Source organism: Vombatus ursinus, unplaced genomic scaffold (assembly GCF_900497805.2).
Source record: "Vombatus ursinus unplaced genomic scaffold, bare-nosed wombat genome assembly UNPS02014924.1, whole genome shotgun sequence".
NCBI lineage: Eukaryota > Metazoa > Chordata > Mammalia > Diprotodontia > Vombatidae > Vombatus > Vombatus ursinus.
In genome coordinates, this window is record NW_020954702.1 from 5507453 (window position 1) to 5651631 (window position 144179).

The following is a 144179-nucleotide window of genomic DNA, read 5'->3' on the forward strand; positions in this document are numbered from 1 at the left end:
TTGTACTCTATAGTCTTGACAAACTGTTCTCTCCATTTCTCATACATAGTATGAGAAATGTTCCACTTCCCACTTTTGCCCTATGCCTGGAATGTACTTCCTGCCTCACATCCATCTCAGACACTCCCTCACTTAACCCTGTTTGCCTCAGTTTCCTCATCTGTAAAATGAGCTGGAGAAGGAAATGGGAAACTACTTAAGTATCTTTGCCAAGAAAACCCCAAAAGAGGGCATAAAAGCCAGATACAACTGGAAAATGATTAAACAAGTCCTACCTGCTAGCCTACACATGCTTGTTCATCCCATCCTCTTATCTCTAATCTCATTTTTAATTTTTATTATTTTTATTATTTTTTATTTTTTTATTAGTCAATTGGGGTTAAGTGACTTGCCCAGGGTCACACAGCTAATAAGTGTCAAGTGTTTGGTTTGAGGTCACATTTGAACTCAGGTCCTCCTGAGTTCAGGGCTCGTGCTCTATCCATTATGCCACCTAGCTGCCCCTAATCTCATTTTTTATGATGTGGTAATAGGAGAGGTGCTGAGATGAAATGGCCCATTCCCTTTTATAAATGTATACTTGTCAGATTTGTCTTTCTCTTATCCAAAGTTGTTTTTAAAAATGGCTGGTGTCAAGATATTAGGAGACACTCTGCTGCAAAACAGGCTATACTCCAACTCTGGTACAACAATCCTTTGTACTCATCCTCTGGATGATCTCAGGCACAGCAAAACCCCAGAACTGGAACTTAAGATTGCTCTATTTCCCAGGAGATCCTGTCTTGAGAACTGGGGCTATAGCTGACATGCTACAGCAGAAAGTGATCAATCACATCTCCTGACACGCTGAACACTCCCTGCACCTGTAACTGCTCAATGAACTGAACCAGGTGCTGCACTTCTGTTCTCGCCATGCTAACTCTGGTTCTGTACCCCACTGAATGATCACAAGGCTCAATGACTCTTATGACTTGAGACAATCACAAGGCTCAATAATTCTAATAACTTGGGAACAGTTCCCACAGAACTCAAGAATGCCTATACTGTCCCAAAAATGCCTGCATGCATGGGCCTGCCATGGGAACTGTTAATTCAAGACCTAAGAATGACTTTTTGTGGTTTTCATGCTTAGAAACCCTACACCTGCCATAAGCCATAAGCCTTCCTTCTCAGGAGGCCTTCCACTTAACAAGCGTTTTCCTCACTTTGATTTCTGTTTGATTCCTGAGGTCTGGTTGGCACTGGAAATTTGAATCCTGCAAAAATCCTCGGTGATCAGCCTGCCAATGTGTTTTCTGCCTTAACAAAATGCTTTCAATTATTTTATTTTTTTTAAAGGTACCTAGAGACCACAAGATGGGCCTCAGCATAAGTGCCATGGGCAAACATGAGAGGCAAAGAACAGTACAAGGACCTTGGTTTCTGCATTAGTATCATTCCTAGCAGAAATGATGAAAAGCTGCTTACATGGGAGACAGGTCCATAACACACACAGGACTTTCATAACAAACAAAGTTGCAATAGGTGAATAAAGAAACCCAATACAGCAGTAGCTTTAGGGGTGTGAAGACCTTTGGCAGTATCCATGATGTTCAGGGGTCTGGCAAGCACTTCCTGTACATCTCTCAAACAGCTGAGTTTGGATCAGGGCAGGCCTGTAGAAGCATTTTCTCAACCTAGAGAACTAATCTTCACTTCATTGAATTTTTCCTTCACCATTAGCATAAGTTTTTATTATGCAATACCAATTAATTGCAATACTGTTACCTTTAGGATTCTTAAAAGCTTAAAATGTATGATCTATTCCAGTACCTTTTGGTGAGTTTTGCTTCTAGTTTACCTAAACAATTAAATTCTGTTATATCATTCACAGAAGAAAATACAGTGGTAACACAAAACATTCTTCCAAATTAAACTTTACTTACTTTTAAGTTGCTCCCTGATTTAAACAAGCTTCTCCCTTTTCATGGTCTAGAAAAGAGTCAATAATAGGCAGTTCTTAAAATTTAAACTGCAAATCTATTTTTTTTCTTCACTTTGGAACTTTGATACTACTTTCAAACTAGCTTCCCCTTTCCCGCCCTTCTCTCCTCCCCCCCAATCAATGAAACTACCTTCCTCCTTTGCACTAAAACAACAAATCTGTCACTCTCCAGGGAAAAGTGTGATAAAAGGTCTAAGTGCTGTTTCCTTGTAATTTTCACAGTGTTTTTTCTTATTTTTCCTTAAAACAAATTCTACAGAGTAGCACCCCAAAACTCACTAAGACATTTCAGCATTTATAAAAAACATTTAAACTACAATTTGGAAATTCACAATAGAGAATTATATTTCACTCACAAATTTAGTCTCTAATTAGTTTACAATGCAATAATTTTTTTAATGTCATAATTCTTATAGAATACCTCCCCCCCCCCACCCTTGGGGCACTCAGATAATCCTGAAAGACATGTATTTTTAAATGGGGATAGACTAGTGTTATCTCAGTGGTGAGTTTACAATCCAGGTAGATGCAGATTTCTAAAAGAGGATCAAAGCACATGTGACTGCCCTTTCCTATGCTTGGATTACTATATACTGTGGTCATCCCTGACAAGAGGGCTAGGATTATAACTATGAAAGGGGGGTGGGAGATCATGGGCTCACTCAAATTAACTTGGTGGTAGTGGCTAAATTCTACACAGTGATCTAGAGTAGAACAAGAAAATAGCCTTCTTACTGTTCATTACCCTTCACACTTGACATTCTATTTCCAGTCTCCATGCCTCTGTCCACAGTCTGTGTTTCTCCTTCCATATACTTAACAGAATATCTTCCTTTCTGTAAGTCTCAGATTAAGTGCCACCTCCTCCAAAAGGCCTTTCCTGATCTGTACTCCTCTGGTAGTTTAGATCTGATACTATACCTCACCTTTTAGGGAAAAATTAGCCTAACCTACATGGTGGTAGAGATCCTGGTAGATATCGATCCTATCACACTTTATATTTATTTTGTATATTTTTTATCTACTTATGTATATGTATATATACATATTGTTTCCATTGATTGAATGCAAATTCCATGAGGGCCCAATTATTTTTGTCTCTGTACACCTAGTACATCAGGGAATGCTTGCTGTGCCACATAGTAAACCTGGAACTTAATAAAAATGGTTGTTGATGGTCTGAAGTATACTGCCCAAATAGTACTGTAAGGTGAGTATATATATATCTGGAATAAAGATCTGTCTAGTGAATATGCTCCCTTCCTTCTTTATTTCTCAGAAACTCTACTTTTCTTCAAGGTTCAGTTCAAGTATTTTTATATAAGGCCTTGATTCTCTCCCACTTCCTCAGTTGCCAGTCTTCCCAATCATCTTTAATCCATTCTGGATAATTTATATATACATATATGTGTGTGTATGTGTGTGTGTGTATCTGTACACACACATACACAATTAACATTTTCAGCAAAGCTGAAAGATGTAAAATAAATACTGATGAATTATCAGTATTTCTATATGCTACAAAAAAATACAGCAGGAAGAGTAAAAAAAAATTCTATTTAAAAATTAATAATAATATTATAAAATACTTGAGATTCTATCTGCCAAAATACATAGAGGAACTTTATGAACACAGTTAAAAATATTCTTTACATAAATAAAGATCCATCTAAATAACCAAAGAAATATAAGTTGTTCGTATGTAGATTGAACCAAATGCTAACTAAATTAATTTACTTATTTAGTGTCATACCAATAATACTACCAAAGGACTACTTTATGGAGCTAGAAAAAATAATAAAATTTATTTGGAGGAACAAAATGTGAAGAATATCCAAGGCATTAATGAAAAAAAGATGGGAAGGAAGGGGGCCTAAGTGGTACCAGATATACAAATACAAAGTATAGTCATCAAAATAACTTGGTCCTGGATAAGAAAGACAGAGGGCCATCAGTGGAACAGATTAGGTACACAAAATATTGAAGCAAATGAGCACAGTAACCCAGTGTTTAATAAATCCAAAGATCTTAGCCACTGGGCAACAACTCAATATTTGAAAAAAGCTGTTGGGAAAACTGGAAGCAATTTGATTGAAACCAGGTATAAAACAACATCTCATACCATTTATCAAGACAAGTTCCAATGGGTATGTGACTTAGACATAAAGAGTGACATTAATAAATATAGAAGCATGGAAGAAATAACCTATTACATCTATGGATGGGGAATAGTTCATGACCAAACAAAATACTGAAAGATTCACATTAAGTAAAATGGACAATTTTGATTATGTAAAAGTAAAATGTGTTTGCACAAATAAAACCAATGCATTTAACATTAGAAGAGAAGCAGGAAATCAGGGAGAAAAAAATCTTTGCTAAAAGTTTTTCTGATAAATGTCTCATTTCTAAGATACATAGGGAAGTGTTTCAAATGTATAAGATTAAAAGTTATTCCCTGATTGATAAATGGTAAAAATATACAAAAAGGAAGATTTTTGATAAAGATATATGAGCTACCTATAGCCATATAAAAATATTCCATATCTCTACTAATTAAGTAAGTGCAAATTAAAGTAACTCTGAGGTGTTGCCTCACACCATCAGACTGCTAAACTGACAAAAAAGGAAAATGATAAAGTCAATCTGGAGTGCAGCCTGGTGAGAATGAGGAATGACTGCCTTGTATGCCCTCCTTAAATGGAGGTTCTAGGAAGACCCTTCCAAATCACAAGAAGAGTAGAAGCAGAGGGGTACTTCTATTTTTTTGGTTAGGCAATGGGGTTAAGTGACTTGCCCAGGGTCACACAGCTAGTAAGTATCAAGTGTCTGAGGCTGAATTTGAACTCAGGTCCTCCTGAATCCAGGGCAGATGCTCTATCCACTGAGCCACCTAGCTGCCCCACCAGAGCGGTACTTTTAATGTGTGAATTCTAGGGATGTAGTGAGCTTCCGAATGAGTTCAGGCATGGTAGAGGAATTATGGAGTATGGTCTGGAAAAGAGTGAGAGTTCCAGCCAAACTGCCCTAACTCATTGCTCACTACAAAGAACATGCCATCTTTTGCCTCTGTGCCTTTAAACAAGGCTGTCCCTCAACCTGAAACACACAGCCTTCTCGTCCTTTCCTCTTTTTTTCCCCTTAATTTTGTTTAAATTGTCAAGCATTTATTTTTCTTCCTCCCTCCATCCTGAAAAACAAAAGAAAAACAGAACTTTTATAACAAATATAATCAATGAGCACAACAAATTCCCATAGTGATCGTGTTCAAAATGTGCCTCATTCTGAATATTAGTCCATCACCTCTATGTCAAGACGTGGGTAACATTCTTCATCACTAGTCCTCTGGAATGAATCATGGTTAATCACTGAATTGATTAGAGTTCTTAAGCCTTTCAAAATTGCTTGTTTTTATAATCCTAGGAGTCTCTGTAGTAGTTTTGGGCAGGAAAGGAGTTGTTTCTGAGTTTAGTTCTCCTGCCCTAAAACAATTCATACAGTTTCCTTTACTGGACACATCACTTTCAGTGCCCAAATCTGGGTGAGAATCTTTGTACAACTGGTGGATGGTCTCTTTTCCTCAGCCAAACACTAACATGCTCATCATACAGAAGAGGATGCTTTTCAGGCAGAATTTGAATCCAGATCTTCTGACTTTCCATTGAATTCTCTATCCACAACACCTTACTGCTTCTATCTTGGAGAAGTCTTCAGAAGTCTATTGCTATAAAATAAGTTCCTTATGAAAATGGGATAGGAAAGAAGAGCCAGAGAATATAGGATGCTTACAGAGTCACTTGAGTGATACTTCACTTGGTGACTTACTGGTGTTTGGTTTGGACAGGATTTATGTAACATGGCTGAATTTTGCCTATGCTTTTATTTTATTTTTTTTAAATTAATTTATTTTGATTTATCAACAATCACTTCCATATGCTTTTGAGTTTAAATTTTTTCTCCCCCTCCTTCCCCACCACTCTCCCAAGATGGCACACAATCTGATATAGGTTATACATATACTTTCCTATTAAACATATTTTCACATTAGTGATGTTGTAAGTAAGAATTAGAACCAATTAGAGGAACCACTAGAAAGAGGAAACAAAACTTAATAGAAGAAAAAACAATAGCAAATAGTATACTTCTATCTGCATTCAAACTCCATAGTTCTTTCTTTGGATGTGGATAGCATTTTCCATCACGAGGCCTTTGGAGATTTCTTAGGTCCTTGTATTACTGGGAAGGGTTAAGTTTATCAATATTAGTCATTGCACAATGTTTGCCTATACTTTTAGATGAAGAATAATCAGGGTTCATACTGGTTGTTCAGTTCTGTCAGAGTCTTACTGAACTATTTTTGGATTTCCTTGGCAAAGACATTGGAATGGTTTGTCATTTCCTTCTCCAGCTCTTGGGGCCAACAGGGTTAAGTGACTTGGCCAGGGTCACACAGCTAGTAAGTGTCTGAGACCAAATTTCAACTCAGGAAGACGGAAGATGAGTCTGATTCCAGACCTGGCACTCTATCCACTGCATCTTGCTGCTATTCAAATAAGAGTAATAATAATTGATATTTGAATAGCATTTTAAGGGGCTTTGCCTTTCCTATCGCATTTGGGCAGTATTCTTACGAAGCAAGGCACTATTGGCCTCATTTTTACAAATTTGGCAACTGAGGCACAGAGCGGTTAAATAACTAGCCCAGGGGTGTAAAGTTTGGATTCAGTCAAAGGGCCGCACTTGAGGGCCTAGAGGGCCACACGGGGCCTCCGGCCGCAAGGTCCCCATCCCTGGACTAGGATGGTTAAAGATAGCAAACTGAGGTCTCCTGACTTCGGTCCTACACCGCGTCCTTTCCACCGGACTGGCTACTTCTCAAACATACCAATCAGGAGCCTCACAACTCAACGCAATTAGAGCGAGCACTACCAGATTGCCGTGAACGCCTCCTCCAAAAGCACCTGAGTCAGGGTCCCCCGCTGCTACGCAGCTCCTCCCCCAGCTCCCCGCCTCATTCAAGGTTGAGGAAACTCACGTGATGCTGCCGCGCAGGCGCAAGCAGCCGAGGCGGCTGGCGGCGATGGGGGACGCTGCGGGCGTTACGGCGGGCGGGGAGGATCTCTACCGGGTCAGTGAGGAGGCCCAGGCGGCTCCGCATCTTTCGCTTTCTTTTCCAGAGCCTTGCAGCGTTTATGTTATTCCGTGCCCTAGGAGACGGGCTCCACACTTGAACTGCCCTGCTCTCGCGGCCTTCCGGCCGCCTTCCTGGCGTGTGTTCTTGTAGGGGTGGGGGTGGGGGTGGGGGTGGGGCGGAGCCTCCCGGGATTCCCCGAAGGTGCGGGGGGGGGGTGGAGAAGAAGGAGAGGGGAGGGGGGAGAGGGGAAGGGGGCAGGGGCGGGGGGGGGGAGAGAGGGGGAGGGGGGCGCCCGGACCTTCCCGGCCCGGTGGCACCTCATGTTTGGGGGAACCCAGGGAAAAATCAGCTTTCCTCGTTTGAGGGGAGGGGGAAAGGGGACAGGCCGGGCTCACAATGACCTTTGAAATGGGAGTTGGGGAAAGGACCGTCCTGGGCGGCCTCATATATTTGTACTTTTCAAACCCCCAGTTTCCAGTTATTCTACAAATAAAAGAATTGTTTTTTCAGAGGCAGCAAAGTTTACACCATCACTTGGTGTTGCACACAGGTGGGAATTGGAATCCATCTACACCTCATTCTGTGTGATTTTTGTTTATGCACTTAAACAAATTCTCTGTTTTTGAAGAACCAAAGTGGATGAGAGGCCAGCTTTGGGCCTGATTCCTTAGGGGGACAACCTAAGGCCATTCATGCGATTTTTTTTTTCTTTTTAACCAGGGAACATTTACAGACTGCATGCATACCAAAGTCCATGGGTTATTGTCATTTTTACAGTAGGGGTGATGAGATGGGAAAATTAATTCAAGAAATGGTTGCTGAACATCTAGAAAAGGAATTGATTACAGAGAGAGTGCATTAAGAACAGACTATGCCAGACTAATTGACTTTTTTGATAGGGTTACTGAACTGGGAGGTGAGGAGAGTGCTATAGAGCTTATTTACATAGATTTTTAGCAAAGCTGATAAAGTATTTCATACTATTTATGTGGAGGAGATGGAGAAATGTAGACTAGCCGATTGTACAGTTAGATGATTCAGAACTTGGGGGATAGCTGGACTGTGGTGTATTTTAGGAATCTGTCCTTAGCCTTGTGCTGTTACATTTTAATCAATGACTTGAATAATAATACAACTTTCTTGTCAGATTTGCAGATGATATAAAGCTGGGAGGGATAACTAACACACTAGATAATAAGAGTCAGTATCCAAAAAAAATCTTGACCAGTTAGAGTAGTAGAGTAGAATCTAATAAGATAGAGTGCAATAGGGTTAAATTTAAGATCATATACTTGGGTGCAAGAAATGAACTTCACAAATACAAGTTGGAAGAGGCATAGTTTTCAGTATCTAAAAGAAGTCTGGTGATTTTAATGGACTGTTAAGTTTAGTATGAATTAGCGATAGTATATGGCAGCCTGGTGTCCATGGAGAGCCACTATGCTGCAGTAGAACCTCCCTGGAAAGGGAAAGAGGTGGGGCGTGGTGGAGGAGGTGAAGGAGGGAAAGATGTCTGCTTCATTGGTTCAAGCCCCAGTCCAGGTGATGAGCAAGAGGAAACTGCAGACCACCTGGGCTGTGAATAAGATGAAACAGCTGCTTAAAGATAAACCTGACAATGTTGAAAGTTGGATTCTAGACCAGAGGTTGTAATGGACTTTCTTAAGCTTTAGAATATGCCAAGACAAAAGGAGAGTCTGATGAAGAAGTTGTTCAGGATGGAATTAGAGTGTTCATTGAAAAGAAAGTGCAGCCCTCAGAGCTAAAAAGAGCTTATGCTACATTCATAGAAACATAGGAATAAAGAGTTGATAATCCCACTAGGCAGATAGGTGGCAAAGTGAATAGAGTGCCAGGCCTGGAGTTAGAAAGATTCATCTTCTCGAGTTCAAATCTAGCCTTATACACTAACTAGTCAGTGTGACTCTGGGCGGGTCCCTTAACCCTGTTTGCCTTAGTTTCATTATCTATAAACTGAGCTGGAGAAGGAAATGGCAAACCTCTCCAGTATCTCTGCCAGGAAAACCTCAAATGGAATCACCAAGGGTTGGAACGTGACTGAACAACAACAATAACAATCCCACTGTATTCTGCCTTGGTTAGATTTATCTGGAACATTATGTTCAGTTCTGAATGTTGAAGTTGAAGAGGCTGTTGATAAACTGAAGAATACTCAAGAGGAAGGCAGTGGAATACTAAAGAGCCTTGAGTCCTTGTCGTATGACAATCAAAAGAACTGGGGATATTTAGATTAAAGGAGAGAAGACTCAGGGAGGACATGATAGCTCTTCCTAAGTATTTGAGGAGTTGTGTGGAGGGATTAGATTTGTTCAGTTTGGTCCTAGACAGTAGAAACTTGGAGGGCAGAGCTCCCAGCTGGTAGAAGTTAGAAAGAAGCATATTAAGATTTGATGTCCTTTAAAAGTGTGGTGAGGTGCCGGATTTTCCTAATGAGAAGGTCTTCAAGTATAGGCTGTATGACCATTTGTCATGCATGTTTATAATAGGAATTCCTTTCAGGTGTAGGTTGGACAGATGGTCACTGGGGTCCCAGCTCACACTCAGATTGTATCAGTGTGATTCTATATGTCAACCATGTAGTTTAGTAGTACTTGCTGGCTCAGTGCAGCACACTGCTTTCTGGGCAAAATGGCACATAGATAATAGGGAGTATGTGTAGTCTACTGAGATTAACTCTACTACGGGTGAGCCACGAATATGGTATAATATGTGACGATGTGTTACATAGATAGTACATATATATCTAGTGTGATTCACAGGGACTTTTTTGACTGGGAAGATAATATGATGGGGACATTAATTTTACCAGCTCTTCAGGGGCAGCAGAGAAGCTTTTCTATTCTACAGGCATGCCTTGGAGATATTCTGGGTTTAGTTCCAGACCACCACAATAAAGCAAATATTGCAATAAAGCAAGTCATGAATTTTTTGGTTTCCCAGTGCATATAGAAGTTACGTTTATACTATACTGTAGTCCATTAAGTGTGATATGTTTACATTAACAATGTACATGCTTTAATTAAGAATACTTTATTGCTAAAAAAAAATGCTAACCATCTCTGAGCCTTCAGCAAGTTATAATACTTTTTGCTGGTGGAAGGTCTTGCCTTGATGCCAGTGGCTGCTGACTAATGGTGGTGGTTGCTGAAGGCTAGGATAGCTGTGGCAATTTCTTAAAATAAGACAACAATGAAGTTTGCCACATTGATTTGAGTTTTCCTTTCATGAAAGATTTCTATGTAGGATGCAATGTTGTTTGATAACGTTTTACCCACGGTAGAACTTATTTCCAAATTGGACTCAATATTCTCGAACTCTGCAGCTGCTTTATCAACTAAGTTCACATAATATTCTTTAATGTTGTGTCTCAGAGAATAGAGAGGCCCGAGGAGAGGGAGATAGGAATGTCCAAAGGAGCAGTCAGAACACACACAACATTTATTGAGCTTGCTGTCATCTATGGGTGCAGTTTGAGGCTCCCTGAAACAATTAAATAGTAACGTCAAAGATCACTGATCACAGATCATCATCATAATGAAAAATTTGAACTATTATAAGAATTACCAAACTGTGACACAGGCATTATGTGAGCACATTTTGTTGGACAAATAGTGCTGATAGATTTGCTTGATAGTACCTTCAAACTGTAAAAAAACAAACAACGACAAAAAAAACCCACCAACCCACAATATCTGCAAAGGGCAATAAAACTTTTGAAACACAATAAAATGAGGCATGCGTGTATTCCCATCTTCTTCTGGAGCACCGCAGGCCATATGAAATCTGTAGCAAGACTTTCATGAGGTCATAGATCAAGAGCTAACAGAGTGACCTTGAGTGATTTGCCCAAGGTCAGTATTAGCAGGTGTTTTGTTTTTTAAAAAGAATATAGTTTATTCTATATAAGGCAGTTGGGGTTAAGTGACTTGCCTAGGATCACACAGCTAGTAAGTGTCAAGTATCTGAGGCCAAATTTGAACCCAGGTCCTCCTGACTCCAAGGCTGGAGCTCTATCCACTGTACCACCTAGCAGCCCTAGCAGGTGTTCTAAAATCTAAGTCCTCTGATTCCAGAGTCAGTGCTCTTTTCACTATATCATTACTGCCTCTATCAAATGTACATGTGGTACAAATACTTCAGTAGGGTGTCAGTTCATTGGTCCCTGGAAAAAGACAGCCCATTTAGAGGATCAACAGTTAACTTTGTGTTTATAGAGCTTAGTACCCTCTGCCACCTTTTCCACCAGTCTGCCACCTTTTCCACCAGTCCACCACCTTTATTATAAAAGTGGCACCGAATTGTATATGACTGAGAGCCGTTACAATTTTTTCTCTCTTTTGTGAGTTGTCATGGCCAAAAAATTCAGTGGCTAATCTGTGAACAACGAATGTCTTCTTGCCACACAGGTCTCTAAGCCTTTAAAGCTTAATAGAAAGTGCTAGAGTTTGCTTTCCCATGGAATAACCTTTGAAAACCTAGTCTTCCATGAAATTAAAACAGGATTTTTGTGTAATACAAGAAAATGTTCATTTTATAGGATTTTTCATTACTCTGGTTTTCAGGATGTAGAGATCTTGTTTGCATTTTTCAGTGTTCCTTAGTGATTTTTTATTGTGTCAGTTTTTATTAGGAAAGAGTTAAAATTTTATGAATTAGCTGAGTCTTTGGTAGAAAACTTAAAAATCCTCTCTACTATATATTTTTAATTTTTAAATTATAAGTTTTGTTTTTACCAAAAGCAATTTCAGGTTAATTAAACACCTACTTTGTACAATGTGAGGTTACAAAGTTAAAAGAAAAAAAGAAATAACTATCCTCAAATATCCTCAAAGAACTTATATTTTTTAAAAATGCCTAGAAAACAAAACAGAAAAAAGTAATGGAAAATGATTATATGACTTTTGTTTTTACATATTTTAATTATTTGTCCACCTTGGATATTGGATCTTTATCAGAGGTCCTTGATAGAAAGATTTTTTCAGTTCGCTGTTTCCCATATTGTCCTATTTGTACTAATTTTGTTCAAAGCTTTTCAATTTCATATAATTAAAATTATATGTTTTATAATTTGTAATTGCTTCTAACCTTGTTTGATTAATAATTTATTCCTTAAACATTCTATTTATTTAAAGGTATGATCTTTAGTACTCAGATAATAGCTCTATTTTGAATTATGTCGTATCTTCCCATGCCTTCCTCCTATATTCATATTTATTATTTGTTAGAGTACAGTTGTTTCATTACACTAATGTACTGCAGTTTGTTAGCCATTCCCTACTCTACTTTGTAGATACTAGTGTAAACCTAATTTTGACCAGACTGCTTTCCAGTTTTCTCAGTGATTCTTATCAAATACAGAATTCTTTCCTAGGTGATTTATGTTTTCAGATTTATAAAACACTTGGTTACTGAATTAAATTATTTTATTCTTCTTTTTCTAGTTTGTTCCATTGAACTAACCTCTATTTCTTAACATACCAAATAATTATGTTATCTAATTATGTTTACTTTTTTTATAATAGAGTTTGAGGACTGGAGATGCTATTTTCCCTTCAAGTCTACATTTTTCACTAATTCTCTTAATATTCAAGATTTTTTTGTTCCACAAAATGAATTTTATTATTTTGTCTAACTCTTTAAAATATCCTGTTGGTAATTTGATTAGTATAACACTAAAACTGTAAATTACAGCCCATTTTACTTAATGGTTGTTTAATGTCTTCATTTGTATAGTTACAAACAATGCATATATTATTATTTTGTTTCTGCTTTATTCACTCTGCATTCCATGTTAGTTTCCCATATTTCTTTGTATTTTACATATTTACCATTCCTTCCAGTACAATGATATTACCTTATATTCTTATCTCACAAATTTTTCAGCCATTCCCAAATGATCGAATTCATAATTTGTTTACAGCTTTTTGCTGTTACAAATAGTGTTGCTATGAATATTTTAATAGATATAGGTCTTCCTGTATTTTATTTATACCTCCTTAGGGTATAAATCTAGTAATGAAATCGCTGAGGTAGAAAGGGTCTGAATGTTTTTTATTGCTTTCCAAAATGGTTTTACCACTCTACCAGCATTTTTTTCCACAGCTCTGTTGGTATTGAATTTTAGAATCTTTTACCATCTTTGTCAGTTTGATTTGTCAATTTGATGGTTCTCAGGTGAAATATCTCAGTTGCTTTAATTTGTATTTCTTTGATTATTAGTGACTTTTGACACTTTCATATGTTTGCTGAAAACTTGTTTCTTTTTTTCCTAATAACTAGCTCATGGTTTTTAATATTACATTACAAAATAAAGACATGTACATGTAGTTCTTTACACTCATTTTACAATCATATGAGTTTCTTAAAAGCATATATCCAGAAAAATGCAATTTCTGAAGAATATGCAGAATAATAAGAAATATGAGAAACATTCCAGTTCTCAGAAAAATAAAAAAAAATAGAACTGTGTTTGGGCTATGGATAATCTATAGAGAGAAAAAATGTACATTCATTTTAATATTTTTCCATAGTTTATTTGACATGTATTTTTTGTGTTCCCATAAGGAAAATACATTGCTGAGATTTCAGTGGTCACTTTTATCAGCAAACATAGTCATCATATAGGTTGCAGATTACATAGTTGGTCCCAGTTCTTGACTTTTCTTTTTTTTTAATTAATTAATTAGTTTAGTTTTAGTTTTCAACATTCACTTCCATAAGATTTTGAGTTCTAAATTTTCTCCTCCGTCCCCTGCCCCCTCCTTAAGATATTATAGCATGCAGTTTGATATGGATCTACATATACATTCATATTAAACAATTTCACTTTAGTCATGTTGTAAAGAAGGATTAGAACCAATGGGAGGAACTATGAGAAAGAAGAAACAAAACAACAAAAGAAAAGGAGAGCAAATAGTATACTTCCATCTGCATTCAGATTTCTAAGTTCTTTCTCTGGAAGTGGATAGCATTTCCCATCGTGAGACTTTTGGAGTTGTCTTAGATCCATGTACTGCTGAGAAGAGCTGAGTCTATCAAAGTTAGTCATTGCACAGTGTGGCTGTTATTTTGTACAATATTCTCCTGGTTCTGCTCACTTCACTCAGCACCAGTTCATGTAAGTCTTTCCAGGTTTTTCTGAAGTCCGCCTGCTCATCATTTCTTATGGAACAACAGAATTCCATTACATTCATAGACCACAAATTGTTCAGCCATTCCCCAGTTGGTGGACATCCCCTCAATTTCCAATTCTTTACACCTGCTATGTGCCAGGCACTGTGGTGCATATATTACATATATTAACTCATTTGATTCATGGTACGTGGTAGCTAGAAAGTACTTAAGGGAGGAGAGACACAAAAAGAGCTTCTATAAATATTTTTGTACAAATGAATCCTTTTCCCGTTTTATGATCTCTTTGGGATACAGACCTAGAAGTGGTATTGCTGGGTCAAAGGGTATGCACAGTCTTATAGCCCTTTGGGCATAGTCCAGCTTACTCTCCAGAATGGTTAAATCAGTTCACAACTCCACCAACAGTGTTAGTGTTCCAATTTTCCCACATCTTCTCTTGACTTTTCTTTTAACTTGTACCAAAATACCTATAGTAGAATGATATATAAAGTGTAATTAGAAATATTATCCCTGAGAAATAGAATAAAAAAATGTATCTTTAGAAAATTCAAACAAGTATTTTTCACATTCAAAAACTATTAAAGGAAATTACACAAGTAGAATAAACAATACACATTTTTATTCTAAGTAAATATCAAGTTTGGTTGCACCTTCCCCTTCCCCCCAGCCCAATACTAGGGGTGTGTAACCTATGACCTTCAGGCTACATGTGGCCCCGTAGGTCCTCAGATGTGGCCCTTTGCTTGAATCCAAACTTCACAGAACAAATCCCCTTAATAAAAGGATTTGTTCTGTAAAATTTGGCGTCAGTTGAAAGGCCACACCCAAGTATCTAGAAGGCCAAATGTGGCCTTGAGGCTGCAGGTTTCCCACCCTTGGAGCCTCTTTGAGGAAGCTAAAACTCACCAAATGACATTGAAATAAATAATATTAGGCATTTTCTTTTTTAGTATTTGGAAACCAGGTGAAAAATGTTACTCAAGTCTAAGTAGGGCATCTAGGTGGTGAGGTGAATAGAATACTGGGCCTAGAGTGAGGAAGCCTCATTTTCCTAAGTTCAAATCTAGCCTCTGACACTTACTAGTTGTGTGATCCTGGGCAGATCCCTTAACCCTGTTTGCCTCAGTTTCCTCATCTGTAAAATGTGCAGGAGATGGAAATTGTAAACCACTCCAGTATCTTTGCCAAGAAAATCCCAAATGGGGCTATGACAAGTCAGACATGACTGAAAACAACTGAACAATAACAACAATGTCTAAGTGGGAAAAATACTTGCAAGGTGGCCTAAATACTTTAGAAATACATTTATAATTAATTTGTTTCATGTGCAATTTGATTAATCTGATTTTATATTACAGTTATGTAACTTGTAATGAAAAAAGTCATCAATATACTACCTATAAAATAAATTATTTAAGGATACACACAAATAATATTTATTATAGTCTCTTGTGTAAGCCTTCATCATTGTCTTTTTTTTCTACAGTATTTCTGTATTCAGCAAAAAAAGTCTGAATTGTGAATAGTGCTTGTAATGTAGACTTAGCGGCCAAATGCTGTTATGGAGGAAAGTGCTATAATTTCTATGTGTGCTGGGATATTTACCCATTTACTAAATTTCTTAGCTACTTTACAGCTATATACTGTTAACTTTGTTGCCATAATTTTTCCTGAACTGACCAAATACATTGTCCTTTGTTAGTATCCTTAATCTTTTCTAACAGAGTAAGGACTGTGTTTATTTGGATTTACTTGAAGGAATTTAGAGAACAGTTGTTCATAGTTAGCTCGATAAGTAGACCAGTCTTACACCATGAAGATTTCTGAGGTCAGTGAATGCTAACTGAAATCTCAGCAGGCTTAGAGCTAGCAAACACTTCATATTGTATGACATCTAAGTGAAATTGCTGCATACCTCCTTGATTATGTTTTAACATTATCAAAACCTCAGCATCATCTGTGACTCCTCATTTTTCTCCACCGCATATATCAAAATCAGTTGCATAGTTTCTATCTCCCCAATGTCTCTTAATTCTGACCCCTTCTAACTCAAAAAGCTACCTCCTTATTTCAAATCCTTATCCATTTTTACCTATTGCAATGGTCACTAATTGGTCTTTTTCAAGTCTCTCACAACTGCAGTACAGATGGACTCACAACTACATGTAGTTTTTCTTTCTTTTTTTTTTTTGGTGAGGCAATTGGGGTTAAGTGACTTGCCCAGGGTCACAAGTAGTATCACTAGTAAGTATCAAGTGTCTGAGGTCAGATTTGAACTCAAGTCCTCCTGACTCCAGGGCCACCTAGCTGCCCTATGGCTTTTCTTTAAGCATGGATTTGATCATGTTAACACCCCTTTTTAGTCAACTCCAGTGGTTTCTTATTGCCTCTAGGATAAAATATGAACTTAAAAAAAAAAAAGCTTTTAAAACCTGAAACAACTCAGCCCCAAATCACCTTTCCATCCTCATTGTTTTTTGATTCACAGAGTGATCTGCATAGAGTTCATCATTGAACCCTTGGGAACTGATGAAGTCACCAAGTAATATAGTACAGAAAAGCAAGAGAAAAGGGCACAGGAAAGACCCCTGTGGGACACTTGCAGTGAACGAGCATGATCTGGAGGAGTGGTCTGACAGGAGAAAGTGTTCATGAAAAGAGGGTATTTGACAGAGTCAAAGGAGAAGTCAAGAAAGATGAAGACAGAAAAAGACATTAGACTTGGCAATTGAGAGATCATATCTTTGGAGAGAGGAGTTTGAGTTGAATGATGAGATAAAGAAGCCAGACTGCAGAGTGTTTAGAAAAGAGAGAAAGGAGAAACATTTATTATAGATATCTTTTTCTTAAAAGGGAGGAGAGACATAGGACAATATCTGGTGGGAATGGAGGGATCGAGTGAATTTTTTAAAGGTAGGGATGTTTGTAGGAGTGTTTGTAGAGAATGAGTGAGTCGATAAAGAGAGATCAAAGATTTAGAAGAGAAAGAAGAAAACCAAATTACCAGTATCAAAAATGAAAAAAGTTAAATTTGCCTCTAATGAAGAAGAAATAAAATCAATTATTATGACCCAACTATGTGGCAATAGAATTGACAATCTAAATGAATGTTTACAAAAATATAAATTGCCCAGATTAACAGAACAAGAAATAGAATATTTAAATAACCTGACCATAGAAAAAGAACAAGTTAGAAGTGAACTCCCAATGGGGGGAAAACAGAAATAGATGGATTTGGGGCAAATTCTACCAAACTTTTAAAGAGCTATTACAATACTACATGAACTCTTTGAAAAAAGGTAAAGAGGGATCCTACCAAATTCCTTCTATGACACAAATATGATCTTGATACCCAAACTGGAGAATGTCAAAACAGCTACAAATTTTCCTAATGAATTTTGATGCAAAAATTTTTAAATAAAATATTGGCAAGGAAATTGCAGCAATATACTAAAATTTATACAAAATTGACCATATTAATAACAAAACAAAAATCATATAATCATTTCAATTGATGCAGAAAAAGCTCTGACAAAGTATAACACCCATTCCTATTAGAAGAAAGCTAGGTGGCATAGTGGATAGAGCTCCAGTCTTAGGGTCAAGAGGACCCGGGTTCAAATTTGGCCCCAGACACATGACACTAGCTGTGTGACCGGGCAAGTCACTTAACCCCAGTTGCCTCACCAAAAAGGCAAAAAAACAAAAAACCTGAAAAAAATCCTAAAAAAAAAAATGGTAATGCATCCTTTTAGGGGGTAGCTAGGTGGTGCTGTGGGTAGAGCACCCACCCTGGAGTCAGGAGAACCTGAGTTCAAATCCAGTCTCAGACCGGATACTTGACACACACCAGCTGTGTGACCCTGGACAAGTCACTTAACCCCAATTGCCTTGCCAGAAAAAAAAAAAGTTAAAAAAAAGAATAGGACTAAGTGGAACTTTTAAAAAAATGGTAAGTGTATCTATCTAAAACCAAGAGCCAGCATTCTTTGTAATGGGTACAAGCTAAAAGCCTTTCCAATAAATCAGGAATGAAGCAATGTTGTCCATCATCACTGTTACTGTTTAATGTTATACTAGAAATGCTAGTTGTAACAATAAGACAAGAAAGAGAAATGAAAGGAATAGTCATAAAAAAGAAATAAAGCATTTATAGAAATAAAACTTATAAGAAGAAATGCGACTCACTTTTTGCAGGTGATATGATAGTTTGCTTAGAGGACTCTAGAGAGTCAACTGAAAAACTAAACAATTAAAAACTTCAGCAAAACTTCAAAATAAAAACCCATACAAATCATTTGCATTTCTGTATATTGCCATCAAAATCGAGCAGGAAGAGAGAGAAATTCCATTTAAAATTACTACAGATGGTACAAAATATTTGGGAGTCTGCCTGCCAAGACATACACAGGAAATATGTATTACAAAAGCAATTACATAATTACAAAACACTCTTTACCCAAATTAAGGCAGACCTAACTATTTGGAGAAATACTGCTCATGGGTAGGCTGAGTCAATATAACAAAAATGACAATACTACCTAAATTAATTTATTTCAGTTCCATACTAATCATACTCCCAAAGGACTACTTGAAAGAGCTAAAAAAAAATTCATCTGCTGTGGAGCACTTAGAGCTTGGTCAGGCATCAAAGATGCTAAGGTCATCACTTTCTGGACCATTAGCAGTTGACTTTTCCTACCGCTGGACTTTGATGTCTCTGAAGAGAGAGTGAGACTGATGACTTTGCACAACTCTGCCTCACTTAAATCCAATTTATATTTAAGTCAAGACATCACCCTGTGATGTCATTGCTCCTCTTCAAAATGAAGGACAAACTATAAATTAGATACACATTATACAGAAGCAAATGAGCGTAGTAACCTAGTGTTTGATGAACCCAAAGATTCCATCTATTAGGTCAAGAACTAACCATTGGAGGAAAAAAACTGTTGGGAAAATCGGAAAACAATCCAACAGAAGCTAGGTATAGTTAAACATTTCACAATATGTACCAAGACAAACTCCAAGTGTATATGTGGTTTAGACATTAAGGATGACATCCTAACCTAATTAGAGGAACATGAAAGAGATTACCTATCCGATCTGTGGATAGGAAAAGAGTTCTTGACCAAACAAGAAATAGCTTCATGGGAAGTAAAATGGACAATTTTAATTACCTAAAATTAAAACGTTTTTGCACAAACCAAATTAGTTACAATTAGAGTAGACATAAGAAATTAGGGGAGGGGAGATGTTTGCAGCAAGTTTCTCTGAGAAAGGTCTCTTTTTTTTTTTTTTTTGGTGGGCAGTGGGGTTAAGTGACTTGCCCAAAGTCACAGCCAGTAAGTGTCAAGTGTCTGAGGCCAGATTTGAACTCAGGTCCTCCTGACTTCAGGGCTGGTGCTCTATCCACTGTGCCACCTAGCTGCCCCTAAATCTTGGATTTTTTTTTAAGGCAGTTGGGTTTAAGTGACTTGCCCAGGGTCACACAGCTAGTAAGTGCCAAGTGTTTGGTTTGAGCCCGGGTTTGAACTCAGGTCCCCCTGACTTCAGGGTCGGTGCTCTACCCATTGCACCCCCCAGCTGCCCCAAAAGATTATAATTGGATAGATGTGTATACAGAGAAGTAGAGCTTAATGTCTATGCTATGACCTCTGTGTGGAGCTGAGGTAGAGTAGCAGTTATGTCATGGCATCAAGTAAATTTAGGAACTAAGTATATTTAAGGGATCATCAGTATGTGTGCTGAAGTCCCCTGGTATGAGAGTAGACCTTGTGAAGAGAAAGGCTATGAGCTAGGCACTGAACTCATTGAGAAAGGAAGAATGTCCTAGGAGTTAAAAGATAATAGATACAATGATCTAGATTGGATGATGAATTAGGATAGTGAAGATCTCAAAGGAAAACAGATTGCTGAGTGATGGTGGTGGAGGGAAAGTCGGGAAGTGACAATGAAGAATAAGGAGTATTCTGACTCCTCCACTGGACCACTGAGGCAACCAGGGAATTAATCATCTGTGACCACATACTGAATCATACCCAGAAATAGGGATTATTTTCAGCTAGGTGGTTCAGTGTGCCAGGCCTGGAGATAGGAATACTCATCTTTTTTTTTTTTTTTTGCTTTTTGGGGAGGCATTCAGGATTAAGTCACACAGCTATTAAGTGTCAAGTATCTGCGCCTGCAGTTTAACTCAGGTCCTCCTGACTCCAAGGCTGGAATCCACTGCGCCACCTACCTGCCTCAGCACTCATCTTCTTGAGTTCAAATCTGACTTCAGACACTTACTAGCTGTGTGACCTTGGGCAAGTTACTTAACCCTGTTTGCCTCAGTTTCCTCATCTGTAAAATGAGCTGGAGAAGGAAATGGCAAATTAAGTATCTTTGTCAAGAAAATCCCAAAAGGGGTCATGAAGTGTTAGATACGACTGAAAACAATTGAACAACAACAACTACAAAAGAGAAATGATAATTAAAACAATTCAGATACCATATCACCTATCAGATTGGCTAAATTGACAAAAAGGGAAAATGACAAGTTTTGTAGGGTCTGTGGGAAAAAAAATATACTCTTTGATCCAGTGACACTGGCCTCCTGGCTGTTTCACAAAGAAGACACTCCATTTTTTTCTTGAACAATGTCTTTGACATTCCATTTCTCAGCTCTAGGCATTTTCTCTGTCCCCCATTCCTGGAGGGCTCTCCCTCCTCTGTTCTGACTATTGCCCTCCCTGGGTTCCTTTGGGTGCCAAGTAAAATCTCATCTTTTATTAGAAGTCTCCTCTGACCTTTACTCCCTTAATTATTTCCCATTTATTCTTTGTGTAACTTATTCTGTATACATTTGTTTGCATGTTGTCTCCCCCATTACATTGTAGCCTCCTTGGGGGCGTGAATATACTTTTGCCTCTTTTTGTATCCCCTGTGCTTAGCACAGCACCCGCCACATAATATACACTTAAATATTTATGATTGATTGAATAACTAAACAAGTTGTGGTATATAAATGTTATGGAATACTACTGTTTTGTGAGAAATGATAAAGGAGATGATTCAGAAAAACCTGAGAAGACTTGTATGAACTGATGCAAAGGGAAGTGAGCAGAATCCGGAGAAAAATTTATAGAGTAACAACAATATTGTAAAGACAAACAACTTTGAAAGACTTAGGAACTTTCATCAACACAAGATTCACAATGAAATGTTCTATCCACCTCCAGATAGAGAAGTGATGGACTCAGAGTGGAGATTGAATTATGTCTATCTTTGTTTCTCCCTTTGTTGTTGCAAGTCGTTTAAAAATGCGTCTCCCCTTAACTCCCACCTACAATCTAGTTTTAAATAATAAATAAAAAATATATTAAATTAATTTATTCAAAAGTCAATTTCAAAGGCTCAGTTCAAACATTACAATCTTTTGCTTTGGAACATTTCATATTTTTTCCCCTTAATTTAGGGAGAAATATATTTAACTGAAGAAGGCTATGTATACTTTATCCCCAGTTCATGCAACTATCAAGATGTTTGCTGTGTGCTCTGTTATCTTTACTTGTGTAAATTTTTTACCTTCTATATTAAGCTATTTTTTTCCCTCTAAATTCTTTCTTATTTAATTTATAATATACGTTTAGCTATAATTTCATCTCTTCTAGAAATTCTAATAGAACTCGTGGCCAAGCTATAAATTTGTCTGAGGCTCTTCTTGGTAGTTTCTTCGTGACATGTCCTGGATGTCACTGGATGTCATAGGCATCTTCTGTTTATATTTCCAGCTTTACTTCCCAAGATGGAGCTTTTTTGTCAGGGCTAGGCTCTGATCGCTCCTGTATTTTGAAGGGATGGTGGGCCCCTGTTTCATCTACATTGGTATTGTCTCATTTTGGTTGCTGGACCTTCTGCTGGTATTTGCTGTGTACCAAAGATTGCAGTTCCTAGGCTCACTCATAACCTCATGGGACAGAGTGCTAAGCTTTTCTAGGCTTTCAGTGGTAGCTTAGATAAGTGAATATAACGTTTAAGAGCCATCTTGATGAGCATACTAATCAGTCACCTTCTTGGTAAAAGGTTTGTTGCTCTGCTGTCTCCTATCTCTATTTCTGACCCCAGAGCTCTATTAACAAATCAGGGCTTCCTTCACAGGAGTCCTTAGGTCTTTTGATCCTGGAATCTGGGTTGTCCTTGCCCTGCCAGGGGCTTTCCAAGATCTCCTGGTCCCTGAGTCTGGGGGACTCCCAGTTGGGACATTCTGAGGCTGTGGGAGTTGGGAGATCTCTCAATGATATGTTTGCCTTATTCCACCTATCTGTGCTCCACTTTTTAGTGCCTGCAGACTTCTGAATGTCCACTTATGCTAATATAGGTGGACGAAGGTACTTACTGTAGTTTTTTTCTTAATCATATTAAATTTGTTTTTTTTAATCTTTTCTTGAGTATATGTATGGGATTAGTGCTGTTCTGCTCTTATTCACTCTGACACCTTAATTAAAAATTCCTCACTTTGACTTTTAATAGGTGGATACTAAGGAAGAATTTGTTCAAGTCAGAAAGAGAGACCTAGAGCGGTTGACAACAGAAGTGATGCAGTTACGAGACTTTTTACCCAAAATACTAAATGGAGAGATGTTGGAAAGCTTCCAGCGATTGGATGCTGTAGAAACAAGTAAGTCCTATTTTACAGAAATGGCAATAACAATTCAACAAATAAATGATACTACTTTATATATGAAAATAATCATAAAGAAATTTGTGATTTATTACCAAACTCTGACAGACTAGAAATTTATGTTATGCTCCATTTTCCACTTCCAATTTATTATGTAACCTTATGTTTTGGGATTTTTTTGTTTTTGTTTTTTTAAAAAAATTTTTTTATTAAATACACAGCAAGAAAAGAAAAACATATTATAAACTTAAATATTGAAACTTAAATATAAAATAAGAAAAGAAAAAAAGAGTATTGCCATGTTCACAGCAGAATGTAAGAGAGGATTCAAAATATATAGCAGTAAATTTCCATTTCAAGAAAGCCTATGTAATAAGTGCTACGCATTTTGTTGAGTGCTGCCTCTCATTTCTTTGCTTCCTTGTAATTTTTCTGCTGTGTACTTTTAATTTTTTTCCCCTTCTTCCTCCCCTCCCCCCACGAAGGCAACAATTAATTGCTGATATATACATATATATATAAACACACACACAAAGATATATATATATACATACATATACTTACATGCACATCCATATACTTAAATATCTATAATCATACTTATATATAGGCAAATACATTCATATGCATCTACGTAAGACTGTACTATACTTAATTGTCTTCTGTTTCTCTGAGGGTGGATAACCTCTTTCTTCATAAGTCCAAGTCTCTCCATAATTTTCCAAGTCTACCAATTTGTCGTTTCATATACCACAGCAATATTCCAGCCATATACTGTCTAGTTATTTTATGTAATCCAGAACAACATTGATGAATATGGCTGACACATAGTGTAGTTGCCCTATTTTTCTCTTTTGATTAAATCTGTTTTAGCCTTAATTTTTTCTGAGATCATTATTACTACCCCTACTCCTTTTTCTCTAACAAATTCTACTCCTGATCTTTATTTTATATTTGTGCATATCTCTTGTTTTCTATCCCTTCTGACTCCTCTCCTTTACTTCTACCTGCTACCTTGCTCTCCTATTACTTGACCTACTCCCACCCCCAAGGATCTCTCCCTTATCCTCCCATTCATATTAATCTAAATACCCTTCTATACCTCCCCTTTATCCTATTCCCTCACCCTGCCCTCTAAAGATTCCTCCCTTATCCTCTCCCCCTTCCCTATCCCCTTAGCATTTTATTTCTTTCTGAATTAGAAGATTTTTATACCCTTCTAGATATATATGTATTGTTTCCTCTTGAACCCATTCCCAATGAAAGTAGGTTTCCAGAACTACCAGCCCTCCTCCCCCATCTAATTCTTCTGTGTCAGTTCTTCCTCTCACACCTCATTTGTATAAGATAATTACTCTTTTTGGCTGTTCCTAAATGGTTTTACTTTTTAAAATCATATGATACTCAGGTCTACCCCAATCTTTCTTACTAACTATCCAATTACTAATAACCATTTTAGACATATGTTTCCTCACATAAAAGGTAAACAGTCTTGTCCTTATTGAGTCCTTTGTAATTAGTTTTTGATATGTACCTTGTATTTCTCTTGGATCTTACATGTCAAATCTTCTACTGAGTTCAGGTTTTTTTTTTTAAACAAAATCCTGAAAGTCTGACAGTTTATTAAATGTCCATTTTTTTCATTCAGGATTATGCTTAGCTTTGATGGGTATGATATTTTTGGCTAGAACTCCAGTTCTTTTGCTCTTTGATATATAGTGTTTCAAGACCTGCAGTCTTTTAGTGTTGCTGCTGCTATGTCTTGTGTGATTCTAATTGTGGCACTGCCATATTTAAACTTTTTTGTTGTTGTTGTTGCACATAATATTTTATCCTTGACCTGAGGGTTTTGGAATTTGACTATGATATTCCTGTGGGTTTTCCTTGTAGGATCTCTTCCAGGCGGTGATTGGTGGATTTTTTCTATTTCTACTTTCCTCTTTTGTTCTAACACTTCAGGACAACTTCCTTCAATTATTTCTTGAATCAGGATTCTTTTCTTGATCATAGCTTTCAGGTAGTCTGATTATTCTTACTTTTTATCTTCTTGATCTGTTCTCCAGATCAGTTGTTTTTCTTATGAAATATTTCACATTCTCTTCTATTTTTTCATTCTTTATATTTTGTTTGATTATTTCTTGGTCTCTTATGACTTTGCTGGTTTCCCTTGCCCAGTTCTGGTTTGCGAGGAGTTGTTTTCTTCCTTAAGATTCTGTATCTCCTTTTTTAATTGGTTGGCTTTTTTTTTTTTATAATCTTGTTTTTCTTAGATTGTTCTTATTTTATTTTTTAGTTTTTCCTCAATCTCTCTCATTTGATTTTTAGTCTTTTTAAAGTTCCATGAATTCTTATTGGGCAGGTTGATGTTATTCTTTGGGGTAGGAGAAGGATTTTTTGCTTTTTTATCCTCCTCTGAAGACGAACCCTGGTCTTCTCTCTTCACATAGTAACTTTCTGTGGTTGGATTCTTTGTCCTTTGCCTGCTTATTTATTTATTTTTTCTATTTGTAGCAGCTTATTTTTGGTAATTACCTCTAGTCTTGGGGTATGGGGATGGTGCCTCCGGCTGGAACTGAAACCAAGACCTCCATCCTCCTGTAAGTGCCCACAGCCAGTGGTGTCCCCGCCCCACTGCTTCTGCACTTCCTGGGTATGTGCTGGTTCCTTCTCGCCCCAACCACATCTCCTCAGCACCGCTGAGTCTGATGCTCCTCGTCAGCGGAGGTTCTTCCCCTGGCTTAAACTCTGACTCCCCTCACTGTCCCAGGAGTAAAAGTTCCTGTGCTGGGGGTAGAGGCTGCCTCCCAATACAGCTAACCCCAGGGCTTGCTGCTTGTTGTTTTAGTGGAATTAGCCTGGAGGTGTTTATTCTTCACAAGGACCAAACTTTATCCTGGGATTTTTCTTCAGCTCTTCTCTGATTGTCCCAGGAGGACCACTGTTCTGCCCCTACTTTTATTTTTACTGCTTTATGTTTGCCCTGAGGCACTCTTTTATCTCCTTTGTGGGGAATATCTGGAGAGGTTCGAATTTTCTGACCTACCCCGCCATCTTCCTGAATCTTCTCCATTCTTGTTTTTTAAAATTATATATGGCTTTGTTAATTTACTCAAGCATGAGTTTGGTGTATGAGGCATAAAACATGGAGATGTATGCTTGCCAAAGTATTTACCATTGTAATGAAGAAGATATAGTACATTTAAAGGAGGAATTCCTGGGGAAGTTTGAGGTCTTTTAGGTTCTCAATTTGTGGATGGCATCTACATCAAGTCCCCCGTTGCATTGCAGAACCTCTTAGCAGAGAACCCATAAAAACAACACCTATAGATGAAAATAACCATTGTCCAGATTTCAACATGAATTTGGATAAGACACTGTCTTGAAATTATCCCTTAGTATATACTATGTATCTGAGAAATATTGTACGGTTAGAATAATGAGTTGGGCTCAGAGTTGAAAAGGAAGAGAGCAGGCTGAATTGCTTTTGGGAAATTTAAAAACTCTTTTATTAGCCCACAAGCTTCTCATGAAAGCACAAGTCTGTCTTTTCAATGCCAACATTTAACTGGTAGGGTTCCAGAGACTTGGAATACCACTGCCTCTGAAGAAGTGAAGGTGAGAATCACACAGAGGGCAATGGACAAACTCATGAGTGTAAGTAGACTGTACCATACATGGTATATAACCAATATATGGCTATGCCATGTAACCAGCATGTAACCAATAGGAATTCTGAAGAACAACATGAGTAAAGGATGTCATCAATGAATTGTGAATATAGCACAAGAGCCAGGGGTGGTGGGTGGACAGCTAGAGTACTCTACTGGTATCCTTGTGATGTTGGGACAGTCAGTCATTTAAACATTTATTAAATGCCTGTTATGTGCCAGGCATTGTGCTTAGCGCTGGGGATACAGAAAGAGGAAACAGACAGTCTCTGCACTCAAGAAAGTCATAATCTAATGGAGGGAGATATCAAGCAAACAAAATGTACAAACAAGATAAACATAGGATAAATAGGAAGTAATTAAAAGAGGGATGGCACTAGAATTTTTAAATTTTTTTTGGTGAGGCAATTAGGATTAAGTGACTTGCTCATAGTCACACAGCTAGAAAGTTTTATGTGTCTGAGGCCAGATTTGAACTCAGGTCCCCTTGACTCCAGGTCTGGTGCTGTATCCACTGTACCACCTAGCTGTCCCCTGGACAGCACTAGAGTTAAGAGGGACTGGGAAATACTTCCTGTAGAAGACTGAATTTTAATTGGAACTTGAAAGAAATTAGGGAAGGCAATAGGCAGATATTAGGAGGGAGAGCATTCCAGGTGTGAAGGACAGCCAGAGAAAATTCCCCAGTCTGAGAGATGGAGTATCAAGGGTGTTATTTGAGGAAGAACAATGCCAGTGTTACTGGATTGAAGAGTAGGTTGCAGGGTGTAAGGTGTAAGAAGACTGGAAAGGTAGGGTAGGCACGAGAAGGTTTGTCATGAAGGTTTGTGCATGCCAAACAGAGGATTTCGTATTTGATCTGAGAGGCAATAGGGAACCATTGGAGTTTATAGAGTGGGGAAGGGGGAGGGGGCGATATCAGTAGGCTATATCCACAGATTGGATGGGGGAGGGGTGAGAGATAGTGAGGAAACAAGGATGACACCTGCCTAGGTTGTGAGCCTGAGGGAGTGGGAAGATGGCTTTGCCCTCAACAATAGTAGGGAAGCTTTGTGTGTGTATGTGGTGGGGAGAGTGGTTTAGGGGAATCAGTTTTGGACATGTTGAATTTAAGAAGTCTATTAGACATCCATTTTGAGATTTCTGAGAGGCAGTTGGAGAAGCAAAACTGGAGGTCAGCAGAGAGATTAGGTAGATTTAAGACTTGTTATCATAGCCATCATAATTAAATCCGTAGGAGCTGTTGAGATCACTAAGTTAAGTAATATAAAAGGAGAAGAGAAGACTTGGGACAGAACCCTGAGGGAGATACTTACATACAATTAGAGGTTTTGACCTGGATGAGGATCCAGCAAAGGAGATTGAGAAGGAGAGATCAGATAGGTAAGAAGAGAACCAGGAGAGAGTGGTGTCCTCCAAACCCAGAGAGAAGAGTATTAAGGAAGAGAGAGTGATCAGTAGTTTCAAAAAGCTGCAGAGAAGTCAAGAAGGATGAGGGTTGGGAAAAAGCCAATGAATTTGGCTTCAGAGATCATCGGAGAAAGCAGTTTCAGTGGAATGATGAGGTCAAAAGCTGAAATGAAGGAGTTAAGAAAAGAGTGAAAGGAGAGGAAAGTGGAGGCACCTATTATAGATGGACTTTTTGAGGAGTTTAGCTGCAAAGAGAAGAAGAGAAATAGGATAATAGTTAGCAGGGATGGAATGGTCAAGTGAATTTGTTTGTTTTTTTGAGGATGGGGGAGACATAGGAATGTTTGTAGGCTATAAGGAGGGAACTTACCTCCTCTAGAGAGAAATTGAAGATAAATGTGGGAATGACAGAAGAGGCTATTTTTAAAAGAACTATATATTTCATTAAATATTTCCCAATTACACCTAAATATTCATTTTTTAAAATTTTGGGTTCCAAATTCTCTCTTTCCCTCCTGTTGTTTCCCCACCCCTTGAGAAGGCAAGCAATAGGATATCAAGTATCCATGTGAAGTCATGCAAAACATATTTCCATATTACTCATGTTGCAAAAGAATATAGTCCCCCATGCAAGAAAAATTAAGAAAATTTAAAAAATATGCGTCAATCTACACTCAGACTCCATCAGTTCTCTCTCTGTAAGTTGATAGCATTTTTCATCATGGGTCCTTTGAAATTGTCTCGGATCATTGTGTTGATCAGAGTAGCTAAGTCTTTCACAATTGATTGACATTACATTGTTACTGTTACTGTGTACAGTGTTTTCCTGGTTCTGCTCACTTCACTCTGCATCAGTTCTTATAGGTCTTCCCAGGTTTTTCTGAAACCATCCTATTCATCATTTCTTACAGCACAGTAGTATTCCAACACAATCATACACCACAGTTTGTTCAACCATTCCCCAGTTCATGGGCATAGAGGGGGAAAATCTGTTATATTTGATCTGAGAGGCAATAGGGAATGGTTCAACCAAGAAATAGGGAATCGTTCAACCATTCCCCAATTCATGGACATAGAGGGGGAAATCTGTTGAAGGGGATAGAGTGGGATGTACAGGTGGTGGGCCATGGTAAGGAGTAACACTGCCTCTTTGTGTATGACAAGGGCGAAGGAAGAAATAGTGATATCTTAGTGATATGAGATAAGCAAGAGGAAGCTCACAGTGAATGGCCACATTTTTTTCTGTAAAATATGAGATTCTTAGCTGAGAAGGGAGGAAGGGGAGTCATGGGAGATTTATAGAAAGATGAAAAGCTTTGAAAAAACTGCTGTGATGAGTGTGACAGTAAGTTGATAAGGCAGTTATAGAAGGATTTCCTAGTGACTTTGAAGGCCTTGTTGAGGTTGTATAACATAAATTTGCAGTGGACTGTGTTGGAACTATTGTTTGATTTTCTTCATCTGTATTCAACAGCAAACATGTAGGAATAAAGGCAGCAGATGGTTGGAGTGATCTAAGGCTGAGAGAGGCTTGGCAGGGTGCATTTGGTGATATGATAAAGAGACCAGGGACTGAAGAGAAGACAACAATGTAGAGTTGAACTGGGTCATCAAGAGGTCAAAAGAGGAGAGACTGGCTAGTACAGGGGAGATGACCTGGGAGACAATTAAGAGATAGAGGGATTGGAGATGGTGGTTTGGACAAAGAATAGGGTTTGGTAAGGAAAAGCAGAGGAAGAGGTTGAAGGCCAATAGATTTCAAGGGATTTCAGAATTCTTCAACATGGAGGTAATACATTTGTGGGTGATGGCAAATTCAAGGGTATGACCATCTTGGGGTATGGCTGAATTATGGTAGAAGAGTAGGTAATGGAAAGTGAGTAGTTTGAGGAACTGAGTGGTTAAGGTGTTTGAGAGAGTTACTGAGAGAGTATGGTGAAGTTCCCTAGTATGAGAGCAGGAATTGGAGAGGAGAGAAAAATTGTGAACCATGTACCACTCATTGAGGATGGAAGGGGAGTGACCTGGAGGTCTCTAGACAGTAACTACCAGGAGTTTGATTGAGTAGTAATTAGGAATAGCATGGACCTCAAAGCAGGAAAATTTACTGAGTGATGGAGTTGGGGGGAAACCTGAAAGTCACAATGGGGAACAAGGAATATTCCAACTTCCTTGCCTCAGCCAAGGATAATGAATGAAGATGCAGCCAGTACTGACACAGAGACACTGTGTCATTTGTTGCCAGCAGCTAAGAGTCATACCTGACGGGAGAGCGTGAACTGAAGAAATGTGGGCCAGGTGGGTCAGCCAAGACTGAACCATTTATTCATCTGAGGGTCACAGCGTATATAGGAAAAAGTTTGGAACTTCAAAGATTCCTTGTGTGGGAAAACTATGCATACTCTGTAACTGTTACTGATAACTTTCAAGCTTCAGAGCTCGGTAAAAAATGCTTTCAGGACATACATCAAAGGAGCATACAATAAAAGTATCAAGAAAAGGATTACATACATTTTAAACAAATGGTTACAAGATAGAGATTAACAGTCAATTAACAGGCCTTGACAATCATTCTCAGGGCTTTCTCAGGTTCTTATCTCAAAGTATGAGACTAGTCCTCCCTAGTTTGCCACATGTTATGTGGCAGACTTTTATTGTGTCACGGTCGGACAGTTCCAGGAGCCCCTTAATGAATAGGAGAGTGGTGAGCCAACATCCTGATTAAGTGAGCCCTTGAAGGTAAGAACAGGCAGGAGTTAAATTCCAAACTGAATTCTTTAACCCTTTGCTGGACTGATCAGAGCTGGCCCTCAACAGTCATTAGGAGTGGGAGAGGAAAAGATTTAGGATGAAAATGTTTGTTGCCTATGGAACAAGTATTCCAGAGGCCTCAGTGCAATGGGTGGGTGGTGTAAGGTTGGACTTTGAGGTGGGATGGTTGAAGGGGATGGAAATAAGGAATTAGAGGATAAAGAATGGGGTTTGGAGGATGACCTAAGGGATTCAGAAAGTTTTGGATGTGTAGAGTATGACCTTATGTGAGAACATTCATCACTGAATGGAAAGTGCTACTTCTCTTCCCAGAGGAGGCTGGAGATCAGGCAGGAGACAAGTGCAAGATGAGATGGAAGGCATATGTTCAGATGGGAGGCCCTGTTACACTTCTCCTTTTCCCTTTGAAACCTGGACATTAGGCAGGAAAGGGAGCACTAGGAGATAGAAGTCAAACCTGCACAGCAGGAGAAGGAAGTCCTGCTCCCCACTGACTTTCCTCTTCCCTGAAAGGATGGGTGCAGAATGAGATGGAAGACAAAGTCAAAGAGAAGGTTGCTTCTCTTTGCCCCAAGTTCTCCACATCCCATTGGGAGATCAGGCTGACTTTAGGAGGTAGAAGTTATCTTGTGCTGGCACAGATAGAAATTGTTTCACTAACCTCTAGTATCCTTTCCTCAGGGGACAGGCAGCAGGAGATAGAGCAGGAAATTCTCATTCCCCTTCTCATATGAGGCTGTAGATCAGGTGGACTCAGCAGGAAGTGGAAATCTCCTGGTACAGGGGGAAGTCTGGTTGGGGCATATGGAAGCTGGCGGGGCTCCTTGCTTCCTTTGCTCTGAGAATTTGTCTAGCAGAAGTTTGAAGCATCGATCACGGGCAGAGGAAGGTCTTGATCTTCAGAGAGAAAGCAAAAAAAAAAAAAGCCTCAAGCATGTTGGGTGGAACGTTCTGTAGCAAATTTTCAGAGAACATAGACAAAAGTCACACAGATTGGGCTGCCATGGGGCAGTGAGATATACTGTATAAGAAGGCTGGAAACGTTGGGGAGGGAGAACAAAGGCAGTGTGTCCCAATCTTTTTTAGTCCATGACATAAATGTATGTAAGAATTTAATTACTAGGGCATTTCTCTTGTACTCTCCATAAGCAATCTCCTAATTCAGTTATATGTTCTTTTTACATCTCCAGGTGCTGACTGATGATAGACTTGCAGATATGCATACACACATCCTCTCTGCCAGTTAAACATTAGGGAAAGGGACTAGGGGCAATTTTGTGACATGACAGATTGTCATGTTAAATTTCATGAAGAACTAATTTAAAAACATTGGCCAATAGCAAGTCTTAATTCTATGGTCAACGTATTGGTTTGTTTTGTTAAGTTGAGCTGTTTTGCAAGGAAGGGTTCTATTGTATATGTGGGGATTGTGATTAGTTTAGGTGGTTTGACTAATGTCCTATAGCTCAGTGTCTGAAACCTGCTTTGAACTCATGTCTTCCTGAGTTTTTAGATCCAGTGCTCTATCCATCATACCAAATAAAAAGGTTTTGGACAGAACTGAGGTTGTGGGTTGTATATCCATTCAGATCATGTATCCATTAAAAATTTAATATTATATAAATTGTAATAAAATTACCTAAATTTAATTTCTAATAGTATACTTTCTGGTTTTATTGTAGGTCTTATGGTCCTGGTTCCTTCTGTGTTGACTTGGGTTCTTCCTCAGCTCATTTGTGTTCTTGGGTTTATTTTGTTTGATTGCTTCTCTTATTTTCCATGATTCATTGATCTATTTTACTACTTTTGAAGTGATTACTAAATAGTTTGAATAAATCATTGCTTCATAGTATAGTATAAAATTGAGAATACAATTCTCTCTTCATTTCTTGCTTTCTTTTTTAAGTTATTTTCCTTGACAATCCTTGGGATTTGCTCCTTCAAATAAATTTTGTTATTAATTTTGACTTTCTATAAAGTGACCACTATGTGGCTTGATTGGTATAGGAATAAATATGTAAATTAATTTTGTATTAATGTTATTTTTATTATGTTAGTGCTGTTGACAATAAGAAATTTATGTTTTTCCAATAATTCAGTATTTCTTTATTTCTTTAAAGAGTGCTTTACTTAATATATTTATATAAGTCCTTAGAATATCATTGTAGATTGACTCCACATTATGCATTTTGTAATTATTTTGAATGGTATTTCTCTTTTGATCATTTTTCCTGGTTTTTGTTAGTACTAAATACTACTGATTTTTGTTGATTTATTTTATGTCTACTACTTTAATTAAATTAACCAGTTGTCTTATTTAGTTTCTTCACTAATTCTCTGAGGCGTTTAAAATGAACCATTATACAACCTGCATAGAGTGATAATTTTGTTTCTTTTTTGATACTTTTTATATTTTAATTTCTTTCTCTTGTCTTATTGCTATATTTATAGAATTATGTCATTTAATAATGAAGAGAGAGGAGCACCTTTGATTTATTCCTGTTCCCATTGGAAAAGCTTTCAGTATTTTTCTATTTCAGATGAAGAAAAGCACTTTCAGGCCTACTGTGCATTTTTAAGATTTCTAACATAAGTGAGTGCTGTGTTTAAAAGAAAATTTTTTTTCTAAGCCTATTACTATAATCCTGTGGATTTTTTGATCATTTATAAGTAATTATATTATTTGTTTTCCTAATAATTGAATTTTTACATTCCTGGCACAAATTCAATGTAGTCTTTTTTTTTTGATGAAGCAGTCAGGGTTAAGTGACTTGCCCAGGGTCACACAGCTAGTAAGTGTCAAGTGTCTGAGGCTGGATTTGAATTTAGGTCCTTCTGACTCCAAGGCCAGAGCTCTATCCACTGTGCCACCTAACTGCCCCTCAATGTAGTCTTAGTTTGATAATCTTTTGTAGTATAGGAATTTGGGCATCTGGGTGGTGTAGTGGGTAGAACACTAGACATGGAATCAGGAAGACCTGAGTTCAAATTTGGTCTCAGGTACTTACTAGCTGTGTGACCATGGGCAAGTCACTTAACCTTGTTTGCCTCAGTTTTTTCATCTGAAAAATGAGCTGGAGAAGAAAAAGGCAAACTACTCCTGTATCTTTGCCAAGAAAACCCCAAATGGGGTCACAAAGAGTCGGACACAATTGAACAACGAGAAGTATAGGAATTAATTAATTTTTAAAAATTTATTGGAATTCACTTATAATAGCCATCTAGACCACCTCTGATTTATTTTTAAATTTCAAAATGTAGAATATGTACTTTGAAGTGGGGCTAAAAGTCTATCCCACTTACTATATGATCAGACCTTGGCGGCTTCAAATTTATGGAACAGTCAAGAACCAGGAAGTAAGCCAAAGAGATTTTATCTAAAATAAAATAGAGATGACACAAAACACATGATGCACTTTCTTTCCAAGCATATACCTAGGACTTGTCCAAGGCAAAAGTCTAGGAGGTTCTTCTCATACCTTATTGCTTAGTCTTATTGCTTAATTCCTCCTTTCCCAGCCTCCTTATCTCTAGTCCTTTCATGTTCCTTTAGCTATCCAGAGCTGGTTTCTGAAATAACCTTTTCAAATGTGACATCTAATTGTACCATGTTCCCAAATTCCCTCGCTTTATCTTTCTGGCGTGAACACTCCCATATCCTAGCAGATAGAACTCTAGATTTGGAGTCAGGAAGACCTGAGTTTGAATCCTGTCCTAGACACTTAGTATTTTACCCTTAATTGTAAAATAGAGATAGTAATAGCATCTATCTCACAGGGATGTTGTGAGTGTCAAAGGAAATAACACATGTAAGGCACTTTGCAAATCTTGAGAGCTGTACAAATGCTAACTAGCTATATTCTTTCAGCTATGGTTGATCTCAGCTACTTAGGCAAATATCCTGTATAAGCCCATTTCTACTGGGGTGCAAAGAACTCTAATCATCTTCAATTGACCTCCTCCAAGATTTATTAAAAAGACAATTAAAATAAAACCAAATAAATGTCTAATTGGTTGAATGTCAGCATGACAGAATGAACAATTTTAGGCAGTATGGATGACTCTGCACATTGTATATTTTGTTTACCTTTGTATGAATTATTCAGAACTATTCTATATTAGGATCAGGAAGGTTACAAGCTTTGGACAGGAGGTTAAAATTGCATTGGTGTATTGGGGTAAAGCAGCAAAATTAGATACACCTAATCTAAATCTTTTTTGTAAGCCCAAATCCTATAATTTATAGCTGAGATAACTGAAGCCTAGAGATGGTAAGTGGTTTGCTCAAAGTTCTGCAGCTAGAAAGTGGCAGTGATAATTTTGTTCATGTTCATATTCTCCAAACTTCCTAGCACATATGTAACACTTGGATCAAAGATCTCTCCTTCAGGGCTCTAGTGATTGTTACTGTCTCTTTAAGAGCCAGAGACGTTTAGAGAGTAACAGTGTTAACACTAGTCATCTGTTACAGATTTCTGTCACAGTTGTGGAGAACTGAGAAGTTAAGAGTTTTAATAGAGATGTTTGAGAGAAATTGGAGAAGACAGAAAAAAAAGAAATTGGGCCTTTTTTCCTGGTGGAAGTTTTAACTTCCTGTAAAGGATAAATGGAATCTTTAAAAGGAGACTTTGCTTGGTATCCTGAGACAACTGCAAAGGGATTGTGTTTTCAGAAGTCAGTTTATTAGAGTAATATTGGAAGTGACTTTGTAATCTTTTTTTCTAGCTTGAAAAGTGTAGATATAGCCTGGCACATGGCTTCTGCTGTGTCAGATGCACCCACCTTTTCTCTCTTCGGGCTGTCTCATTCACTTCACTGGTTACTGTGGGGGATTTTTCCCTGTTGCGGCTGGCCATGGCTACCACACTGTTACAAACTACTCTCAGAGTCCTAAGAGTAACCCTTATATGGGGGGATATATTCATGCTACTTGCCACTGTAGTTACTGAACCCCCACTGGTGTATTTCCCACTTGCGCAAATCAGTTACAGTAACACCATTAAGTCTTAAACATGAAACATAAACTAAATGAGAAAGCAAAATCAAGAATGATCATCACACAACATTTGCTAAATAGAAGGCAAAGGGAAGAATAATCAAAGCAAAATAGTCCATACATAAACCTAGGCCACATTCTCCAACCCGTACATACAGTGTCTGGGACAGAGACTAGGGCCTAGTCTTCTGCATCCTTGGATGCACCTTTTGACTGAATCCAAGTTTTACAGAACAAATCCTTTTATTAAGGGAATTTGTTCTGTGAAGTTTAGACTCAGTCAAAGTCCCTGACTTGTGGACCTAGAAGGGTGCATGTGGCCTCGAGGCCACAGATCCCCCACCCCTGGAATAGGCACAAACTTACAGAAACCTAGCAGTGAAACACATGAAGAGAGAGCTCATGTTCTGGGGGATGGGGAGCAACTCGAAATTCTGGACACTATAGGCCTGATTGTGTGTAATCTTTTTAGATAACAATCAATACCACAGGTCCTCTGCTGGGCAGGGCTGTACTTCTCTTCTGAGCCTCTCCACTTTCCTGCTAAACAAAGCCACTTCTTTGCTACTCAAAAGCACACTGAAGCAGTGTTAAGCTCTTTTAGCTAATATCTCTTTAATCCTGGGATCTTAAGAACTTTGAAACTGTTCTTTGGCTATACTTTGAGGGAACATGAAACTCAGTAAAAAGCAGTTCCCTTAAGCCTGGGATCTACAAAGCTTTTCAGATCTGCCTTCTATTTATTACCTTTGAGGAGTTTTTTTCTTCTTGAGCTATAGAAGGCAATAAAAGCAATGTAGGCAAGTCACTGGAGAGTTTACCCTCTTTCAAGCTGTAGTAGGTACTAGAAAGCAAGACGTCCTTTCCCCAGCTCCCTCTTCACACAATATAGGATGTAGCTGGTGATATAGTGGATCTATACCTGGTCCTGGAGTCAGGAAAAGTGAGGAAGACCTGAGATCAAATTTGGCCTTAGACACTTACTAGCTGTGTGACTCTAGACAAGTCATTTAACCTCTGTTTTACTCAATTTCCTCAGCTATAAAATTGGGATAATAATAGCATCTACTTTGCAGGGTTGTTTTGAGGATCAAATGAGGTAAGATTTGTAAAAGGCACTTAGCACAATGCCTGAAACACAGTAGGCACTATATAAGTGCTTATTCTCTTTCCTTCCTTTTCTTCAATCAGCTCCCAACATCAAAGCTTGCCTTCTGTCAGATGAGCTTTCTCTATCAATTGCAGAGCCTGTCTGTTTATGGTCAGCTGGTCTCAGTTGTGCTTATCTGTATAAATCTTAATGTTACAGGTAATGTAATACCTGTAATATAATAGATAATATAAGAAACATAGGTAAGCAACAACATATTGTTGGATTGTGCTTTCTAATCTAGTCTGCTTTCCTCTTTCTATTTATGGGAGAGTTCTTCCCATCCACATTCATGGTTATGATTGTTGATTGATTATTTCTTTACATTTTGTCCTCGTACTTTTTCTTCCTTTTGTTCCCTCTCCCCTCTTTACAAATATGAAGGTAATGAAAGAGATATAATTTGCTTGACACTTGTGATCTATAGATGAAGTAGTCTGTTTACTTTCTTCTTCCCTTTCTTCTTCCAGTAGCTTCACCCCTGATCCCAGTCAAAATGAGAGGCAGAAGCAAAATCTATTATGCTTCTACTGAACTAAAAAACAAACAAACCAGAGAGTATCAGTTGTGATTTCAGATAAGGCTATAGTAATTATAGATAAGATGAGAGATAAGCAGAGAAATTATGTTATGTTTAAAGGCACCACAGATAATGTACATCTTTTACCATTTGACCAGTTCTTATTTTTAAGGAGTTATTTTCTTCAGTATTGTTTTGTGCCTCTTTTACCAAACTTTTAATTCTCTTTTCATATTTTTTTGCATTGTTCTCATTTTGCAATCTTTCCTCTACAAATCTTTTTTGATTTTTAAAAGTTTTTTTTAAACCTGTTTCTTTAGCTTCTCTAGGCATTCTGGTGGTTTTGTGCCTAATCTGCATTTTTCTTTGCGACTGTAAGTGTTTTAAGTCATTGTCTTCTGAGTTTTTGTCTTGAGCTTTCCTGTCATCATAGTAGCTTTTTGTGGTCAGGTTCTTTTTTTTGCTCATTTTTCCAGCCTGTTTCTTGACTTTGGGCTTTATGTTAGAGTTGGATTCTGCTCCCCTCTGGGGAGTGAGGGCAAGTCTAAAGCTTCTGTCTTTCATGAACTTTTGCTGCTTTTATAGCTCAGTGGGCAACTCTAAGTTTTTATTGCGTCCAAAGTGGTATAATCCAGGAAGATGTATGGTTGGTCACTGCCCTCCTGGTCTGTACTGGTCCTTACCCAGGTAGGGTCCCTGCTGACCATTCCTCCCCAGTCTGGAATTATGACCTGGAACTCATAATGGTCAACAGACCTGCCAAATGGCACCAAAACCTGGGCTCAGTGTTAGTAGAGGGGTCCCCTGGTCTTTCTGACCAGATCTTCAGTCCCTTTACTGTTCTTAAGTGCTTGACTGTTCTTGCTCCTGTTGGCCCATGTCTCATTGCTAGTGCCACTTTTGCTCTTAGCCAGCCCCACCTCAGTGTCCACAGATTTCTCTTTCTGTCTTCTTAAGCTGCCCTGGGCTGGAAAAATGACTTACCTACTCAGAATGTGGTTTGATGTACTTTTTAAAGTTGTAGAGGGGTGTGTTGGGAGATCTGAGCATGAATGCTGACTTCACTCTGCCGTCTTGGCTCTTGGCTCTTCCCCAGGCACCCATAGGTAATGAATCAACATCATACTTAATTTATATGTACAAATAAGATAGCATTTAAAATACTATTCTAGTTGCATAGGATAGATAAGTAGTAAATCTATAATAATATTTATAATTATAAAGCTAATATTTATGGAATGCTTACTGTGTGTCAGGCACATTACAATTATTACCTCATTTGATTCTCACAGCAACCCTAGGAGGTAGGTGCTATTATTATCCTCATCTTATAGATGAAGAAGTTGAGGCAAACAGAAGTTAAATGACTACAAACAAAGCCAATTCAACCAAAATTAGAAGGAAAGCAGAAACCTGGGAAACAATTTTTATAGCAAGTGTCTCTGATAAATATATATTCTCAAATATATAAAGAACTGAATCAAATTTATAAGAATGCAATTCATTCTCCAACTGATAAATGGTCAAAGGATATGAACAGGCAGCTTTCAGATAAAGAAATCAAAACTATCTATAGTCAGATGAAAAATTGCTCTAAATCACTGTTGATTAGAGAAATGCAAATTAGAACAACTCTGAGATACCACTTTACACTTATCAGAATGTGACAGAAAAGGAAAATGATAAATGTTGGAGACGATGTGGGAAAATTGGGACACTAATTTAATGTTGGTGGAGTTGTGAACTGACCCAACCATTCTGGAGAGCAATTTGGAACTGTGCCCAAAGATCAACCAAACTGTGCATACCCTTTGATTCAGCAATACCACTACTAGATCTGTATAAAAAAAGGGAAAAGGACCTACATGTACAAAAATATTTGTAGTCGCTGTTTTTGTGGTGGCCAAGAATTGGAAATTGTGGGAATGCCAATCAGTTGGGGAATGACTGAACAAATTGTGGTATATGAATGTAATGGAATACCATTGTGCTTTAAGAAATGATAAGTAGGTGGATTTAAGAAAAATTTGGAAAGATTTATATGAACTGATGCTGAGTGAACTGAGTAGAACCAGGACAGCATTGTATACAGTAACAGTAACATTGTGCGATGATCAACTATGATTGACTTAGCTCTTCTCAGCAATACAATGAGCCAAGACAATTCCGAATTGAATTCCAAGACAATTCATGATGGAAAATGCTATCTATATCCAGAGAAAGAACTGATGGAGTCTGAATGCAGACCACAGCATACTATTTTCAGTTTTTAGATTTTTTTGCTTTTGTTCTGCTTATTCTTTCATGATATGTGGAAATATGTGTTACAAGATTGCATATGTATAACCTATATCCAATTGCTTGCCATCTTGGGGAAGGGATAAGGGGAAAGAGGGAGGGAGAAAAATTTGGAACTCAAAATCTTTCAAAAACTGAATATTGAAAATTGTGTTTACATGTAATTGGAAAAAATAAAATACTTTGATGCTGGATTGAACTCGGTCTTCCTGACACTAGGCCCACCACTCTACTGTACCACCTAACTGTCACCCCATAGTAATGGAGGGACTCAATGTATCCCTTTCAGATCAAGACAAATCTAACTGAAAGATTAAAACAACATTAAGGACCTGATTAGAACTTTTTCTAAATTTTTTCTAAGTAGATGTGATAGATCTGGTGACTACTGAATGGGAACAGAAAGGAGATTACAAATACTCAGCTGAACATGACACCTTTACATAGCTGTGCATGGCACTTTTATAAAATGTGACTATACATATATTATACACACATATATACATATATATATGTATATATATGAGCACCTCATCTAAAATTCAGAGTAGAAATACTGAACACATCATTTATTGACTGCCATGTGACAAAAGTTATATTCAAAAAAGAGTCTTTGAAGAAAGACTCAAAATTAATTGGAGACCAAAAAATTTTGGTGGGTCAAAGAAACAGAAAATTTCATTAAAGAAAATGGCCATAATGAGACAATGTATTAAAACGGCTGGGATACAGTTAAAGCAGTCCTTTAGGGTGTAATTTCTATCTTTAAATGCTTTCTTTAGCAAAAGAAAGAACAAATCAATGAATTGAGCACAAAACTAAAAATTCTAGAATAAGAAAAAGAGCGAAAAAGCAGGATAGAAATTTTAAATATTAAAGAAAAGGTTAAAATTGAAAGCAAAAAAAAATCTCATTACCTTGATAAATAAGGAGCTTTAAAAAACAATATAATAGATTAATCTCATTAAAATAGGAGAAGGAAAACCAGATTATATAAAAAATGAAAAAAATTGTTATAGTTGAAGAGGAAATAAGGAAAATTATCAGAAATTTTTGTTTATATACTAACAAAATGACAAGAAATGGATGAACACTACAAAAATATAAAGTACTTAGATGAACAAAGATAGAAATAGATTATTTAAATAACCACATCTCAGGAAAAGAAATTGAACAATCCATAAATGAACTCCCAAAGGGAAAAAAAACTCCAGGACTAAATGAATATGGAAATATATTCTATCAAATATTAAAACAACTAATTTTAATATTACACAGACTATTTGTAATTAGACATCTTTAACTGGATATCCCATAGATATTTTAAATTCACCATATCACAAACTAATTTCCTTATCTTTTTCCCTAAACCCTCCTTTCTTCTAAACTTCCCTTTACTGTTGAAAGTACTTCCCCCAGTCACCCAGACTTGTTATCTAGATCTCATACTCTATTCCTCCCTCTCCTGTCATATCCAGTCATTTGCTAGGTCCTTTCTCTTTTCTGATACTACCGTCACTCTACTATAGATACATATTACCTCATCCCTGGACAGTTATAATAGCCTTCTACTTGGTCTCCCCACCTCAAGTCTCTTTCCACTTGATTCTGTCCTTCACTCAGCTGTCAAATTGATCTTCATGAATTTTAGGTCTGACCATATCACCCCTCCACCCCCTTATTCAGTCATTTCCAGTGGTTCCCTATTACCTTCAGGATCAAATATAAAATCTTCTTTTAAAGCTCTTCATAATGTGGCCCTTCCTACCTTCCCAATTTTCTTATACCTTATTCCCACATTAGACTGTGAGCTCCTTGAGAACAGAGATATTTCCCCCCTCCTTCTTTGTATTCCTAGTGATTAGCAAGGTACCTGGCACTTAGTAGATGCTTAACAAATACTTGTTTACTAATAAAAACAGGAAAGAAGGAATTTACAAAATTCCTTCTATCTTGATACCTAAACCAGGGAGAGACAAAACAAAGAAAGAAAATTATAGGCAAATATGCCTAATGAATATGGATGAAATAAAAATAAAATCTTAGCAATTACCATAAGATTTCATAGATATGAATTATATTTTCAGTTTTTTTAAAATGTAATTTAGCTTTATTCTATCAATGTTATTTTCTCTGCTTAGGTAACAAAGATTTAAAAATAAAATTAATAACAGTTTGAGATTATTTTAGAATTGCAGGAAGATTTTAAGAATGTTGTATAGGCAGTCCACACTTTTAGTCCTAATGCAGTTTTTTTTTGGGGGGGGGTGAGGCAATCAGAGTTAAGTGACTTGCCCAGGGTCACACAGCTAGTAAATGTCAAGTGTCTGAAACAGATTTGAACTCAGGTTCTCCTAATTCCAGAGCCCATTGTCTATCTGCTGTACTACTTAGCTGCCCCTAGTCTTAATGTATCTTGAAGATGATACTATAAAGCAAATTATTATAAGAAAAATCTCGACTGAGTGTTGCCAAAATTAAGCAGAAACCATTGAATGAGCAAGTAAAGATATAAGGTTTTATTAGGCAAGATTGAATCACTGAAATCCCAAATGTAAGATGGCAAAAAGGGGGCATTGCCTATAAATGGCTTTTGTGGTGATGTTTACAACTGGCCACAAGGAGGAGGCATTATACAAATGAAAAAGTTTAAAAGAGCAACCTTCCATTTGTTAGCCAAACACAAAGAACCAAAAAATGTTGGAGATAGTAGAGATCTTAGAGGGTCTTAGTCTGATCCTGTTAGTTTTATAGAAAAATTAAATACAGGCTTTTCTAACAGGAGAGTCAAAAGTTTGAGCTTATGGAGATTAACTGTTTGAAGAATCTCAAGAATATTTCTTCTTCCTTGTCACCAGGCCTGGAAAAGAAAGAACATGAAGTAGAACAGATAAGAATGGATTGTGAACATTTTAGAGTCCGATTGGAAATAGCACAAGCAGATAGCATAAAAGAGAAGAAGGTATAGTAGTCGTTAAAGAAAAAAATTAACCCTTCAAATCTATGTTTATGTTCAACAAATTTGAGTATTTCAGTTTTGCATAAGAAATGAAGAGAAATGTTATTTACCGCTCTTAAATCTCATTAGGTAATATTTCTCAAGTTTTTTTTTTATTCTGAGTGAATTGGCAAGTTGTTGGACAGTGGGCTTTTATAGTTAAGTAATGTGTATATTCACTTTATGCCTTTTAGTAGCTGCTTACAATTAATTTAGTGTAAAAGATTGTTCAAAAACATAAAGACCTATATTGTAATAAAAATAATAAAATAAAATGCAGTCCCAGTAGTGATTTACAACCAGATTTAAAGACATATTTAATCTGAAATATTCATCTCTTTTTGGTGAGTTTTTATTGGTAAGAGGCGTAGAATGCACTTGAAAATTGTTGGAGGATAGATTTTTACAACGAACATTGATACTCACTTTATGTCTTTTAGTAGCTGATTACTATTAATTTAGTATGATTGTTCTAACATACACACACACACACATACATACACATATACATACACATACATTCAAAGCCCCATCCAGACTTGTGTCCCAGGACTGGCCTGAACTCAGAACTCCACTCTCTGCATCTGTAACTGAAAAGGACAAATGAAAAGGACCAAAAATCCAGTTCTATTTTTTGGGACCAGTTGTCTAAGAGGAGGGAGAGACAGTTCTCAGGTCTTCTCCTCCAGTGCATGGTGTCACCTACTTTGAGTGAATGAGTCCTTCAGCCCTGGAGAGAGAGAGAGAGAGAGAGGAAGAGAGAAGGAAGAGAGGGAAAGAAGAGAGGCTGTGCCAATCACATGGTAGGCTGAAGCAGAATATCCATATCTGCCCCCAGGTCCCTGATATTCCCTACATAGGTTCCTCCATTTTAGGTGATCTCAGCATGCACCAAATACCCATTACATTTATGTAAGAAGAAACCCACTTTAACTAATATCTTTATAGTGTCCAGTTAAAAATGCAAAATCTGTTGAACCCCACGGAATTAGAAATCACTTTTACCTTGGTTAAGTCTATGTTCCATTTAAGAACAGTCTTGGCCAAATATCTGAGAGAAGAAATTAGATTTGGGGAACGTGGGCAGAAACCAGTGACTAGGAATCAAATGAAGTTGTACCAAATAATCAATCTAGAGGTAAGGTCAAGCTGGAAGTTACAGAGTACAAGATATAAGTCAAAGGTCACTTTAAAAAGTCAGGACCTGGTAGAAGTAGTTGGAGGAGTAACACACTGGAATAACTTATAAGATAATTTATTTGAAGATTATTGTTCCTTGTTCTCTGTTTCTTTTGAGTCCATGTCTAAGCTTAATTAGTCTAGGAGGCAAATTTGGGCTGTTTAATTTAAGGATTTGCGCTTGTGTTAGGAGATGGGGGAATTTTAGGTTTCAAAGCATAGAAAAACTGCTGAAGCATATTTGAAGCAGAATTGTATATTCTGACAATGTACCACTAGTTTAAGCCTAAGTATGGTTATTTATAATGTTGACTACTTAAAAGTTTGTCTGGGATTATACAAAGATCTTTTTTAGTGTCATCCTTATATAAAAATATAGAATCATAGTTATTTAACCAGGGCTTCAGTGTATCAAAATTATCAAGGATGTGTTTAAAGAGCATGCTGGGAGTGCCAAGCAAACTCTAATGTCTTTTAAAACATGTCTTTGTGTTTTAATTTAATTGTATGATAGGATCTTTTAAAGCATAGATTTTTATGTTATGCAATAAGCACTGACTTCCATAATGTAGCTATTGTTGAAAATGTATTAAAAGCTCATGTTTACTTAAAGCACGTATCTCCACTTCTGTGGCAGAGCATTCCTATTGTTACTCCTCTTCTCTCACAACTATTGTAAAAAAAAATTTGACCTATATAAATGGCTTGGTAAGCATGCCTAGTGCATTGTAGCGTTCGTAATCTTTGTCACCTGCTTTAATGAAATAACATATCCAGCTTGTGGCCTTACATTCATTATAGTGGTACCTCTTTTAAATTTTAAAATATAGATAATTTTGATGTTAAGATAAGAAAAGGAATAAACAAACTTTTGATGAATATGCAGATATTCATACAAATACTTCAGCCTCATTGGTTAAGAACTTACATGAGGATAATTCTACTACCAGTTCTGTTGTGAGCAACAAACTGAATAATGACCAGTAGAAACAGATTTTGTATTTTAGTTCAGGTTAGTATAGTTCCTAATCAAAGTTATCAAACATCCACCCTATTGACTTGGTCTGTGATATTCCAAAAAATAGATTAGAACTCCATTCTTAATTATCCAGAGGTCCTTGTCAGCTGCTATTAAGTAAAATAGGGAATAAAAAAAGTTTTCAATATCTTATGAAAAAGTACAAGTGGTTATTATGTAGTGTATCAGAGAAAGCAGTATTTTGGTTTTATTGCTGTTTCCATTGCTCTTTTAATCTATTGATAAGTTAATTCTGAAACTTCCACAGAGCTAACAATTTAAAAAAAAAATGACTTCATAAAATGACTACAAAATGTAAAAAAAACTTGGGAGTTTCCATTCCAAGATACACACAAAACTGTGTATATATAATTACAAACAATTGTTTACAGAAATAAAACCAGACCTAAATAATTGGAACAATACTAATTTTTCATGGTAGAACCAGTCAATATAATGAGAATGATGATGATATCTAAATTTATTTACTTATTTTAATGCAGTACCAATCAACTCACCAAAAGATTACTTTATAGAGCTAAAAAAATAATAAAGAAATTAATATGGAGAAAAAACAGGTCAAGAATCTCAAGAGAAATAATGAAAAGAAATGAGAACGAAGGGGGACTAGCAGTTGCCAGTCTTGAACTTTACTACAAAGCAGTAATTATTAAAATAGTTTGTTACTGGTTAAGGAATAAATAGATTGATCAGTGAAACAGATCAGATATGTAACATACAGAAGAAAATATATCTAGTGCTCTAGTATTTGATAAACACAAAGAAGACTACTGTGATGAGGACTTACTATTTAACAAAAGTTGTTGGGAAAATTAGACAGCAGTATGGAAGAAATTAGATTTAGACCAACACTTTATGCCTTATACAAAGATAAACTCCAAACCTAGATATAAAAGGGTCACATCATAAACAGATTAGAGAAAAATGGGAAAAATTAACATACTAGATTTACGGATAAAAGAAAAGTTCATGACTAAATAAGGAATAGAGTTCACAGAAAGTAAAAATGGAAAATATTGATTACATTGAATTGAAAAGATTTTGCACAAACAAATCCAATATAGCTAAGATTAGAAGGAAAACAACTGGGAAAAAAATCTTTGCAGCAAATTTCTTGATAAAGGTCTCATTTCCAACATATATAAGGAACTAATTCAAATTGATAGCCATTCCCCAGTTGATAAATGGTGTAAGGATATGAACAGGCAATCTTCAAGAAAAGAAGAAACGTAGGCTATTAGCCATATGAAAATTAGAGGATGTAAATTAAATTAAACCTCATATCCATCAGATCGACAAAAATGACAAAAAGGAAAATGATAAATTTTAGAGGGATGATGGGAAACATTGATGCACTGTGAATGAGTACAACTTTTGAATGGGTGAAAGCAATTTGGAATTACACACAAAAAGTTACTAAACAGTGCATCCTTTCACTCAGCAATACCACTGCTAGGCCCATACCCAAAAGAGATCCAAAAAAAGAGGAAAAGGTCATTTATGTATAAAAATAGTCATAGTAGCTCTTTTTATTGTGGCAAAAATGTGGAAACTAAGATAATATATAACATTTGGGGAATGGTTGCATAAGTTGTGATATATGAGTGTGATGGAGTTATATGTTGAAATGAGGAAGTAGATTATTTTGAAAATACAAAGGAAGACTTATATGAACTGAAGCAGGGTAAATGAAGCAGAACCAGAAGAATAATTTGTATTATAACATCAATATCATAACAATGAACAGTTTTGAGAAAAATGATGAAGAATGAAATGAGCAGAACCAGAAAACCAATTTATAAAATAACAGCACTATAAAAACAAACAATTTTGAAAGCTGATTAATATATATATATATATATATATATATATATATATATATATATTTTTGGCTAGGCAATGGGGTTAAGTGACTTGCCCAGGGTCACACAGCTAGTAAGTATTATATGTCTGAGGCTGGATTTGAACTCAGGTCCTGCTGAATCCAGGGCCGGTGCTCTATCCACTGCTCCACCTAGCTGCCCTGAAAGCTAATTAATATTGAACATTTGTGATTCCAGAGGACCAATGATAAAACATGCTATCTATGACAGAGAGGTGCTAGATTTAGGGTTTAGAAAGACATAAACATATTTGCATTGTATCTATTGAAGGAACTTATTTTGTTTGATTCTGCATGTTTGTTCCAAGAAATTTTTTTCCCTTTTTTTCCAATGAAGTAGGAGTTAGAGAGTAAATAGATTTATGTTAATTTTTTTTAAAAATATTGAGATGAAGGGGTACTCCAGATATGAAATGTTGCATGCATTTTCAGATGAGGTCACTGGTTCTTGACTGTTTTATTTTGTTACAAGATATTTCTCACAAAGTGGGAGTAATCTGTGTTTGTAATGTAAAACAAAAAAAAATCACCATCTTTCAAAACTTCATGTTCTTAATGATCAAATTTAATGAATGGAAACCTACTATTTTATTGTCAGATGAGCACAAACATTTATCTGTCCAAGGAAGAAGAAGAAATGTGCCATAATCAAAGAATAATGTAGCTCCTGATTGACTCTGTTCGGTATTCAGGTCAAAGGGTGGAAACCATTAAGAGAAAATTATGCTACAATGAAAAGCTGACAGTTTTTTAAAAAAGTTTTTTTTTTTAGTAAATCTTGACAATCTACCTCCAAAATATGACCTTATAATGTTAAAGTATTCACAACACTCTCCTCAAAATACTGCCTTTCTCATCTAAAATAGCCTAATTATGGCCTTTCAGAATGTTGTGCCACAAAAGATTGTGACTTCACTAAGTGAAAAAACGTTTTCAATAATTGCTAATGTCACTACTGACAGGACACCATGAATCAATATCCTTTTTATGATATTTTAACAATGAAAAATATAGTTCATTTGAACATTTTGTGTCTGTTCATACTTACTTTATTTTTGACCAATTAAATGATGTCCTTTGTATTCTCAAAATCGACTAGTCATCAGTGATATCTGTCCATTTGGGTGACACATTAACTAAATCTGGAGGCACTGTGAGAGCTCAAATGAAATGTAAAAAAAGAAACAGTGAAATATTTTAAGCATATTGCTATGAACATTATCCTAGTAGTTTACTTCAAGTAAACGAAACAACTGTTTTTATTTTTACTTTTTTTTTGGTGTTAGACTTTTTATGCCTTTGTGGGGAAAATTTCATCAGGACCCAGGTTGAAAGGCTTTGAAGTTCCTGTCAAATGCAAGATGGGCATGCAGAGCAAAAACAATGTCTGTTGTAAAGCAAAATTTAATCTGTCATTTTATAAACTTAACAAGAGCATACTGAAACTACTTACCTTTCTGAAGCTAAAATGAAAGCCAGGAGTCTAATCCATGAAATCAATTTATTCAAGTTCATTTTTGCCCTTCATTTGATATATCCTGTATTCTGGATAGTAGTAAATTAAGGTAAATTTAAATGCCCGATCTTAGCTTATTTACTGCAGTAGTAGGGTTGGAAAATTCCCTTTACTCTGGTCATGACAAGTGTCCCTGAATATTTTCAATCCATTTAAAAAATAAATTTTAGTGATATTTTTTGGTTTTAGGTCACTCACATTTCACAATGTAACCTTTTCCCCCCTTTAAAAAAAAGTTTTAGGTTTATTTCTCTCTGTCTCATCCAGGCTCAAGTGCAGGGGCTACTCATGGCCCACCTACTGATTAGGATCGAAGCTTTGACCTGCTTCCTTTTTGACCTGAACTGGTTTGCCCCTCCTCAGACAACCTGGTGGCCCCTTGCTCCTTGGAGCATACCACATTAATGCTGAGCCTAGTTTAGACACTGCATTAGCAGAACCCAATGCAGCTCAGAACTCCCTTGCTCAAGACCTGCCAGCTAGTAGCTGACATTATAGGCATATGGCACCATACTCAGCTCAGTCCTCTTCTGCATGAGATCAAGTTGGTCACTTAGGACTGTGTTCCTCACAGGGATAGGCTGCCGGAAAATCTGGCATGGCCTCTAGCTCCTAGACTTCAAGTGGCTTGCTCTCCCAACCTTTCGAAGCATACAAGGTTGCAGCCTGTTCAAATACTTTTTTTTTTTTTTTAAATCTAAGAACCAGAAAACAGAGAGGCAAAGAACAGAGGCCTGTATTTTTGGGCCACATGTTGGTCCAGGTAGGGGGATGGGCAGTTGACAGCAGAAGGCCACTGCAGCCTCTGTTAATGCTACTCTCAGATTTGTGGTAGCTGAGAGCCAATAGTAGCCTATCCTTGGTTACTATCAAAGAACGAAAAAGGGCCAAATCATCCAATCGTTGTCTTTTGTACACATTCTCATTATTTGCTCAGCAGCCAATCTAAAGACTACTCTTTACCACATGTGATGGGTACAGGAAATAGTCACAATACCTGGACACTCTCTGAATTGTGGAGTAGGGTCCTTCCATTGCATGTGATTTGAAGCAGGTTCCTCAGTCTTTATTTTTTTTTTTTGGAGGTAGTAGCAGGCAGAACAAACTGATTGCTCTGAGAATGACAGGCCTGCATTATACATAAAAATAACAACCTTTTTGTTTGAATATCCAATTAGTGTTGACCTTTAAAGACAATTTAAAATCCTTGGATATACACTTAATGAAATATACTGCACACACCTATCTATGCAGGTTATTTATAATTTCGAACCATAGCCTAGTTGCAAAAGTTCTGGATTTTCAGAATCACAAAATCAGAGAATCATAGAATTTGAGATTTGGAATCTACCTCAATGGCCATCTAGATGAACCTGTGCATGAAATGATTCACCCTATAACACTACCAAATACATAGTTTTCTAGCTGTAGCTTGAAGACCTCTGAAGAGATGGAATTCCCGTCCCCCTCACACTCCTACCCCTGATAGTCCATTCCATTTTTGGACGGTTCCAATTATTAGGAAGTTTTCCCAGACAAAACCTATATTGACTTCTTTCTAACTTCCACCCAATATTCCTAGTTCTGCCCTGTAGGAACAAATGGTTTAAGTCTAATATCCTTCACAAATACTTGAGAATAACTCTGATGTTCCCTCTGTTTTCCAGTCTAAACATGCCTAGTTCCTTAACTAATCCTCATATGAAATGGACTTAGTGCCCTTCAGCATCCTAGTTGTCTTCCTGTGCATACTCTTAAGCTTATCAATGTCCTTTTAAAACTTTGGCATTCAGAACTTACTTCAAATAAGATCTGAAATAATGAAGATAATTAAAACAGGGTACAGTGAGACTATCATCCCCCTATTACCAGAAGGCATGCCCCTTTTAATGCAACCCAAGATCTCATTAGCTTCTTTTGGGCTGCCAGATCACATTGATGATAAGTATTGAATTTATAGCTCATTAAAACCTGTAGATCTTTTTTAAGAACACTTATTGTCTATCCATGCTTCCTCCATCTGATAAATTTAATTTTTTGGTGCCCAAATGAAAGATTTGACATTTATGTTTATTCTATTTCAGCTTTTTAGATTCAATTGACTATTCTAGTCTTTTATGGATCCTGACTTTTATTATCCAGTATAGTAATCATCTCTCCGAGTCCTCTATAAATCTGATGATCGACATCTTTATTCAAGTCATAGATTTGTTAAATATCACAGGGCCAAGCATAGATCTGCAGCAACTTGCTAAAGATTGCCTGTCATGTTGACATTGGACCATTAACAACTACTCTCTGAATTCTTTTAATTCAAGTGTGCAAAATTTTTTAATAGGTTCTATATTACCAACAAAACCTAGCAGGAATAGAAAGAAAAAGAAATTCCCATTAAAATAAGTATAAAATTATTTTATTAACACTTGAATTGAACTACTCTGGTCATGTTAAGTCCAAAACTCAATTTCTTTGGTCCTTGTTATTGACCTAATAGAGATCTGATGTTCAAGAAATACTGGGAATGTTTATAAAAATAGAAGAATAAGAACCATTTCCTAGTAGATAAATGGTCATATCCTTTTGCCTGGGAGACAAAATACAATTCTTTCTTAAAGAAAGAAAAACAAGCTATCAATCATCACATATAAGTATGTTTCAAATAATGAATATTAAGACAAATATTTATTAAAACAATTCTGAGGTTCTACTTTACATCCTTCAGATTGACAAAGATGATAAAAAAAGATAAATGACAATCGTTGTAGGATATGTGGTAGGATGGGTACACTGATGTTTTGTTTGTGGATTGTGAATTAATGTAGCCATTCTGGAAAACAATTTGGATTTATTTCTCAAGAATCACTAAACTTCGTTCCTGTTGACTTAGCAATGCCACTGTTAGGCACATGCCTCAAAGAGATAAAAGAAAGAGGGAAAGGTCCTATATGCCCCAAAGTATGTATAGCAGCATTTTTGTTGTAACAGAGAATTGGAAACAAAATTGGTACCCATTAATTGGAGAATTTTGAGCAAATTATGGTATATGAATGTAATAAAAATTACATTATGCTCTAAGAAGTGATAAATGGGATGCATTTAGACAAGCTTGGGAATATTTTTATGAACTGCTCTATTTATATGGATATGTTCATGTTAATTCTTGTTAGGTTAATAATAATAATTAAAAAAAGATAACAATTGTTAAATAATTACAGTTTTATAGAGGAAAACAGCTTTGAATAACTTAAGATCTCTGATGCAGTGACTGGTTGTGACTTCAGAAGATAGATGATAAAGCATGCTTCTCATCTCTTTACAAAAAGATGATGACATGGAGATTCAGAATGAGACATGCATTTTCAGATGTGGCCAGTTGAGACTGTTTTGCTTGACTCTATTTGTTATGGGTTTTTGTTTTTGTTTTTTTTTGAGGGAGAGAATTATAAGGGGAAGATACAGTGTTTAAAAAAAAGTAAAAAAATATATCAACAAAACATTTAAAAAATACAGAGAAGACTAGAAGTTCAAAAGGAATGCATATAGAGCACTGTTGTAGCTATCATGTTAAATTTAATATATACTTATATATTTCATACATACTTTAAGAAATTAACCTGTCTGTAAAAGATTAATAATTTATTATTTAAGCATCTTTTTCTCTCCTATTTATATGGATATATTCATGTTTATTAATTCTTGTTAGGTTAATAATAATAATGACAAAAAAAAATCCTTCAAAACCCAAACCCTTCTTACCATTCCAATTGTATTACATGTTACTTTCCTTCTTGCACAGTATGTTCTGCTGATCTAGTCTTCTTTCTATACCTTGATACTCTGTCACTTGTCTCTGGGACATGCTATCCCCCCTGGCTGGAATGAACTTCTTTCTTTCTGCTACTTCTGGGAATTCCTGGTTTCCTTTTAGACTCAAGTACTACCTTCTACAAGATTCTTTTCCTGGTCCCCCTATTTGTTAGCTCCTAGTACTCTCTTCCCTTCTTTTGTATATGTTCTGTATATGTTTGTATTTTGTCTCCCTTGGTATAATGTAAGTTCCTTCAGGTCAGAAACTTTCTTTTTGTCTGTCTGCCTAGTCCTTAACACATTGTCTGGAACATTGTATATCATTAATAAATCCTTTTCAATTGATTCATCAGTGGCATTGGAACTACCACATTTAAACTGCTATATGAGGAATGACATAAAGATGAATTTGGGAGGAGAAAATGGATAGACCATATAGATAACAGAGGGAATCCAAGCTGAAAGTGATGCAATTTTTAAAATATTAAGGAATTGTTTTTATTGATTGTATTTATTGTATCTCATTGAGAGGACAGAATACCAAAACATGGATAAGCTCATGGATACTATTGTTACCTCTTCCCCCTAAAAAAGTAACTGAGAAGATGTCTATAATTACTGAATGCATATGTCTATTTTCTCATTTTTATAAAATGTTATGAGAATAGCCTACACACATATGGAGGGTGTCTTTAATGCCTTATACAGAGGGGACAGACAGACATTTCTATGACAGATCACGTTTTCATAGTTATACAATTGACTGAAAAGTATAGAGAATATAAGATCCTACTGGGCTTGTTGTTTGCTGGTTGCTTAGGCTTTACTGACCTTATCTAACATATGGTAGGCCAGGAATGTGACTAGACTGGTAGTTGAGACAATGACCTTGCTCCTGGGCTTGTCTTTGACTCTGCCTTTTTTCTGTCCACTTATCTACAGGGAAGGATGAAAGAAGCTTGGAGTTGAAAAACTGGGGAACCTAGTGCCCAAGAGCCTTTACATGGATAATGATGAGGCATAGTTTAGGCTTTAGAAGTTAAAATCAGGAGGTTTACTTGTCATAAGTGAGGTCTCCAGAGAGACTAAAAGCTATTTAATCCAAAGAAAAGGTAGATTTGAGACTAAGGGCACTAACTCTTTAGCTAAGAGTGTCCTTTCTCCTCTTTGTTTTAATGAGCTTGATGCCTGGAATTGATAATTTCTAGATAGAGTTTAGAGGTTTCATAACTAAGACTCTTAAGGCAATGAGACAGGTTAGTCTGTAAATACTGTTAGTCTGTAAATAAGAAGTATTTTTTCATAGCACTTCTGCTCATCAATGTTTTTCTGTGAACTACAAAATTACCTTTTTGGCTTTGAACTAAAAGATCCAAACAGAAGTAGCACTAGAGATTGTCTCAGATGAAGCCAAACAGTCTTCAGTCAGAAGCAGACAGAAACTCCATATCCATGTAGTCCTCGAGGGATTTGAACTGGCCATGCTAAGAGAAGGCTGTGGTTAAGCAAAGCAGCTTTTGGAGTTGACTGTGTTTAATAGAGCAGTTTTCAGTGGACCAACATCTAGTGGGGCTTACATATCAATGCTGAGAGTCTTGTAGAGCAGTATCCAGCTGAGATCATATGTTAGAGTGGGGAGCAGGCCTGATGGGGTGGTGTGATGCTATCACCAGAAGACATCAGTCTCTCTAAAGCATCAGAAGCATGAGTTGTCCCTCTCTACATGTACCTTGGCCAAACATATTTCTTACACGTTGGCTTTTCCACTCCCATTCCCTACATACATTCATGTTTCTCACTGATGGTGTGTATTTGTGAGAGATTTATTGGGGAAACATTTTATTGCTACTTTTCTTACTATGAAATTTCATTATATATTTTTGCTTTGAACTAATTGTCATATCTGACTATTAAAGGTAGGGTATCTGAGCTGTTGTTTTAGGGAGTACAAACAGGGCTCTTAACAGTATTCAAGTTAATAAATACTTTAAAAATAAGTTGCACGTAATAGAGACTTACTGTTTCATATACAAATCTCTTTTTCTTTCTTTGTATATGGCCATGATCTTATTTGTCAATGTTTGTCAAATTCATAATTTTAAAAAAAGAAAATTTTAAAAGATATAGAACAGTAGTATCCTTTTTCTGAGCTTTGTTTGCCCTGTATAGTGACTCTCTAAGAAATAATTTGGATGTGTCAACCTTTCTAGTTAACATTTACACTTAACAATTCTAGAATTTTATTTTAATTTACTATTACTTATGAATAAGGGTAGAAATAGAATGATGCTGTTAATCTGATATTTTATTCTGATTTAATTTCAGGAGAAACTGGCTCTCAGACAGCAGCTGAATGAATTGAAGCAGCAACTATTGCAGCAGGCAGAATATTGTACAGAAATGGGAGCAGCAACATGTACCCTTTTGTGGAGTGTCTCCAGCAATGAGGAAGTAGTAAAAGCCATCTTAGGAGGAGTGAGCATCCTATGTGAACTAGATATGATGTTATAGTTTAACATTAAATAACTTAAAGGACATGGTAGTTATATTAATACTTTTATATAAAAGACCCAGTTCTTTGTGTCTTTTTTTCCCAGTCACCAATGGAGTGAAGCGGGGTTGTTTGCTTGCTTCCATGCTTTTTAGCATGATAAAAATTTTGAATTCTGTGGATAAGTTCACTTACCTTGGCAGTATACTTTCCAGGGATGTACACAGATGATGAGGTTGATGCATGCATAGCATTAAACTAGCTCAGCATTTGGGAGGCTCCAAAAAATGTGTAGGAGAAAAGAGGTATTAGGTTGTCTACCAAACTGAAGGTCTACAGAGCTGTTGTGCTGACCTCATTATTGTATGCCTGTGAAACCTGTACAGTGTATGAGCACCATGCCAGAAAATTGAATTGCTTCCGTTTGAATTGTCTTAGGAAGATTCTGAAGACCACCTGGTAAGATAAGGTACTGGACACTGAAGTTCTTTCTCGAGCTGAAATGCCAATCATTCAAACTCAATTGCAGAGAATGCAACTCCATTGAGCTGGCCACGTTGTTTGAATGCCAAACGTATTTTTGCCTAAAAGACTATTTTACTGAGAACTCACACAAGGAAAGCCTCACATGGAGGCCAGAAGAAGCGCCAACAGAACACGATCAAGATCTCTCTGAAGAACTTTGGAATCAGTTGTGAGGATTGTCCAGCATAGTGTGCCCACATCAATGAAGGCGCTATGCTCTATGAGCAAAGCAGAATTGTGGAAGCTCAAAAGAAATGTGTGAGATGTACATATTTAGAGATATCTTCCTTCCAAATGGTCATACAGACTATTTGTGCGTGACCTGTGGTAGAACCTTCTGGGCTTGTATTGATATGATCCCCCACAGCCAGACACAGTGTAAGTTGACCCCAATATCATGATGTCACTTTGGTCTTAAGAACTAAGGAAAAACAATAACACTAATAATCACAATGGGAGACACAAAGAAATAATATAAGATTTTCTCTTCCCTTAAAAAACTTAGAGCTTAAGCTTTTCATGGAGATGAGACATGTACATAAACAGCTGTAATACAAAATCATATATAATAAGAGCCACACGTTTAGTCTATATTTATATTTAGTATAGGTGTTAAAGGAGAGAGTACTTATAGCCAGACTGAAAAGGGAAGGAGATGACATTTGAGCTAGACCTCAAAGAGTGGGCTGGATTTTGAGAAGTGGAGATGGTAAGAGGAACGTTTGAGGAAGTCAAAGCAGCAATGACTTGATGACCCCCCGAGGGTGACACTGGCATGGAATGTTTATGTGGCACGTGATAAGACTAGGAAGCAAAGTCACAAACTCCTATAAAGAGTCATAAGGAAATTTAGAAATCATCTCATAGTCCTGCTGCCAGAAATGGATTTTCAGAGAAGTATGTATTGATTTGTTCAAGGTTGTACAGGAAGGAAGCGACAGAGCGGGAATTTCCTTTTGCCTCATCACTCTGCCTTTCGTCTCTAAAAGATCAACCTTGTAAATATGAGATGGGGAGGTATGGCTAGATAACAGTTCATCTGAAAAAGATTCATAAGGTTTAATAGATTAAAAGCTCAAAATGAACCAGTGGTATGATATAGTTCCTAGAAAAGCAAATGTGATATTTGGCTCCATTAAGAGAAACTTAGTGTCTAGTAATAAGGAAGTGATATTTCCCCTGTACCACATCTGGAGTGTTCTGTTCTGCTTACATAAGATGTGCCACATTTTATGAAGGACATTGATGAGCTGGAGAATATTTAAGGAAAGAAATCAGGGTGGTTAAAGACCTCAAGTTCATGCCTCAAGTTCAAGATCTATCAAAGGAAATGGAACTTTTTAGCCTGGAGAAGAAAAAAAAATATAAGGGGAACATAATAGTTGTCTTCTAAGAATCTGAAGCAATGTCACACGGAACAATCTGTTCTAGGCAGCAGACATATGTGGTGCAGCAGATAGGTTGATTGAAGTCAGGAAGACCTGAGTGCAACCCAACCTCAGACATTTACTAATTGTGTAATCTTGGCCACTTCACAACCTCTCTGAGATTCAGTTTACTTCTCTGTAGAATGGGGATAATAACAACTGTAATATCTACCCCCACAGAGTTGTTGTGAAGTTCAAATAAGATAATGCATATAAAGTACTTGGCAAACTTTTTTTTTGAGCAACTGGTTTAATGAGGTGATTTCTACATGCACTACCTGAAATTAATAAATTTCATAATTCATTGAAGTACAGAACATTAAATTCCACACCTCAACAGCAATAGTGATGGGTGTTCCTTTCCCATCCCAAGTCCTTAGTAGGCAGGCAGACAGACTGGCCCAGGTTGCTATTAAAACAGGTCCTTTGTTTCCTTGTACAAAGAATCCAATTTAATCCACACTTATTAAGCACCTACTATGTGCCAGACACCATGTTAAGCACTGGGGATACAATTAATAAAAAGAGAGTCCCTTCCCTTAAGGATCTTACAATCTAAAAGGGGACACAATACACAAAAGGAGGCAGGAAAGGCGGGGAAGGTATAAGGGGAGATAGAGACACCAGTGAATATCTTGTTCTGTGGAGGTGAAACCAGAAAAAACAGCAGATACAAAGTGGAGTGATCTGAGAATCTGGTTTCTCTTCTCTATAAAAGAAGGCATTGGGAGGCATTTGGTACTCCTCCCTCTAGTCCTCCAATCAGAGGGGAAAGGAAGCTGAGGGAGATTGTGTCAGTCAGGGCTTAAGTTAGCAGTATGGTGGTGAGTTTGGAAGTGATAAATTCATCTTGTTATGTGGAGTGGAAACCAGGCAGAACAGTAGTTGCAAAGTAGAGTGCTGTTATTGCTATTAAAACAGGTTCTTTGTTTCCATATACAAAGAATAACTTTGATTAGTATGAAATTGTATTAAAAATCAGTGGTATAAAAAGCTATAGGATCATTAACACCTTCCTGGTACTACTATTGCTCAAGACCCCACTTGATGCTGAAACTACCATTTTCCCACTTGGTAAACTTTTAAAACACTGTGTATATGTATCAATAATTGTTATTGTTATTGGACCAGCAAAAGACTCAATGGGCAGGGAAACCAGGGGGGCATTGCAGTATTCTAGGCATGACATAATTTGGGCCTGACTTAGTATGGTGGTAGCGAGAATAGGAAGGAAATATTAAGATATTATAAAGGTCAAATCAATAGGACCTGGTGATGTGTTGTAAATAGAGATGAACCATACAGGAAACAGAACACAGGTTTCAATAATTAGAAGTATGTAATAACAGAGATATAGACATCAATTGGAAGAGAAAGTTTGGGGTATGGGTATTGAAAGTAAGGAGTTGTTTAGATTTTTGTTTCTGAAAGTCAGTGTTTTACTTAGTGTATGGTTTAATACATAGAATAAGCATAATAACATTTTCTATCATATCTATAGTAAAAACAAATTGTTTTCATTTAGTCTTACCTTTTCCATGCTATGGATTTCCTAATTTCTTTACCACAAACTTCTATTTGACCTCATAGTTTTTGATACTATCAGTTAACCTTTCCTCCTGGATACTGTCTCCTTCCTTGGTTTCCCTGACACTCTTAGGTTTTACCTATTTGACATCTCTGTCTCTTTTGCTGGATAGATCCATACCCCACCTCCTACACATGAAATTCCTCAGGATTATCCTTGGCCCTCTCCTTCTCTGACCATGCTCTCTTGATGATGTCATCAGCTTTTGTGAGTCCAATGATCTTCTTTATGCAAATAACTTTGAAATCTATCCATCCTAATCTTTCTCCTGAACTTCAGCTCTTTATTACCAGCATCTCAAGCTGGATCTCAGTAGGTCCAAAATATTCACAATGACTTTATAAATCCATCTCCTGAACTTTCTGTTGTGGGCATTGTAATTCTTCTGTTTATCGCAGATTTATAATGTCAGAGTAATCCTTGACTCTTTTCTTTCCCTCCTCTCCCATGTCCAGTAAGTTTCAAATTTTTGTCAATTTTACCTCCATATCATCATTTACATCCACTTTGTTTTCTTTACTCATGCAGCCTTAACCCTAGTTATGGCCTTTAAATTGTCTTACCAGGACCATTACATTATCATTCTAATTAGCCTCCCAGTCTCTTCCCTCCCTAATTGATCTTCTACACAGTTGTCAAGTTGATAATCCTTTTTTTTCTTGTTTTTTTTTGGGGGGGGCGGTGAGGCAATTGGGATTAAGTGACTTGCCCAGGGTCACACAGCTAGTATTATGTGTCTAAGGCCGGATTTCAACTCAGGTCCTTCTGACTCCAAGGCCAGGACTCTATCCACTGCGCCACCTAGCGCCCCAAGTTGATATTCCTAAAACACATCTGACAGCATCACTCAAGAAATCCTCATTGGCTACCTACTGCCTTCAGGGTAAAATATTCTTAGCCTGACATTTAAGTCCTTCAAAGTCTGGCTCCCATCTGTCTTTCCAGTATTGTTTCATCTGACTTCACTTTGTGTACACTCTCTTTCAGTCATAATGGCCACTATGTGTTGCTCATACATGACATTTCAACTCTTCCTTCCTGCCTTGCCGTAGGCTCTTTCTCATGTGTGCCTCAGAATCCTGTATTTCTTTCAGAACCACAGCTCAGGTGCCACCTCCTATGCAAAATCCTGATCCTTCCAGTTGTTGGTATTCTCTTCCTTCCAGAAATTACCTAGTATCGATGTTCCATTATCTGTGTACATACTGTATATCCCTAGTAGAAAATAAGCTCCTTGGTGGTAGGTACTGTTTTGTTGTCTTATAATTTAAGTGTTTTGCGCTGAGTAGGTGCTTAGTATTTGTTTAATTGATTTAATTGGTCCTGGAAAAAGACAGAGTAATGTTCCCTGCTCTGTTTTTAAAAGCTTTCAAGGAGTATGACTCTTTAATTGTTCTTTCCAAACTTTCAGGGTAAGGCATTGAAGTTTTTCAGTATCACTGGACAAACAATGGAGAGTTTTGTAAAATCATTGGATGGCAGTATAAAACAGGAGCTGGATTCTGATGAAAATCAATTTGTATTTGCTTTAGCTGGAATTATAACTAGTAAGTCATTTTTTGAGTTAATTTATCTTTACATAATCTGTCTAGAGAATATGTTATATTGACATGGTACTGGCCAGTACATTTTGTTCAGTTACATATGCACACAAAGATCTTTTTTATGACATGTCTCAAACCACAGTGATAACTAAAAGTTTACATTAAAAAAATCCTGAAGTTAATATAAAATTTTATTGATTTTCTGTTTAAATGGGGAAACACTTTAAAAATCCAGAGTTTCAATTCTTTTCAAATTAGCCTCTTATATTACCATGTTTAATCTGTGTACTATTATGCATGCTAAGTTAAGTGCTATTTTAGTTTTTCAAAAGGCTTCATAGAGAAATTCTCCAAATTCTAAAATGAATATAAGGAAACCATGCTGTTCTTAGGCCAGATTTAGGCTAATATGGTGGATCAGACTCAGGACTGGAATGAAATTAGATCCTTGCAGACCATTTAACAAAAAATCTGGATGTGAAAAAATAATTAAAAAAAAAACTGTCTACATCGCTTAGAAGAATAGGGCTACTAGAAGAATAGGAGACTACTAGTAGTCTCCTAAGAGAAACCCCAAAATAAATACTGTCAACAAGGTAATAACCAAAGTTTAGAGCTCCTAGATGAAAGAAAACCAAAAAAGAAAGAGTTCAAGTACCAATGAACCACCATCAGGATCACAGAAGACTTGGCTGCTACTTTTTTAAACAGGAGATTTTGGAATGTGGTATTCCAAAAGGCAAAAGATAACAGTTTATAAACCAGAATAACCTATTTTGCAAAATTGAGTATAATCCTATCAGGGGAAAAAAGGATATCTTTTTTTTTTTTTGGGTGAGACAATTGGGGCTAAGTGACTTGCCCAGGGTCACACAGCTAGTAAGTGTTAAGTGTCTAAGGCTGGATTTGAACTCAGGTCCTCCTAACTCCAAGGCCAGAGCTCTATTCACTATGCCACCTAACTGCCCCTAAAAGTATGTCTTTAATGAAATAGAAGACTTCCAAATATTCCTGATGAAAAGGTCAGAACTTAGTAGAAACTTAGAAACACAAATCAGAAATCAGGGATAGCGATCATGATTTTAGAAAAGGCAGCCATAAAAATAGATACTACATTATACTTACAGACACTTTAAATAATGAATTAATGTCCATACTGTATGTGCCTACATGCGTGTGCATAGGCACACACACACATAATAGTGGAAGATCTCACTGTATTCCCTTCAGGACTAAACAAATCTAACAGAAACCTATTTATTTTGTTTTTTAAATTTTGGAGTACTGTAGTGTGAGGAAATGAGGATTAGGAGTAGGGTAGCCAAAAAAAGAAAGAAAAAGAGAAAAAGAAGGAAATGAGAATTATTGAAGTATTTTTTCTCTCTCTCTTTTTTTTTTTCCTTTTTAGGCAATCGGGGTTAAGTGACTTGCCCAGGGTCACACAGCTAGTAAGTGTCAAGTGTTTGGTCTGAGGCCAGATTTGAATTCAGGTTCTCCTGACTTCAGGGCCGGAGCTCTATCTACTGCGCCACCTAGCTGCCCCATTGAAATATTTTTAAAAAATGTACAGAAGAGAATAGAATGGAGGTCAGAAAGAATGACACAATTAGGACCATTTAAATTACATATTGAATTTATCATATATAATAAAAACAATCAAAATTTCATTATAGATGCAAAAAAAGCTTTTTGACAAAATCCAACTGTTGTTTACATTAAAAAATTTGCAAAGTGATATGATAATGATATTAATATGATAAATAGTATTTATCTAAAACTGAGAGCCAGCGTTATCTGTAAGGAAGAAACAGGAAACCTTTTAAATAAAAAGGGTAAAGCTATTATGTCCATTGTCATCACTATTACTTGCTATAGTTCTAGAAATTGTAACTATACTAAATAAGTCAAGAAAAAGAAGTTTGAGTAATTGGAGAGATATCAGTTGCCCATGCAAAATTAATGTCTCACCAGTTATTTGTCTTTTAATAAATAATATATTTTAATGATATAGGAACTATATAATAAAATAGTAAATAACAGTGATGATAATGATAGGTGACATTACTATTTAAACTGACATACTCAGCGCTGTAACAATGAAACTACAGAAGAGTTATTATGTAGAAATAGGCAAAATAATAACAAATGTAAAAAAAGGTCGAATGAAAGGGGGCCTAACTGTACTAGATCACAGAGGGGGTGTTTGATTCTACACTCCCCCCACCACCCAATGTTATGTAAAGATGAGTAGTTTTAATGTTTAAGAAGGATGTGTCCTTTCTTTGTTCAGGTATTAAATCTCTGATTTCTTGGAGAATGGAGCAACACATTTGCCTGAACAAATAAGCTTGCCACACCTATGGAGGGTTTTTAAATGTCTGGGTCACAGATGAGTGTTAGACATGGGAGAGTTGGAGGCCATTGTGCAGGAAACCCTCGTGCCTCTCCCACAGGGCACACCAGTTTATTTGAGACATGAATACTTGTGTACTGATATATGTTATATTACTGTGCTCATTATGAGTTTAGAAGCTATATCAACAATTTGGATTTTGTGGTAGTTCATCCATGTTCAGTTTTTGGTATTTGTAAGCAGTGCCTAGGCTACTAGCTTTAATGGTGACATGATTCTAGACAGTTTGCTTGCGATGCTTGTAAGATTTACCTGATGACCTGGAAACTTAGAGTGCTTTATCTCTTTTGGAACCCAGTACCTTTCTGAGGATTTTCTGAGTGTTTTCTTTTTAAGTTGAACTGCTTGACCTCCATGTGGATTGCCCTTTGTGTTGCAGGGGTGGAATAGGGAAATTTTAGGTGCCCTGTGTAATGATGACCTAGATAGAATTTTTTGCTTGAACCTTGAGTTGGATTGCCTATGTGTTGCCAGAATCCCTGGAGAAATATTGGATACCCTTATTTTTCTTCCAGCGACTCGCATGAATTTTTATCAACTAATTACAACAGTAATAATAGTAATAGTAATAACTAGCATTTATGTAGATTTTTAAGGGTTTGCAAGATACTTTGTATATATTATCTTTTGATTCTTACAACAGTCCTAGTAGGTAGGTGCTATTATTATCCTCGTTTTACAAATGAGTAAACTGAGGCTGAGAGAGGTTAAATAATGTGTCTCCAGGGTGACGTAGATAGCCAGAGGCAGCTAAGTGGTACAACGTATAGGGCACTGATCCTGGAGTCAGGACAACTTGAGTTCAAATACAGCCTCAGACACTTACTAGCTGGGTAACCTTGGGCAAGTCACTCAACCTCTGTTTGCCTCAGTTTCCTCAACTGTAAAATGAGGATAATACAGTACCTACCTCCCAGGTTGCTCTGCGGATCAAATCAGATATTTGTAAAGCACTGACTGGCATAGTGCCTGGCACACAATTATTCCCTTTCCCTTCCCTTCCTCTGAGGCAGAATTTGAACTCAGGTCTTAACTCCAATACTTTCTAGTACATCATCTAGTTTAGTTTCTCCCTTGAAGGGTTTACATTAACTTCCAGTAATCCTAGATTCACTCATCCCTGTGGCAAAGCCTCACATTTCTAGGAGCTCTATAAGGACTCACAAACAACAAATAACTAGGCATTGGTAGATGCAAGGTTAGCTAGGTGGTGCAGCAGATAGAGTGCCAGACCTGGAGTCAGGAAGTCTCATTTTCCTGAGTTCAAATCTGGCCTCAGACACCTAACTAACCGTGTGACCCTGGGCTAGTCACTTAACCCTGTTTGCCTCAGTTTCCTCATCTGTAAAATAAGTTGGAGAAGGAAATGGCAAACCACTCCAGTATCTTTACCAAGAAAAATCCAGATGGAGTCACAAAGAGTTGAACACAACTGAAATGACCGAACAACAACAAAGGGAGACACATGCATATCTTCATGCCAGATATATTTTCCTTATTTGTAAAATGGGGATAATAGCACCCACTTCCAAGAGTTGTTGTGAGAATAAAATGAGATAATATTTGCAAAGCACTTTATAAACCTTAAAGTACTATATGCATGCTATTATTATTATTAATTATTATTGTAGTAGTAGTAGTAGTAGTAGTAGTAGTAGTAGTAGTAGTAGTAGTAGTAGTAGTAGTAGTAGTAGTAGTAGTATTTGAAGTTGACATTACTGACCCGTATAATTAAATTTTGTCAATAGTGGTGATACTTTCCTTGTTTTTCTCCTGGTCCCACTTAGTAACTTGTGACTTTATCATCTCGATTAAAAGTCACTAGTAAACACAAACATGTTTTGAGGCAGATGTTCTCTTCCTTGGCTTTGCTATATGGTAGTCAGCTGGCTTTTCCCTCATCAAATATTCAAATACTGATAGTTTAACAGACATTTAGTCTGGGAGCATAACATAATATTTATTCTGCTTCTGAATACATGCTTTAATTAAAGTAAAACAGTTTTCATTGCAAAAGGAATTGTTTGTTCATCACAATAGGAATATCTCAACTACCTTAGTTAAAATGCTATGGTTGTCAGTTCAGCTTTATGGCCTGTCAATTCTTGGGCTAAAATAATTTTTAATCGACTTTTTAATACATTCTGTAGTTCTGAAGCTGAAATCAGATATTATTATGCACTAAGAACAACCTCTTTTAACTATTTAAATCTTGGAACCATGTGAAATTTAACAGTGAACTTTATTTATTTTTCTGTTGCAGATGTTGCTGCCATAGCTTGTGGTCGTGAATTTCTGGTTAATTCAAGTCGTGTGCTGTTGGACACAATAATGCAACTTCTGGAAGATTTGAAGCCAGGACAGTGTACCAAACTCAAAGTGTATGATGGATAATATTAAAAAGATGAAGCTTATTTACTTACTGATTAGAATGTATTGAACTAATCTATCAATTCACTTGGGAATATTTTTTTAAAAATTGAAAGGATAAATTTCTTGGTGAGTTAAGGGAGCACTGTCTTGTGTATGTATGTGTGTGTATATATATACATATTTGTATGTGTATACACACATATATACATATGTATGCACATACTATATATGCATGTATATGTGTGTGCATATACATATACACACATACCTAGGAATATGGACTGAACCTGTTATTCATTGAATTGGGAACTCCTGGCTGAGGAAACTCCTTCTAATATGCAGGTCAGTACCTTCTTTGCAGCTTACAGTATTAGGGAGTTACCTAGAGCACAGAGATGTTAAATTACTTGCCCAGAGTCATGTAGTCAGCCTGTGTCAGAGATGGGACTTAAACTCAGTCACATCTTTCTGGCTTCAAGGCCAGCTCTCTATGCATTCTGCTGTTCTTATATATATGATGTACTATTAAATCTTAAAATTGCACTGAGACTTTTTTGACACCACATATACAAACATATATTGTGTGCATATGCATGCATACATGGATATATATGCATATACCTACATGCTCATATCTACATATGCACATTATATATTATCTGTCTCTCTCATGTGTGTTTGTGCATATATACACAAATGCAAACATTGAATTCATATTCATTCATTCAAATATAAATTCAGATTAATTCAGATTCTGAACTTCAATTCCTTAGGCCAATCACTAATTTACAAAGAGGGTTTTGTAACACCTCAAGGTAAGACATAGTGAATAGAATGCTGGATTTGGAGTCAGGAAGACCTGAATTTGAATCCTGCCTCAGACACTAATTAACTCTGTAATACCAGTCAAATCACTTAACCTCTGTGTGCCTCGAATTTTTTTATAAAATGAGAGAGTTGAATTGGGAGTCCTTTGGAGTCCCTTCCTACCCATAAATTAATCTATAACACCATGGTCAAAAATTAATTTTAATCCATTTTATTTAAAATACATATATGTGTGATGTAACACAAATGAGGAATGTTTATAGAATTAAACCAAAATTTTGATATGTGTTGAAACTCCAAGGTTAGTAATCACTGCCTTTCATGATACAACAGGAAAAATATTTAAGTTCAGATTTATTTTCTTGCTTCATTTCATCTGGTTTAAGTTTTGTGTTTAGATGACATCGACCTGTCAAATCAGATTATTTCACTTGATAATCAATTTTATTTTTTATTCCTTTTTGCAAATGCAAAGATAATTAGTGAGGTTGCAAATATTTTGTTCCTTAGTCTCTTCTTTATAGTTGTAATTACCTTTGTTGTGCTTCTCTTTGGGAGTATTTATGGGTAAAATAATCTGTTCACCTCTGTTGTTGTTGTTATTGTTTTGCATCAATTCCCCAAATGTTTCTTTTTTCTTTTTTCTTGAATGTACATCGATTTCATTAATGATTAGGCTCAGTTTTGTGGCGTGTTATTGCAGTTCTCTATTTTTGGACAGTATTATTCTGTTTCCTTCTCTGATTTCTTATAGCTTAAAACTAATTCTTTGCTATTTGAATTGCATTTCCTTCATATTTAACATCTTCTGGATGTTTGCACATTTTGTTGTTTGTGCTTAAAATTGTTTAGTATAACCACTACATGTCTTAAAGTTTGGAACAAAGGGATTTTATTCTGGTGGCAATTTGTGGGTTCTCTTAATTGATGTTTTATTGTCTATACTCAAAAGTTTTTAGCAGTGAGTGCTCTTGTGTTGTTTTCTATAGTATGGTATTTAAGCCTTTTGATTTGTCATGTATTTCAAGGAGACCTGTGATTCTTAAGTTCTCTCTGCACATCCTCTCTTAAAGGTCAGTCACACCAGCTTATGTAGAATTCATTTGCTGTATTGATTTGTTGCCTTTTGCTTCTCTTTGACTAAATTTTCCTCCTCTGCAGTATTTTTGTGTTCCAAATTTGTTGTTCTATTTTTCAAAGCTTCTGTTTTTTTTGGAGAGATTCTCCTTAATAGATTCAGTTTTTCTTATTGTGCTATTTTATACTTCTGTGTTGAGAGCTTTAATTTCTGACCATAATTTAACTTCTTTTATGAATACATTTCTTTTTTGAACTGTGATGTCATTGGTCCTCTTCAAAAACAAAGGAGGCACAACAACTTCCAGCTATTTAAGTTGTTCCTTATTTCTTTAAGGAGCACTTTGTAATTGAATCTCTACAAGTCATTTGTATGCTTTGATAAATCGATTGCCAAATATTTTATATATTTTGTAGCTGTTTTGTTTTTTTTAACTTTAACAATCTTTGTATTTTAAAACGTCCTATGTGAATGCTCAGGCTTTCTTTATCCTGCCCTATATCAACTTTTGTGTGAATGATCCAATCGCTAGGGTAATAGTCTTATATTGGTGGGATCATCTAGCAAGACTTACCCTACTAAACAATTGAGTGATCAATAGAAAGATGATTAAGATGCTCAGAGGCATAAGAGTTTTAGGAAAAGAGAAGCCAGAAGTCTCTGACAATGTCTTCCTGACAGATAAAAGGGAATAAGTACCCTATAGAAGCCTACCTAAAGCTCTAGGCTACTTTAATCCGATTCTGTTCCCTGGTGGTTGCTTCTTTTATTATAATTTCTCTTCAGACTTAAAATATTTTTATGCCTAATCACTTAGATACTTTAAGCCTGAAAAGCTATCATGGCCTGTAAATGAGTCCTCTGGCAATCTGTACTTTTTGATGTGAGTCCAATGCAGGTATAGTACTTCCACCCATACATGCCTTTGACATAATTCCACCCATCTCTAACACAAACACTCTTTCACCCCAAATCTTGTAAACCTCTATCTAACTTTGCTGAATTTAGATGCAGGAACAAGGAGTTTTTACTTTTACTGAGCAAGGAATTTGTTACTCAGACTAGGCATATAAACCCTGGAAAAAAAGTCTGCATGAGTTAGGGCCATTTCTACATGTTTGGATGACTGGTATCCTATATATTTAGCCCGTTAAGCCTTACACTTAACCTAGGGGTTACTATGTTTTCCTGTCCCCATTCCTAGGATTCTTCCCATAAGGTTTGGTCTAGTAGAAATATCTCACTAATAAAAAAAAAGTTTGACAAGATCTAACTAAGCTATTCATAGATGTTAGTAATTGACATATAGTGCTAATGACTAATTAGAAGATATGAGATTGCCTTTAGATGGGTCAGTTGCCCAATTATTTCTGCGGGTAAGGCTGATAAAGGATAACTCTTCTTTGTTTTAAATTTTGGTTACCACTCTTTTTGTCCTACCTACTTTACTGAAGACAAAAGTCTGGAAAGGGATAAAAATATTATTTCCTAATATTTTCAGTTTTATTAAAATATTTTAACGTACTTTCATAGTATCAATGTATGTTTTTATTTTGGAGGGTATTTTAGAGGTTTTTGTAGAATTTCTCTACCTTGAAGAGATACTGGCACAAAAATTCAATTATTTTCTTGATCACATTTTTTGCAAATTCTTATCATGTGCATTCAAGGAGTAAAGACAAAGATGATGAAAAATGTTGGAAAATATGGTTCAGGAGTAGAGAATAAGAGAAGCCAAAGGCTACAACACAGAAGCCTCATGCCTATCTCTGCATCACAAATACAGCTAGGTCCAGTTTAGTGCAAATAATGAGTCCCTTGAAGTGATCACTTTATTCAGAATTGCTCCATTCAGAATTTTAATTTTATGTAAAATGTGGTAATTGGTTCCAGGCTAATAGAAATATGCATAACACATATAACAACAAAGGATAATAAAAATGTATTTCTGATTCAAGTTTATTATAGTCAATCATCTTATACTTTACTTTTCCCACCTACCCCTATATGCTGAGATATTCAGAGAGGAACAGGCCTCTTTGCTGCTCCTCAAATGTGAAACTCCATCTTCTCACTCCAGGCATTTTCACTGGCTATCATCCACACCTGGAATGCTCTCCCTCCTCATCTCTACCTTAAGTCCTAACTAAAATCTCATCTAGGGGAAGCCTTTTCTGATCCCTCTTTATTTTAGGGTCTTCCCTTTGTTGATTATTTCCAGTTTATCTCGTATATAGCTTGTTGCTACATTGTTGTTAGCATATTTTCTCTGTCATTAGACTGTGAACTCGTGGTTTTTGTTTTTTTTTCCCTGTGAGGCAATTAGGGTTAAGTGAATTGCCCAGGGTCACACAGCTAGTAAGTATTATGTGTCTGAGGCTAGATTTGAACTCAGGTCCTCCTGACTCCAGGGCCGGTGCTCTATCCACTGTACCACCTAATTGCCCCAGACTATCCACTACTTAAGAAGTCCTTAAGACTATCTTTTATACACTTCTCTGTATCCCCAAGGTTTGGAATAGTGCTTAGCACATAATAGGTGTTTAATAAATATTTAATAACTGATTATAGAAAGCAAAATTTAAAATAAAAAATTACTGAAGATTATTATTGACTAAACAAGTGATTAAAGTAATTAAAGCAAAATTCAAAATTCATTTTTAAAAAATTACGTAACATTACACCTAAAGATATGTTTACAATGATGATATGATAAAAAAAAACATTGTTATTATCATTTAAACTATTTTAGTAGCACATACTGAAATATCTTTTTTTGCTGATAAGTTCAGAGAACTTTGTCCACATCTTGAGGAATTCATATGCTCACATTCTCACACAATGAACCAAGTGTAGTTGGATGAGCCAGAGTGTTACCTAAAATTGATAATGCTTTAAATGAGATAGTTTTGTCCTTGCAATATTTTTCAAGAGCTGGGCTGAAATAACTTGAAAACTAGTCTTCAAAAGCAAGTTTAGTTACCCATGTTTTTTTTGGAGACTTCGTTAATTCAGAGGTCTTTCTTGAAGTTCGTTCTCCTACCATGGTCCATTTGCTGGAGGTCAATGAATCAGGAGTCAAAGCTAGAAAATTTAAAAAAGAGTTGTTTTTTGTTTGTTTTTGGTGAGGCAATTGGGGTTAAGTGACTTGCCCAGGGTCACAGAGCTAGCAAGCATCAAATGCCTGAGGCCAGATTTGAACTCAGGTCCTCCTGACTCCAACGCTGGAGCTCTATGCACTGTGCCACCTAGCTGCCCCCAAGGAAGAGTTTTTGATGACTGCTAGCTGGTGGGCTGTTGTTGGGTGGACAGCCATAGCTCTGAACACCAAATCATTAGGTTTATCCTCTTATTGAATAAAATACAGACTGAAGATTTGTCCCTTATTTATATGATACCGTAGCTCCTTTCTCTGACTTCTACGGTTAATTTTTCTGGGGAGAAAACTTCCAGACAGCAATGGAGGCAGTATATAGTCCTAGTACATGTACCATTTCTGTACTTCGCTGGACATAAGACCTGGAACTCCATCCAGTAGTGCAGGATAGGTCAGATTTTAGCCCTAGCACAAAGTCCTGAGTTAAGAACTGAAGTTGTAGATAGATATGAACAAATAGGAAAAAAAAAAGCCTATTGTAATGAAGATATGGGTTAAAATAATCCTAACAAATTTTAGAGGAAGGAAATAATTCAGAAAAGAACAATTAATTAGAAACTAAAAAAAAAAAAAAAGAATGAATTGGCCGTAAAGACGGTTTAAGAGTAGATGTAAGAAATGGGAAGACCTGAAATGAGATTTTAAAAAATGAAATTAGAACCCTTGGAGAGAGAGTAAACATCTTAGAGGGAAAAGGCACAATCTTATTCAAGTAGTCAGTAATTGCCCCTATCCCCCCCAAACAGAATGAATTAAATAGAATTCAATGATTCAATGAAGCAACAAGAAATATTAGAGTAGAATCAAGTCAATTAGAGCAATTAATTTTATATCTACTATCACAAGCAACTGACCTAAAAAACAGGATGAGCATTTAAGATTCACTGGACTTCTTTAAAACCGTGGCTAATAGCACTGGTAGTTCTATATCCCAAAGACATCTAAAAAAAAAAAAAAAGGGAAATGACGTATTGGTACAAAAATATTTATAGCCGCTTTTTTCTTTTTTTAAAAATTTTTTTATTAATTTATTTTGATTTATCAACAATCACTTCCATATGCTTTTGAGTTTAAAATTTTTCTCCCCCTTCCTCCCCACCCCGCCCCAAGACGGCGCACAATCTGATATAGGTCATACATATGCATTCCTATTAAACATATTTTCACATTAATGATGTTATAAGTAAAAATTAGAACCAATAGGAGGAACCACCAGAAAGAGGAAACAAAACTCAACAGAAGAGAAAAAAAATAGCAATTCAAATTCCCTAGTTCTTTCTTTGGATGTGGATAGCATTTTCCATCATGAGGCCTTTGGAGATGTCTTAGATCTTTGTATTGCTGAGAAGGGTTAAGTTTATCAATATTAGTCCTCACACAACGTGGCTGTTATCGTGTACAACGTTCTCTTAGTTCTGCTTACTTCACTCAGCATCAGACCATAAAAGTCTTTCCAGGTTTTTCTAAAGTCAGCCTGTTCATTTCTTATAGCACAATAGTGTTCCATTACATTCATATGCTGCAACTTGCTCAGCCATTCTCCAATTGATGGGCATCCTCTCAATTTCCAATTCTTTGCCACCACAAAAAGACCTGCTGTGAATATTTTTGTACATGTGGGTCCTTTTCCCATTTGTATGATCTCTTTGGGATACAGGCCATAGAAGTGCTATTGCTGGATCATCTTTATAATCCTTTGAGCATAGTTCCAAATTGCTGTCCAAAATGGTTAGATCATTTCACAACTCCACCAACAATGCATTAGTGTTCCAATTTTTCCCACATCATCTCCAACATTTATCATTTTCCTGTTTTGTCATGTTGGCCAATCTGATGGGTGTGATGGTGGTACCTCAGAGTTGTTTTGATTTGCATTTCTGTAATCAATAGTGATTTAGAGCATTTTTTCATATGACTATAGATGGCTTTAATTTCTTCATCTGAGAACTGCCTATAGCAGCTTTTTTTGTGGTGGCTAAGAATTGGAAATCAAAGGGATGCCCATCAATTGGGGAATGGCAAAACAAACTATGGTATGTGACTGTAATGGAATATTATTATTCTATAAGAAATGACAAGCAGGATGATTTCACAAAAACCTGGGAAGACTTACATGACCCGATGCATAGTGAAGTGAACAGAACCATCGTACACAGTAACAGCAATATTGTTAGATGAACTGTGAAAGACTTAACTATTCTCAGCAATACAATGATCCAAGACAATCCCAAAGGACTAGTGATGAAGCATACTATCCACCTCCAGAGAAAGAACTGATACTGTTTGAATACAAACTGAAGCATGCTATTTTTCACTGTCTTTCTTTTTTTTCTTTTATTCAAGTCTTCATATATAAAATTACTAATATAGAAATGTTTTACATAATTGCACATGTATAACCTATATCTGATTGCTTACTATCTCAAGGAGGGAAGAGGGTAAGGAGAGAAGGAGGAGAAAATTTGGAACTCAAGACTTTAAATAAAAATGTAAAAAAATGAAAAAAAAAACTCATGGCTAGACAAAAAACTAGATACCATGTTTCATGAAATCATAAAATAAAACTCAGTTCTATTACAGCCAGAGGCAGAGTGAAAATAGAATCTATCAGTTGCCTCCTGAATGAAATCCCAAATTGAACACACCCAGAAAAGTTATATCCTCACACACTCACTCTCTCTCTCTCTCTCACACACACATAACTTCAGAAAGCTTTTTTTTTTAAACTCATGCAATAAATGAACCATTAGCTAATCTGATTTTTTTAAATGAGAGGAAAACTGTATTTCTAGTATCAAAATTGAAAAAGGATAACTCATATTAAATGAAGACAAACTAAAGGAAACAATTTGAAACTGTTTTGCACAAATATATGGCAACAAAATGTCCCTTAAATAAAATGGATGAAGATTTACAAAAAATATAAAAACCCCATACAAGAAAATAAGGAATATGTAATTTAAATAACCCAATTTTATAAAAATAAACTGATTACCCCATAAAAGGAATTCCCAAAGGGGGCAGGAGGAAAACAGTCCAGGACCAGTGGACATACAAATGAATTCTATCATTCTATCAAACAAGGAGAATTAAATCCAATATTGTAAAAATAGGAAAAGAAGGGATACTACCAAACTCCTATTATGCAAATATGGTCTTGATACCTAAACTAGGGATATTTAAAGCACAGAAAGAAAACTATACCAATATTACTAGTAAACACAGATGCCTAAAAATATTAAATACAATATTGGCAATGAGGCTATAATTTTGTCAACTTTTGCATACATTTATTATTTTCTTCCAATTACATGTAAAAATAATTTTTAGCATAAATTTTTTAAAAAATAATATTTTTCTCCCCAATTATATGTAAAAACAATTTTTAACATGTGTTTTTTTTTTAAATTAAGTTTTGAGTTCCAAATTCTATCCCTCCCACTCCACCCTCTCCATGAGATGGTAAACAATCTGATATAGGTTATACATGGGCAATCATGCAAGAATCCTCCCTTTTCCTCTCCCCTTACCCTCCTATTTCTTGATCTGCATGCACTTCTAAGAATCCCTCCTTTATCCTGTCCTTCCATCCTATTTCGCTGTAAGTTAAGAAGACTTAAATATCCTTCTAGATGTACATGTTATTCCTTCTTTAACCCAGTTCTGATGAGAATAAGGTTCTAGCATGACCCGCCCTCCACCCCCTCCTGCCTCCACTGTAACAGTTCTTCTACTCACATCTCATTTGTATGAGATAATTGCTCCATTTTACCTCTCCCTACCCAGTTTTGTTTTTTTAGGATCATTCCATCATACTTAACTCAACCCCAAGCCTTCTATCCATACATTCTCTTTCAAACTACCCAAGTAATGGTAACATTCTTAAGAGTTACAGATAACATTTTCCCACATAAGAAGTAAAGATTTTGACCTTATTAAGTCCTTTATAATTGGTCTTTAATGTTTACCTTATGTTTCTCTTGAGTCTAGTAGATCAAATTTTCCGTTTAGTTCTGGTCTTTTCTTCACAAATACCTGAAAGTCCTTTAGTTCATTGAATTTCCATTTTTTCCCCATTCAGGATAACACACAGTTTTGCTGGGTAAGTTATGCTTGGTTTGCTCTTCAGAATATATTCTTTCCTCACCTTTTGTCATTTGATGTAGAAGTTGCTAAATCTTGTGTTATCCTTACTGTAGCTTCACAGTATTAAATTTTTTTTTTCTCTAGCTGCTTGTAGTATTTTCTCCTTGACCTGGGAGTTTTGAAACTTAGCAATGATGTTCCTGTGAGTTTTCATCTTGGGTTCTTTTTCAGGTGGTGGTCAGTAGATTTTTTTCTATTTCTATTTTATTCTTGCATTCTAAAACTTCAGGTCAGTGTTCCTTAATAACCTCTTCAAGTATCTAGACATTTTTTTGATCATAACTTTCAGGTAGTCCAATTCTTTTATTGTCTCTCTTCTGTCTGTTCTCCAGGTCAATTGTTTTTCTAATGAGATTTTTCATGTTCTCTTCTATTTTTTCATTCTTTTGATTTTGTTTTATTATTTTTTTGGTGTCTTGTGAAGTTATTAGCTTCTGCTTGCCCGATTTTTAAGGAGTTTTTTTTTAATAAGTTTTTTTATCTTTTTCCAATTGGTTGACTTTCTTTTCATAATTTTCTTGATTTTCTTGCATTACTCTTTTCTCCTCTAATTTTTCCTCAATCTCTCTTGAGTTTTAAAGTCCTTTTTAACATCTTCCAAAAACTCTTTTGGGGTTTGTGACCAGTTTGCTTTTTTCTTTGAGATAGAAGTAGCTGTCTTAACTTTGCTGTCTTCTGAATTTGAACCTAGATCTTCTCTATCACCATAGTAGCTAATTGTGGTGGATTCTTTCTCTTTTGCTTAATTATTGTTATTATTGTTTTAGTGGCTTATTTCTTCTCTGTGGACTTTGTGTTGAAGTCTGGCTCTAGTCCAAAGGTGTGGGAGATAATATCTCAGGCTTCAGGTTTTTTGTGCTTTTGTTTTCTTAGCTCTATCCAGGGGCCTCACTTCAGGTATTCCTCTCTGTCCCTGAGCCACGAGCTGGGACCCCTGCAATGCTGTCCCCACAAATGCTCTTGTTCCCTGTGGTCCCTTCCCCAGCTGCAAGCTTCAGCTCCCCTCTCTGCCCTAGAACCAAAATCAGAGATTCCACAAATGCCCATAGCCAGCGGGCTCTCTGCCCTCCATGATCACACTCACCCAGCATGTGCTCCGTCCTCCTCACCCACAACCACAGCACGGGACTTCAGGTCAGTGCACCTGGGCCAGGTATTCAGCACCAATTGAGAGCACTGCAATCTTCCCCTTATCAGGCATCTGAGCACCACACCCTGAGGGGAAAGTTCCTGAAGTTAAAATTGCAGCCTACACAGTTGGCCACAGAGCTAGTTGTTTGTTGATTCAGCTGCCCCCAGGACTTGTTGTTTTGTTGATTGAGCAATATTTGCCCAGAGGTATTTGCACTTCAGTCGAGTCAGACCACCAGAGGTAGGGTCTTTCCTAACATCCTCTGAAGTTATTTTAGGCTGCCAGCTACTTTACCCTGACTTAAAATTATTTCTGCCACTCAAAGTTCCCTTTGAGGCATTATTTTAAATTATTTGTGGGGAAATTTGGAAGAGCCAAGTAATTTCCTGCTTTATTCTGCCATCTTCCCAGAATCCTCCTCCAGGTTTTAAAACAATTGTAGTTTTCATAGAGTCCAGTGATTCTTTAGTTTTCCCTCCTTGGCTTATTTTCAGTTCTTTTTGATATCAGATATCCTATATTTATGTTCACCTTTTCAGCCTTTTGATTTTGTTAAAATATATCTTGCTGTCTTATGAAATCATTGATTTCCGGCTGGGCTATTTTAGTTCTCAGGGAGTCCATTTCTTGGGTAAAGTTTATGACTTTTTCATTGTATCCCAAGTGCTTAGCACAGTGCCTGACATATAGAAGACAGTTAATCAATGGTAATTGATGGAAAGCACTAGCTAACTATGAATTCCATGTATACTACCAACCCTGCAAGACTGAAGTGGATTTCTGTGCCCTGTCCCAAAGGCCATGTGACACCAAAGCTATGGTGATACCTAAAGAAGGAATGAAAGCCTAATGTGATACCCATGGAACAGATAGAAAAGTTCTTAATCCCTTTCCCACTGACCCCCATCTTTAGATATGAGTATCACCAGTCTTTTCCAGCCACTCTTCCCATTGGGAGTGACTGTTTCTGTAGTCACTGCCCTCAACTAGACCAAAGGAGGATCTGAGCAGGCAAAAAATAGATCAATGGGGAGCATCAAACAGCCTGCTGTGGCAGCTCACTCTGTGAGAAATTGCTGCTTTTGTCTTGGGGAAGATCAGATTTATGCTTTTATTCTGCTATGGGAAGTTAACAATAAAATTTTCTTTCGTTTAGTTCCGAAGTCCACAGCCAGAAAGATTCATTCATTCATTCAATAAACATTTTAAAGCATCAGCAGTTCTGACACAAGGTCTTTTTTCTCTATATTTTTCTGTGTATGCATTTATGTAACATGCCCCTCTCTCTTGCCTCTCATTTCCACTTATGAAACATAGAGAAATAATAAATTGCTGATGTTGATCACTTTATTTTCTGTTTTTGAATACTCTGTGTATTTATTGTTTTACAGCAAAGTGCCCACACAGATCATAACTGTGATCAGTTATGTAAATTCAGATTCAGCTGTGCAAAATAGTATATATAATGCTTAAGTACAAGTGGCAGATGTGAATTTTTTTAAAAAAATGCATACTTAACACAAATTTATGATATTTATAAAATAGCATTTAAACTAGATGGTTTAGGTTGATCTGCATCCTTGGATTCACAGAAACTTGTTTTCCCAAAACCAAAAGAATCATTAGTGCCATTTTGTGAATAATGGATCACAGTAAATAAGTCTCTATTTCTAAGAGTTTTTCTTGGCTGTTCTACAAACATGATCTGGCCTAGAATAAAGACAACAGGAATCCCTTGAGAGTCAAAGGTCCAAAATGCTAACTGTGGTTAAATATTCTACATAATCTGTTTTCACCATTTCCATTTTTAGTTAGGATTTCTCAAATTACTTTCTTCTATTCATCATATAAGACAAACACAAAAACTCCATCCATGTCTCTAAGAACATTGGACCAGGCACCCTTGAAGAAAATTGTGACTCACACGTTTAGCAGTCTTCATTCAGCTGTCAATTGTCCCAGTATACATGATATTAGCTCCTGGTGCCTAGACTAAATCATCTTTTACTACTTTACTGTATTGAAGTGATAGGAGACACCTTCTCCCACAGTCATTGATTATGCAAACATCCAACTTATTGCACCATGATTGTTCATAAGATCTGGGAGCACCTTTTGTGGTAGCATGGATTCCAAAGTGGGCTGTTCTATAGATAATAATATCCTGTATTGATCCATGGAAAACATGAAACAAGCCATGAATTTCATTAGACTTGCTGATTTTCATAAGGTATTTTCCCAGGCCTTCCAGTTCTCTCTCAGTGTCAGATTTTGCGTTATCAGCTACAAGTGGGTCCTTGAAAAATCCAGGGAGTAGACAAAGCAGAGAGAGTGGCTCTAGCTGTACCACCAGGGGCAAGATTACCAGCAAAATACCTTCAAAACTGAGTGTTCTTGTCCACTTCTCCCCAAACACCTGCTTATGCTTATCCTTAAAGGCAGAGTAAAAGCCTAGTAGGGAAATATCTGATGACATTTGCTAAGTTAGCATACCAGAAGGAAAATACCCCTTGTTCTTTTGGAACTCTGACTATACAATTATGCCTGTGGACTGCTTAGCAGCAGCAGATTGATTACCTGAATGATGTATCTGCAGTAGTAGTTTGACTCTTCTGATGGAGACTACTGAGCTCTTAAAATAGGTATTCCTAGAAATAGTTATTCCACAATATTTACAGAGGGAGCAGGTGATAGAACTGGAGGCAGAGAGCCTGTGTGAGAGGGCCTAAAGCCAGGGAACATGTTGCCTGCATAGCCCCTTGCTGCAGATTGAACCAAAGAAGCAACCACCCATAAGAAGAAATTCTTATGCCTACTTGCAATACCAATGCAACTCTGATCATGTTGGCCCCAACTGCCTGAAGTCCATGTATATTATATTTCACCTCTTCCCTAGGGTTCTCCTGTGGTACTAGAAGGGTTTGGGGGTTCTAGGTTCTCTGCCATTGATTTCAGCTCCCACTGATGTTGTTGCCCTGATTATAGGATGGAGGGTCCACCTCTCCCCCAGTTCCATTTAACCACCAACAGTTGGATTAATTTTCACAAAGAAATATTTACTTCAAAAATACAATCACAGATGTGTAAACTTACTCCATAACATGTGGGGCTTCCTCCTGTCTAGCCCTTATACTACCTCATTCTCTGGGGAAGAGAAGGGCTTAGATTAATAGGTTAGTTCAGTGCTCTACAGGGCAAAGTTCCAAGTTTCAAATCCAAAGTCCCCTTTTGGCTTGAATACCAAGCACCTGGGCTTCTCAGGGCTTCCTTGCCAGACTGGCTGGTTATAACATCCTACCTGGAAATGTGCCTCCAAGGTTGCCCTGGCTTGAACTCCTGGTCTGGTGGGGATCACTGCCAGCACCTGAAACTGAGAAGGACAAAAGAAACAGAACATGACAAACATTCAAGCAACAGGATGAAAAAGATGGGGAGGCAGGAAGATATCCCTCCTTCTCAGTTCAATTCATGGTGCCTATGCTATGAGTAAACTATGTGGGATCTTCACTGTCTGGACGCAATAGGAAAGAGCATGCGGGCAAAAGAATGAAATGCCCCGTCTGGCAGCTTTAAAGACTCAACCTGTTCTGGTTATTGCAGCCAACTGAAGAAGGCTCCTCCGTTATAGGGGAATACAGAAAAGCAGAGAGAATGCAGTTATCTAGACATGCTTCAAAGTTCCATTACACAACTTTGCTCTCTTTGAAATTTGCCATCAGCAAATAGGTAGGGGTGCATTTTTTTAACTCAGTCCTTGTCCCAAGTGCAGAAAAGTTTTTTATGGTCTATGAGGAGGCAGAAGCAATGTTTCTTCACTTGCTTCCCCAGTGCCATATAGTAAAGTCAACCTACAAGCAAATGAAAGAGCAAAAACAAAAAAACCGGCTTCCAATCTCGGAAAGAAAGTTGGTCCCCACTGGGCTTTTCAAACTACATGGAGTTTAGATTATTTCCCTATAGGGATTGGGGACATGATTCAATCAATGTTACCACTTTTTTAGATGAGAAACTCTTATGTGCTTTTCTCAGTGCATAAGGCCGTTCAACTTGGGTTTGGGCAAAAAGTGCTCCTTTCCACATAGGGATACCCACATTCTTTAGGGGTCCCTATAGCATAGGTGGTTCCCAATAGGTTCCCAATAGTCCAAAAAGCTTATCCTGGGTCTTTATTCCAAAGGGCACCCCAGATTTTCCCCAAGGATCCTTGCCATTGCAAGGGTAAGACAGTTACAGCTGGAAACTCACCCAGTAGGACAAGAAGACAAATCAACTACTTGTAGATTTTAGGCATAGACATTTTTACCATGAGAAGTTGTATGTTTTAATGTGCCTATTATTCCAAACCCTACTAACACTATTTCCATTTTTTTTTGATCATCTTCGCCAATTTGCAAATTGTGATGTGAAACCTCATGCTTGTTTTGATTTGCAGTTCTCTTATTAGTAATTTGGAGCATTCTTTCTTGTGGTTGTGAATACTTAGCAATTCTTTTGAGAACTGTTTGTACATATCCTTTGACTACTTATATTATTGGGGAATAGCTATTAGTTTTAATACATTTATTAATTGCACATATATTTTGGATACCAATCCTTTATTAGAGAAATTGATACAAAGATTTTTTTTCCTATTTGACCACTTCCCTCTTTATCCTAGGTACTGTATTAATTTTGTCTGTGCCGCTTTTTAGTTTCATGTAAAGTTATCCATTTTATCTGTAGTAATTGCCTCTATGTCTAATCAGTCAAAGAACAATAGTAGTGTCAGATTCAAATAGAAACTTATTCCTGTATATGGCATACTGACTTAGAAAACCACAAATTAACAATCTATGTTGGGTTGTATTTTTATTTATTTTGTTAAATATTTCCCAATTATATTTTAGTCTGTTTTGGGCAGCACTTCATGTATGCCCCAAGTTTGACACCTCTGGTTAAGAATACTTCTACTCATAACTGTGAGAAGTATATAATCTTTTTCTCTTCTAATTTTTTTATAGTATGACCTTTAATATTAACATCACATATCCATTTAGAAAACAATGTGGAGTATGATGCAAGGTGTTGGTCTGATTTCTGCTGGACTGTTTTCCAGTTTTCTCAGCAGTTTTAATCAAATAGGTTTTTTTCCTGAGAAATTGATCTTTTCTATTTTATCAAACATTGGGTTATTGAGTTTCATTTTCTCCTCTATTTATTCTGATCCATTAATCTATCTTTCTGTTTTTTAACCAGTACCAGATGGCTTTGATCACTGTTGCTTTATAATATAGTTGTTTGAGGTCTGGAAGTGCTATTCCCCCTTTATCTTTACTTCTTTTCATTATTTCCCTTGATATTCTAGATCTTTTGTTTTTCCAAATGAATTTTGTTATTATTTTATCAAATTCTATAAAGGTAACTCCTTAGTAATTTGATTGGTATAGTATTAAAAGTAAATTATTACCTTTGGTAATGTTGTCATTTTTATCATATTGGTGTGGCCTAGCCATGAACAATGAATATTCATCTATGTAAATTGTTCTTTATTTCTTTAAGTAACATTTTGTAATTGAATCTATATAAGTCTTATATGTCCTGTGGTAGGTCAGTCTCATTATTTTATGCATTTTGTAGATATTTAGAATGTGATTTACTTTCTGTTTCTGCTTCTTATATTTTATTGTTGTTATATAGAAATATTGTTGATTTGGGTGGATTTATTTTGTAACTGGCGACTTTACTGAAGCTATTATTTGTCACAATAAGTGCAGAATTAGCTTGCATTATTCAAACTTATTTTCCTTTTATTTGAAGGCCTTTCTCCTGATCTCTTATAGAATTTGCTGTTTCTGAATTGAATTGTTAAATTTAACCACTATATGTCTTGGAGTTTGCAGCCTTGGGTTGTTTTTTGTTTTTTGTTTTTTGAGATAATCTGTAAATTTTTTCACTTGGTATTTCATTTTCTATGTTCAGTAGTTCTGGTCAGTTCTCTTCTATTGTTTCCTTCATTATTCTTTCTTTTCTTTTCTTTTTTTTTTGTCCTGTCATGTTCTTCTGGGAGACTTAATAGTCTTAGGTTGTCTCTACACATCTTATCTTCAAGTATGTTTTGCTTGAATAGGGAGCATATTTTCTTTTAATTTTTTTTCTGCTTTTCTTCTAGATTGTCCTTCAGTTTTATATATTTGCATTCCCAATCTGTTGTTTTTTTTTTGTTCGTATTTTTTTTTGTTTTGTTTTGTTTTTCTTCTTTGGTGAGGCTTAGCATTGCGTATTCTAGTTTTTTAAATTTTGCCTATTATTTTTGCTGTGCAGGTCATAAATTCTGCTGTCATACTTCTCATTTCTCTTTTGAACCACTCAAGAACAGCATGTTGTGGTTCTGTGTTCTCCTCACATTCCTACCTCATCAAGCGATACATCATTTTTTTTTTTTTTTGTTCTGTGGTACTTATTTATAGATTCCTGAACTTGTTTACTAGATCTGGAGGCCATATTTTCTTCTGTTGTTAGTGTTTTTTCCCTCTGATGTATCTGCTTTCCACAATCTTTGAATTTTCTTCTCCCTGACATCTTTGGTAATTTAAGTCTTCCCCCCACCCCACCTTATTTTCCCTTATGGCTCACTTTTTGACTCTCTCCCTTCTGAAGGTAGCTTCCCTGGGGGCTGGATCTCAAAGTGTCTCCACCTCTTCCTATGTTTGGCAATTCATGGTTTATCAGTCTAGATCTCTGCCTCAAGGGACTTTTGGAAGGATAGAAGTGACTGTAACTAGATGCTGTGCTCTTTCCTTCAAGGTTAGTTGAGTGCTGTGCGGTATATGCCATTCACTACCCACACGTCCCTACCCCCCAACACACACAGAGTATCTTGTCCTGGTGATTTGTCCCACTCTTTCTGTTTCTCCGTTCTTTGGCCTCCACCAGCAGTTCAGAGTTTTACAGCATTGTTTGTCCCAGCACTGGCAGTTTAGAGGTTTGCAGCCCCAAGCAAGCTTTTGCTCCTGAAGGTCTATGGCTGAGCTGTCAAAAGTTCCATAGCCTAGAGCCAGGGTCTCCATAGCACTGGAAAGAGGAAGAATTTTTTGTTTTTGTTTTTGTTTTTTGTTTTTGTATGCTTGTGTCAAGTCCTTTTGGCTTCACTTCTAATGTGAATGTTCATAAGGATATGGTTCAGTTCTGAGTGTATCAATTCCTAAGTCATTGGATAAGTAATCTTAGAAGTATGAATGGTTGTATCAATGTTTGTAAATTAATATGTGGTCTAAGATCTGTTTGATTCTAATAGAAAGGCCTTTAGATGGTGCTGAAAGCCATTTTCTATTTTTGTCGAGTACTATGTGAAACCATTATCAAATAAATTTGTCGCATTAACTTTCTAGTGATGAACCCCACCATACTTAGCTAGGCTGATTCTTACACACCAAACGTTGTCTGTTGCTGAGCCTACATTCAAAGTGGTCTACCCTGAGTGAACCTGTTTGAGTTTGTTCTCTGTTGGCATAGCCTTTGAAAATATTCCTTCTTGGGGCAGCTAGGTGGTGCAGTGGATAGAGCACCAGCCCTGAAGTCAGGAGAACCTGAGTTCCAATCTGGCCTCAGACCAAACACTTGACACATACTAGCTGTGTGACCTTGGGCAAGTCACTTGACCCTGATTGCCTCATAAAAAAAAAAAATTCCTTCTTCTTTATTCACTTGTGAGGCATGGTAGCAGGACTTTGTGAAGTAATACTGCCTACATAGCAAGTCAATAAGTAAGCAAAATGGGTCTGTGAGTCTGTCATAGTTTTTGTAGGAAATGAATATTTATTTTGCCTTTCATCATGTATAAATAGTATTTAGGAATTATAGCCGATTTTCATTATCTATCAAGAGCAGAATTTCTGAAAATGTTAACTCTAGGTGTTTACTTAGCATTTGTTTTAAAGTATCCCACAAAGTACCATTAGAAATGGGGAGGAATAACATATATCAGTTTCTGCTATTGTTTACCTTAAGACCTATGACTCTATAATCCTTGTACTTTGTTTTTAATTTGAGGTAGAATGAGTCATTATCAGGATCTTAATTTAGAATAACCTAGGTTTTATACTATTTGTACCCTAATTTTATTAAATTTTCCTGTTTGCTATAGATTTCTGCTACATATAACAGAAATAGCTTTAAATTCTCAATAATATTTTGTTTTATACAAATTGCCAAGTATCTTGATATCATAATGAATCTAATGAAAAAAACTTCTGGTGAAGAAATTATACCATGTTTTTACTCCATTTTCTTTCACATTTCAGGTTAATGCTGATGACACTGTACAATATAAGCATCAACTTGAAAGGCCTGAAGTATATAAGTGAAAGTCCAGGTTTCATCTCTCTACTGTCATGGCTCTTGAAAGGTAAGGGCCTTGAATAAGCTATGTATGTAAACTTCCTATGTGATGGCTAAGTAGATTTTACTATTAAAAATTTTGATTTAATATGTTGGGATATTTTAGTTTAGGTTTTCAAGAAATTCCTTGAGATAAAGGTAACTCAAAGGTATTTTATGAATATTTTTCGTCTTATTATCCAAGGATAGTTAGTACAGGTAAAAAAGACCACTTAAATATGCTTAAAATGGGGACAAACACTTCATAGTAAATACTGAGGAACAGGTTTGAGTTAGGGCTTTAATCTTGAAAAATAAAAATAAAAATAATGAAAGTAAGTTTATTTCATCTTATATTTTAATAAATTTATGTTCTAATTGCAACCACTCTAATTCTCAAGATGAACAAAGAATGAATCAAGTATTGAATGGTTTTGAGGAACATAGTTTTTCTGAGAAAATTGCATAATACAGTATATAGCACAATATGACACTTCAGATTTGACTTCTGGGCACATTAATAAAGAGTCATTTTTACTAAAGTATTTAAAGGTTTAATCAGTTTTCCCAAGGGCCTCTCTTAATCCATTGATGCTCAAGTTACTCTCTTTTGAAGTACCTACCTAAAAAGAATGAGACACTGACAAAGTTGTCGACTACTTGAGTAGGGATAGATGCTATTATGAGCATCTATAGATAGTTGCAGACAAGGATATTTGATCAAGACTAATTTTATATCTGATTTATTTGTGAATATTTTTCTGTTTTGATGACTTCTCTTCACAACATTTTGCTTCCTCTCAATTCCCTTAGCTTCAAATTGCAGAAGGAGTTTCATATACCAGTTGTAGTGAGTGCACCCTGGCCCTACTCTCTAAGGGCCAAGCAGGCTACATTTCCCCTCAAAGATCCTAGGTATCCTGAAGAGTTGGGAGTTGTGGGATGCTTTTTCTGATGCCATTGACTAATGTTTCCGTCACCCATGTTTTCCTCATTTGTTAGGGGCCTGTGACTAGCATCCCATTTCCATTCAAATATTACATCAATTAATATTTATTTCAAAGATACAGCATGAAAAAAATATGCAAATATTTTTGCTCCACAACACCTTACGGGTATACTCTTCCCTATAAAACCTATGTATCTGGGGAAGAAGGCTTGAACCTTAGCTCAGTTACTAAATAGCCTTGATCTTGTCAGGTTTATGTCCAGATACATAGTACAACTGGTAGATCAGTGTCTGTGTCACCTATTGCTGGGCTACAAACCTGAAGGTCACTCCCAAAAGTTGCTCTTTGTGGCATCAGTGTCACACTAGCTGTGAAACCTGGCTTGGCCTCTGACCCCTGGATTCCAATACACAGATTCCTGTGTTTTGCTTTCTTGACCTTTCAACATTCCCAGGTTTGGTATGGTCTCTCACCAGATGCCATGAGCTGAATAAAGCCAAAGGAAAATGAGGCAAAAGGAAGAAAAAAAAAAAAAAGAAGCCTGACCCTGACCCTGCAAGGCTTTTTTGAATGTTTCGAAGACAATTAAAGAGCCTTCTCTTCAGTGGGTGGTTAAATGGAACTATCCTGATCCTTTACCTGTTGCCACAGAAACAAAAATAAAACAAAGAACTTTTTTTTCTGACATACTGCTATCTAACCATATCTTTCTCATCTTGTATAAGATGAATTTGATTTTTTAACCCAAATGTAAGGCTTCAAGACATAGTGTCAAGATGGTGGTTTTGACTTGTCTCACATATGCTGCCTACTGTCTCTCCCTCAGGGTATTTTGCTTCTTTAGCTAGGCTGATTTGATATAAAATAACAATAATGATAATGATAGCTTGATATAGTACTTATTGTGTGCCAGGCACTGTGCTAAGTATTTAATGATATGAGAACCCTATGGAGTTAATTCATAATTAATTGAAATAATTAAAACTTCAGCAGAGTTTGAGGTAAAGTGCCTTGCTACTTCAATCAGGCTGGCAGGCTTGCCCTGTGTGTAACAACTGGCTGGTATGTAGTGGGGCTGGCTGGCTTCTTCTTCACAGGAGTACCCCAGTGATGGTCATGAGGGCTGGAAGCAGGAATGGTCCTGTAGGTGGTGCTGCCACTCTCAGAGTTCCTCTGCCTGCTGGTGGCAGTTGGTCAGCAGTTCTTGATGATAGTGATGAGGAAGTTATGATTTTTCTCCTTAGTAGGGCCTGGACTGGAAGCAGGTTTAGTGACTTGGAGGTCATTGTTATTCTCAAGACTCCAGGGTTCAGTGTCCTGGGCCATCCATATCAGGGTCTGAGGGAAGATGGTGGTGGTTTGTTGAATTTGTCTTTCACATACTGCCTCTGTGTGTCCCTCAGGGAGCCTGGCTATTTCAGCTGTACTAGTTTAATATGAGATGATATGAGAACCTTAGAGAGTCTATTAAACATTAATTGAAATAATTAAAACTTCAGCAAAATTGATAACTAGTAGTATGTAACATAAATCCTCATAGATCATCAACATTCCTGTATATTCCCAATAAAAACCAGCAGGAAGAGCTAGAAAGAGAAATTTCATTCAAAATAACTCTAGAACCTATAAAATATGTGGGAGTGTGTTATCCAAGATTCACCTAGGAACTTTATGAATCCAAGTATATACTCTTTGCAGAAATAAAGATAAATCTAAATAATTGGAGAAACAATATTTTATGGGTAATGTAAGGAAATATAATAAAAATGACAGTATGCCCTAAATTAATTTACTTATTCAATTAAACTTCTCAAAGAATATTTCATAGAGCTAAAAAAATAATGGAATTCATTTGGAAGAACAAAAGGTCTCATCTCAAGGGTAATCATGAAAAAAAAGTAGGACTCTATGGGCTCAATAGTACCCAGATCTCAGACTATACCACAAAACAGAAGACACCAAAATTTGTTACTGGCTAAAAATAGATAGGTTGTTCAGTGGCACAGATTACATGTTCAATGTATAGAAGCAAAAAAAAAATACAGTAGCATTATGTTCAGTAAACCCAAAGATCCTAGTTATTAGAAGGGAAGGTATTGCTCTTTGGTAAAAACTGTTGAAAAAATTAGATTACAGAAATTATATTCTTGACTAACATCTCATACTGTATACCAAGGTAAACTTCAAATGGGTACATGTCCTAGATATAAAAAATAACATCATAAACAAATTAGAGAAGCAAGGAAGAAATTATCTTTTTTACCTATGGATAGATGAAGAGTTCATGTCTAAACAAGTGATAGCATCACACAAGCTAAAATGGATAATATTGGTTTTATAAAATTTAAAACATTTTTGTATAAGCTTATGTAATGTCTTTTATATAGAAGGGAAATGGATAACTTGGAAAAAATATTTTCCACAATTTTCTCTGATAACTGATTCATATGTATAAGATTTAAGAGCCATTCCCCCAGTAGATAAATGGTTAAAGGATATGAAGAAGCAGTTTTTAATAGTATTTTATTTTTTCCCCAGTTACATGTCAAGAAAATTTTTAGCATTCATTTTTACAAGATTGTGAATTCCAAATTTTTCTCCCTCCCTCCCCTCTTTTGAAAATGGTAGGAATGGGGCAGCTAGGTGGCACAGTGGATAGAGCACCAGCCCTGGAGTCAGGAGGACCTGAGTTCAAATCCGGCCTCAGACCCATAATACTTACTAGCTGTGTGACTCTGGGCAAGTTGCTTAATCCCAATTGCCTTGTCAAAAGAAAAAAATGGTAGGCAGTTTGATATAGTTTATACATGTGCTGTCATGTAAAAAATATTTCCATATTAGTCACAGTTGTGAAAGAAGAAACAGATCAAAAGAAAAAAAAAACACGAGAAAGACTAAAGTAAATGAAAAAAATATGCTTCTATCTACATTCAGAGTCGATCAGTTCTTTATCTGGATATGGTTAGCATTTTCCTTCATGAGTCCTTTGTACTTGTCTTGGATCATTGTGTTGCTGAGAAGAGCTGAGTCATTCATAGTTGATCATCACACAATGTTGCTAATACTATGTATAATGTTTTCCTGGTTCTGCTCATTTCATTTTGTATCAGTTTGTACAACTCTTTCCAGGATTTTCTGAAATCTACCTGTTCCTCATTTTTTATTGCACAATAGTATTCCATTATATTCATATACTACAACTTATTCAGCCATTTCCCAATTGATGGGCATCCCATGAATTTCCAATATTTTGCCACTATGAAAAGGGCTGCTATAAATATTTTTGCACATGTAGGCTCTTTAGTGGTATTGCTGGATCAAAGAGTATGCACAGTTTGGTTGCCCTTTGGGCATAATTCCAAATTTGTCTCCAGAATGGTTGAATCAGTTTACAACTCCACCAACAGAGCATCAGTATCCCAATTTTCCTACATCCTCTTGAAAATTTATCATTTTCCTTTTTTGTCATATTAGCCAATCTGGTAGATGTGAGGTGGTATCTCAGGGTTATTTTAATTTTCATTTCTCTAATCAAAAGTGATTTAGAGCACTTCTTCATATGCCTGTAGATAGCTTTGATTTCTTCATGTGAAAACTGCCTGTTCATATCCTTTCACCATTTCTCGATGGGGAATGGCTTGTATTCTTATAAATTTGACTCAGTTCTCTATATATTTGAGAAGTGAGACCTTTATCAGAGACACTTGCTGTAAAGATTGTTTCCCAGCTTTCTGCTTTCCTTCTAAGCTTAGTTGTATTGGTTTTGTTTGTACAAAAGCTTTTTAATTTAATATAATTAAAATTATCCATTTTACATTTTGTAATGCTCTCTATCTCATTTGGTCATGAATTCTTCCCCTTCCCATAGATCTGACAGGTAGACTGTTCCTTGCTTTTCTAATTTGCTTATGGTGTCACCCTTTATGTCTAAATCATGTACCCATTTTGACCTTATCTTGGTATACAGTGTGAGATGTTGGTCTATACCTAGTTTGCATCCTATTATTTTCCAGTCTTCCCATCTGTTTTTGTCAAACAGTGAGTTCTTATCCCAAAAGCTGGGGTCTTCAGGTTTATCAAACACTAGGTTACTATGGTCATTGACTACTATGTACCTAATCTATTCTACTGATCCACCGCTCTATTTCTTAGCCAGTACCAAATAGTTTTGATGATTGCTGCTTTATAATATAGTTTGAGATCTGGTATTGTGAGTCCACCAAGAAGCAGTTTTTAAAGGAAGAAATCCACGCTAACAATAACCTTATCAGAAAAAAAATTCTCACTGATAACTTGTAAATATTTGCAAAGAAATGCAAATTCAAGCAACTTTTGACATTCTACCTTATACTTATCAGACTGGCAAAAATGGCAAAAGAGGAAGTTGACAAATGTTAGCAGGACTGTGGGAAAACTGTGCACTGTGAGTAGAGCTATTAATTGGTCTAACCATTATGAAAAGCAGTTTGGAACTATGCCCCTGGATTTACTCAACTCTACATATCCTTTGACCCAGATATACTGCTAAGAGGTTAAATGGACCCAAGTGTATAAAAATATTTATAGCAGCTCTTTTTGTAGTAGTCAAAATTTAGAAATAAGGGGATTTCTTCTTACTGGGGAATGGCTAATTGGTAGAATACGTGTTTAATGAAAATTTTTTTTGCCATAATAAATGATGAAAGGGATAGTTTCAAAGAAAACTGGAAAGACTTCTGTGAACTGATATAGAACAAATGAGCAGAAGTTGGACAATTTATACAATAACAGAAAAACAACTTTGAAAGACTTTAGAACTCTGATCAACACAGTAGATAAGCTATGAATCCAGAAGAATGAAAACGAAACATACTATTCACCTCCTACCAAAGAAGTGATGAATTTAAAATATAGAAAGTGTAATACATGGCTTGCCTAATGTGGAGAGATAGCTGTGTCCCCAACCACATGGCTGAGGTAATCTCCATTGATTGGCTGCCTGCATCTTTAAAACTGGTGAGACAGAGCTGGTCTCTCTCTTTTCACCATCTTTTCAACTGTAATCCTAGCTGCTGTGCCCAGCATGTATGCCATGAACTGAACCAGAAAGGTGGATGAGAGGGACTTGACCTTCCCCTCCTTACTCTTATCCCCACACCCTCTGAGAAATGGGCTCGGGGTGTTTGTTTCTGCTTTTTGTTATTTGTCCTCAGTTTCATATGCCGAAGGTGATCCTCACAGACCAGGCCAGAATTCAAGCCACGGAGACCCTTGGAGTGAGGACTGCAGGCAGGGTGGTACAGTAGATGGCCATCTCAGCATGGAAACTCTGAGAAGCCAGGGTACCTGGGAGTCAAGCCAAAGTGGGGTATTTGGATTTGTAATTGGGACTGTGCTGTAGGGGAACGGAGCTGAGCTGTAGATCTAACCTCCTTCCTTTTCCTGGAGACTGAGGTGGTATAGAAGGGAAGGAGAATTATGCCTCCTACATATGGGGGGGGAGCATGTTTGTATATTTGTGATTATGCCTTTGGAAGTAAATATTTCTGAATGAAAGCTCCACTGTGTTTTATTTATAATGCATTGAAGGCTTTATTTTTTATGATCTTAAAAAATTTGCTCAACAGAGGGAATATTGGGAGAGGCAGATTAATAAAATAAAATAAAATAAAAATAACAAGAAATGAATGTATTATATTAACAAAAAGCATTAGTAAAAATTTTAAAAGAAGCTAAAAAAAGAACATTTGGCCCCTTTGTGTTGAGGAGAAGAAGCTGAAGTTAGGTTCTGAAAAAAATTTTCTAACAAATAAACAGTGGAGGATAACCTATTAATTGATAACCAAAGGTGCTTACTTTTAGAAACCAATGTTGTTGACCTTAAAAATTGTACATGTTCTCCTGTTAGTTCTAACACCCTCTTCCTTATCTTCCCGACCTCCAGTTTGGTAATCGGTGTGATGAAAACAGGAATATGATTACTATATCCATTTTGTCATTCCATTTTGTTCTTGGTAGTTCTTGACTTTACTCTATGATGATTCCACAATAAAGAAAAAGGAGATTTTATCTTAATGGCCATATACCTAGATTAACAACTTCTTGTACTCAATGTTGCCTAATAGTAGAAATTTTTCTGTCTTTGTGATGTTCATTACTATCTCCTCCCCTCTTTATGCTTATTTTTTCCTCATTTGCCATGAAATCTCTTCTCTGGGTTTATTGACTTCCACCCTTTTGCATTTCATTGCCCTCTAGGAGATCTTATTCCCCTTCTCCCAAGACAGATCTATCAATGAAAGCATGATACTTTGAGTAGTGGTTTCTCTGAGCACCAAATCCCTGCAGATTATACACATTTAATGTCCATATCTCCCATTATGGATTCTTTCTCCCTCCATGGTAGTGTTCAGGTCTTCCTGACTCCTGGCCCAGTGCTCTATCTACTGATCAAGTTTTCCTCCTCCCTTTCTCCTATTTTACCCCCCCCCCCTTTTTTTTTTTTTTTTGCCATCTCACCCATTCTCCCTTAGCTCCTCTTCTTCTTAAGTGACTAAAGAGTTATTTTCCCATCACTGTTTACTAGTGATCTGATTATGGTACATCACATATCCCCTTCTATCTTCTTCCTCTACTCTTCCTTTTTGTGTACCTTCCAATGCTGTAGTATATCTCCCCCCAAAAAACATTGATTTACCCATAGGTAGGGTCTTGTCAGGGTTAGTCCATGGTCTTTATCTCCTTGTGTACTTTTAGAGAGAATCTTTCAATGGTCCCCTTTTGTTGTTTTTTTAACCCCATAGATGTCTTTCTCTTTTTTTCTCTGCTTTTTTTTTCTGGAGTAACTTGGTTTCTCTATTTGTTTAACTTTCTTTGTTTCTATTGTCTGGAATGTCCTAAAGCAAATTATCAGAGCATATTTAGTATTCTTTCTAGGAATGTTTCAAATGCCTCTCTTTTATTAAATACCTGTCCTTTTTCATTAATGATTAGGTTCAGGTTTGCAGGGTATGTTGCCTTATGGTGCGTTTTGGGCCCATTTTGCTCTTTGTAATACGTTATTCCATTTCCCTCCTGGATTTTCTGTTGAGTGCAGAATAGTTTTGTGTTATTTGAATTTTCTTTCCTTTATATTTGAAAATCTTTTTCCTGTCCTTTGTAGAATTTGTTGCTTGTCATTGAAATTCTTCAATTTAACTACTATGTGCCTTGGAGGTCAAAGCATTTGATTTTATTTTCTAGAGGTGAACGATGTGTCCTTTCAACTGGCACATTGTTTTCTGTGTTTAGAAGTTCTGGACTCTTGTATGGTTTCTTGCATTTTAGGCTTCTCATGTCCTTTTTGAACACCTATGATCTTAGATTTTCTCTATGAATTGGGATCAATGTGTTTTCCTTGTATCGAGAACGTGTTTTCTTTTAACATGATTGCTTTTTGCTTTTCTTCTCCTAGATTGTTTTTATTTCTATTTATTTGTATTCCTAACTAGTTGTTCTCTATTTTGTTTCTCTTGAGAGACTTGCCATCATGCATTCAAGTTGTTCTTTTCTGCCAATTATTTCTTCTCCATAGGCCATAAATTCTGCCTTCATCATTCTTATTTCTTTCTTGAACTATTCAGGAACATCATATTGTGGTTCCTTGCTCTTTTGGGAATCTGCAGGGTCTTCTGTCTGCCAAAATATTGATTCATTTTCTTTTGTCTTGTAATATTTATTCAGAAATGTTCAGACTCGTTTAGATGTCCTGCAGGCCATCTCCTATTGTGTTATTAATAACTTTGCTGTTGATTTATCTGCTTGGGCTCAAGTTTTTTTGTTTTTTTTAACTGAATTTTCCTTCTGAGAGATTTGATAATTTCAGTATTTTTTTCTTATATCCATCTGTTAGCTTTACCACGAATTCCACAAAGCCATTGTTTGAACTAGGAAGAAACTTTATTAATGGCCTGGGAAGGCCAGGCACACATGTGAAAGCACACCTGTTGACAGATACACACCTTTTTATTCCCTATTCCCGATTAAAATTTCCCTCCCCTGTTTCCCCATTGGCTGGGTACTGTAGAGGTTACAGCCTATCCGAAGCGCTTAATTTCCCCATGTGAATCTTCGCCTCTAATTACATCTCCCATTCCTCACAATTTGGGGACCCCTGCCCTTATTTACTTTTGCCCTCATTTGGTTATACCCACACCTCTTTTGCTTGGGATGCGGATATGTTAATCTATTCCTAACATCAGAACTGGTTTTCGCTGGTTAGTCTATTCATCCACCAATTCTACTTTATGGCTTCCTTTGTTCAACTTCCACCTAGCCCCTAGATTGCATTTTTGTGGTAGTACAAACTAGCTATTTCTCACATTCCCTCCCAGTTTAAACTGACTCCAATGTTGTTACATAGGTGTCCACTCCCTGATTGAGGGATATGCAGAAGAAACATCCCCAACTATATTTTCCACACCCCTATTACTCAGTTTCTGACACTTTCCTTTTTGATATCAGTTTCTCTGAGAGTTGGACCTTAAAGCTGTCTCTGCCTCCTCCCATGCTGGGGAATTCACCAGCCTCAATTTACCCAAAATAACTTTTGAGGGGATAGAACTGACCCAATTCCTTCATACTTGATGTAGCCCCCAACCCCCCTCAAATATCATCCTGCCCCAGTTGCCCCTGTTATTTACTTTTTGGTGGCAAGAGAATTGCTGAGTAGATTTCAGAGCACAAGTCCGTGGGTCCCATTTTGCAACCCTTTCAGAAAATGAGCACTGTTGGGGGAGAGGGTGTTAAGTGAACACTTAGGGATTAGGGATTAATGAATTCATCATGTTGTTACCTCATTAGGGTTCTTAGTGTCTCAGCCTGTGGAGACAGCTGCATTTGCTTTTCCTGTTGCACGTAATTCTTATTTAGGAGAATTTTGAGGGTTTGTGAGGATCAGAGAAAATGTCCTCCATCTTGTTGGTCATGTGACATTAATCAGTTATATTTCAGTAATAGTTATATGACTTCATTCATTGCGACATTATAACTTAAATCAATTGTGACCCATTTTAATGGTAATATTTTATCTTTATCAAGAGTATTATTATTAATGAAACAGTTAGATGGCTTCTTGGATAGAGCACTGGGCCAGGAGTCAGGAAGACTTGAGTTCAAATGTGACCTCAGACCGAGGCTATGTAACCCTGGGCAATTCATTTAACCTCTGTTTCCCTTAATCCACTGGAGAAGGAAATGACAAACTACTCCAGTATACTTGATTAAAAAAAAAAAAAACAAAGCCATGAACAGCATTGGCATGCTATCATGAGTTGGACATGACTGAATGACTGAAGAACAGCAACAACAATTAATAAATATGCTTTTTCTTTACTTGGGTAAAACATGAAAAAGAAATGGATTTATGGTAGTTAAATGTTCTAGTGACACAAGCCTAGTATATGTTGAGCTATTTGTACTTTATGGCACTAAATATACAGTGTAAATGGCTCATGTATGGGTCCAGTGATAGTGAAGCTAGCTAAGTTCAGAGTGACCCATCCCAAGATTGACAGCATGGTGAAGAAACTTTCATCAGTAGTAACTCTCAAAGCATTTTTGATGACTTTTTTTTTTTTGCTTTTAGGCAATTGGGGTTAAGTGACTTGCCCAGGGTCACACAGCTAGTGTCAAGTGTTTGGTCTGAGGCTGGATTTGAACTCAGGTCTTCCTGACTTCAGGGCTGGTGCTCTATCCACTGTGCCACCTAGCTGCCCCTAGCATTTTTGACAGTAATAAAACTTTGGTAATTTCAGTAATTGACAAATTAGTCTATTAAAACATGATATGACCTTGAGGTTGTAAACATTATTTCATGTGGTGCTCTTATTGGTACTTATTACTAATTCTGAATTATGATTTATCATACAAAGGATCCAGTTCTTGAACTTAAGAAGAAAATGCTTTTTTCTGAAGTGAAATCTAGGAGGACTATAAAGTAAATATTCCATTTGGGGGGTGAGTGGTGCCACTGCCATTGATGTATAACTCATTTTGAGGGTTGTATCATAGTTTACCTCATGCTAATGAAAGCTTAATACAAACGTAGACATTGTAACTGATAGGAATTATGACTTGGTTCACTCTCTTAAAATTAAGTAATTAAATAAGATGAACACCAAGGTGTTAGACGATAAGTACAGCTGGGACACAAGGGAAATAGGTAATGGAGGACAGTAAATTTCTGCAGTTAACAGTTAAGCACACACACATTGCTGCATGCTCAGGTGTTAAGTCAGTCCATCAACGAGGTGTTTTTGTTTGTTTTGTAGGTGGCTTAGAAGGGTATGAAATGCTAGTCATTCTTAAGGAATTTGAGTGAGTTTCAATGAACTTAAATTTTTTTGATAGGAAACCCTATCCCTACCCTGTGTCTCAGCTGCAAGCGTTAGACAAGGTTTATAGAGTCCTGGATCCTGCTCTGAGATCAGCAAAGTAGCTTCAGGGTCACTCTTGGTCTTACCCCAGTCTGAGGTCTAAGCAACAGAGCTATTCCTGCTCCTTGTCCTGTACATAGAAAGCTGCAGGTCTCAGCCCAGTTCCTATTTTGGAAAGCTCTGTCTTCTTGATTGTCTCTCCCCTATTCCTACCCCATCCAACCTCCAGTGCCCAAAGGATTCTATCTCTTTGTTCTGACATGGGCAGTAAAAATGACCCACTGTGGTTTCTTCTTGGAATTCCTGATCACCACTAAGTTTGGTGCTTTTCCTTGATCATTGTTGGAATAGTTACACTATGCCTCAGTTTCTTTATCTGTAACACGGATCTACAATTATCATACCTGTTATTAATTTTTTTAAATGAGTGTTTTGTTCTGTGTAAGTACAGTATAAGCTATTAATTTACATTCTATTTTAGACTATAAGCAAACATGAAATTTCTGAAAATAGAAAATAATAATGCAGATGGTATATTGGTGCAAAAAAAGGGAAGGAATTTTTATTGCCAGGTATGTCTAAAGACCAAATGCTCAATTGTCCCACTGACATAAACAATCTATAAAGCTGTCTCCTATTAATGCTGTAATGAAGCTCACTGGAACCAGAATCCAAACATTTTCCTTTGTAAGTCAGCATTTTTGATTGAGAAATTCCCACACTTTCTCAATTAAGGTGTAAAAAGGAATGTGTCTAAAGGTCTGTCAGTTGCCATTTGAAAAGAACAGCTGTTTCTTCTTCATGTCCATGAGTCCTCTTCTGGTGAGTGCAGATTTCCTGAGCAGCTTGGAAATATAAAAGTGTCTCAGTGCCATAGCCAAATTCTTCGGTCTGAGTCAACAATAAGTTAGGCTGATAATGATGGGAGTTATTGAGAAGGGATTTTTTTTGTGTGTACGTGTGTGAGCCTTTCCTTCTACCTAAAGACAAATATTTTTAGACAACAGAAAGGTTGTTGATAGTGGTAATAATAATAATCATAACAATAACTGGTATTTATATAGTATTTTAAGATTTGCAAAGCACTTTACATAAATCTTCACAGCAATCCCATGAAGTAGATGCTATTATTAACCTCATTTTACAAATGAGGAAGCTGAGACTTAGAAAGGTTTAACTTGCCCAAGGTCAAACAGATAATGTTTGAGTTAGAAGTCAAACCCATGGTTTCTTGACTCCAATTCCAAGTCTCTATCTACCATGCCATATTGCCTTTCTCACTGACTTTGTAAGTGTCAGTAAGTCAAAGTAAACTTTTGTGTGTGTGAAGAAGCTACTCAAAGGCCTTTGAGGAAACAGGAGCCCTCATCTGACATTCTTGAAAGAAAATTGAAATCTGTAACCCATACAAAGGAGGTAGTTTTTTTTTTTTTAAATAGGAATCATTTTGTTGAAGGACACTGATGTCCTAATTCTCCATCCTGGATTTATTGGTATCCACCATAAATAAAAACCTAACAACTCAAGTGTGTCAGAGGAGGAGCTCGGGAGGTGGGGCTGCCCTGGGACAAGTGGCAAGAAGAGTGGGATCGTGGTGGCCCAGGAGGATGGGCACAAAAAACCTGAATGCCAACGTGGATAATTGTTTCACTACAGAGTTGGTAATTGCTTGTGTGCTCAGCCTCATTTCTTCATCTATATGGCAGCATCAATTGGCACAGATTTCTGGTATGAATATTGAAGTCCAGCACCAGCAAATTTCAGTGATTTAAACAAATTCAGGGGTGAATTTTTTGACAGTGATCCTGACGAAAAGACTTATAATGACTTACTTTTCTGGAATAATGGCACAATGGGATTGTGGAGAAGGTGTATCACTGTGCCTAACAAAAGCACACCTTGGTATAGCTCTCCAGAGAAGACAGAGTCAACTGACTTGATCACAGAGTGTTTCAGTTTTACACTGTCAGAGCAGTTCATGGAGAAGTATGTAGAGCCTGGAAACCACAACACTGGGATTGATCTACTCCAGACCTATCTTTGGCACTGCCGATTCCTTTTACCTTTTGTTAGCCTAGGTTTGATGTGCTTCCGGGCTTTGATTGGACTTTGTGCTTGTGCCTGCCAGAGGCTGTATCCAACTTCTGCCACAGGAGTCCTTCATTTCCTTGCAGGTTTGTGTACACTTGGCTCAGTAAGTTGCTATATTGCTAGTATTGAACTACTTCATCAGAAGCTGCAGTTGCCTTCCGATTGGCCTGTGTCTCAGCCCCCTTGCAGTTCATGGCTGTTGCACTCTTCATTTGGGCAGCACGTACCAACAGAAAAGAGTACACACTAATGAAGGCCTATCAAGTGGCCTAGATGGGCCGCAGCATCAATTACAGTTTGCTGTGCTGCGGTATTTTTTAATGTCCATCTTATTCTCATATTTTTCTCCTCCCTCCCCTGCCTTTTTTCTCCACTGTGGACACAATTCCATTCTGGATGTTTATTTGCATTGTTTTCTTACCCTTAACTTTAAATTTGTGTGGTGGTGTTTGAGAAATCACACCCTTCATATGTCCAGATAGACCTAGATTCAGAATCCAGAGAAGAGAGATTAGTGGATAAAGAGCATAAATTTAGGTAAAAAGTATCTGTCACCTTAGTGAGGCTGATATAAAGCGCATTTAACAAGTAACAACTTCTAAGAGACTGAGGTAAAGGTACTCTATTTTGTGGTACTCGATTTTCAAAGTCTCTTGTGATTGTCATAACTTTAGTTTTGCTGTTACGTAGAACCTATCGTCCATGAATATTAGTGCTGTTTTCAAATGTTATTTAAACTTTATATGATGGAGGAAAGATGAGTCAGATTTCTCTAACCTTTGCAGTGTAGCTTCATCTAAGGTGAAATACAGCAGCTCTTTTAAACTGCACTGTGCATAAAATCTTTGAGCAAAGATGTGAAAATAGATATTTTAGTTGAAGCTTTGTTTGTGGATCTGTGCTATCAATACTGAAAGTTAGCTCAAACAGCAGAGTATTAACTTTTTTTTAAACTTCCTTTAAAATTTCAGTGTCCTGGATCACTTCCCTCACATACAGTCCTACTGAAAGATAACAATGCTTTCTAATAGGGTGTTGGGATCAGGTAATTGAATGCCCTAACTGCCATCTAAGTCAGTTAAGTACTTTCTCAGAACATTTATCCAGAAGAAGGTTACTTCTCAAGATCTAAGGCTTTGGCTGCCTATCAGTAACTGTGGTCTTTATTTCCTGTGATGGAATGAGGTGTCTTTCCTCATCCAGACCTCTTCATGTGTATCTCAACATTGTTTAATTTCTTCTGATTCAGTTATTTTAATAAACATGTGTATAAACTTTTGAACTTTTAAAATCCTATTTATTTATTCCATTTCTGTAGAAGATGTCAGGTTTTTTAAAGAATATGTAACATAGTAATTTCTTACCATGTCCCAAATCTGTTGTTTAAAAAATAAAATTGGATCAGAAAAAAAAAAAAAACCTGACAACTCAATAAATAATTTCCTTGTGGTGGTACTACTTTTCTCACTGTTACAGATCATTTGACAACAGTAAATCCTTTGTCCAGGTGGCCAGAGAATGTTGTGGGCACATATGAATTGAGTTGGCCCTGCTTGTAGAGTCAATTGCATCTAAGCTGTTTAGCAGCGATGTAATGCAATTACTTAAGCCTAACTATGGAGAACAATTTGCCAGAGAGCCATGTTGCAAATGACAGATGTGACTGAGAATCTGCCTGCTTTATCAGAGACTTTTGTCAGTAACACTAAATGGCAATGTTAGCTGTGGAGAGGGCATCTGCACAATGAAACTCTTTCATTACACTGTTAAAATTACATCAGTGCTTTGTAATTGTGGTAAGAATTCTATTATACCTTGTATTCAAGCTCATTAACCCAGGCAGGGTACTAGAGAATTTTTCCCCCTTCAGAATTGCAGACTTGGAATCACTAGCTGAGAAATTAATTTGCTAATAAACTGTCTACATTAATGATTAACAAGGTTCACAAAGCACTTGATAAGGAATAAGGATTACAATGACCACAAGCATTTCTGACAGTAATAAAACTCGGTCAATTCTGACATTTGACAGATTGGGCTACCAAAACACAATAGGAACCTGAGATTATAAACATTGTTCCATGTAGTGATCTTATTAGTACTTCTGCATTATGATTTATTGTACAAAGTGTCCAAGTCTTAAGAAAAAAAAATGCATTTTTTCTGAAGTGAAGCCTAGAAAGATCATAAAGTAATTATTCAATTGTTTAAGTGAGTGCTGCTGCTGCAAGTGATAACTTATTTTGAGGACTATATCGTAGTTTATGTAATGGTAAATGTAAGCTTAATGCATTGTAAATAGTTTCTTTGTAACTGATAAGAGTTATGTTAAATGTTAAGTACAGCTGGGATAGTCTCTTCCCTGCCCCAAACACTTCCATTGCTCAGGCTTTTGGTGGGGGTTGATTTTTAAGAAAAATTATTCCTCAATTTATCTGGAAGGAGTAAATTGAAAAACTAAAAAAAAAAAAAGTAGAATACTATGGCTTTTTTATGTTGTCTTATTAAATCAAGATGATAAGCAAAGGGCTTTCAAGGATATTATTTACAATAGTCACAAAATATTCACATAATATTCACAAAAATGGATAAAAACTAATTATCCTGAACAAGTGGATTGCTGATTTCTGTAAGATTAACATATATCATCAGTAGCATTAAAATTTCTCAGTTCTTTAACTCAGAGTGCTGTGGATGACCTCTTATCATATTAAGTAGAGAAATCAGATTTTGTCAGCTATAACTAGCAGAACTATAACGAACTAATTTCACGTCTCAGACAAGAATATAAAATTTTGCACACATGAATTCATACTAGAATGGGATACTTAGGATGGGATAAATGTGTAATACTCCTTAGAATTGCCAAGGTGATAGGAGTTCTGAAGATGATTACCTGCTGGAATCTTTCAGCATTTTCCTCATTGAGTTCTCAGAGTTAGTCCTTCCCTTGGACAGATGTAGCCAGGTTTGACTAATAGATCCCACCCCCTGATTCTAAGAGAGAAAGGCCTAAGTGACACCTTAAGGGCAAGAGAGAAGCTAGGAACGGGGCCAGAGCATTTTGTGGGAAATCTAGTGCTAAATCATAAGTACATGACCTACTTCTGGGTTCTCTCCCCCACTTTGCATTTGTTATACTGTAACTGTGGAGTTTGTACTCCAAAAGGGGGGAAAGACAGGTATAGAAATAATTGTTACTCCTACTTCAAAACATCAACATCTATGATTTCATCTAGGTATTCTTTAAGAGTTTGTATAATGTTGGAGGAACTAGATTTAGATGCTACCTCTGATACTACCTGTATGATTTGGGGTAAGTTACTTAGCCTCTCTAGGTCTCAGTTTGCTGATCTGAAGATCCAGTGAAGAGGTTGGATTAGTTGACCTCTGAGGTCTCTTCCAGCTCTACCTCTAAAATTCTAGGTTTTGGTTGGCTGACTTGGTCATCAACCATTTTAAATTTAGCTGGGCTGGTCCTTGGATATGGTCCATTATCATTAAGCCCATACTCAAAGTCTTTTCAGTTTCTTAAGATCTGTTACACAGCCTTTGATCTTACCCACCACTTTCTCATTAAACACATTAAAGCAATGGAATTGTACTTCAGTAGAGGACATATAACTGTAATGCACAATAATTTAAGTGCATTAGAGAGGTGCAGTCAAGACAAAAGATAAAAAATCAGTGGACTTTTTCCCAGCTAAAGAATTTAGTTATGAGAGCTTCTTGCTTCTTAAAGTGTTTTTCTGACTATCTTTTGTCATCTGTGTGGTATTTGGGTATGAAGTAAGAGTATTGATGAAATGTTATCTTTATAAAAATAATTTGATGCTAATGTAAAGAACTATAGCAAAACCAAAGATATAAAGTTATTTTTGAGTTCACCATTTTGAAATTATATGATCATCAATAACTTCTGGTGATGAGATTGCTAATTAATATTCAGAATATGGTTTTTTCTTATTTCTCACTTATAACTTGTGTTACCAATTATAGAATTGATCTTTCATTTATAGGAAAAAAGAAACTATTCCTTTAGTTATAGAAGCTTATATAAGGTTGCATGGAACTTGTGTCAAATCAAAAGTTTGAACTTTTTTATTCTATTTAGATCCAGATACAGAAGTCTGTCTTCATGTTCTTCGGCTTATCCAGTCTGTGGTTCTGGAAACAGAAGTCTTCTCCAAATTAGCATCACAGTTCCGTGACTCCATGCTCCTTCAGCATATCATAACTACGTCTAAGAGTCAAAATTTCAACCTGCGGACACTAGCTCAAGAACTCTTAGAAGATTTTAAAGTCCTAGAATTTGAAGTGTAGAGATGCTTAGAAATTGAGGTATTTTGGTTATAGGTATCATTGTTTCTGACCCTTTCCTCCTCTTTCATTCCCCAATTTTGCGTTCGTTATGCTCTAACCATATTTTCCACATGGTGAAATACAGATGACTAGAGAGGAACATAAATTTATATGTGAGTCTGGATTAAATTCCTCTTGGCAAAATAGAAACACGTAAAAATAGTTGGGCGATTCTGCCAGAAGCATCTCAAGAAGGCATATCTTGTTCATTTCTTGAATTGTTTCTGGATATCTGAACATCTTGAAAATGGTATTTCTTGAAGTGAATGATTCATTAAATTTCACTAGGTTTTCATTAAGCCTTTAGTTTCCCAACATGATTGTCACCTAAATATGGAAAATGAAATAAAGATGTACCTTATAGGTCAGCATTTTCCTTGGGTGCCTTTCTTGTGTGTGTGTGTGTGTGTGTGTGTGTGTATTTGTGTGTAAAGAAAAGCAAAAACAAGTCACTTCAGTCCTCTTCGAGTGATTATAGTCGTTTTAAAAAAATAGTAGCAGTTGATTATTAAAATGTTTTGGTAAGTCTAGGTTTAAAGTTTAAGTTTAAAGTTTTAAGTTTAAAGACATTGCATATTTTAACCCTGTGTTTGTTTTCTAATGTGTTTGTTGTTTGTTTTTTTTTTTAATAAATGAAAATGAGAAGATTGGTAGATTTGTTAATATCTATTAATATAATATAATATAATATAATATATATATATATATATCTATTGCTAAACATACACACTACCATCTATTTAAGGTAGGGTGGGGGACCCTTGAGGAGAAAGGAGAAAGTTTTGAATAGCTGCTGAGGGGAATGTGATGGAGTCAATGAGGGAACAAAAAATGGATTGCTATTAAGTGGATGCAGCTGGCATAGTTGTGTGAATTCCAGTTGCATGTGTATGTGTGGATATGCGCATGTGTGTGTATCAGTAGATAGATAGATACTAAGTACGAGGCACTGGGCTAAGTGTTTTGCAAATATTATCTCATTTGATTCTCACAACAACCTTGTGAGGTAGATGCTAAGGTACACAGAGATGTCAGGAAACCGTGAGTCTTAACAGACGTGGGTATTATCACATGACCCAGTAGCAGAATGGCAAAGGCAGGCCCAGTAAAGCCTTTTCCTTAACCGATGGTATCCTTCCTCATTCCTAGTAGTACTTTATAGTCATTGAACAACTCATCCCCAAAGAGGGCTTGGATGGCAGTAACATTGTTGGGAGGTGGTTTATTTTCTGGTGGCAGGGGAAAGTGATAGTGTCTGTCCAGCTGCTTCAGAAGAAGCAGACAGCCCCTCAAAAACTTCTAAATGGACAAAGATTTGGTATTCCTCCCCCACACCCCACCTCCCCAGGGATAATGAGGTTCTGGCTGCTGATCAAGGTACACAGGGTATAGGTTGAAAGGCAGATTCAAAGCAGTTCTAGCATAAACTATATCATGCCTAAGAGGAACTTCATAGATAGCCCATGAAGGGGAGAAAAGGCCTTCTAGCAATCAGGAGCTGTGAATTACCCCCTTGCTGCATTTTTCCTCTAAGCTTGAGCCCACTTTCACTTGTACTTTGTGTGTACTATTAGGAGACTGTATCACAGACTTTGGGGTATGTGTGTGTGAGAGAGATTTTATCAATAGTTACTGTACTACCTAAGATTGTTGTTGTTGTTGTTCAATAGTTTCAGTCATGTCTGACTCTTCATGACCTGTTTTCTTGGCAAAGATACTAAAGTGATTTGCCATTTCCTTTTCCAGCTCATTTTATAGATGAGGTAACTGAGGCAAATAGGGTTAAGTGACTTGCCCAGGGTCACACAGCTAGTTAGTGTCTGAGACCAGATCTGAACTCAGGAAGATGAGTCTTCCTATCTCCAGGCTTCCTGCCTTTAGGCCCAGAACTCTATCCACTGTGCCACCTTGCTGGCCACTACCTAAGTACATACCTCTAGTTAGGTCTTGATTAATTGATATCAACTGATAATTATTGACAGAGACACTGATGGGAGTTTTTAATGTAATAACATAATTACATAATTACCCCTCACCTCCAGGTTGCCACTCAAGTCCTGATTGGGGGTGAAGCAGCTGTGCTTTGGAGATTCTCAGCCAATGTGAGCGGAGGCTTGGCAGAGTAACCCTGGAGCACTTGCTACAACAACTTGAGGAGATGGTAGGGTTGAGTTAGGGTTTTACAAAAATCAGGAAGACCTGGGCATGTTTGTAGGAATTAGAGAAGAAACCGATAGATAGAAATTAGGATTAAAGAGAGGAGATGATTTAAGGGGCAATATGTAGGAAGAAATGGATACATGGAGAGGGATGTGCTCCTGCCAGAGCACATCCACATGGAGGCTTGGGTGACCCTGCTTGGAAACGTAGGGCCCTTTTCCTCTCCACTTTAGAGCATGTGCAGTAATCATCTAACCATTTCTTATTGGCTTACTGTGTAAACCAGAAATCCTTTTAGTTGACTGATGAACTAGAAGTGAGTGTGCATACAAAAACTAAAAAATCTTGACTTGCTCTTTCTTCTCTGGTGTTGAGCAAGTCAAGACCTGTTGTAAGCCTAGTGGTAGAGGAAGAGGTGGCAGCCATAGTCTACCTCCTGCCTCTAGCTGCCTATCTCCCCACTTGGTTGACATGTGACTGTGAAAATATGACACTACTATTTCTTTTGTCTCTGCCATATTTCTTCTTTCTTGATTTAAGGTGACTGAATATTAGAGAAAGAACAGAGCTTGTTACATTGCTGTGAGCTTCAAAAGGTCAGAAAAGCTATCAGAGGTCTATCTACTGGGGACAGTAGCACAGTTCAATGTTAGATACAATAGTCAAGCCCAGTAAGGAGCCAGCCCTGAGGAATGACTTGTTTGACCAAGACCAGTGGTAAATCAACTTAGAAGCCAAAACACTCTGTTCTGCAATCGAGAGAACAACATTTCCATCAGTTATGCCACGTCTAGAAGTGGAGAAGTGTTTTGTAGCAGTTTTGTGTCCACTTCAAGTTTGAGCCCACTCTCCCCAGGGGTTGAAATGGTGAGGAAGAGTATCTTCTCAGTTTGGGATATTGTTGTACTTAAGTCCTTGCTATACCTTCATAGTCAATATCTCTTTGTAAAAGCTACATGATATTAATTGTTTAAGTAACATTGGGTTGATTTTAACTGGTCAAAAGTTATGAGAGGGAGGTACACTGGATGGTAGTGCACATACTTTCCAACTACCCACCAAACCCCTCAGGATTATCCCTGGAACCCAGAGAAGAGAAGCATCCAAGCTCTGAGGACCCAAGCTGCTAGTCCAAATGTGTGTCAGGAGAGTGACCTCAGTGCCTGTACCACATAGGTATTTCACAATATTTTAAACATTTGAGTGTAAAGGGTTGGTTCTTTTACTTTTCAAAGGAGTATATCTGAAGTGTTGCTATGTGTGTGAGGGTGTCTTTTCAATGTCTTTCACTACCTCTGCCACAAACCAATTCTATAATATTCACAGGGTTCTTAGTCCAGATAATCATTGGACCCAGTTGTCTCAGTGTCTTGTTCCAGCTTGAGAGCTGTATATGTTTCCAGCAAGTATCCTCCTGGATATGCCAGAAATATACTGGGACTTACAAAATGTGTAAGTCCAGGCTTTATCTGCCAAGTTGATTTTGTGCTTTATGAGACCGGGACCATTGTTGGGAAGTTAACCACTGGAGCTTTACTAAAGAAATTTTAATAAAGGCAGAGTTTGTTATGAGTAAAGATATTCACTTTTTCTGTTATTTTTGTATAGTTCTAGAAATAGCTAGTATAGCAATAAGACAAGAAAAAGAAATTAAAGCTTCAGCAAAGTTGAAGGCCTCAAAATAAATCCACAAAAATTGACAACATTTCTGCATAATAATAATAAAACTCAGGAGGCCATGATAGAAAGGGAAATAATTTTCAAAATAACTATAAAACAAATAAAATATTTTTGGGTCACTTTACCAAAGCACACAAAAGACTAGTATAGAGCCAATTGCAAAGTATTCCATAAAGAACAACTTAAATAGCTAGAATGCTCATAGTTGGGTCGTGACAATGACAATATTACCAAATTAATTTACTGTTTTAATAATATTCTAATGAAACAGTCAGAGAGGTGCTTTATAAATGTATAAATGTATTCTCTCATTTGTACTTTCTCTGATTTTGACTTTGCTTCTGATTTGGATAAATTAGTTTGATAATTTCTATGTGTGTTCATTGTGGAACTGGTGTTTGGTGGGAAGGAGGTCAAGTCTTGGATATAAAGCTTGAGATTCTCCTCCCCACCCAAATGAAACAGTGATCAGAAGTTAGATTGAACCTGAAAATAAGATCCCCCAGACTAACAATATTTAAGGGAGAAGAAAGATATAATTCTAACCCAGTCCTGTCTCTCTCTGAATAACCTCTGGCCCCAACCTCCTGCTTTCCTTCTTGATAGGAATGAAAATCTTCCTTGGAGAAGGGTAGGGGAAGAAGAGACTAGATATATCTATTCTGCCTCCCTTCAAGCCACACAACTACATTATCATGCCACATGCAGTGGACAGCCCTCAGTATACATGGGCCCACACAACATGTGAGGCCTCGCTACATAGAATTTGATAACAAAAAAAAATGTGAAGTCCATCTGAAGAAACAAAAGATCTAGAATATCAAAATAACAATGAAAAAAAATGTAGAGATGAAGGGGGAATTGCACTTCCAGACCTCAAACAATATAAAATAGCAGTCAGAGGGGACTGAGTCAAGATGATGAGCGAGATGAGGCATTTTTGCTTAGGTCACCAGTGTACTTTCTCCACAAAAAAACTAGAAAATGCACTAGACTGGATTCTGATTGAGAAAGCCAAGGAAAAATCACAGTGGGTCATTTTTCCACTTCAGGGAAGCTTAGGAAAACAAACAGTATCTGCAGACACTTGGGAGGTGATCTGGTCAAGAACGCCCGTTGCAGCAGCAGCAAGGAGCATTCCATTGCTCAGCGACAGAAAGGGCGCTGAGGTAGAGTACTCAGGGACGAAGCACCAAAGCTGAAAGAAATACCAGGGGATCTCTAAATTAGCAAAAGGACAGGAACAGGTGCTGTCTGGCGGCTCTGTGGCCCATTACTCAGTTCTGGTTCATAGATCCAGCCTGGAGAGGAGTAGCAGGGTCACCTGAAGCTACTGATTGTATCCACATCGCTAAGGACTTGAAGATGAAGTTTTAAAACAAATGTCTTTGCTTGTTTCATCTTCCCCTTTCCATTCCTGGCTAGTAATAGATACTGTGATATACTTTGCTCACTTCTTGCTTTCTCATTTTTGCCTCAAACATAAAGAAGCAAAGAGGTAAGATAGAGAAATAAAACATTTTAATTAGGGCAGATGACCAAAACTTTGTTGACATGTTAGGACTTTTCTTAACAGGCTTCAAGTCTGTGATCATATATACCATATATTATATATACTTATCATTTGATATAAGCATGTTAAGTTGGAGAAAGTGACTGATTGGTTGTCCTTCATTCTCAGAGAGGCCCAAACTAACATCATTATATTGGGAATCAAGCTACGATGTGTCCAACTGGCTGATCAGCTCAGAGTGCTCTACCACATGTCGGACACAAATAATCCACATGAACATTTGGGGTAGATTCTCTAAATTTGCCCATCTTGTGTTTCTATTGAGCTATTTCAATTCTGCTTTGTTCATAGAGTACAGCACCTCCTCTGATGAGGGTACACCATGCTGGATGGTCCTGTGTAGTGTCTGCCATGTCATGCAATCAATTCCATAGTTCTTCAGACAAGACCTTGAGAGTGACATTGTATTGCTTTTTCTGGTTACCATGTGAGCTCTTGATCTGTGTGAGTTCTCCATAAAATAATCTTTGAGGCAAGCGTACATTTGGCATTCGAACAATGTGGCCAGCCCATTGGAGTTGCACTCTCTGCAGTAGAGTTTGAATGCTTGGCAGTTTAGTTCAAGAAAGGACCTCAGTGTCTGGTAACTTATCCTGCCAGGTGATCTTCAGAATCTTTCTAAGACAATTCAAATGGAAGCGATTGAGTTTCCTGTCATGGTACTGGTATACTGTCCAGGTTTCACAGGCATACAACAACGAGGTCAGCACAAAGGCTATGTAGACCTTTAGGTTGGTAGTCTAATACCTCTTCTCTCTCACACTTTCCTTTGGAGCCTCCCAAACACTGAGCTAGCTCTGGCAATGCATATGTCAACCTCATTACCAATGTGTACATCCCTGGAAACTATGCTGCCAAGGTAAGTGAACTTATCCACAGTATTCAGAACTTCTCCATTTGCTGTGACTGGATGGTTCCACTATTGGATGATGTTGTGTTGACTAATGGAGCGCTTGTATTCTCTTGGTCAATTGTTAGGCCAAAAATAGCACAAGCAGCAGAGAATCAATCCAGATTCTAAGATACTATTGGATTTGAGGAGTATTACATTTCCCCCAGCTAAAAAGCAAGCTAATTGTTCTAACAGGGTGTAGTTGATTAAATCTTCAGAGAGAAAAGGAGTAAGAAGAGGGCATTGGCTAGAGAAAAGATCACACCCCAAGCCTATGAGAAGATAAGAAGTGCCTGAGAGGGATTCAACTCTGTCCCTATCCAGCAAGGAAGATGAAATGTAAGGGACTGAATGCTGGCCAGCCAACCCTGCAGTCTACAGTGATACCCACAAGTGTTACAATTTGAATAAATATGTTTGGGTCAAGTAGGATGGATAAGTATGTGGTCAGACAGTAGATTTCTAAAGAATGGTTAGGGAGTAGTTTACTTTGTCTCTGTGTCCTAGATATGGATTTTTGGGTTGGAACAAGATGGATGGGTTGGAACACAAGGATGCTTTGAATTTGAGTGCCTAGATCATAGTTAATTTTTTCTGTAAGGATGCCATGTAATGATGAGAAATATGCATGTTCTTCTTTTTTCTTTTTTTTTCAATTTTTTTTTCTATTTGTGTTTGGTTTTTTTTTTAATTTGTTTTCAACATTTACTTCCACAAGATTTTGAGTTCCAAATTTTCACTCCATCTCACCCCTCCCCCTGCCCCAAGATGGCATGCATTCTAAATACCCCTTCCCCTAGTCTGCTTTCCCTTCTATCTCTCCCCTCCTTCTCTTATCCCCTTCCCCTTCAAATTTCCTGTAGGGCAGGATGGATTTCTGTACCCCATTTCCTGTATTTCTTATTTCCCAGTTGCATGTGAAAACATTTTTTTTAAACATGTGTTTTTAAAACTTTGGGTTCCAAATTTTCTCCCTTCCTCCCTCCCCACCTACCCTCATTGAAAAGGCAAGCAACTCAATATAGGTTATACATGTGCAGTTATGCAAAACACTTCCATAGTAGACAGGCCATGAAAAACTAACTCTATTTCCCTTAATCCTATCCTGCCCCCCCCATTTATTCTATTCTTTCTTCTGACCCTGTCCCTCCTCAGAAGTATTTGCTTCTGATTACTCCCTTTCCCAATCTGCCCTCCTCTCTATCATTCCCCTACTCTCTTGTCCCCTTCCCCCCCCCATTTTCCTGTAGGGTAAGACAGATTTCCACATGCAATTGAGTGTGTATGTTATACCCTCCTTAAGTCAAATCCTATGAGAATAAGATTCACTCATTCCCTCTCACCTTCCCCCTTTTTCGCTCCATTGTAAGAGCCTTTTCTTTTCTGTTTTTTTTTTTTTGTAGGATAATTTATCCCATTCTACCTCTCCCTTTCTCCTTCTCCTAGTATATTCCTCTCTCACCCCTTAATTTTATTCTCCAGATATGACCCCTTCATTTTCAACTCACCCTGTGCCCTCTATCTATCCATATCTATATATATGTACATATAATTTTTTCCCCTCCAACTACCCTAATACTGACAAAGGTCTCATGAGTTACAAATATCATCTTTCCATGCAGGAATGTAAACAGTTCAACCTTAATAAGTCTCTTATGATTTTCTCTTTCCTGTTTACCTCTTCATGTTCCACTCAAGTCTTGTATTTGAAGATCAAATTTTCTATTCAACTCTGGTCTTTTCATCAAGAATGCTTGAAAGTCCTCTATTTCACTGAATGACCATTTTTTCCCCTGCAGGATTATACTCAGTTTTGCTGGGTAGGTGATTCTTGGTTGTAACCTATCTCCTTTGCTCTCTGGAATATTATATTCCACGTCCTGCAGTCCCTTAATGTAGAAGCAGCTAAATCTTGTGTTATCCTGATTGTGTTTCCACAATACTTGAATTGTTTCTTTCTGGCTGCTTGTAATATTTTCTCCTTGACCTGGGAACTCTGGAATTTGGCTACAATATTCCTAGGAGTTTTCCTTTGGGGATCTCTTTCAGGAGGAGATTGGTGGATTCTTTCAATTTCTATTTTGCCCTCTGGTTCTAAAATATCAGGACAATTTTCCTGGATAATTTCTTGAAAGATGATGTCTAGGCTCTTTTTTTGATCATAGCTTTCAGATAGTCTAATAATTTTTAAATTCTCTCTCCTGGATCTATTTTCCAGGTCAGTTGTTTTTCCAATGAGATATTTCACATTGTTTTCTGATTTTTCATTCTTTTGGATTTGTTTTACAGTGTCTTGATTTCTCATAAAGTCACTAGCTTCCAATTGTTCTATTCTAATTTTTAAGGAAGTATTTTCTTCAGTAATCTTTTGGACTTCCTTTTCCATTTGGCCAATTTTGCTTTTTAGGGCATTCTTCTCCTCATTGGCTTTTTGGACCTCTTTTGCCATTTGGGTTAGGCTATTTTTTAAGGTGTTATTTTCTTCAGTATTTTTTTGGGTCTCCTTTAGCAAGCTCTTGAGTTGTTTTTCATGATTTTCTTGCATCACTCTCAGTTTTTCCTCTACTTCTCTTACTTGCTTCTCAAAATCCCTTTTTACCTCTTCCAAGGCCTGGGACTGATTCATATTTTTCTTGGAGGCTTTGGATGTAGGAGCTTTGGCTTTGTTGTCTTCTTCTGATTGTATGTTTTGATCTTCTTTGTCACCAAAGTAAGATAATATAGTCTGACTCTTTTTGCACTGCTTACTCATGATCCCAGCCAATTACTTGAGTTTTAAACTCTTTGTTAAGGTAAAAGTCTGCTTCCAATGTGAAGAGTGTACTGTCCCAAGCTTCAGGGGTTTGTACAGCTGTTTTCAGAGGTACTTCTAGGGACCTGTAAATTTTCAGTTCTTCCAAGGTGGTATGATAAGGGGCGAGGTGTTTCCTCTTCACAGCCACAACAAGCTCCACCACACCAGCGTTCCTCCTAGCCCCGGGACCACCCCTCAGAACTGTGACCCAGATCCAAACACGGGTAAAGCAAGGGATTCCTGCCTCAGCACTGGCAAAGAGATCCTTGCAATCCCCCTCTGATCAGCCACTCAATTCCCCATCAGTCTGTGAGCTGGAAGCTTAGGAAACAGTTGCTGCCCTAAGGGCACACTCGGGACTTGTGGCTGAGACCTAGCTCCTCTCTCACCGCAGTCACAGACTTTTCCCACTGACCTTCCATGTTGTCTTTGGCGTTCAGGGGTTGAGAAGTCTGGAAACCGCCACAGCTGCCCGCGATTCAGTCCTCTGAGGCCTGCTCCAGGGTCGCTGCGGCCTGCGCGTCCACGCCGTACTGTGCTCCTCTCCCAGCCCGGTCTGATATACCTTTCTGATCAACCATCCAGGCTGTCTTTGGCTGGAAATTTGTTTCACTCTATCTTTTTGTGGGTTCTGCTGCTTTAGAATTTGTTTAGAGCCATTTTTTTAGGTATTTGGAGGGCTTTGGTAGAGAGCTCAAGACAGTCACTGCTTTCACTCTGCCATCTTGGCTCCACCCCCCCCCCACCATGTTCTTAATATTCCTATTCAAAAGAGACCATAAATCTTTGAACTCTAAATTTTCCAACAGTTTGTTCAATTCTGTATTTTCTATTTTGTTTATTTTTCTTTTAGATTTGTCCAGCTCTGAGACAGGAACATTAGTTTCCTGTTATTCTACTGCTATCTGCCTTTATGCAATTCAGTTAACTCTTTATTAATTTAGATACTCTGCCATTTGTTGTACATGTGTTTCATTGTTTATGGTTCCTTTAGTTATGACTTTTCCTTGTTTATCTCTAGATATTGTGAATTTTTATTTTTGTTTTGTCTAATATCAAGACTATAATTTTTGTGTTTTTGGATTTATCTGATACATAAGAAATTTTGTTCTAGCCTATCATTTTGATTTTGTTTCTGTTTTTGCTTTTTAGATGTATTTCTTATATACAACAAATTGTGGGACTTTATTTTCTTATCCATCCTGCCCTTTTCATTTTATTGTATTGTTTAGTTCACTCATATCATTTCCTCCATTTTTTTGGTGTTAATTTTTTTATTCATTGCTCTTTTAAATTAATAATTTGTCCCTGAAATTAGTTTTTCTTAAACTATTTTGATACAATTCTGTTTCCACAGGCTTTCTTTTCTCTATTTTCCCTGCTTTCAATTGTTTACCTTTTCTCTAGTTTTATAGGTTTTACTCAAATTATGAATTCTTTTTTGTTTAATGAACTATTTGTTCCCCTCTTTTACTTATTCTCTTTCCCCTCTTTGTTAAGTGACTAGTTTAAAATCCTCCCTCTTTTCCTCCTTCTTCTAAATTCTTGTGTTTATTAGTGTTCTTTTTTCTGCACCTTTGTCTAGAAGTTTTTCTTTGCTTCTCTTTTCTTCCTGTCTGTTATGAAATTTTGATCTCTCATTTATGGGCTACCCCCTTATTTTTTCCTTCTATAATCTTTCCATGTTTTTTGTGTGGCTAAAGCTTCTGAAATACTGGGTGTGGGCTCCCTCTTCTAATCAATTTCTATGTTATTGCCTTTATAAATTTCTTCTCATCATTCTTTTTTCCTGCTATGCCTTGTAATTAGAATGATCAATTTATTAGAGAAGTAAAGTTAAATAGAAGCAACTCTGCCCATTAGAAATTACCCTGTTGCCCAAAATGTGTGGTCCGATTCTACCCCTTGTCCTTCTCATTAAAGTTTTCTTCCCATTGGTTCCCAATGATATCTCATCTTTGAGTACATATTCCCTGTGGTAGGATCAACATCATCCCTGACATGTAGGTTGGGCTGGATTTTCCTAAGGCCCTATTCCATGAAGGCTGAGCTAGGTGGTTTTTGTTTGTTTTTTTAAGATACTGAAACTATCCTTGAGAATATTGACCTGAGGAGTGAAAACTCAGTTCATTGATGTAGCTTCCTGGTGGCCTGAGAACAAAGCCAGTACATAAGGAGTCAGGAGCTCCTTTCTCAGGTTTGACATCAATGTACCAACATAGCAAACAAAGAGGCATTAATCAATAGTATATCCAAACTGCATATCCTTTCCATGCTATGACTGTCCACTTCCTTCTGTTGACTGGTAGATGGTCTATGAATATATATCATTTTGTTCTCATCCTGAACTTGGATCACTTTACTGGTTTGACTCAAAACTGACCTACTATATCCCCCTGAACCTTCTGAGTTGCCAGCTGGTTCCAAGAGCTCACACATCCCTTTTCTTGGGCCAGGATGGTCATGCAAACACATTATCTCTGAGAAGGATGTAGGGCTCACTGGTCTTGTTCCTGTCCTGAGTGTCTTAGGAAAGGGACAGGCCTAGAGCCAGCCAGATTTCAGTCTGCTTCCCTTCAGGACTCTTGCAGCAATGTACCCTAGTCCCGTGACTCAGATCTTCTCTGCTCCTTTTTCTAGCTGGATAGAGTCAGCATCTGCCCCTTTTTGCAGGAGAGAAAGGGGGTATAGAGGGTGTTCTGAGCAGTCTCTGTAGTCTTTGGGGTTGCTAAACAAGGGCTCGGCTTAGTTATGCCAGGATGCAAGACCTCCTCTCTCCTTTTAGACACCCTGTTTTCCAAGCCCAGCAAGTAAGCTGTGCCTTGAGCTTGGCATAACAACAATCCTTTGTGCTCTGGATGAACTTTGCAGCAACTAAATCACTGAACTGATGGTCCTTGAGCTCCGGGAAAGCACCAAGAAGCCCAGGCATTAAGCCCTGCTACGAATGGACTTTTTGTCACCATACAACCTTGCCTCACTACTGTCTCACTATTGTTGCTACACTACACTATTTGATTCTTTATCTAGCCACAAGTATATAAATGAAGGTTTAGTCCTCTGCCTCAGGTGTCCTATTAGAGAAGCCCCTGACACATGCGTCTAATTTCTCTTCCCCAATGGAATAAAGAAAGCTTTTTATTTTTAACCGGTATGACCTCTTGGTATTTGGGGAGTTAACAGTGGTTATAAAAGCTCTTGTTTATTACCAGAGCTGACAGTGATAAGGCAGCATGTTTTCAGGCCTTCCTCTCTTATTTTTTTGGCTAGATGTGGCTGGGCAGAGATGGTTATGTGAATGTGTGGTAGGGAGAGATAGAGTTGTGGCAGATTCTCTCAGCAGGGGCAAGGTAGAGGATTCCAAGGTGGGTCCCAGGCGCAAGCCAGTGAGTTAGCCTAAATCCCTGATGACACATTTTCAGCCTGGTGGGAGATGGGTGATATGTGAAGCCTCTGAAGATTAGAGTTCTTAGGTGTTAATTCCTAAGGATTTTAACTAGTTGAAATTTTCTCATTGCCTCCTAGATTGAACTGCAATTGCTCTACCTCTGTTGCATAATTCCTTTTCTGGAAGGTTAGAGAAGGTGTCCAGAAAAAGGGACTAATAACCCATCTTGCTAGTCACATGATTACTAATTCTCTCCATATCTCAGCATACTTTGACAATTCATCATGATGAAATGCAAACCCAACATGGTGAGAGGGACTAGAGATTGTGTCTTATGAGGATCATTTGAAGGAGCTGGAGCTATTTAACCTGAGAAGAGAATTTAGGCATAGATTGTCAGGGACCTTAGAGGTAAGAATCTAGTTCTCTCAGATGAGGAATCCTTGCCCAGCAAGAATAAATGACTTGTTTAAAGTTAAGCTAAGATTTGAATTTATGTATTCTGACAAAGATCTCTCCACATTGTCTCTTTTAGGGGAATATGTTTCCTGCCTTCAAACATCCGAAGGGCAAACATGGGGAAGAGACTTGTTTTCCTGTTCCAGTAGGCAGAAGTAGGACCAGTGGGTAAAAGTTACTGGAAGGCAGATTTCTGATCAATTTGGGCAAGAGCATAACAATGCAATATCCTTTTAAAAAATTTATTGAAGTAACCTGAAAGTATTGGAGCTAAACAAGGCAAAGATTTTGTAGCAGCTTTCTTACGTGAGGTGGTACGCTATAAAAGATAACCTTGATGCTCGTTCTTCAAAGAATGACACAGTAGAACCATAGAAGCGTTCAGTAAGAGATCATGCGGCAAAAGGTCAGAGGAAGAATCAAAGGGTAGAAGTAGTTGGTGATTCCTTGCTTAGGGGTGCTGAGGCAGCTGCTTGTAGAACTAATCACAATAATAATGAAGCCTTCCTGGGGCAAATACCATGACATGACAGAAGAAAAAATTGCCTACCCTTTTTGCCAAGCAACAAGCATTTATTAATGATTTATGTGATAGGCACTGTGCTAGGTAGTACATTGTGGTGGTGGTGGTGGTGGGCCAGGGTTGGGGGAGAGTGTTGAGAACAGTTCTCCCAAAGTACTTATTAGATTGTAAACTCCTTGACGGCAAGGATTCTGTCTAAACTTGTATACCTAGCACCTAGCACTGTTCTGTGTACATTGGGGGCACTTAATAAGTGTTTAATTGAATTGCTCTAATTTGTCATCCTAGCGGGAAGTGGTTGTATTTGGCTAGTAACTAGGGAAAACCTCACAGGTAGTGATAGACTAGAGAAATTTGCCTCTATTTGTTAGGGCTGTCCTCTAGTTTTTCATATTTTATGTTGATTTTTTTTCTCCTGATTATACTACAGGCCAAGAGAAGAAAAGCAATAAAACATAGGTTTTTCTCTCTGTAAATAGACTGAAAAATAATGTCCCCCTCCCTCTGGAAAATAGCCTAGTCACTTATACACATGAGGTTCCAACTTACAAAGACTCTAGGCTCTGAAAATGAACACGTACGCTTGCATGGGTACAAGAAAAAGAAGTATTTACAGCAAAAGGACATGTGGTGGGACTCAGCTATAGCTCTTATAGTAGAGGAAATAGTCAAGCTTAGTGCTGGCAGGAGGTATTTCTCCAGACATTCTCACTTCCTTGGAAACAGTATGTATTTATTTCCTTGGCATAGAGCAAAGCAATACCACAGTCTGAGGAACCCGCCCAGGGTGGGAACTCTGGTGCTCCAGGGGAATTTAGAAGACGCTGTATAGACTCAGAGAGAAAGAGAACATCACTCCCATTTGAAGAATGTTCCCTGATGGAGCTGAGATATTCTACACCCCCACAAGTTAAAACTTGTAGGATGAGAGGCAGAAATGCTCTTAGTTATTTAGGGCATGGGTGTTACTACCATAAGGAACAGGTGGGAATTTCTTTTCCTATTTAAATTTATTTGCCATCAGACAAAGATGAGAGGTCCTGTATAAAAAAAGCAATTTACTTAAGGGCAAATTGTATGGTAAAGTTTGAGAGTCTTGTTAACTGCAGGTTACATTAATACCTCTGTCACATGGTGTCCAGGCCCTGGCAGAGACAATGTAGTTTTCATAAATTGTTTTAAGATCACAAAACTCTAGGAGCATAAAACAATTAAATATTAAATTTTACATTTGAAAGATTATTTAGTCCAACCTCATCATTTTACAAATAGTGAAAATGAGCCCCTGTGTGGTAGCAATTTAATGGCTGAGCTAGAATTAGAAGGCAGGTAATCCAGCTCCCCGTCTCGAGCTACCTTTTAGAGGGTGATATTGGCAAGTTATGAGAATGAGAGATGGATGGATGGATAGGGCTTCTGTTCAGCACCCGGATTTAGGATATTCTGTGTGTGTGTGTGTGTGTGTGTGTGTGTGTGTGTGTGTGTGTGTATGTGTACCATATCTTAGATTACATGAGATAGTAGGGGATTTAGCTATTACCTTGTTCAACATCTTGATTTTATAGATGGGGAAGCAAGTCCAGAGAGGTCGCAGCTCACCAACAATCACTCACCCAGTTATCCAAAGAGCTAGAAGTAGAAATTAGGTTTCTTTAGTCCCAACCTCCTGCTCTTTTCAGATCATGAAAGAAAAAAAAAAAGGTGTGGCTTTGTTCAAACCTGTTTGATGTAGTGCCTTGCCAGGTCTTGAGGCTTAGTCATTGTTCATCACTGTTACTCAATCTGTGACTAATTCCTTACTGATGTAAGCCATTTATTTTCTCCTGGTATTTGGGTCCTCCTCCTTTCTTGCTCTAATATTCATGAGAGTGGAATATTTTCTCTTTCTACAAAGGTCTAGCGCTGTTTGGGCTCCACCAACATTGCTTTAGATTGTCCCTTTCCATGGCAGATTTCTATGCTCCTTATACCTGCATGTCCTTTGCCTCTCTCCGGATAACTTCTTCCTTGCCGTTCTCCTAACCCTAACACACACATTTGATCATGATGTCACATGTTATGAAATCCTGATGGAACCTCAACATGGAGAGGGAAATTTTATTTTGCTCAGTGCTTCTTCCTGTTGAAGATACGTAAAACATTGCCGTGCTTGGCCCCTTCCAGCATGAAGGAACATTGTATGACTGAATTTCTTTCCTGTTTCCTGAGATTTACAGAAAACACATGAAAAATATTTTCTTGAAGCCCTGGGATTTGCTTTTTTAGTCACACACACACACACACACACACACACACACGCTTTTAGGCTCTGTTGAATTGAGTATCTGGGTTCAGTGATTAGATCCTTCTCTGGTCTGAATTCATCTCTTTCCCTTCCTCTCCCTCCCTAGGAAAATGATCCAAGAACACAGTAGTTTGTATGTTAGGCCTTCAATAAATGTTTGTTAAATAAAATTGGTTTCTTATTTCAGTAACAAATGTTGTACTATTTTCACTTTTGCCTAGAGCAGGAGTGTGGTATAGTGACTAGAGTCCTGAACTTAAAGTCAGGAAGACCTGAATTTAAATCTCACCTTTGAAAACTTTCTAGCTGTATGGCTTAGAACAAGTAACTTTAATTTTTCTGAGCCTTAGTTTCCGCATCTGTAAAATGGTGATAATAATATCTATAGTATCTAACTTACATGGGTTTTATGAGGCCCAAATGTGATTACATGTATAAAATGCTTTGCAAACTTTAAAGTGCTATCTAAATGCCAATTGTTATTATTATAGTCTTAATAGACCTTGGCTGCAAATTCCTTTTCATTCCCTCTCTGCTTCAAACTGTTATCACATATATTAAATGGGACATATTGTTGTTTCTTATTCTATCATTGGTAAATGTCACAAAATTCTTTAAAAAAATGCCCACTCCTTTCACTTTTAAAAGACAAAATTCTTTGATATTGTCTTTGCCAAGTGAATTGGTTCAGGCACTTCCTGAAATATATTCATCAGGTTTAATTTCCTTCACATCAGATTACCTAAAATTTATATTCCTAATCCTTGTAAGTAAGACCTGATAAATGACTGCTCATTTCCTCCTTTTTCTTTCTGTTCCCTTCCCTCCAGTGTCTTTTGCTATGACTCCAACTAGTTTGCAGCTCTATTATATTTCCTCCACTAATTAATTTATTCCTAAATTACTAGCGATCTGCATTACCAACTACTTATCCCCCTCCTCCACACTAGTAATTCATTGAATGATCCATAGGGTTTAGGCTTTACCACTTTGTGATTTAAAAAAAAAAAGTCATCTCTGATTACTACTATAAATACAATATAATCTGTACAAATTAGGTCTCAGGACAAAATTCCATAATCTCCATAAGGGTCTTTGTACCTTTGATTGTCAGAATCATGCAAACTCTGACCAGCCCAAGATTTGCCCAGGAGTCACCTAGGAACCTCCTAGGAACACCTAGGAACTATCCATCCTACTCTCCTTGTCCTCTCCTATTTCTTGTAACTCAATTGCTCTGCCCTGAAGAGGAAGTTTTGCTGTCTTGTTTTCCCTTTTGTTAAGATGATCATCCTACTTATCACATAAGAACTATCTAGGAACATTAATATAAAGGTCCTGAGTCTCCTTACTTTTATTAACTAACTACAGTTGATGTCTTCCGTATTCCCACAGTTCAATTGCCCTGCTTCTCTGTGCTGTTTCAATTTTGTCTCTAAGAAGCCTAATGAAAGTTATTTTCTTGGTTTCTTCATATTGTCATGCTTTTCCCTATGTGTTCTCTACTTTCCATGCCTGAAACACTTTCGCTCACTCAACCCATCAGACTTCCTCTATTTGTCATATGGTAAGTGCCTGTTTATTTCCTAAATATGCCATGTGATTCCTTGGGTTATTCTTTCATGAGCATACTCGTGGTTGTGTCGGACTAATGTTGTTTTGTTGTTGGAATGCTGCCCTGAAGTGCCTCAAGAATTGGAACTTCAGTAATTCTCAGAGGAATCCCAGACCCTTTTGTGAAGCTGCAAATTCAAGATTAGGGAATTGAACCTGGGAAAACACAGCGAGCACTGGAGAAGACAGACAGTTTAGAAAGGAAATAATTATGGCCCTCTTGGAGTTCTCTATGAGGATACTAGAAGGAATGAGACACATTGATAACTATAATAAACAATAATACATAAGTACATCAGAGAAAGGAAAAGATACACTATTCTTCTAGCATTATTCTCTACTCTTTTGGCTCTTCTATGGATGGAATGGTATAGCAGATAGAGAACTGGCCTCAAAACCAGGGAGACCTGTGTTCATGTCTACCCCTCATACATACTGGCTATTGTAGGTGCAGCTCTAACTCGAGCACACTTTAGGTTCAGTTTCAACATTGAGACAAAATGAGGCACTCTCAAATCACTGAACACCTAAAGGAGATTTACTTCTCCCTAACACAGTATAAATATGCAATAAGAATTCAGTGACACTCTTCTCTGAACACTGCCCCCATTGTCTCCATCTGGAAATGAGTCTGGTCAGTAAGTTATCAGGGTGTGGTGACTAATGTAGTATCAATTACCTACTAAGTCTGAGAGGCATGATGGGGCTTTTTATGTTCCTAGATGAGAGAACTCTGTCAAGAAGCTGGAGTTATTAGGGAAGCTGTGCTTGAAGGAAGTGGCATCAGGAAAATGCTAGTCCTATCACAATACCACCCTTTGGTAGCAGGGTTTTAAGGATCTTCTAGAGGACCTTCTACCATGCTTGTAGTTTTTTTTTTTGTTGTTTTTACTGAATAGGCCTCCTGTCATGAGTAGTACTAAAGGAAAAAAAAAGGAAAAAGGAAAAAATTCAAACAAAAATGTAATGAACAAAAGCCAGAATTTCTAGGTCTTTCTTCCCCTCCTTCAGAAGAACCAAGTCTCCAGATTTTGACTGAACAGTACTCCTAGTGTGGACAGCACTAAGGAAAAAAGAGGAACCAAAATAAAACAAAAATGTAGAGAAATACAAAAGTCAGGAAATCCTAAACCTTTCCTTATCCCTTTAGATAGACTAAGTCTCATGTTCTGGTTCATGTGATGGGTGATGCCACATCTTTGGAGTTCAAAGTAGATCAAAAGTAATAATGATGAACCAGACCAGCATCAAGAACATGACAGCCCCAGCACAGATAATGATGCCTCCAGGATAGTTATAGATTTCTTCATCTCCAGATGTGAGATGGTGATGATGATGAAGCCCCAGGAATACCAGGGCCATTGCATACAAATTTCTGATGTAATCCACACTTCTTCATACCACATTAGAGTCATCTGCAGGTAAGTGGCTAAGAGGTCTTAAGCCTCTTGCATGCAACTACCACAGGATCTAAGTTGATACTGAGGGTCTCCCTATATTGCTACCCCCTCAGTATTCCCTGGCCCACCATTCAAAACCTCCCACTCTATTGGAGCTACATCAGGAGGATCATACAAAATCTTTACCTCTTAGAATCCTCTGTGGAGGGCCTCTCCCCTTCTTCCACAGTGACTAAATAAGTAGTCTTTCCCACCCTCACCCAATGACTCAGAATTACCACCAGGTCTACTAAAGAATCCCCTTTCTTTCTTCCAGGTAAATATATACTCACAATAGTTATATAAGAAAAGTTTTATTTTCCACATGCTACTTGGTCCTCTAACACCTTTCTGGGAAAAAGTTATTTGAACCATCCCAGAGGAAAGGAAGTCTTCCAACTGAGGGTGATAGTGACTACTTCTCCAGATGGAGCAAATACCTTCTGATGAGGCAAATACCTTGAGGCTAAGACAATTTTGCTGAGGAAAGAATAAATAAGGAAAGGCTGGAGAGGTTTAGCCAGAACTATATTCACAAATAGTCTATTCTTATCAGATCCATCTTCCTGAAGACTAGAATCCAAGAAATCACTGGACAAGAAAATCCTTAACTCTTCCAGGGTAGCATTGATTTGTCACAGACATGGCTTCTGGGAAGTTAGACACCTGATGTGGGCAGTCAGATACATGATGAGAGAGTTCCGTTTTGCCAGTTGGGGACAATTTGAGAGCCACTTGGATTAGGAATAACTGCCTAGTTCTTAGTGAGGGGGATCATATGGTCCTGTGCTCATCACAGCATGGAATCACCACCTAAATGTCTAAATTGGCACTAGACTCACTCTCCAACATCTGCTATTCTTGTTATATCTCCAACCTGGTTGTTCAGCATGCTTCTAATGGTTGCCAATATGCCACATAAACAACTCTGTGTAGAGGGAGACATCAGCAAAATTTCTTCACTAATCCTGGCCACAAAGAGGAAAGCCTTTCATTATCCAGTCCTGTGTTCTCCAGGTCCCAGTCCACTTGGCCAGAACCCTAGCCACTGCCCAGGAACTAGTATAAATGAAGATATTCTATACCTCATCCCTCAAAGTTCTTTCACATGCCAGCCATGCTTCTTGGACCTCAGTCAACTAGAAATACTTGCCAGGACCCCTATTCCCTAATGTATTTCTTGTTACCAAATTAATAGCTGCTCAAGTCCAGTTGCTTATGTCTCTCACAGCAGATGGAGCCATTGGTCCAACCAGCAAGATGGCAATCCTCAGGAGCCAAATCTTTATAGGTGGGAGCCCATTGGGCCAGGGGAGGAGGCAGAATACCAAGGTCTGGACTGGAGGCCATAGTCTCTGGCATAGTCATCAGCAGGCTGTTTGTGAAGAGCTCTAACACCAGGGGGACCAATCCAATCATGATTTTCTAATGTACCATTTCCACTTAGCAACAGAAGCTACTAGATACCATCTGCCTTCCTAATAATTAACATGAGGTTGTTTTAAGGAGATTTTGTATAATGAAGTACAGCAACTTTCTTCATCTTCAATACTACGGAAAAAATACCTTTTACTCCCCTGGAGATCTGATATTATATGGTGATAACCATATGGGATGGTTCAGGTAACTCTAACAGTTTCCATTTGACCCTACCCATAGTAACATGCCTGGAGGTTACTGAAAGAGCCCATTCAAATCCTAACCCCATAGCACCCCTTTCCTCCATGGACTACTCTGCAGTCCATGGATGTATGCCCTGTATGTTCCAAATGTGGCAGAGGCTTTGGTGGAGCTAAAGAGGCCTAGTGTCCTGATGCTTGATTTCTCTGTATAGTTTTACTAGCACCTCTTATCAGTTCCATGTTTCGGGAACCACACCCAAAGCTCTCTCCTAGGAATAGTGTCATTCCCATATGCCCACCTATCAGTGTAGCAATGAGATCTGTGACTTCTCCTCCCATTGGTAGAGTGTCTGTTTTCACTGAAAGCAGTATTTGCCCAAGCCACAACTGTTTCACTTCTTGCTTAAAGTTCACCAGTTGATCAGGCCACAACTAATGGTTGTGTGGTGGGGGAAAGATCCATAGTTAAAGTAAGAAGTCATATATCCAGAAGGGGGGATATAATTGTTCCTGAGACTAAGCTGAGTATTTGCAGGCCTTGGGGAGGGGAACAAATCCAACTTATTAAGCCTATTTCCATTAGAAACTTCACACCTTCCCTTATGGATCTCCACCTGCAACCTCGCTACAAGGAGAATTTAACTTTATAAGACCAGGTACAAATAAATCCCCATCTCAACCACCTAAAAAGGGACTGAACATTCTCTTTCTGGAGGCCCTAATAAATTCAGTTGGCTTTATAAAAGGAGATCCTGAGATGTTTCCCCCATCTATGAAAGTCCACAGCAGAGAGCCTTTCAGCATCAGTTCCATTAGAACAGTAGCCAGGACTCCTCAAGTTTCGGTTTGAACTTCTGCAACTTCCTTAGTTTCTTGGTGGAGGAGGTCCACCCACAGGTAGGGAGTCAAGGTATTCCTCCCAGAGCAGTGACAGGATAAGCTTTCATACCCTGGATGGGAGTTTCCCAGTTTCTGCCCTATGTTTTCCTCCAGTCTCATGGCTGCTATCTCAGCAGGATATAGAACTCTCTGGGTCAGAGACCATAGGATGAGCTTCTGAGTGGGGCCCCTCAATCCCTATACCCATCAGAAGAGATCTCTTGACTTGCAGAGTTAGCAACCCCATTAGCCACCCCTCTGCTTTCTTTGCAGTACCTGAAAGCTAAGAACTCTTTCTAGCTGCAGCAAGCCCAGTTTACTTTCAGTATACTATACGGGCAGTGCAGTTTATGCATCAGTCAGAAACTTCGAGGGAATGCTGGCCTTGGCACTCTCTTTACCCTTCTGGGCAGTTCTCTTCCAACAGCTTCCTCTGCCGGAATGGGAATTTGCTGCTAGTCCCACAGAGAGGACTCCTTATATAAGAACAGGAAGCCTGTGGTGACAGGGAGACAGGCAGGCTCCTATTGTCCTGTCACACAACCCTCCTCCTCCATATTGGCATAGCTCTTCTCCCAGCTCAAACATGATGTGATCCATGAGGCCATCTCTTCTTGTCTCAACCTGCCAAGACTATTCCAAATGTTATAGTTCTAATGCCAGTACCCTCTTAGTTCAGGTTCAGGTTTAAGCACTCACAAGTCACTGAACTTTTATCAAAGGAGGTTTACTTTGCCCTAACAAAATAAGAGAATGGAACATGGAACATGAACGTGGTCCTTTGCTTCTTTGGGTGCGACCCCCATCTCCATCTAGAAACAAGTCTGGTCAATAAGTCATCAAAGTATGATGACTTTAAAGGTCACAGGCACCCAAGAAGTTTGAGAAGCAAGGCTGGGCTTTTTATGCCCCTAGATCAGGAAGCTATTTTAGAGAAGCTAAGTCTGTTAGGGAAATTGAGGCTGAAGCAAGTTGGGTGAGGAAAATGCTGCTGTTTCTATCACAGTGGCTGTGTGACCTTTGGCAAGCTAGTTAAATGTTCAGTGCTCTTGGAAATTCTTCAAAACTATAAGTTTCAGAGAAGGTGTGGACCTGCATTCATGGAGGGAATTATATGAATGATAAAATCATAGGCAAGTCTCTTTTCTAAGGAAAATAAAAATGAACTGTTACACATAAGTGAATTTTCCAGAAAATGGACATATACCATTATATGTATCAAAATGTTTGGTATTTAACTTATTTTTTTATGAAAATATTTACACTTTGATATTTCTCCTGCCTTTATAACCAGAATGTTTTGAACATAGTTTCACCTTTTCTTGATAACTTAAGATCATCTTTTTGAACATGAGGCATAATATCTCAGACTGCTATGCTTTTGTGTTCTTATATCTCCTGGTTTTGTTTTATTTTTTCCTATCCTCTCACTATCATATCAATTGGCAAACATTTATTTAACCCTAATTATGTGTTAGACAGTGACAGGCACTAGGGATACAATGATAAAAATGAAGCAGTCCTGCCTTCAAGGAGCTTACATTCTATCAAGAGAAATAACATGTATTCATATGAACAAATGCAAAATATGTGCAAAAAATAATTTTAGGAAGTGCTCTAGCAACTAGGGAGATCATGAAAAATGGTCAGTTCCTATTTCTTGCTACTTTCAGTTGACCTCCCTTCTGGCCATTAATCTTCTAATCTGTTGCTTCTAATTTGAGATGGGCTAGGAAATCAGATAATAAAGCTTTTTTTAGTTGTTGTTGTTCAGTCATTTCAGTCATGTCCAACTCTTTGTAACCCTGTTTGGGGTTTCCTTGGCAAAGATATTGGAGTGGTTTGCCATTTCTTTCTACAGCTCATTTTACAGATGAGGAGACTGAGGCAAACAAGGTTAACTGACTTGTCTGTAAGTGTCTGAGGCCAGATTTGAACTTTGGAAGATGAGTCTTCCTGACTCTAGCCCCAACACTCTATCCACCATGCCACCTAACTGTCTAGTAAAGCTTGTTAGAATTGTGTTTGAGATGAAATTTTCAGAATGATGATTTAAGGAGTTTTCTATGAACTTGAGTGAAACATGAAACTTGTAATATATTATTACGGACCTAGAACTAAAAGGGAGATTAGAGATCATGATTCCTTCATTTTCCAGATGAGGACACTCAGGTCCAGAGATGTGAAATGACTTGCCCCAGGTCACTGAGGTTTGTTATCCAATTGTTCAGTTGTGTCCAACTCTTTGTGACTCCATGGACCATAGCACACCAGGCCCTTCTATCCTCCACTATCTTTTGAAGTCTGGCGAAATTCATGTCTATTGTTTCCATGATACTGTCTCTCCATCTCATCCTCTGCCATCCCCTTCTCCTTTTGTCTTCAATCATTCCCAACATTTTCTAACAAATCTCATCTTCCCAATATGTGGCCAAAGTGTTTAAGAATTAGTTTCAGTATTTGACTTTCCAGTGAATAGCCTGAATTAATTTCTTTAAGTATTGACTGATTTGATCTACTTGCTGTTCAAGGGACTCTCAAAAATCTTCTCCAACACCATAATTCAAAAGCATGGATTCTGCAGTGCTCAGCTCTCCTTATAGTTCAACTCTTATAGCCATATATTGCTGCTAGAAAAACCATAGCATACAGACCTCGATCGTCAAGGTGATGTCTCTGCTTTTTAGTGTGCAGATTTGCAATAGCTCTCCTTGTAAGGACCAAGTATAAGTAGAAAATTCAAGATTTGAACCCAGATACTCTGATTCCAGAACCAAACATTTTCCCCCCAGCTATATCATGATGCCAATATCTAGTATAATTGTATAAAGACCTTTCTGTTTACATCCTGCTTCTCAGATATGTTCTGGATAATTGAAGTTTCCAAATAAGTGATCACTAGATAGCTAGATAGGCACTAGATAAGCAATTATGTGGCACAGTGGATGTAGCACTGGGCCTGAGTCGTTAAGACCTGAGTTTAAATCCAGCTCAGATACTTACTAGATGTGTGACCCTGGGCAAGTCACTTAAATTCTCAGTTTCCTCATCGATGAAATAGAGACAATAATAGCACCTACGGCCCAGAGTTGTTGTGCGGATCAGATGAGATAACATTTGTAAAATGCTTAGCATAATGCCAGGCATGTAGTAAGTACTATATACAATTAGCTAATATTAGTCAACTGATCAACAATTATTTATTGTACTCTTATTCTAACGTTGGGCCCCAGATGGTAGTTGATCCTCCTAGGTTCAAGGGGGTGTGCTATGGGACTCACTTTCCAAAACTATAGTTCATAAGCATTCATTGGCGTACTTCCTTTGAATAGCTTGTAGATACAATTACAGACAGTTCTTGCTTTATGTAAATAATTCTGAAAGACATCCACATTTAAAAAAACAAAAACCTATGTCAACTCTACTGTACAGTATTGTGCTCTCTTTCTCCATGCCCTCTCAACAACATCAACAAAACAACCTAACTGCTCCCCCCACCAAAAAAAAGCCCTCCAGGTGAAAGCAGAAGAAAGGTGTGGGGAGAGAGATTACCTACGGCTTGACTTGAGACCTCCAGAGCTGAGACAGGAGACCTTTCCCCTGTTCCCTCCTATGTGTCAACCCAGCATGTGTGTCTTGCAGTCCAGCCCCCCACGTGTTGCTTGTCCTCTCCTGTTTGTGTCCATGTCGGGCGGGCCCCAATGTGTTTGTCTCTCCCCTCCCCATCCTGCCCTGCCCATGCTCTTCCTCTGGGTTCTGGCCACGTCCCCACTGGCTGCCCCCACCACCAGCGTTCCTCGTCCTGCTGCTCCTCCTTCTTTGTCCCTGGCCCCCATGTGTCCTTGAACTTGTGCTGGCCCCCTCCCACCACAAGTGTGCAGCCCCATTTCTGCCTCCTTCTCTCCCTCCCTTCCCCATAACCTTGCGCAAATTTGCATTTCATAAAAATTCTTTACATAGAGGTCTAAAGAACAGTCTGACATTTATTAAAATGACATTAAGAACAGTGGCTGCAAAGTATTGGCTCCCCCCTAAACCTGGGATATGCCCTCCCACAAATACACACGACATCCATGAGAAGAATAAGAACAAACTTAGAGTATAGTGGTAGTGAGGCACACATGTAGGGAATCCATATTGACAATTCCTGAATGGCAGGGTCTCAATATCCTTTCCCTCCTTATGCAGTCCTCAGGAAGTACCTGCCTCCTACCTTGGGTACAACGCCTCTGCCATATGAGTTGCTCACTTGGGTTCCAAAGGTCTGCTGTTCTATGTAGCCCAACTTTTGATTGCCAGGATTAACTCATGAATTCATAGCTGGCTCTTTTCTTTGTTTCCAGAGGTCAGGATCCTTGAAGGTAACTCCTCTCTGTATCTATGTCTGTCTGGAAAGCATGTCTCTGTTCCACCAATTATGCCTTAAACTTTCTCAAACTGATTCTCCTATTATTGGATCAGTGTATCCTGCTGCGGCTGAGGAAAGGAAGATGAGAGAAACTTGATCTATCTTGCTTCCCTTTGGCATAGTTGCAAGGGTCCCTCTCCATAACTGCTCTGAGCCTGGACTGCCTCTAATTTTTGAACTGTTACATAGTCTTTGGAAGGTCATCAGAGAGTATGGAAAATCCCTGTCCAATGTTTTAGTCTTTTAATTCAATCATAGAGGAAGGTGTTGTTGCTTCAAAATGATATAGTGGGTATTAACACCTTGTTAACACATTAACACTTCATTCTCTATGATTACATTTGCATTAACTGAGCTAGAAGAGAGGGGGCCAAATTTTCCTTTCCTTACATATTACAGAATCACAGAATTTCAGTATTAGAGGAGACCTCAATGACTATCTAATCCAATCCATTTATATAAGGAATCTCCACCAGACTAGATCTTATACTAGATAAGAGGTCTTCCAACCTCTACTTGAAGACTTCCAAGAAAAAGGAGCCTAACATATCTTTTTTTAACAGTATTTTATTTTTTTCCTATTACATGTGAAGACAATTTTTAACATTAATTTTTTTTTTAAATTTTGAGTTCCAAATTTTCTCCCTTCCTCTCTTCCCTTCCCCCTACCTAAAAGGGTAAGAATTTTAAATAGGTTATATATGTGCAATCATGTAAAACATATTTCCCATATTAGTCATATTGCGAAAGAAGAAACAGACCAAAAGGAAAAAAACCATGAAAAAAATAAATAAAGTGAAAATAGTATGCTTCCACCTGCATTCAGACTGCATTAGTTCTCTTAATTACTTGATAATGCTAATCAAACTATTTCATTCTTGCTCCAATCTCTAGTTTATTTCAGCAATTTGCCCCACCCACTAATCCATTCTATGAATTTGCTTAATCCTCTGTTATTCCATTTACCCTTTCTTATTTACCTTATCTTGCCAACTGTCTTCTTGTTCTTAGAATCTACCCTTTTAGATTCTACTCCCAAATCTTCCTTTATAAGGTTCATTCTTCTTGATCCTTTTATATTCTCCTCAGTTTTCCTTGAACCTATTTCTCTTTATATCCTAAAGTAGAATCTTGATTTGTATCTGGGTCTGGATATTGTTCTCCCACAATTTCCTTCATATTTTGCCAAATTTCTTCCCCTCAAATTAAACTTCTGACCTACTTCACTAATCCAAACCCTTCCAAATCACCCATATTATTTCCTTCTCCTTTCCTCTTCTCTTCCTTTTCCCATAACCCTCTCCCATGGAAGTCAGAAGTAGAAATATGCAATACAACACAATATAATTCAAATAAAATGTTGTTGTTGTTGTTGTTTGTCCTTCATTTTGAAGAGGAACAATGACATCGTAGGTGATATCTTGACTCACAGGTGAATTGAATTTAAGTGAGGCAGAGTTGCGCAGTCATCAACCTCACTCTCTCTTCTAGAGTCACTGAAGTCCAGTGACAAGACAAGAGTCAGGATGACTGGTGATGGCCCAGGATACAGTGGGTGACCTGGGTGTATTTGATTTCTGACCAAGTTCCAAGCACCCCAGAGCGCCTGCTTCAGACGTCTTCATGGTCATTGGAATGAATTGTTCTCATCTGCCTAATCCACCAGGGAAAGTTTTCACATGCTTGGGTAGACATCCCCCTAACTCACTGATAGGTTTTTAGCCTGTAGCCTTCCCTCAACCTAGTTTTTTACCCCATCTGGGAGATGGTCTACTGGGATGTGGCCACTGTACATAGGATAGCTTCTTGGAGTCACAAATGAGAGTTGGCTGCCAGTTGACACCAAAGGTTGATGAACAGCCCTGGAAAGGGCTCAGCAAGCCCTCAGGTCAGAGGTGGTAGTCCTCCTTGAACACCTACACATTCCAGTTCAAATAGAAGAAATGTGAACAAATTCTATACAAATGAATAAATAATATTCAAGGAGAAGGTTTTTGCAGCTGGGTAAATCTAGGAAAGGCTTCATGTAGAAGGCCAAGATTGACCTGACTTTTGAAGGAAACTAGGGATTCTAAGAGGCTTAGGTGAGGAGGGAATTTAAAGGGATGGAGATAGAAAATGGAGTGCTGGGTATGAGGAACATTAAGTGACAAGTTTGACTGTCTCATAGAGTGTGAAAGGGAATAATCTATAATATGGCGGGAAAGATAGATTGGGGGCAAGTTGTGAAGCGTTTTAAGTGCCAAAAAGAGGAGTTTATATTAGATCCTAGAGGTAATAGGGAGCCAGTGAAATTTATTGAGTTGAGAAGTAACATGGTAAGACCAGTGCTTTAGGAAAATCACTTTGGCAGTTATATAGAGGATAGATAAAAGATGGAAAAGCAGTTAGTTGTTAATTTGCAACTGGAACCTCGGGAAAGAGAATAAGCATCTATATGTTGTAAGCACATATATTGCATATGTATATATGCAATTTTATGTTTATATAACATGCACATACATATGCATTATGCGAATATATAAATACATATATATATATATATACATATATTAAATATGTATACAAACACATATTCACCCGGAATCAGTTACATCGAGATTATAATTAAGCCTACGGGAATTGATGAGACTACCAAGTAAGCAAGTATAGAGGGAAGAAAAGAGGGCCCAGGACAGAGGTTTGGGATGCACCTAAAACTAGGGGCATGATATGGATGACAATCGTGCAAAGAAGTCTGACAAGAAGTGGTCAGGCAGGTAGGAGAACTAAGAGAGAGAAGAACCCAGAAGAGAGAGTATATACAGGAGGAGAGATAAGTTTGGTTCTCTCTGTAACAGTGAGAGCGAAAAGTGTGGCAAAGTGTGGGAGTTAGGAGACTAGAATGAAAATAATTAGAACTCTTAGCAATCATTCCTTAGATAAAGCTGAATGACCCATAAGGTCCATAAATAATGGTCTTTACTTTCAGGCCATTTGTATCACTTATTGTCCTGTCAGTTCATTTTTGTAATAACACTTCCTGCCCATTAATCTCAGGCTTTTAAAATGAAATCATGTATTTGGCAAAAGGGTTAGAGGAGGACTTCCTATTTGGGGGAATACAAAAGAACACAGGATCCATAGTGTACAGGAAATGGAAAGCTCTGATTTCCTGGCAGAGTTAGTGAAAGAACAAACATGGAACATATTTCACAAATGCAGCTGAACATGTATGTAACTAAGTCCTAGGGCTGAAGTCAATTAGAAAGAGTCATATCTCAAGGTTAATCTCTAGTCCCAGCTCCTGGACTGATAATTGGGTCCTTATTATACTATGCTAGAAAAAAAAAGTCTAACTAAAAGGTAATGCTTTTCTAAAGGAGCTACAGTATTTAAAAAAAGAAAAAGAAAACCCACTATTGGCATAAATCTTGATGCCAAGCTTCTTTAGAATAAAAAATTATACAAGAAGACTCTTCAGATGCAGTAAGTAGTTATAGCTCTTGTGAAAGTCTGTGACTGGAAATTTAATTCAGCTCAATTCAATGTAATGCAATTCATTTCAACAAACATTTATTAAATATCTACTATGTACCGGCCCCTGTGCTGGGAGCAGGGGGAGAGGAAGATACCAAAGCAAAAAATGAAACAGTCCCTTCCTTCAAGGAGCTTACATTCTCCTGGTTGCTGATATGAATTCTGAGGAATCATTCAATTTAACAATTTAATTCAATAGTGATTAAATGTCTAGAGGAGAAAAACGCTTCTGATGAGATAAAGTTCCTGCCCTCAGAGACTTCATAGCCCATCATTTATTTATTTATCTATATTTATTTATTTACCTATCTATCATCTATCTGTCTGTCCATCTGTTTGCTCAGGTTTGTAATCCCTTTTATGTGACATAAGTGATGTAAAACAAATCAGATACTCTTGAGGAAGAACCTCCTTTCACCCCTTATTGGCTCCCAGACATATGTGCATTAACTGGGTCAGGATGCTGCCATGGTGTGAAGGCCACACTGTTGAATGAATCAGTTTTCCCACATATTACTAGGAGTGATGAGAGTGTAAATGAAATTTTTGCCTTTTATCTAGCCTGCAACTTTTAGTTAACTCAAAGCCTGTCTTCTGTTAATAGTAACCTCACCTGATCAAAACCTGTCCATGGGATGTAAAAATTTACTTAAAACCTTAAACATTCCTTAGATAAGCCTGAGTAAGAATCTCAACTCTCTCTGACTCTTTGGCAACACATAAATCTTCCATCCTTTTAGCCTATTTGTGGACCCTCTAAATGTGGCTTAATCTGTAACTTGACTTAGGTTACATACAGAATTTGTTTGATGAAGTTTGTTTTCTTAGAGGATGTATAAGATTATGATTCTGCTTAACTACACTTTTTTCAACTTTTATGACATTGAAGGAAAGATACTACCATGAATCTGTCTTTTCTTTAATTTACATGACCCAAAAGGAAGGTACAAGATTGCAATATGTAAAAGAATTATTTCTCCATCACTTTGGTAATTTTGCTTATAAGAGGACTTGTTAGAATCCTAATGGTTCGGATTTATTACTTTCTCTGAGACCTGAGCCTATTCTGGAACATAATAATAAAACCTAATTTTTTAACCTCTATAATTTCTGCACCATGGTAAATATATTTTGGCAGCAGTTACCTACCACATGAATTCATAGAAGAGATATTTCTCCCATAATAACAGCTTGGGGAAATCAAGTCCCCAAGGAGCTTCTGGCAGGACCTTTCTCCTCTTGCTGTGGCCTGACCATTATCCCAACTGAGGCCTTGGTGACCTCTCCCCATCATCCCACTCCAAAAACCGAGAAGCAATTTTACCCCTTCCTTCTGTTAATTCAGACTGGGATGTAGTCTTTGTCTTGAAGCCATCTTCCTTTGTCCATTTCCTTATGTCCTGGGTTATATCATTTTAAGTCTTAGGTCTTACTGTGAATGAGATGCTTTTTATACTCTTTTGGACACTATTTTGGGAGTTGATTGTCCCATCTTTGGCTCTTAGAAAGCCTGCAACTCTGCAATGTGCTACACAAATATTCCTTTTTCTAGAGGTCTTTATTAATATGATAAATTCTTATCCATCTAGGGCTAATTAAGTGGGATCCTGCAGGAGACAAGGGGATAGAGAAGGTTAGCAGGCAAAAAAAAAAGAAAGAAAGAAAGAAAGAAAGAAAAAAGAAAAAAATGAGTTCAAGTTCATACAACCAGATGTAGGTATCAAAAAGTCAGCATGGGCTACATTAGAAATTTATTTCAGTGGGGCCTCTTTTCTTTAGTTCCTCTTAATGTGGTTTCCTGGGGAAATCTTTGTTTCCTACCAGAAGTAGGTATTATGCAGAACAGTGGGGGAGGTAGCAGTAAATGTGGGCAAAGACAATGTTGAGGGCCTAATGACCTTTGCAAAGTACTCTTTGTAAAGGTTTGTCCATAACTTTTCAAGTTTCTTCCAGGTCTGAGTTTTGTACTTTTTAGAAGGGGCTCTTCTTGGAAGATTCTGAGCGTCTTTGTTACATAAGGTTCTAACGTAACGAGAGCAATGGTACATGAGGACCCAAGTCAAAACAACCATAAAAGGGCATCAAAACCTAGATAGTCAAATAGCAGGAAAAGCGTGACTGTTAGGAAAATTTGATTCCTCTGGCAGGAAAAGACCTCAGGGCGGTCAAGTCTCTGAAGGAGAAAGTGGCTTGTTTGACAGACTGAGGAAGGAGTGGCTAATTCCTTCACACGTACCAGCCTACTGCTATTGTTTCCAGCCTCCTTGTAGGGAGAGAGCTGCTTACTAAAGTGAGTGAATTTTAAAACTTTCCATTAGGGTAGCTTCGGGGATCCAATCCCATCCCCCTACCTCCACCTGGATTTTTCAGTTAGTCTATTTAGCCTCACTTTGGTGATTATTGTTAATTTCATGGTAATAGTTTTCAAAATGATGTATTTTATACACATACACACACACACACACATACACACACATACACATACATATATACAATCACTTGTAATATGTATTTTATATATATATAGAGAGAGAGAGAGAGAGAGAGAGTGTGTGTGTGTGTGTGTGTGTGTGTTTGTGTGTGTGTGAGTATGGGTGTGAGAGAGAGAGGGGAGTGGCGGGCGCAGTGTGGCATAGCTGGCGTCAGAATAAGGAACACCCAGGTTCAAGTTCTCTGATGACCGTTGCTCCAGGCAATGTTCTCAGATAAATTTCAGAACAGTTGCTTATTTGCAAGCCTAGGGCGTTTCCTCATCAGGAGTTCCTTATGCTAGCAAAAAAAATAGATGAGCATACACTCATGTATATTGTATATGATCTCACTTGAGCCACAATATAAAGAACTCTCCATTTAGTTAGAAGGTTTAAATTTGAATTGTGGTTCTGCTACTTACAAATTATGTAATCTTGTGTAATTTACTTGGCCTGTCTAGACCTCTGTACTAGATGCTCTCAAAGGTTCCTACCAGTTCTATTATGAACCTAAGCAACAAACTAATTTTTGCTGTTTGTCAAGTAGCCTTCTAGTTAAATGTCAGGATGGATTTAATATTATTTGAAGGTTGATATTTTTGTTGTTTCATTTCAGTTGTGTCTGACTCTTTGTGACCCTATGTGAGGTTTTCTTGGCAAAGATACTGGAATGGTTTGCCATTTCCTTCTCCAGCTCATTTGACAGATGAGGAAACTGAGGGAAACAGGGTTAAGTGACTTGCCCAGGATCACATAGTTAGTAAGTGTCTGAGACAGGATTTGAATTCAGGTCTTCCTGACTCCAGATCTGATGATCTCTCCACTGTGCCACCGAACCTGCCCCAGAACTTTTGGCCCATCTTAAATCACCAGGACAGAACTAGGAAGTAAAAATCCTATAATGTGTGGTCTCCATCCCCAAATCATTTGATTCAATTTGACCAGTATTTATTAAGTGCTAGCCATGTGTAAAGCACTATGGTAGGTACTGAGGATATGTAAGACAAAAAGGGAACAATCTTTGCTCTTTAGAAGCTTACATTCTACTAAAGGAAAATAAAAACAATGTATAATTTACAAATTTTTACTGAGATTTCATTTCTAAACATATTCCTACCCCTCCTCTAATAAATAAGCTATCCCTTTGTCAACTTTGAAAGCAAATGACCAAAAAATTACAGAGTTTATGCAACCACTATTAATTCTGAAAATACCAAAAAGCTCACACAGGTTATCACAACCACAATTAGCTCTGAAAAATAAAAGAAAATAAAAACAAAATAAAAACAAATAGTTAACCACGGTCATAAGCAAAAAGCTTTCTTTATTCTGTTGGAGGAGGGAAACTAGACATGTTCTGGGGCCTCCTCTGATACTGAGGAGACACACTTTGGTGTGGGCAAATCTCAATGTATATACTAGTGGCTACACAAGTGAGCTGTAGCCCTGACAAAGAGGGGTAACAGCAACAATGAGACAAATTTGATTCATAGCAAGACTTCATTACTGGAACCTGTGTACTGCATGTGCTTTTCCAAGCTCAGAGACTACCTGATGCTGGGGGGAAACAATTCTGGGATTTTGCTGCTGCTGAGTTCATCCAGAAGGTGAGTGCAAAAGATTGTTGTTACGTCAAGCTCAGGGCACAGCTTGCTTGCTGGGCCTTAGCTCTGGAAAACAGGGTGCCTCCTAGTAGTAAAAAGAGAGAGGTGGTCTTGGCATGGAGATCTTGGCACCTTGTAGTGAAAAAATTGTTTAAAAAAGTAGAAAAATGGGGCAGCTAGGAGGCACAGTGGATAGAGCTCTGGCCTTGGATTCAGGAGGACCTGAATTCAAATGTGAACTCAGTCAGACACTTGCTTAACTAGATGTGTGACCTGGGGCAAGTCACTTAACCCTGATTGCCTCACCAAAAAAAAAAAAAAAAAGTAGAAAAATAAAGCAGTTCAATGAAATTTACTAATATTTCACTCAAATCTGATAGCACATGCAATGTCCCACACCCTTAATAACTTGCCTCTGCAAAAAAGGCAGGGAGGTACATTTTCTCGTTTCTTTTAGGGCTAAGCTGATCATTATACCTGCTCTGCTGTTTTGTTTTTGTTTCCATTTTGTTCTCTCCACTTATGTTACTGTAAGTCATTGCCCATTTTGTTTCCCTGGTTCTACGTACTTTGTTCTGCATCAGTGTAGGTCTTCTATGCTTCTTTGAATTCCTCATTTCCATTATCCTTAAAAATTGGTATTATTCCATCACATTCATGAATCACAATTTGTTTCTCTATTCCTGAATTGGTAGGCATATATTTGGTTTCTAGTTTTTGGCTACTACAAAAAATGTTATTGTGAATGTTTTTCCCCCTTATATTTGATCCTTTTGGGGTATGTTCCTAGCAATGGGATCTACATGTCAGGAAGCTTGGGTGTTTAAATTACTTCCATAGAAAAATTCTAAATTGTTTCCCAGGAGAGCTGGACAAATTCCTAGCTTCACTAATGATATATTAATGTATCTGTATTCCTAAAGCACCTAAAATTGATTGTATACATCTTTTGTCATCTTTAGCACTTTGCTGAGTGTGGAGTGAAACCTGAGAATTGATTTGACTTTAATTTCTCTTGTTATTAATGATTTGGAGCAATCTTTTTTGTTAATAGTTTGCAAGTCTGTTAACTATTTGTTAGTTCTTATCTTTTTCCTTCTTATCCATTGGGGAATGTGATTTCATTAATTTTGTCAAAGAACTAACTTTTAATTTTGTTGGTTAATTTTGTAGTCTTTTGTTTTTATCTTTAGTTATTTCTCTTCCAATGTTCAAGATTTCCTCTTTTGCACTTATTTTGGATTTATTAATTTGTTGATTTTCACACTATTTATTAATCCCCTCTTTTTTCTGTTTTGTGAAGTTATATTTTCAGAGATATTTTTCTTCTGAGGTCTACTTTAGTTTCATCCTAGAAATTTTGGCATGTTTTCTCATCATTATCATTATCTTTCACAATTATTAATTGTTCTATCATGTGTTCTTTTGTGGACTTGTTGTTTGGGATGTTCATTTAGGAGGTCTATATGTGTTGCTCATGTTCCCTGAATTAATTACTATTTTTATTGCATCATGATCTACAAAGAATATTGGATTCTATGAGCAAGATTAACACATTAACTGGACAAAAATGTTTGTCCTTACTTCACTGACAGACAAAAAGAGAAAGCCCTCTCTTTCAATTCCAGGTTTAAAACTAAGAGTGACCTCTGACAACAGGTGAGAACCTGACTCTAATTAGGAATTCCAAAGGGGTTCCCATGCAGTGAGTTTTAGCACAAGCATTTAGGCAATATAAAAACTTATATTCAACAGTTAATTGTCAAACCAAATCAGGGAAAGGTGTATTCTGTCATCTCTGTGTTCTCAGCCTCAAACTTTTTTTTTTTTTAATGAAGGACAGATCTTTTACTGATTTTATAGACTGGTATTTTAGCCAAAGAGAGATTAGCCTCTGTCTTTTTTAGTAAGTCCGAGAGATTTGACTCTAGAGACAAACACTGTTGTCAGTGCAGGGCACTGCTCTCTTTCCCACCATAACCATAATATGAATGAGGCTACCACCTGATGACACAATACCATTCTAAGGAGATTAGTGAAGATGATAAGAGTGCCAGAAACCACCGAGTTTTGGGTGAATCTAACTTCTGGGACTAAAGGAGACACTTGGACTTGACCTGGTTATTCTACATTGGAAGAACTTCACTGCTCCTGTCATTTATGTCACTGTTTGAGAACAGACTTTCAAATCACCCAGAGCTGGCAAAAGTTGTTAAATATCAAATAATGAGCCAGCATTTGCTCTAGGGAGATTATGCAGGGTATGATAACAAAATGATTATGGCAGATTTGGGAGGTTGGTACCTAGACAGTGAGCCTGGGTTATCCAAACTAAAAATCAACCAGAGGTATACCAGTCTCATGAGAAAACTAATTGTGTGGAACACAATTATATATCACATCATGGCTGTGAGACAATACACAGAAAGAATATAAATGAAGGATGATTGATTTCTTTTCTTTTTCTTCCTTTCTTTTTCTCTCTTTTTTTTATACTATTTTAGCCCGGCATGATTATTTTGATTTTTTTCTTTTAACTGAGAAGTGATAACTGTTTTTCCTTTTGCAGGGTCGTTGTAAATATTGTTTTTATTATTTTTATATCACAGATAGTTATTTATATATGAATACAGAATCAGTTTGTTATTTATCATGTATGACATTAATTCAGAAGGAATTTCATTGTGCTATATTGATGGTTAGATATTTGTTTTAAATACTAATTGAATAAATTCAAAATTTCTTCTTTTTAAAATTTATGTATAATTACTCTGTACTCTTATCACATGGTATATTTTTGTAAAGATACCACATGCTGTTGAGAAATATGTATTTTTTTTATATTTCCATTCTGAAGATCCCATTGGTTTTTCAGCTTTAAACTCTCTAATAGTTTGTTCTGTTCTATAATTTGTCTTTTGTTGATCTTTGTTAGGTCTCTCCAGCTCAGATAAAGAGACATTAAAATCTCCTAAAATTATTGTGTTACTGTCTATAGGGATGTATAGCCCTTTTCAGGGCTTCTCATCCACCTTTGGTGTCTACCTGTCACCCTGCTCTCACCTGTGGCTCTAATAAGCTATAACATGCACAATGGCCACACCCCAGTAAAACTGTCTCAGCAGATGGAGTAAACCAAGTTGAGGGTAACCAACAGGACTCAAACCCATCGATGAGTTAGGAGTATGTCTACCCAAAGCATGTGAAGACTTCCTCTGGTAGAATGGGCAGATGAGAACAATTTGCTCCAATAGCCATTAAGGCAGCTGAAGCATGTGCTGTGGCTTGCTTAGAGCTTTGGTTAGACATTGAAGATTCATCCACTGCATCCTGAGTCATCACCAGTTGTCTTGATTTTTGTCCTGCCACTGGACTTTGATGACTCTGGAAGAGAGAATGAGGCTAATTCATGCACAAGTCAAGACATCATCCATGATATCATTGGTCTTCTTAGAAAATGAAGGACAAGGGCAGCTAGGTAGCACAGTGGATAGAGGACCAGCCATGGAGTCAGGAGGACCTGAGTTCAAATCTAGCGTCAGACACATGATACTCACTAGCTGTGTGACCCTGGGCAAGTCACTTAACCCTATTGCCTAGCAAAAAGCAAATAAACAAAAAGAAAATGAAAGACAAACAACAACTACTGTTCATATCTTTTTTGAAATTCAGCTAACTTTTCTTCTATGAATTTAGATGTTATGCCAGTTAATGCATATATATATTAAATATTATATTGTCTGTTGTTGTTTGATCATTTCGGTTGTATCCAACTCTTTGTAACCTCATTTGAGGTTTTCTTGGCAAAGATACTGGACTGGTTTGCCAAATTTTTTTTCCAGTTCATTTTACAGATGAAAGAACTGAGACAAACAGGGTTAAGTGACCTACACAGTGTCATACAGCTGGTAAATGTCTGAGGCCAGATTTGAAATGAGGAAGATGAGTCTTTCTGACTTCAGGTCCAGAACTCTGTCCACCGTGCTGTCCCATTTATATTGTCTATCCTTTAAAAATAATGTAGTTTCCATTTTATTATGAATTTTATTTTCGCTTTGTCTGATACTGTGACTGGTGCTTTTTTGGATTCACCTAATGCATAATAAATTTTGTTTTGACCACTCATTTTCACTCTTCATGTATCTTTATTTTTTCATGTGTTTCTGTTATGCTACAAAGGTTGGCATTTTTTTCTTATTCATTTTGTCATTTTCTTATCGGATTATTTAATCTATTCACATTTAAGGTTATTTAATAATTATTAGACTTAGTTTTTACTCAATTTCTTTTCTATTACTTTTCTTTTGGTTTCCTTATACTTTTAAGTTAGTACTATGATTAGTTTTTTTAATTAATTAATTTATTTTTAGTTTTCAACATTTACTTCTACAAGATTTTGAGTTCCAAATTTTCTCCCCATCTCTCCCCTCCCCCTAACCCAAGACAGCGTGCATTCTGAATACCCCTTCCCCCAATCTATCCTCCCTTCTATCACCCCTCTCCTTCTCTGATTCCCTTCCCCTTCTATTTTCTTATAGGGCAGGATAGATTTCTATACCCCATTGCCTGTATATCTTATTTCCCAGTTGTATGTAAAAAATAATTTTTAACATTTGTTTTTAAAGCTTTGAGTTCCAAATTCTCTCCCTTCCTCCCTCCCCACCCACTGTCATTAAGAAGGCAAGCAATTCGATATAGGTTATACATGTATAGTCATGCAAAACACTTCCATAATAGTCTTGTTGTGAAAAACTAACTATATGTCCCTCCATCCTATCCTGCCCCCCATTAATTCTATTTTCTCTTTTGACTCTGTCCCTCCTCAAAAGTGTTTACTTCTTATTAACCATTCCCCCAATCTGCCCTCCCTTCTATCATTCCCCCCTCTCTTATACCCTTTCCCCCTATTTTCCTGTAGGGTAAGATAGATTTCCATATGCAATTGAGTGTGTATGTTATTCCCTCCTTAAATCAAATCCGATGACAGTAAGATTCACTCATTCCCTCTCACCTGCCCCCTCTTCCCCTCCACTGTAAAAGCTTTTTCTTGTCTCTTTTATATAAGATAATTTACCCCACTCTACCTCTCCTTTTCTCCTTCTCCCAGAATAATCCTCTCTCACTCCTCAATTTTTTTAGATATTATCCCTTCATGTTCAACTCACCCTGTGCCTTCTGTGTGTGTGTGTATATGTATATATATGTATACATATATACATATACACACTCACACACACACACACACACACACACACACACACACACATATTCCCTCCAACTACCCTAATACTGAGAAAGGTCTCATGAGTTACAAATATCATCTTTCCGTGTAAGAATGTAAACTGTTCAACTTTAATAAATCCTTTATGATTTCTCTTTCCTGTTTACCTTTTCATGCTTCTCTTGAGTCTTGTATTTGAAAGTCAAATTTTCTATTCAGCTCTGGTCTTTTCATCAAGAATGCTTTAAAGTCCTCTATTTCATTGAATGTCCATTTTCCCCCCTGAAGGATTATACTCAGTTTTGCTGGGTAGGTGATTCTTAGTGTAATCCTAGCTTTTGCCCTCTGGAATATCATATTCCAAGCCCTCTTATCCCTTAATGCAGAAGCTGCTAAATCTTGTATTATCCTGATTGTATTTCCACAATACTTGAATTGTTTCTTTCTAGCTGCTTGCAATATTTTCTCCTGGACCTGGAAACTCTGGAATTTGGCTATAATATTCCTGGAAGTTTTCCTTTTGGGATTTCTTTCAGGAGGTGATCAGTGGAATCTTTCATTTCTGTTTTACTCTCTGGTTCTAGAATATCAGGGCAGTTTTCCTTGATAATTTCTTGAAAGATGATATGTAGGCTCTTTTTTTGATTATGGTTTTCAGACAGTCCAATAATTTGTAAATTATCTCTCCTGCATCTATTTTCCAGGTCAGTTGCTTTTCTAATGAGATATTTCACATTGTTTTCTATTTTTTCATTCTTTTTTTTTTTTAACAATTTCTTGATTTCTCATAAAGTCACTAGCTTCCATTTCCTCCATTCTAATTTTTAAGGAAGTATTTTCTTCAGTGAGCTTTTGGACTTCCTTTTCCATTTGGCCAATTCTGCTTTTTCAGGCATTCTTATCCTCATTGGCTTTTTGGACCTCTTTTGCCATTTGGATTAGGCTATTTTTTAAGGTGTTATTTTCTTCAGTATTTTTTTTGGGGGTCTCCTTTAGCAAGCTATTGACTAGTTTTTCATGATTTTCTTGCATCACTTTCATTTCTCTTGCCAATTTTTCTTCTACTTCTCTTACTTGCTTTTCAAAATTCTTTTTGAGATCTTCCATGGCCTGGGACCAATTTATATTGTTCTTGGAGGCTTTGGATGTAGGAGCTTTGACTTTGCTATCTTCTTTTGGTTGAATGTTTTGATCTTCTTTGTCACCAAAGTAAGATTCTGTAGTCTGAGTTTTTTTCCTCTGTTTACTCATGTTCCCAGCCAATTGCTTGACTTTATAACTCTTTGTTAAGGTAGGCTCTGCTTCCAGTGTGGAGGGTGTACTGCCCCAAGCTTCAGGGGTTTTGTGAAGCTGTTTTCAGAGATATTTCTAGGAATCTGTAAATTTTCAGTTCTTCCAAGGTGGTATGATCAAAGGAGAGGTGTTTACTCCTTTCCTGGCCTGTGCTCTGGTCTATGAGTACCACAAGCACTTTTTTCTGCCTTGGTACTGTGAGGAGGATTCCCTCTCCACTGCCAGTACAAGCTGCACCATGCCAGCACTCCTCCTCACCTCAGGACTGCCCCCCAGGACTGAGACCCAGATCCAAGCATGGGCAAAACAAGAGGATCCTGCCTCAGCACCAGAAAAGAGATTCTTGCAATCCCCCTCTGTTCAGCCACTTGATCCCGGCTCCATCTGTGGGCTGAGAGCATCAGAAGCAGTCACTGCTGCTGGATCAGAGCGAGCTCCTTTCTCATCCAGGTCCAACAGATCTTTCCTACTGACATTCTAAGTTGTCTTTGGCATTTGTGGGTTGAGAAGTCTGGAAACTGCCACAGCTGCTAGTAATTCAGTTTCCTGAGGCCTGCTCCAGGTTCACCAAGCCCCACTTTTTGCCTGAGTGGCCCACACTGAACTGTGCTCCTCTCCCAGCCCGTCGCAACAGACCTTTCCCATCAACCATCCACATTGTCTTGGGCTGGAAATTTGTTTCACTCTGTCTTTTTGTGGGTTCTGCTGTTCTAGAATTTGTTTAGAGCCAATTTTTACAGGTATTTGGTGGGGTTTGGGGGAGAGCTCAAGCAAGTCACTGCTTTTACTCCACCATCTTGGCTCTGTCCCCCACCCCCTACTATGATTAGTTTTACTTACATTACTTTAGTGCTAGTCTGTTCCCATAGGCTTTCCTCCTCTCCTCCACTCTCATTTGCCCACCTTATCCTAAGTTTTTTTTAATTTGTTTAAATTGTTGATTTCTTTCTTTCACTTATTTAGTTATCTATTTCTCCCCCACTTTTGTCCTTTCTGTTTCCCTATACATTTAAACAAATATTTAAAAATTATTCCTCCCCTCCTTTCCTATAACATTTTTTTTAGTAATTTTGTCTCTTTCACAGCATCTTTTCAAGAAATTTTCTGTTGTTTTGTCCTAATTATTTCTCTTCCACTTTTTAAAATTCTTCTTTTGAGATCATCAGAACATAACAGAATCCCTCCCTGACCTTCTGCCTAATTAGAATCCGTTTATGAACCCTGATGATGATGGATTCTGAGGGATTACATATACCATCTTCTTATATTAAAAAGTAAATACTTTAATCTGTTTTAGTTCTTTATGATTGATCATTCATGTTTATCTTTTTATTGTTTCTTTTCATTCTTCTCTTTGTATATCACATTTTCTACTGGTCTTTTAGCTCTCATCTTTTCATTAGGAATGTTTGGAAGTTCTCTGTTTTGTTAAAGGTCATTTTCCCTGGCAGAATTATACTTAGTTTTGCTGAATAAGTTATTCTTGATTGTAAGCCTATATCCTTTGCTTTCTGGAGTATCATACCCCAACCTCTCTGCTAATTTAAGTAGTGGCCAATAAATCTTACGTAATCCTGATTGTGGTTCCTCAGTACTTGAATTTTTTCTTTCTGATTGCTTGCAGTATTTTTTTCCCTAAACCTGGGTGCTCTGTATTTTGGCTGTAATATTCCTGAGAGTTTTCATTTGGAGGTTTCTTTCAGGAGGTGACCAGGAAATTCTTACTTTTTTTTCCAGTGAATTATTTCTTTTTCTACTTTGACCTCTCTCTTCTTTTTTTTTTTTTTTTGACCTTTCAATTTCTTTTTTCTTTTTTTATTAATTAATTTATTTTTAGTTTTCAACAACCACTTCCATAAGCTTTTGAGTTTTAAATTTTTTCCTCCTCCCCACCTCCCTCCCCAAGGTGGCATGCAATCTTATATAGGCTCTACATATACATTTCTATTAAACATATTTTCACATTGGTCATGTTATAAAGAGGAATTAGAACCAATAGGAGGAACCACAAGAAAGAAGAAACAAAACAAAACAGAAGAAAAAAGAAAGAGCAAATAGTATGCTTCTATCTGCATTCAGACTCCATAGTTCTTTCTCTGGATGTGGATAGCATTTTCCATCATGAGACTTTTGGAGATGTATTTGCTCCTTGCACTGCTAAGAAGAGCTTAGTCTATCAAAGCTAGTCATTGCACAATACAGCTGTTACTGTGTACAGTGTTCTCTTGTTCTGCTCACTTCACTTAGCATCAGTCCATACAAGTCTTTCCAAGTTTTTCTGACGTCTGCCTGCTCATCATTTCTTATAGCACAATAGTATTCCATGTGGTACATTCATGTACCACAACTTGTTTAGTCATTCCCCAATTGATGGGCCTCCCCTCAATTTCCAATTCTTTGCCACCACAGAAAGAGCTGCGATAAATATTTTTGTACACGTGGATCCTTTTTCCATTTTTATGATCTCTTTGGGATACAGCTACCCTCTCTTTCTAAGAGGTCAGGGCAATTTTAAAAAAGACTTCTTGAAATATGATGTCTAGGCATTTTTCTTTTTTGGTCATGGCATTCAGATAGTCCAATGATTCTTAAATTTTTTCTCATTGATTTTTTTGCAGGTCAGTTCTTTTTCCTAATAGATACTTCACATTTTCTTCCTTCATTTTATGTTTTCTTCATATATCTTGGAGTCATAAGCTTCTATTTCAATAATTCTAATTTTTAAGGAATTATTTTCTTCATTAAGATTTTGTACTTCTTATTCCAAGCTGTTAATTCATATTTTTCTCTTCTTGCTCTCATATTTTTTTCCTCAAATGCTCTTATTTGTTTTTTAAAATAATTTTATAGCTTTTTTTTCTTTCTTTTTTTTTTTTTACTCTTGCTTTAACTCTTCTATGAAGTCTTGGTGGACTTGTGTCCATGCTGAATTTTTTGGGAGAGGTTTTGCTTATAGATGTTTTTTAGCCATTCTCTTCTTCTGGTTTTGTTATCTTGAACTTCCCTGTCACCATAATAGCTCTACATAGTGGGAATCTTTTTTTTTTTTTTTGCCTACTCATTCTTCAAATCTACTTCCTGATTTTGGAATTTATGTTAGTGCTGGGCTCTGCACACTTCTGGCAGGGGAGGGGAGCAGGAGTCTGGACTTAGTTTCTGCCTTCTTACATAATTTTTGCTGAATTCACAGCTCATTTTTGGATTCTGCAAGTTTTCAGTGCTCCCAAACTGATGTGACCCAGGGCAAGGACTGTTCCCTGCCCTCCTGGTCTGAACTCTGCAGGTTCCTGACTCAGGTTTGGGTCTGACAGATTCTCCTTGGTTGGGAG

At 37.3% G+C, this 144179-nt stretch overlaps 1 protein-coding gene across 1 annotated transcript; it reads left to right on the plus strand.

Moving 5' to 3' along the window:
• Positions 1 to 7041: 7041 nt before the first annotated feature.
• HSF2BP (heat shock transcription factor 2 binding protein) lies at positions 7042 to 101554 on the plus strand. Its single transcript, XM_027843640.1, has 8 exons — positions 7042 to 7112; positions 22788 to 22935; positions 42611 to 42714; positions 54499 to 54648; positions 59616 to 59751; positions 64425 to 64542; positions 83155 to 83258; positions 100780 to 101554. Exons 1-8 carry the CDS (start codon positions 7065 to 7067, stop codon positions 100986 to 100988), a joined length of 1017 nt encoding a protein of 338 aa, XP_027699441.1. The 5' UTR covers positions 7042 to 7064; the 3' UTR covers positions 100989 to 101554.
• Positions 101555 to 144179: the final 42625 nt, after the last annotated feature.

Coding starts and splice junctions, on each gene's coding strand:
- HSF2BP (XM_027843640.1), top strand. CDS start 7,065: ATGGGGGACGCTGCGGGCGTTACGGCGGGCGGGGAGGATCTCTACCGG. Junction 22,936..42,610: donor ATTGGATGCTGTAGAAACAA/GTAAGTCCTATT, acceptor CCTTGTCACCAG/GCCTGGAAAAGAAAGAACAT. Junction 83,259..100,779: donor ACTGTCATGGCTCTTGAAAG/GTAAGGGCCTTG, acceptor TATTCTATTTAG/ATCCAGATACAGAAGTCTGT.